The sequence below is a fragment of the Ornithorhynchus anatinus genome, chromosome 2, assembly GCF_004115215.2.
Source record: "Ornithorhynchus anatinus isolate Pmale09 chromosome 2, mOrnAna1.pri.v4, whole genome shotgun sequence".
NCBI classification, from domain to species: Eukaryota; Metazoa; Chordata; class Mammalia; order Monotremata; family Ornithorhynchidae; genus Ornithorhynchus; species Ornithorhynchus anatinus.
This window is the reverse complement of record NC_041729.1, coordinates 1,461,470-1,584,710: the sequence shown is the minus strand read 5'-3', so window position 1 is coordinate 1,584,710 and position 123,241 is coordinate 1,461,470. Positions and strand designations below refer to the sequence as shown.

General features: G+C 60.2%; 6 protein-coding genes across 7 annotated transcripts; 3 read left to right on the top strand and 3 right to left on the bottom strand.

Annotated features, from left to right (window-relative positions):
• The first annotated feature begins 10,814 nt into the window (after positions 1-10,814).
• Positions 10,815-32,457, top strand: SLC8B1 (solute carrier family 8 member B1). Of its 2 annotated transcripts, none has more exons than XM_029058563.2 (16): positions 10,815-11,005; positions 15,157-15,370; positions 21,801-21,953; positions 22,218-22,270; positions 22,558-22,615; positions 23,477-23,582; positions 23,941-24,165; positions 24,451-24,558; positions 24,733-24,789; positions 25,064-25,194; positions 25,774-25,915; positions 27,224-27,345; positions 27,776-27,929; positions 28,058-28,138; positions 28,675-28,739; positions 31,864-32,457. In XM_029058563.2, exons 2-16 carry the CDS (start codon positions 15,278-15,280, stop codon positions 32,059-32,061), a joined length of 1,746 nt encoding a protein of 581 aa, XP_028914396.1. In that variant the 5' UTR covers positions 10,815-11,005; positions 15,157-15,277; the 3' UTR covers positions 32,062-32,457. The 2 variants fall into 2 exon arrangements, with proteins under 2 accessions (XP_028914396.1, XP_028914397.1); XM_029058564.2 differs by having other exon boundaries at positions 10,822-11,005; positions 23,941-24,108.
• A 1,095-nt stretch (positions 32,458-33,552) lies between these two features.
• On the bottom strand, positions 33,553-73,839 carry TPCN1 (two pore segment channel 1). The gene is given in 31 exon segments (XM_039911148.1): positions 33,553-35,227; positions 35,770-35,850; positions 37,165-37,304; positions 37,533-37,617; positions 38,583-38,651; positions 38,988-39,034; positions 39,564-39,679; positions 39,889-39,908; positions 39,910-39,947; positions 39,950-39,978; positions 40,234-40,305; positions 40,543-40,650; positions 41,327-41,399; positions 42,235-42,300; positions 44,849-44,879; positions 44,881-44,894; positions 45,581-45,625; positions 47,507-47,570; positions 47,802-47,850; positions 48,429-48,553; positions 49,308-49,424; positions 51,119-51,218; positions 52,446-52,504; positions 53,091-53,125; positions 53,600-53,688; positions 55,047-55,177; positions 56,193-56,306; positions 57,480-57,656; positions 63,656-63,765; positions 65,918-66,151; positions 73,739-73,839. Coding segments are annotated over 30 exon segments (2,436 nt in total). The 5' UTR covers positions 66,027-66,151; positions 73,739-73,839; the 3' UTR covers positions 33,553-35,104.
• A 3,067-nt stretch (positions 73,840-76,906) lies between these two features.
• On the top strand, positions 76,907-88,439 carry IQCD (IQ motif containing D). Its single transcript, XM_029057555.1, has 4 exons — positions 76,907-77,578; positions 79,689-79,922; positions 80,971-81,042; positions 87,988-88,439. The coding sequence occupies exons 1-4, from the start codon at positions 76,907-76,909 to the stop codon at positions 88,252-88,254; spliced, it is 1,245 nt and encodes a 414-aa protein (XP_028913388.1). The 3' UTR covers positions 88,255-88,439.
• Positions 88,440-90,591: 2,152 nt separating this feature from the next.
• RITA1 (RBPJ interacting and tubulin associated 1) lies at positions 90,592-92,551 on the bottom strand (the record flags this gene model as incomplete). The annotated part of the gene is made up of 2 exons (XM_029057553.1): positions 90,592-90,907; positions 92,061-92,551. Coding segments are annotated over 2 exons (807 nt in total), but the record flags the coding sequence as incomplete, so codon positions are not given.
• A 4,715-nt stretch (positions 92,552-97,266) lies between these two features.
• On the top strand, positions 97,267-112,558 carry DDX54 (DEAD-box helicase 54). The gene is made up of 20 exons (XM_029058339.1): positions 97,267-97,417; positions 100,668-100,797; positions 100,938-101,008; positions 101,159-101,347; positions 102,334-102,383; positions 102,789-102,830; positions 103,156-103,251; positions 104,065-104,186; positions 104,658-104,719; positions 104,858-104,989; positions 108,004-108,214; positions 108,329-108,463; positions 108,972-109,193; positions 109,394-109,467; positions 109,976-110,185; positions 110,337-110,485; positions 110,612-110,725; positions 110,928-111,035; positions 111,250-111,341; positions 112,201-112,558. Exons 1-20 carry the CDS (start codon positions 97,301-97,303, stop codon positions 112,428-112,430), a joined length of 2,556 nt encoding a protein of 851 aa, XP_028914172.1. The 5' UTR covers positions 97,267-97,300; the 3' UTR covers positions 112,431-112,558.
• Positions 112,559-113,471: 913 nt separating this feature from the next.
• CFAP73 (cilia and flagella associated protein 73) lies at positions 113,472-122,468 on the bottom strand. Its single transcript, XM_029058457.2, has 7 exons — positions 122,364-122,468; positions 120,550-120,655; positions 117,583-117,687; positions 116,321-116,521; positions 114,627-114,848; positions 113,784-113,942; positions 113,472-113,609 (listed from the first exon to the last, which is right to left on the bottom strand). The coding sequence occupies exons 1-7, from the start codon at positions 122,417-122,419 to the stop codon at positions 113,532-113,534; spliced, it is 927 nt and encodes a 308-aa protein (XP_028914290.1). The 5' UTR covers positions 122,420-122,468; the 3' UTR covers positions 113,472-113,531.
• Positions 122,469-123,241: the final 773 nt, after the last annotated feature.

The following is a 123,241-nucleotide window of genomic DNA, read 5'->3' as shown; positions in this document are numbered from 1 at the left end:
TAGAACAGTGCTTGGCACATAGTAAGCGCTTAACAGATACCAACATTATTATTATTATTATTATTATCGCCCGTCCTGCCCAGCCTAGCCCAGCTCGGCCCAGCCCCACCTTCACTACCCCTTGCGGCCCCACCCGCCCATTCCTTACTCTGGGGTTCAGCCTGTGCCCCACTCTCCGCCCCACAAAACTTCCCTCTTCCTTCCTTCCTTCCTCCCGACCAAGGCCGGCTCACGTGAGGGCAGCAGGCGGCTGTCACGGGATGAGGGGCCGTTTGGCCTGCAAGGCCGCAGTGACCGGGGCCCCTCCTTCCCCCCCGCCCTCGATCCCTCAACTTCTCTACGCCTCAGTTTCCTCCTCCGTATAATGATGCCCTTTGCTAAGAGCTTACTATGCGCCGCACACCGTTCTAAGCGCTGGGCTAGATGCGAGGCGATCGGGTTGTCCCCCGTGGGCCTCGCAGTCTTCATCCCCAGTTGACAGAGGAGGTTAACTGAGGCACAGAGAAGTGAAGGGACTCGCCCAAAGTCACACGGGGGACACGTGGCGGAGCCGGGATTAGAACCCAAGACCTCTGACTCGCAAGCGCAGCGTGGCTCGGTGGAAAGAGCCCGGGTTTGGGAGTCAGAGGTCATGGGTTCGAATTCCGACTCCGCCACTTAATAATGTTGGGATTTGTTAAACGCTTACTATGTGCAGAGCACTGTTCTAAGCGCTGGGGGAGACACGGGGGAATCAGGTTGTCCCACGTGAGGCTCACAGTCTTCATCCCCGTTTTACAGATGAGGGAACTGAGGCCCAGAGAAGTGAAGGGACTTGCCCACAGTCACCCAGCTGACAAGTGGCCGAGCCGGGATTCGAACCCATGACCTCCGACTCCCAAGCCCGTGCTCTTTCCACTGAGCCACGTGGGACTGTGGGCAAGTCACTTCGCTTCTCTGGGCCTCAGTTCCCTCATCTGTAAAATGGGAATTAAGACTGCGAGCCTCACGTGGACAACCTGATGACCCTGTATCGCCCCCAGCGCTTAGAACAGTGCTCTGCACATAGGAAGCGCTTAACAAATACCAACATTATTATTATTATTATTACCTTTCCACTAAGCCACGCTGCTTCTCTCCTATAATAAGGTTTGGATGCCTGCCCACTGTGTCTTACTGAAAGCACAACTCCAAGAAGTCCTCCCTGACGAAGCCCTCCCCTCGTCTTCTCCCACTCCCCTTTGTGCCGCTCTTACTTGCTCCTTCATTCGTCTTCCCTTCCGTCCCCACAGCACATATGAACAGATCTGCAATTTATTTATTTACCTATTTATTTATCTATATTAATATCTGTTTCCCCCTCTAGACTGTGAGCTCGTGGTGGGCAGGAAAGTCTCTTTGTTGCTCTATTGTACTCTCCAAGAGCTCAGTAATAATGTTGGTATTTGTTAAGCGCTTACTATGTGCAGAGCACTGTTCTAAGCGCTGGGGGAGACACAGGGGAATCAGGTTGTCCCACTTGGGGCTCACAGTCTTAATCCCCATTTTCCAGATGAGGGAACTGAGGCACCGAGAAGTGAAGTGACTCACCCACGGTCACACAGCTGACAAGTGGCAGAGCGGGGATTCGAACTCATGACCTCTGACTCCAAAGCCCGTGCTCTTTTCACTGAGCCACGCTAGTACAGTGCTTTGCACGCAGTAAGTTCATGCGATAGTATTTTATTGAGCGCTTACTATGTGCAGAGCACTGTCCTAAGCGCTTGGAACGGACAAATCGGCAACAGAGAGAGACGGTCCCTGCCCTTTGACGGGCTTACGGTCTAAGCGGGGGAGACGGACGGACGAGAACGATGGCAATAAATAGAATCGAGGGGAAGAACATCTCATTAAAACAATAGCAGAATCAGGGTGATGTACACCTCATTAACAAAATAAATAGGGTAATGAGTGCTCAATAAATATTATCGAATGAATAAATGAATGCTCTCCTTCCCCTTTAGACTGTGAGCCCCATGTGGGACAGGCACTGTGCCCGATGTGATTATCCTGCATCTTCCCCAGGAGTTAGTATGGTGTCTGGCACAGAGAAAGCGCTGAACGAATGGCACGGTTAGACTGTGAGCCCATCACTGGGCGGGGATTGTCTCTAGCCGTTGCCGAACTGTCCATTCCAAGCCCTTAGTACAGTGCTCTGCACGTAGTAAGCGCTCAATAGATACTATTGAATGAATGATCATCATCCTCCTTATTATCATGATTGAAGTTGGAAGGGATGGCATTACCAGAGCTGGAATGAAAGACCCTGTGAGATCTATCATCAGCTAGCACGGAGACTCCTCGCCAGTTCTTCCCCTTGGAGGAAAGTGACTCCAGAATATTAGTAACAATAACAGTAATACTAAAAATTATTGTTTCCAATAAAAATTATTGAAAAATTCTCTCTTTCTACCGCCCACCCCGTAGGCTCCGCTCCTCCGCCGCCCACCTCCTCACCGTCCCCCGTTCTCGCCTATCCTGCCGTCGACCCCCGGCCCGCGTCCTCCCACGGTCCTGGAACGCCCTCCCTCCTCCCTTCCGCCAAACTCACTCTCTTCCCCTCTTCAAAGCCCTCCTGAGAGCTCACCTCCTCCAAGAGGCCTTCCCAGACTGAGCTTCCCCTTTTCCTTCTGCTCCCTCTGCTGCCTCTCTGTCCCCCCCCTCCTTAACCTCCCCTCAGCTAAGACCCCTTTCCCCCCCCTTTCCCTCTGCTCCTCCCCCTCTCCCTTCCCCTCCCCTCAGCACTGTGCTCGTCTGCTCAATGGTATAAATTTTTATCACCCTATTTATTTTGTTTATGAGATGTACATCCCCTTGATTCTATTTACTGCTATTGTTTTTGTCCGTCCGTCTCCCCCGATTAGACTGTAAGCCCGTCAGTAGGCAGGGATCGTCTCTATCTGTTGCCCAATTGTACATTCCAAGCGCTTAGTAAAATGCTCTGCACATAGTAAGCGCCCAATAAATACTATTGAAGGAATGAATGAATAAAAATAACAATGATAACATTTGTTTAACACATACATTGTGCCAAGGACTGTGCTAAGCGCTGGGACAGATACAAGATCATCAGGCTGCCTGCATTCCCTATCCCGCATGAGGACTGATAGTCTAAGAGGGAGAACAGGTCTCAGATCCCCTTTTTACAGATGAGGAAACGGAGGCACAGAGAAGTGAAGTGACCTGACACCAGGGAAGTGGCGACGCCAGGATTGGAACCCCAGGCCCTTTGATTTCGTTCCTGTTCCCTGTGGGTTTCAGTCTTCGGAGGAAGGGAAATTAAGGGTCTTATCTCCTTTCGACAGAGGAGGAAACAGGCGCAGAGAAGTTGTGACTTGCCCTAGATGGCACAGCGGGCAAGTTGGAACCCGGGGCTTCTAACTCCCGCTCCCGGGCATTTTTGCCCTTTTTTGGCATTGTGATGTGGTGATGTTATCAGGTTTCACCCGTGCCCTGGGTCAGACTGAGAGGAAGCGGTACGGCCCGGTGGAAAGAGCCCAGATCTAGGTGTCAGATGCCCTCGATTCCAATCCTGCTCTTCCACTTGCTTGCTGAATGACCTTGGGCAAATCACTTCACTTCCCTCTGCCTCATTTACTTTATAATAATAATAATGTTGGTATTTGTTAAGCGCTTACTATGTGCAGAGCGCCGTTCTAAGCGCTGGGGGAGATACAGTGTAATCAGTTTGTCCCACGTGAGGCTCACTGTCTTAATCCCCATTTTACAGATCAGGGAACTGAGGCACAGAGAAGTGAAGTGACTCGCCCACAGTCACCCAGCTGACGAGTGGCAGAGCCGGGGTTCGAACCCATGACCTCTGACTCCCAAGCCCGGGCTCTTGCCACTGAGCCACGCTGCTTCTATATGCCAAGCATCAGGGAAGATGCAAGATGATCAGATCAGACGTAGTCCCTGTTCCACGTGGGGAAGGAGAACAGATATTTTATTCCCACTTTACGGATGAGGAAACTGAGGCCCAGAGAGGGTAAATGGCTTGCCCAAGGTCCCAGAGCAGGCCAGAAACCGGGCAGGGACTAGAACCCAGATCTCCTGACTCTCAGTCCCCCACTCTTTCCACCGGGGCACTCTGCCTCCACATTACTTTACTGTGCTCTCTCCTGAGCCAAGGGGTTACTCATTAGCAAGTGTGAGTTGTTTCATAACATTTGGGATAATGTTTGGGATCATTTGGGATAATGTTTCATAACCTGACTCCTCCCTTCGGCAAGAAGTAGCAAACCAACACTGATAGGGGGAATTTTTAGAAATTCTATTTAGGTCTTGAATGGAATGCCAGCTTTCCTGGACTCTCCCCTGCCCAGGTGGAAAGCTAAAAGGAAGTTGCACTTGCTAGCCTGGAGTTGGGAAAAGGGAGGTTTAGAAGGGGTCTTCAGGGAGGAAGGGCTGGGGAATAGTAATAATGAAGGTGTTGGTTAAATACGTACTAGATGCCAAGCGCTACTAAGTAATAACAATAATAATAATAATAATGTTGGTATTTGTTAAGCGCTTACCATGTGCCGAGCACTGTTCTAAGCGCTGGGGTAGATACAGGGGAATCAGGTTGTCCCACGTGGGGCTCACAGTCTTGATCCCCATTTTACAGATGAGGTAACTAAGTGCTTGGACACCGCCCCTGTCTCATATGAGGGCTCACAATCTTAGGGAGGAAGGACAGATATTGACTCCCCATTTTACAGAGGAGAAAACTGAGGCCCAGAAAAGTGAACTGACTCACCCAAGGTCAAGAGAAGCAGCATGGCCTAAATAATAATAATAATGTTGGTATTTGTTAAGCACTTACTATGTGCAGAGCACTGTTCTGAGCGCTGGGGTAGATCCAAGGTGATCAGGTTGTCCCATATGGGACGCACAGTCTTAATCCCCAATTTATAGATGGGGCAACTGAGGCCCAGAGAAGTGAACCGATTTGCCCAAGGTCAAGAGAAGCAGCAGGACCTAATGGCAAGAACATGGGCCTGGAGTCAGAGGATGTGGGTTCTAATCCTGGATCTTCCACTTGTCCGCTATGTGACCCTGGGCAAGTCACTTAACTTCTCTGTGACTCAGTTACTCCACCTGTAAAGTGGGAATAAAATATCTGTTTTAAAACAGATATTTTACTTTTTTAAATATCTGTACAGTGCTCCGCACATAGTAAGCACTCAATAAATTCGATTGACTGACTGACTGTCCCACCCCTGACTCTCCCCTCTCCATCCCTGACTCCACCCCAGTGACCCAGCATAGATCATCCAACCCTCCTGTCTCTCCCCTCTCCATCCCTGACTCTCCCTGGAGACCCATCGTGGACCATCCGACGCCCCGAACGAGCGTGGCTCAGTGGAAAGAGCCCGGGCTTGGGAGTCAGGGGTCATGGGTTCGAATCCCGCCTCTGCCACTTGTTACCTATGTGACTGTGGGCAAGTCACTTCATTTCTCTGTGCCTCAGTTCCCTCATCTGGAAAATGGGGATTAACTATGAGCCTGATGTGGGACAACCCGATTACCCTGTATCTCCCCCAGGGCTTAGAACAGTGCTCTGCACGTAGTAAGCGCTTAACAAATACCAACATTATTATTATAATTATTATTCCCTCTCCATCCCTAATGCTCCCCGGTGACCCAGCATGGACCGGCCAACACTCTTGACTCTCTCCTTTCCATTCCTGACCTCCCCCAGTGACCCAGAACGGACCATCCAACAGCCCTGGCTCTCCTCTTCCATCCCTGACTCTCCCCACCATGGCCCAGCATAGATCACCCAACACCCGTGTCTTTCCCCTCTTCATTCATTCATTCAATAGTATTTATTGAGTGCTTACTATGCGCAGAGCACTGGACCGTGCTCATTTGTATATATTTTTATTACCCTATTTATTTTGTTGAGGTGTCTTGTTTTTGTCCGTCTCCCCCTTCTAGACTTGGAGTCCATCACTGGGCAGGGATTGTCTCTATCTGTTGCCAAATTGTACATTCCAAGCGCTTAGTCCAGTGCTCTGCACAGAGTAAGCGCTCAATAAATACTATTGAATGAATGAATGAATGGACTAAGCGCTTGGAATGTACAATTTGGCAACAGATAGAGACCATCCCTGCCCCATGACGGGTTCACGGTCTAAACGGGGGAGACAGGTAGCAAAGCGAAACAGAACAGAACAAAAACAAGACAACATCATCACGATAAATAGAATCAAGGGGATGTACACCTCATTAACAAAATAAATAGGGTAATAAATAATTTACACAAATAATATATACAAATGAGCACAGTGCTGAGGGGAGGGGAAAGGGGAAGAACAGAGCCCACAGTGACCCAGCATGATGGCTTGTTTGTCCACAAGTCTAGTGAAACCCCTCTGGAACCTGCTACTATTTTGGCTAGAAGCTTCCCGTGGGAACCTTTCCATCACCCACCACCCCTTCCCCAGGTGAATAATAACGATAATAATAATAATGGTGGTATCTGTTAAACACTTACTATGTACTTAAGCAGCACTTACCTTGGGCAGGTCACTTAACTTCTCTGTGCCTCAGTTACCTCATCGGTAAAATGGGGATGAAGACTGGGAGCCCCACGTGGGACAACCTCATTACCTTGTATCTACCCCAGGGCTTAGAACAGCGCTTGGCACATAGTAAGTGCTTAACAAATACCAATATTATTACTATTATGTGCGAGGCACCGTACTAAGCCCTGAGGTGGATACAAGCAAATCGGGTTGGACGCAGTCCCTGACTCAAGTGGGACTCCACAGTCCTAATCCCCATTTTACAGAGGTGGGAACTGAGGCCCAGAGAAGTGAAGTGACCTGCTCAAGGTCACACAGCAAAGTGGCAGAGCCAGGATTAGGTCTAGCCGCATGGCGTAGTGGATGGAGCACGGACCTGGGAGTCAGAAGGTCATGAGTTCTAATCCCGGCTCCGCCCCTTGTCTGCTGTGTGACCTTGAGCAGGCCGCTTCACTTCTCTGGGCTTCAGTTCCCTCATCTGTAAAAGGGGGATTGAGACCGTGAGTCCCAAGTGTGACGGGGATTGGGTCCAACCCGATTTGCTTGTATCCACCCCAGCGTTTAATACAGTGCCTGGCACATAGTAAGTGCTTAACAAATGCCATTATTATTATTATTATTATTAATAACCCATGACTTTCTGACTTCCAGGCCCGTGTTCTATCCACTACTCAATGCTGGATGGAAAAAGGGCTTGCTTTTGTCTGTTCTGAGCCACTGGCCTTCAAGCTTCCCCGGATATCTCCTCGTCTTGGCACTGTGGGCTTCTTTGGACGACAATTCCATAAACTCCAAGCCTCTCCCCTCCCCACTCACCAGCATCTGCCTACACGGGAAAATCCTGGGCCTTCCGACCCCCTCCCTCAGGGATATGCCCCTTCCTCCCCTCCTGCCTCCCCTGTAATCCCAGAAGCCCGGAGGGGGCAGCCCCATTCTCCCTAGGAGGGGAGTCAAATCCCCCCAACCCGCCCCTCTGGCCCTTCAAGGCAGCGAATCTCCGCCCCCAGCAAATCCACCAAGCCAGGGGACTGAGGAGAACCAGCTCAGAAGAACTCAGGAGAATCCCAAGTCCACAGATCAAAGGACAGGGAGCCCCCCGTCCCCCTCCCCCTTGTTCTTCTACCAGAAATCTCATGACTGGTGAGGCAGGCTGATAGGTGATTAGCAAAGAGTTACAGCCATCACGGGACTAAGGGATGGTTTAGAAACCTCCCCCTACCTCCCAGCTCCCTAAATGATGATCCGAGCTCCTGATACCAGGGTGAAGGGAAGTGGAGAATCATAATAGTAATGATAACTGGGGTATTCGTTAGGCGCTTACTATGGGTCGGGCACTGTTCTAAGCGCAAGGGTTGGACACAAGTCGGGTTGGACACGGTCTCTGAATAAGCCCTCCTCTCCCCTTCTTCCATTCCCTTCTGCGTCGCCCTGACTGGCTCCCTTTATTCATCGCCCTCCGGCCCCCAGCACCACAGGATTTAATTACACATCTGTAATTTATTAGTATTAATGTCCGTCTCCCCCTCTTCGACGTAAGTTCATTGTGGGTAGGGGATGAGTCTGTTTATCGTCTTATTGTACTCTCCCAAGCCTTTAGGACAGTGCTCTGCACGTAGTACTGACTGTCCCACATGGGGCTCACAATCTTAATCCCCATTTTACAGATGAGATAACCGAAGGACAGAGAACTGAAGTGATTTGCCCAAAGTCATTCATTCAGTCTTTCATTCGATTTGTCGAGCGCTTACTATGTGCAGAGCACTGTACTAAGCACTCGGGAGAGTACAATACGACAATAAAGAGTCGCATTCCCTGTTCACAGCGAGTTTACAGCCTGGGGGAGACAAATATAAACACAGATCAGTAAAATGACAGATATGTACAGAAGTGTGGTGGGGCTGGGAGGGGGCAAGAGCAAAGAGAACGAGTCGGGGCGACGCAGAAGGGAGTGGGGGATGAGGAAAAGTGGGGCTTAGTCTGGGAAGGCCTCTGGGAGGAGGTGGGGCTTCAATAAGGCTTTAAAGGTGGGGAGAGTCGTCATCGGACGGATTAGAGGAGGGAGGGCGTTCCAGGTCAGGGGCAGGATGTGGGCTAGGGGTTGGGGTGGAGACAGGTGAGAAGTTAGCACTGAAAGAGCAAAGCGAACAGCCTGGGTTGTAGAAGGAGAGAAGCGAGGTGAGACAGGAGGGGGAAAGATGATGGAAAGCTTTAAAGCCAATGGTGAGGAGTTTTTGTTCGATACGGAGGTGGATGGGCCACCACTGGAGTTTTTTGAGGGGGCAGAGGGGTGACAGGTCCTGAACCTGTGGAACGTTTCTGTAGAAAAATGATCCAAGCAGCAGAGGGAAGTATGGACTGGAGTGGGGAGAGGCAGGAGGCTGGGAGGTCAGCGAGGAGGCTTTACGCAGTCATCTAGGCGGAAGAGGAAGAGTGGGTGTATTAACAAGCAGCGTGACTGAGAAGCAGCCAGGCTCAGTGGCAAGAGCCAGAAGTCACAGGTTCTAATCCCAGTTTTGCCACCCGTCAGCTGTGGGACTGTGAGCAAGTCACTTCACTTCTCTGGGCCTCAGTGACCTCACCTGGAAAATGGGGATGGGGAGTGTGAGCCTCACGTGGGACAACCGATCACCCTGTACCTAAGCAGCGTATCTCAGTGGAAAGAGCCCGGGCTCGGGAGTCAGAGGGCATGGGTTCGAATCCCGGTTCTGCCACTAGGCAGCTGGGTGACTGTGGGCAAGTCACTTCACTTCTCTGTGCTTCAGTCACCTCATCTGGAAAATGGAGACTGTGAGCCTCACGTGGGACAACCTGATGACCCTGTATCTCCCCCAGCGCTTAGAACAGTGCTCTGCACATAGGAAGCACTTAACAAATACAGACCTTATTATTACCCCAGCGTCTAGAACGGTGCTCTGCACATAGGAAGCTCTTAACGAATACCGACCTCATTATTACCCCAGCGCTTAAAACGGTGCTCTGCACATAGGAAGCGCTTAACAAGTACCAACATTATTATGAAAGCAGCGTGGCTCAGTGGAACGAGCCTGGGCTTGGGAGTCAGAGGTCATGGGTTCGAATCCCGGCTCTGCCACTTGTCAGCTGTGGGACTGTGCCTCAGTTCCCTCATCTGTAAAATGGGGATTAAGACTGTGAGCCTCACGTGGGACAATCTGATTACCCTGTATCTACCCCAGCGCTTAGAACAGCGCTCTGCACATAGTAAGCGCTTAACAAATACAAAATATGAACTAGCTCTCTTCCCCTCTTCAAAGCCCTCCTGAGAGCTCACCTCCTCCAAGAGGCCTTCCCAGACCGAGCGTCCCCTTTTCCCCTCTGCTCCCTCTCTGCTCCCCCTTCACCTCCGCTCAGCTAAGCCCGCTTTCCCCCCTTTCCCTTTGCTCCTCTCCCTTCCCCTCCCCTCAGCACTGTGCTCATTTGAATATATTTTTATTACCCTATTTATTTTGAGAATGAGGTGTCCAACCCCCCGATTCTATTTATCGTGATGATGTTGTCTTGTTTTTGTCCGTCTGTCTCCCCCGATTAGACCGTGAGCCCGCCAATGGGCAGGGATTTTCTGTTGCCGAATTGTCCATTCCAAACGCTCAGTCCAGTGCTCTGCACATTCATTCATTCATTCATTCATTCAATAGTATTTATTGAGCGCTTACTATGTGGGGAAGCAGCATGGCTCAGTGGAAAGAGCCCGGGCTTCGGAGTCAGAAGTCAGGGGTTCGACTCCCGGCTCTGCCACTTGTCAGCTGTGGGACTGTGGGCGAGTCACTTCACTTCTCTGGGCCTCAGTTACCTCATCTGTAAAATGGGGATTAAAACGGTGAGCCCCACGTGGGACAATCTGATCAGCCTGTATCCCCCCAGCACTTAACAAATACCACCATTATTATTATGTGCAGAGCACTGTACTAAGCGCTTGGAATGGACAAATCGGTAACAGATAGAGACAGTCCCTGCCCTTTGACGGGCTTCCGGTCTAATCGGGGGAGACGGACAGCATAGTAAGCGCTCAATAAATACTATCGAATGAATGAATGAATGAACAGTGCTCTGCACATAGGAAGCGCTTAACAAATAGCGACCTTAGTCTTACCCCAGCGCTGAGGACGGTGCTCTGCACATAGGAAGCGCTTAACAAATACCGACATTATTCTGAGGCCCTTCTGCCGAGGCCCTTTGGGGGTGGGGGGGAGGGACGGTGACCTCTCCCCTCCCCCGTCCTGTCCCTTGTCGCCTGCTCGGGGTGTGTGTCCTGCTCCTTTAAGAGGAGAAGTGGCGCCTTGTCACTTTAAGGAGGCCGGGCCGGGCCAGGGGAGGAGGAAGCGGAGCCGGACCTCAGGTTGGCAGCTGGACGTTGCCCGGGGGTTGCCCGGGGGTTGCCCGGAGGTTGCCCAGGAGGAATCTCCTGGGACAGGACAGTGGTCTGCAGAGCAGCTCCAGGATCATGCGAGGGGCAGGTAAGGGGCAGCCTGGGGAAGGGGCAAAATCCGGGTGGGGGGCAGTTTGGGGGGTGCCGGACCTCGTTGCCGGACGAAGGCGGAAACTTCCCGGGTGCCAGGGACGATCCCTGTGTCCGGAGGGCCGGAGGATAGCCTCCGGGACCTGCCCGGACCCCTCGGACGGTCCCCCTCCCCCCCCCCCAAATTGCCCCCGGACCTCTCCCTCCCGGCCGGCCCGGAGGCGGGGGGCGATGGGGATGGGCAGGGGGAGGCAGGAAACTTTCTGGGCGGTCGCTTTGCTTAAGTTCCTTCCTCCCGAAGAGCCGTTTTCCGGCCCTTCCGGAGGAGGGGTGGGGAAGCCTCCTCTTCCCCTGCTTCTAATCGTAATAATCGCCGCCTTTGGGAAGCCCTTACTCCGTGCCGGGCACTGGACTAAGCGCTGAGGTGGACGGGGGCCAAGCGGGTCGGCCCTGTCCCGCTTGGACCTCCCCATCTCAATCCCTGTTTTGCAGATGAGGTGACTGAGGCGCAGAGAAGGGAAGTAACACTGATAACGATGATGGTGTCTGTTCAGCGCTTACTATGCGCCAAGCACTGTTCCACGAGCTGGGGGAGATACGAGGTGATCGGGTGGTCCCACGTGGGGCTCACGGTCTTCATCCCCCTTTCACAGATGGGGTCACTGAGGCCCGGAGAAGCGAAGCGACTTGCCTGAGGTCAGCCAGCGGACAAGAGGCAGAGGCAGGATTAGAACCCACGACCTCTGACTCCCAGGCCTGTGCTCTATCCACTAGGCCATGCTGCTCCTGCCCCCCCCCCTCCCCTTTCTCCTTCTCCTGCCCCCTCCCCTCCTTGGTCCGGAGCCCCTGGCCCGCAGAACCCCTAGACGGAGGGCCGGGGAGGCGGGAGGTCACCCAGCACAAGCCCTACCCCTCTCTGAGCCTCAGATTTCCGGGAGGTTGAGCGGAAATCAAGGCTGCCTGCCGGCTCTCGGCACAGAGGACTCGATAACAGACCCCATAATTCGTTAATAATAATAATAAGCATGTCATTCGTTAAGCGCTTACTATGTGCAGAGCACTGTTTTACGCTCTGGGGTAAATACAGGGTGATCAGATCGTCCCCCGTAGGGCTCACTTTTTTTTTTTTAAATCCCCATTTTTACAGATGAGGTCACTGAGGCCCAGAGAAGTGAAGTGACTTGCCCAAAGTCACACAGCGGACAAGCGGCGGAGCCGGGATTAGAACCCACGACCTCCGACTCCCAAGCCCGGGCTCTTTCCACTGAGCCACGCTACTTCTCTAAGTGCTTAACAAGTACCATAATTCATCAATCAATCAATGATATTTATTGAGCACTTACTATATGCAGAGCACAGTCTGAAGCACTTGGGAGAGTCCGGTACAACAGAATTAGCAGGCCTGTTCCCTGCTCACAATGAGCTGTCGTAATTATAGCTCTCCTCCTCTTGCTGTTATTAACCGCGACAATTAGAGAAAAACGACGCTGTCAGTCTTAGGCATCAACTCTCTGCTCCGTTTCCCTGCCCAGACGTCACCGTTTCCCCCTTGGTGATGATGGCATGGATTGAAATGCTTATCTTAGGGAAGCAGGGTGGTCTAGTGGATAGAGCCCGGGCCTGCGAGTCAGACGGCCATGGGTTCTATCAGTGGAAAGAGCACGGGCTTTGGAGTCGGAGATCATGGGTTCGAATCCCAGCTCTGCCACTTGTCAGCTGTGTGACCTTGGGCGAGTCACTTCACTTCTCTGGGCCTCAGTGACCTCATCTGTAAAATGGGGATGAAGACTGTGAGCCCCACGGGGCACAACCTGATTCCCTTGTGTCTACCCCAGCGCTTAGAACAGTGCTCTGCACATAGTAAGCGCTTAACAAATACCAACATTATTATCATTATCATTATTATTATTGTCTCTGCCACTTGTCTACTCTGTGACCTTGGGCAAGTCACTCTGTTTCTCTGGGCCTCAGTTCCCTCATCTGGAAAATGGGGATTGAGAGGGTGAGCCCCCCGTGGGACAGGGACTGTGGCCAACCCGATCTGCTTGTATCCACCCCAGCGCTTAGTACAGCGCCTGACACATAGTTAAGCGCTTACCAAATACCATTATTTATCTCTTTATCCCGTTACGGTTACAAGGATGATCAGATCAGACACAACCCTGTACGCACGGGTCTGGCCATCTAGCAGGGCCCCGATCCCCCTTTTCAGATGAGAAAACTGAGGTGCCGAGAGAGTGAGTGACGGGTCCCCAGGGAGGCAGCGTGGCTTAATGGATAGAGCACGGGCCCGGGAGTCAGAAGGACCTGGGTTCTAATGCCGACTCTGTCACTTGCCCGCTGTGTTACCTTGGGCAGGTCATTTCACTTCTCTGGGCCTCAGTTACCTCATCTGTAAAATGGGGGTTAAGAGTGTGAGCCCCACGTGGCGCAGGGACAGTGTCCAACCTGATGATCTCGTACCTACCCCGGCGCTTCGAAGAGTTCCTGGCACATAGTAAGCGCTTAACAAATATCATTTAAAAACAAAACACAAAAAATACACAGTGTCCAACCTGATGATCTCGTACCTACCCCGGCGCTTCGAAGAGTTCCTGGCACATAGTAAGCGCTTAACAAATACCATTTAAAAACAAAACACAAAAAATACAGCGGGCCGGGGGCGGAGCCGGGATTAGAACCGGGGTTTCCCAACTCCCAGCCTCGAGGTTTGGGCATCCAGAGACCTCCAGAGACCTCCAGTCCTTTTCCGGTTTAGATTTGATCGCCGCCGGTGGGAAGCAAGAAGCGGGGGTGGGGCTGGATACGGATGGAATGGGATATCTTGGGGTCAGAGGGCTCTTCTAGCTGTCTCTTGCTCACGCCGATCCCCTGGCCCGGATCCCCCTCCCGGCCCCCGCCGGACGGACCTCGGCTCTCTCCCCCCTCCCCAGCCCTCCTGAAAGCCCACCTTCTCCCACCAGCCTTCCCGGATTCATATCCCGGTGCCCTGAGCCCTACCGTCCCTGCGTCCGACTCCAGCACTGAGCGACCGATTCACCCCCCGCCCCCCCTCCTCGGCCCTCATGGATTTACTATCTCCTTATAAATCTCTTTATGTCGGTCTCCCCTGCTGGAATGTAAAAGCTCCATGTGGGCAGGAAATGTGTCATGCAGCCGTTGCTCTTTACTCCAGCCGCTATTAATATTGCTCCTACTGCTGCTGCTAATGCTGCTGTTACTCCCGCTGCTACATATCTGCTATCTTCAGCGTTTAGAACAGTGCTTGGCACACAGTAGGCGCTTAATTACCATCATCATCATTATCACCATCATCTCCGTTGATGAAGCACGGGCCTGGGAGTCGGAAGGACCCGGGGTCTAATCCCGGCTCTACCATGTGTCCGCTGCGTGACCTTGGACAAGTCACTTCACTCCTCAGGGCCTCAGTTACCCCATCTGTACAATGGGGATTAAGAGTGTGAGCCCCACACGGGACAACCTGATTACCTTGTATCTGCCCCAACGCTTGGCACGTAGTAAGCGCTTAACAAATGCTATTATTGCTACCGTTGCTGCTGCGACTATTACTGCTACGGCTCCGTCGCTCGTCTGCTGTGTGGCCTTGGGCGAGTCACTTAATTTCTCGGTGCCTCAGTTAGCTCATCTGGAAAATAGGGACGAAGACTGTGAGCCCCACGTGGGACAACCGTGATTACCTAGTATCCGGCCCGGCGCTTAGAACAGTGCTTGGCACGTAGTAAGCGCTTAACAAGTACCATTATTGCTACCGTTGCTGCTGCGACTATTACTGCTACGGCTCCGTCCCTCGTCTGCTGTGTGGCCTTGGGCGAGTCACTGAATTTCTCTGTGCCTCGGTTAGCTCATCTGGAAAATAGGGATGAAGACTGTGAGCCCCACGTGGGACAATCTGATTACCTTGTATCTGGCCCAGCGCTTGGCACAGAGTAAGCGCTTAACAAATACTATTATCATTAGTACCGGTGCCACTCCTCCTCCCCAAGAAGGTGGTCTAACTCCCGGCCCCTTGCTGGGGTTGAGCGATGTGCAGGGCCCCAAGGAGGGATTCCAGATTCTTTTAAGAGGAAAACCCCCCAAACCTCAAGCAGCTCCCGTCCCTCCACGGCCCCCTGGTATCTGTCTCTCCAGGCCGCCCGATCAACCCAGAGCCTTACGAAACCCAACGGCCTCAGCAGGGTGAGCAGCCGTCCCGGGCCCTTCCCGGGCCCCGCCGGAGGAAGTCCACGGACCAGCGGCTGCCGGCGTGGCGATGAGGGGCCGGAGTTTGCTGTGGGCCTCGGCCGGGGTCGCGGGGGCTTCCGGGGCCCCGGACCTCTGGAGAGCCCCGGAAGGGGCCGTGGATGTGAGTATCCGGGGCAGGGGAAAGAGGGGGCAGGGAGCCGGCACAGGAAAAACGCCAAGGTGCGCCCCGCTGTCGGGGGGCAGGAGGGGCAGTGGCTGCCACCAGCTTCCAGTTTTGTGAGGATGCCTTCCCGTTGGGACTCCCAGCCTCGCTCCCCACAGATCCCTGCCCGGGCCCGGAATCTTCTGGGAGGGGGCTGGAGAGACGCCCACATTGGCCCTTTCTGTTCTGTTAGATCTTTGGCCCCTCCGCAGACACCCCGCACGCAAAAGGAAAAGTAGAAGCAGCGTGGCTCAGCGGAAAGAGCCCGGGCTTTGGAGTCAGAGGTCATGGGTTAGAATCCCGGCTCGGCCACTTGGCAGCTGTGTGACTTTGGGCAACTCACTTCACTTCTCGCTGCCTCAGTTACCTCATCTGTAAAATGGGGATGAAGACTGTGAGCCCCACGGGGGACAACCTGATTCCCCTGTGTCTACCCCAGCGCTTAGAACAGTTGCTGGGCACATAGTAAGCGCTTAACAAATACCAACATTATTATTATCATCACGATTGCAGCGGGAGGGACTGAGGTTAGACCTAGGGAGGACTTCTTTGGCAGGTCCCGAAGGGAATTTAGAGACTCTTGAAGACCAGTCATTCGTGTGTATGTATATACCGAGCGCCTCCTGTGTAATAATAATAATAATAATTTGGTATTAACCGCTTACTTTCATTCACTCATTCATTCAATAGTATTTATTGAGCATTTACTATGTGTAGAGCACTGTACTAAGCACTTGGAATGTACAAATCAGCAACAGATAGGGACATTCCCTGACCACTGATGGGCTTACAGTCTAATCGGGGGAGACAGACAGACAAAAACGATAGCAGTAAAACAGAAACAAAAGCCAAGCACCGGGTAGGTACAAGGTAATCAGGTTGTCCCACGTGGGGCTCACAGTTTTAATCCCCATTTTCCAGATGAGGGAACTGAGGCCCAGAGAAGTTAAGCGACTTGCCCAAAGTCACACGGCTGACAAGTGGCAGAGCCGGGATTAGAACCCCTGACCCCTCACTCCCCAGCCCGTGCTCTTTCCACTGAACCACGCTGCTTCTCTAACTGTTCTAAGAGCTGGGGTTGATACAAGGTAATCAGGTTGTCCCACGTGAGGCTCACAGTTTTAATCCCCATTTTCCAGATGAGGGAACTGAGGCCCAGAGAAGGGAAGTGACTTGCCCGAAGTCACACGGCTGACAAGTGGCGGAGCCGGGATTAGAACCCATGACCTCGGACTCCCAAGCCCGGACTCTTTCCACTAAGCCACGCTGCTTCTCCGGTGTATAAAGCACTGTACTAAGCGCTTGGGAGAGGTCAATGTAACAAGACAGGCGGCCCTCAGGGTTGGCCTAGGGTAGGAGCAGACTTGTTTGGAGGCAGGAGACTGGACCGAATGACCTCCTTTCCCAACCGTGGGAGTTTAGGATCAGCCAGACAACAGGAAGGAAAGGGGACTTGGCAGCCTCTCCTTGAACATTCCTGGCAAGCGAGAGAGTTGAGACAGCGTGGCCTACTGGGAAGAACATGAGCCTTAAAGCTGGAGGACCCGGGCTCTAGTCCCGACTCCACCGCTTTTCCTCTCTGTGGTCTTGGGCGAGTCACTTCACTTACGCATTAATGCAAGCACTTATCTTACCCCGCCTCGACTACTGGATCAGCCTCCTCGCTGACCTCCCTGTCTCCCGTCTCTTTCCACTCCGGACCGTACTCCACTCCGCTGCCCGAATCGTTTTCCTTCAAAAGCGTTCGGACCGTGTCTCCCCGCTCCTCAAGAACCTCCAGTGGTTGCCCATCCACCTCCGCATCAAGCAAAAAACTCCTCCCCATCGGCTTTAAAGCACTTAACCACGTTGCCCCCTCCTACCTCACCTCGCTGTTCTCCTACTACGCCCAGGCCGCAGACTTGGTTCCTCCCGTGCTGACCTTCTCACCGTCCCTCGATCTCGTCCGTCTCGCCGCCGACCTCTCGCCCTCATCCTGCCTCTGGCCTGGGACGCCCTCCCTCCTCATATCAGACAGATAATTGCTCTCCCCCACTTCAAAGCCTTATTGACGGCCCACCTCCTCCAGGAAGCCTTCCCTGTCTGAGCCCTCCTCTCCTCTTCTCACACTCCCTTCTGTGCCGCTCATACTTGCTCCTTCATCCGTCCTCTCTCCCTTCCCCTCGGCACTATGTAGATATCTGTAAATTTCTGTGATTTATTTATTTCTCTGTTTATATTAATGTCTGTCTCCCCTTCTAGACTGTGAGCTGGTTGTGGGCAGGGAATGTGTTTGATGTTATATTGTACTCTCCCAAGTGCTTAGTACAGTGCTTGCACACAGTAATCAATCAATACGACTGATCAATCAATACAATGAATAAATAAATACAATTATTCTTATTATTATTATTATTAAATAACTTATTTGGGCCCCCCACTTCCTGATCTGTAAAATAGGGATTCAGTGTCTATTTTCCTTCCCCATTAATCTGTAAGCCCAATGTGGGACATAATTATAATAACAATGATGATGATAATAGTACTCGTTAAGCACTCTCGATGTGCCAAGCACCGTTCCGAGTGCTGGGGTAGATGGATATTAATTAGGTCGGACACAGTCCCCGTCCCGTATGGGGCTCACGGTCCAAGTAAGAGGAAGTCGGAGTGAATCCTCATTTTACAGATGAGGTAACTGAGGCCCAGAAAAATGAAGTACCGTGCCCAAGGTCACACAGCAGAGACGTGACAGAGCGGGGATTAGAACCCAGGACCTTCTGACTCCCAGGCCCGAGCACTTTCCATTAGGCCATGCTGTGACGGGGACTGCATCCGATGTGCTCATGTTGGATGTATCCCAGTGCTTAGCATAGCGCATGACATACAGTGAGTGCAAAACGAAGACCACTGGGATTATGATTATGATCAGCCCTTGGAATTCTGGACCTCCAAGCTGCCTGTGCCCCCTGGGTGAGACGGAAGAGGTAGGAGGGAGGGAATTGGGGTCCTTCCGAGCTGACCTTGCTAGATGGCCTCGGGTTGGGGTAATAATAATAATAATGATAATAACGATGGTATTTGTTAAGCGCTTACTAGGTGCAAAGCACTGTTCTAAGTGCTGAGGGAATACAGGGCGATCAGATTGTCCCACGTGGGGCTCACAGTTTTAATCCCCATTTTACAGATGAGGCGTCTGAGGCCCAGAGAAGTTAAGTGACTTGCCCAAAGTCACCCAGCTAGCAAGTGGCAGAGCTGGGATTTGAACTCATGACCTCTGACTCCCAAGCCCAGGCTCTTTCCACTGAGCCACGCTGCTTCTCTCGTAGTGGCACAGGACAGGGCCGATCCCTTCTTCCTGACTCTCCGGGACTCCGGCTCCTGGCTGACTGGATAGATGAGGGCGAGGGGAGCGGTGGCCGGGACAAAAGGAGCCCCTGGCGGGGTGCCTGGGGGGACTCTCCTTCCCCTGAGGGAGAATGCAGAGGGGATGCCCTAGAGCGAAGGAAGAAATGGGGATGTGGGAAGGATCCAGATGGTGGGCGTCTTTGGGGCTGGAGGAGGAGGGGTGAAGGAGCAGAGGGTAGAGGGGTGAAGAGTGGAGCGTAGAGAGGTTGAGGGGTGGAGGGTGGAGAGACTGGAAGGGGTGGAGGGGCAAAGGTGGAGGGTGGAGAAGTTGAGGGGTGGAGGGTAAAGGGGTAGAGAGCAGAAGCGGAGGGTGAAGGGGGTGGGGCCTAGGAGTAGGAACGATAATAATAATTACGGTATTTGTTAAGGGCTTATATTTGTTAAGTGCTTACTAGGTGCCAAGCCCTGTCCTGAGCACTGGGGTAGATACAGAGTCATCAGGTCGGACACAGTTCCTGTCCCACAGTCTTAATCCCCATTTTACAGAGGAGGAGCTGAGGCACAGAAAAGTGAAGTGACTTGCCCAAGGTCACGGAGCAGACAAGCGGTGGAGCTGGCAGGGTGGCTCAGTGGAAAGAGCCCGGGCTTGGGAGTCAGAGGTCATGGGTTCGAATCCCAGATCTGCCACTTGTCAGCGGCAGGACTGTGGACAAGTCACTTCACTTCTCTGTGCCTCAGTTACCTCATCTCTAAAATGGGATTAACTGTGAGCCTCGCGTGGGACAACCTGATGACCCTGTATCTACCCCAGCGCTTAGAACAGTGCTCTGCACATAATAAGTGTTTAACAAATACCAACATTATTATTATTATGACCTTATGGCTCCCAGGCCCATGCTTTATCCAGTACTCCATGCTGCTTCTAGTAGCCTGGAGATTGATTCATTCATTCATTCATTCATTCATTCATTCAGTCATATCGACTGGGCTCGTGCTGTGTACAGAGCGTTGTACGAAGCACTCGGGAGAGTACGATATAACAGTTACCAGCACATTCCCTGCCCAAGACATGCTTAAGGTCTAGAGGGAGAGACGGACGTTAATATAAATAAGTTAACGACAGATCCGGACATAAGTGCTGCGGGGCTGGGAGGGGGTGATAATAATAATAATAATATTGGTATTCGTTAAGCGCTTGAATGGGTGATGGATGGAGGGTGCAAATCGGGGACCGCAGAAGGGAGGAAGAGCTCGCTGCGCTAGTTTTTTCCAAGGGAGGCAGTGCTGGCATCTGCCTGGACCCTCCCGATACCTTCCCTCCCGGCCGTTCTTGGCCCACCCACAGGAAGAGGCCGGGAAGAGGGTGATTTCACGGATCCGTTGTCTGCATTCACTGGTGGGTGGTTGGCACAAGCCAGCCGTGTGGGATAAGTGTCACTGGGACGTGACAAGCAGCGTGGCTTAGTGGCAAGAGCGCGGGTTTGGGAGTCAGAGGATGTGGGTTCTAATCCCGCCTCCGCTGCTCTGCTGTGTGTCCTCGGGCAAGTCTGTTAACTTCTCGGTGCCTCAGTTAACTCATCTGGAAAATGGAGATTAAGACTGTGAGCCTCACGTGGGGCAACCTGATTACCCTGTATCTATCTACCCCAGCGCTTAGAATAGTGCTCGGCACATAGTAAGCGCTTAACAAATACCAACGCTATTATCATTATTATCATTATTATTCTCTGTACCTCAGTTACCTCATCTGTAAAATGGAGATTAAACTTCTCGGTGCCTCAGTTCCCTCATCTGGAAAATGGGGATTAAGACTGTGAGCCTCACGTGGGGCAACCTGATTACCCTGTATCCATCTACCCCAGCGCTTAGAACAGTGCTTGGCACATAGTGAGCCCTTAACAAATACCAACATCATTATTATTATTCTCTGTGCCTCAGTTACCTCATCTGGAAAATGGGGATTAAAAGCGTGAGCCCCACGTGGGACGACCTGATCACCCTGTATCTACCCCAGCGCTTAGAATCGTGCTTGGCACAGAGTAAGCACTTAACAAATACCGTCATTATTATTCTACTACTACTACTGCTCATAGTACTAGTAATACTAATAACGGTGATACTGATGACCCCTATCAAGCCCTTGCCACGTGTCCAGCGCTGGGTAGTTACGGGATTATCCGATCGGATATAGTCCTTGGAGCACATGGGGGTCCCAGTCTAAGAGGCCCAGAGAGGTTCAGCGATTGGCCCAAGGTCACATAGCGGGCCGGGGGCAGAGCCCGACTTGAACCCGGGTCTCCTTTTGTGTTTAAGGTATTTGTTAAGCGCTTACTATGTGTGAGGCACAGTACTAAGCGCCGGGTAGGTACAAGATAATCAGGCTAGGCACAGTCCCTGTCCCACACAGGGCTCACTGTCTTAATCCCCATTTTACAGATGAGGTAACTGAGGCAGAGAGAAGTGAAGTGACTTGCCCGAGGTCACAGAGCAGATGAGAGGCGGAGCCGGGATCAGAACCTGGGTCCTCTGACTCCTAGCGGGGGGGCAACCCAACCTGCCACCTGGGCTGACTCCCAGCTGGCCCACCCCCGCTCCCACGCCCCCCTCGGCCAGAGGGGCCTCTTCCTCTCGGTCCTGGATGAGAAACCGGTCTCGCCGAGATTTCTTCACCTGGGAAGCTGGGCGGGGCTGGCAGGATCGCCTGCCTTGTGAACCCTTGTGACTTCCCAGGCCCCCAACTCAAACGGGCCCTTATCTCCACAGAGAGATAAGCCAAACTCTGCCCTTGCTAACCCCCCATCCCCCAGCTGTGCGGCCCCCCCACCACACACAACCCCCCCACTTCCCCCATCCAAAGTTTTCCAGGCCCCCGGGGCCTGAAGACTCTGGAAAGCCTTGGGAGCCTCTGGGAGGCTTGGGTTCTGGGCTCCACGGCGCCTGCTGTTTAACGTGGTTCGGTCAGTCCCCGGCGGGGTGGCTGCCCGGGGGGAGGGTCGGGCCGGACCCGACCGACCGGGCTCAGGCCGACCCACCCACCGGTCGTCCCACGGTCCGGTCCTACCAGTGCCGGGAAGCGAGCGGCCTGGCCCCCGCAGAGCGGTGCCTTTTCGTGCGGACTACGCCCGACTGCCAGACCGACGGCGGCTTCCTCAACTACCTCGATGGGGCCTACTGCTTCTTCCCCCCGGCCCTGACGCCCCTGGCCGTCTCCCTCTACGTGAGACCCGCTGGGGCCCCGGGATGGGGCCGGAGGGGGCCGCCGGGGAGGAGGGGGGACCTGAGGGGCAGCGGGGGGGAGCTGTGGGTGGCGATGGGGAGGATCTAGGGGGACAAGGAAGGGGAGCCTGGGGGAGGGTTTGGAGGAGGACCAGAGGGAGTCCCAGAGGAAAGCGGTGGGCTGGGCCGGGGGGTCTTGGCAGCAGAACCCCAAACCCTTCTGGGGAATCTCACCCTCGCCCCTAACGCGGAACTCTTCCCCCAGGCTGTCTGGCTGCTTTACCTCTTCCTGATCCTCGGAGTCACCGCTGAGAAGTTGTAAGTTCAGCCGGAGGGTTCCCCCGCTTCCCCCCGTGATCTGCGGCCTCCCACGGGAGGGAGAGAGGTGGGCGGGACGGACCGGAGGGCCCCCCGATTCACGGGTGGATGACTGTGGGGATGGCCTTGGGGATGCCGAGCCGGGGGTGATGTGGGGTGCTCCCCTAGAGGGTGGCCGGGGAGAGGTCAGAAGTGGCGGGGCACGCGGAAGCCGGAGAAGAGAGGGTGTCGCAGCTGGGGGCGGGGGGGGATCTGGGCTGCAGCGTTCAGCTTCTCCCCAATCCTAGTTTCTGCCCCAACCTCTCCGCCATCTCCACTACGCTGAAGCTGGCCCACAATGTGGCAGTATCCTTCCTGGAGGCTGGGCCGGGGAGGAGTCCGGGGAGGAACCCGAGGGGCGCGGGGAGGAATCCGGGCCGAACGGGGAGGAGATTGGGGACAGAGTGGAGGTTCATGGAATTGGAGGAGGCTAGGGGATGGAGCGGAGGCTGCCGAGGGGGTAGAGGCCAGGGATCGGCGTGGCTCAGTGGAAGGAGCCCGGGCTTGGGAGTCAGAGGATCGGGTGGAGGCCAGGTATAGGGTGGAGGTTGGGGATGGGCCGTAGGCTGGGGATAAGGTAGGAACCGAGGATGAGGTGGAGGTGCGGGGCGAGGTGGAGGCCGGGGGATGGGGAGGAGGCTGGGGATGGGGTGGAGGCCAAGTATGGGGTGGAGGTTGGAGATGGGCCGGAGGCTGGGGATAAGGCAGAAGCCAAGAATGAGGTGGAGGTTGGGGGATGGGGAGGAGACTGGGGATGAGGTGGAGGCTGGGAAGACGGTAGAGGCCGGAGATGCAGTGGAGGCCGGGAATGAGGTGGAGGCTGGGGATGGGGTGGAGGCCAGGGGACAGGGAGGCAGAGGTTTCCGAGTGGATGGATCCGTGGGATCAATCGACCGTATTTAGCGAGCACTTGCTGTGTGCAGAACGCTGAACCGAGTGCTTGGGAGAGTACGATATAAGACAGTAGGTGGACAGGTTTCCTGCCCGAAATGAGCTTACAGTGTAGAGGGAGCATACAGCCTAGGATGGGACAGTCGCCGGGGAGGGTGGAACAGGGGGTGGTGAGATCGGTTGCTGCCCTTGGGCACCGAGTCTCCGCGGTAGGGGGTAGGGGCATCTGGGGGTGGCCAGTCTGGGCAGTGACCGCTCCTTGACCTCGGTCTCCATGGCGTCACCTTCCTGGCCTTCGGGAACGGGGCTCCCGATGTCTTCAGTGCAGTGGTGGCCTTCTCTGACCCCCGGACCGCCAGCCTGGCCCTGGGGGCCCTCTTCGGTACAGCCCCTCCTGCCCATCCCCGGGGGGTCTTGGGGGCTCTCCAGCCGGCCCCCTTGCTTCTTTCCCCCTGGGGGGGGGGCCCAGGGAGGGGACGGGCAGTGGTGCTGGGGCCGGTGCCTTCCTGGATTCCGTCTAAGGGTCCCCAACGCCCCCGCTCTTGGGGCTGGACTCCAGCCTCGCCCCCTCCCGACCCCCCGACCAAGCCTCAGAGAGTTGCAGGGGTTGGAGAACCTCCTCCAAATAAGGGTTTTCTGAGCCTTCCCTCATCCTGGAGAGATGAAGGGGCTGGCCGGGGGCGGTGGAAGAGAGGCCGGATCCCCCGGTACTGACCGGAGGTGGGCTTCGGACCCCCCAGGCGCGGGGGTCTTCGTCACCACGGTGGTGGCCGGCGGAATCGCGTTGGTCGGACCCTTCCGGGCCGCCTCCCGGCCCTTCCTCCGAGACACCGTCTTCTACCTGGCTGCCGTCTTCGGGACCTTCACCGCCCTGTACCTCGGGAGGATCACTCTGGCCTGGGCCCTCGGTCAGTGGGAGCCGCCCCGGGGGCCCGGAGGGTCCGGAGGGCCGGTGGGGCCAGGAGGTGGGCAGACGACGGGCCAGAGGAGGGAGAGGAGGAGACAACCAGTAGGGAGAGGACAGCAGGGGATGGAAGGAGGCAGAGAGGTGTGGGGTTGTGGCAGCCTGCCAAATGCGTCAGGGGAACCCACTGAGAAGTCGGTTGTGGTACATGAAGAGCCGGTGGGTATTTCTGGGTAGGGGGCACAGCCGGAGGAGGGGGCGGATGATCGAGGCCAGCAGTCACCCGTCACCCCCATCACATCCCCACTCCTTGGGCCCCCTGCGCCCACTCCCGCCCCCGCCTCAGGCTACCTCGGGCTCTACATCTTCTACGTCGTCACTGTTGTCCTCTGCACCTGGATCTACCGCTGGCAACGCGACGCAGCCCTGCCCCGTTCTGCCCCCGGCACCCCGGGTGAGGAGGAGCACCTGGGGTGGGAGGGGGGGAGCGGAGGCCCTGGCCCACAGTGGGAGGAGGGGAAGAAAGGGGAGCTGCTGGCATTTGCCTAGGGGGACGCCGCAGGGCCACCCTGGGAGTTGGCATCGGAGGTGGGCTAGACCAAAACCCATTCGGCCTCCTCCCCTGCAGAGCTCCTGGAGGGCTCGGATGACGGAAGCCCCTCCGTGGCCCACAGCTATGAGTACGGTAAGCCCCGGCGTACGGCGGGGAGAGCGAGGGAGGCGTCCCGAGGGTCTGAGCCCTGGCCGGGGGGCCGGGGACCCTCCCCGGAGGCCGGAGCCCAAGATTAAAGATGAGACTGGCACCTTGGCGGGGCGGAAACCTGGGTCTGTCCCCAGCGGTCAGGGCCGAGACCCAGAGACGAGACGGGCGGCCTGCGCGGCGGGGATTAACGTCCTTCTGGTGGAGCCTTAGGGCGGACCAGGCCCCCACTGAGCCTCCCGCCCCTCTCCTGCCCCAGAGGATGAGTTCCAGCCCCTGCTCCCCTACGAGGAGACGACGGGGCAGATACTGTGCCAGGCCATCAACCCCCTGGACTACCGCACGTGGCGGAGGAAGCCCTGGTACTGGAAACTCTTCAAAGTTTTGAAGGTACCATCTGTGCCTGCGGCAAGCTTGTCTTTTTCCGTTGTACCTTTTCACACACCTAGTAGAGCGCCCTGCTCAACGTGGATGCCCAGTACAGTGGTCCGCTCGCAGTGGGTGACCACACAAGGTGCTGCTCTCAGAAGGCACCCGGTACAGTGCCCTCCTTCGAGTGGACACCCGGTAGAGTACCCTCTTCTCAGTGGGAGCCCGGATCAGTGCCCCCTGCTCGCAGAGGATGCCCGGTACAATGGCCTGCTCGAGGTGGGCGCCCAGTAGCGGGCCCTGCTCGCAGTGGACGCCCGGTACAGCGCACGGGCTCCCGGTGGGTATCCAGTACAGTACCCTGCTCGCAGTGGGTGCTTGATAAATGCTGATGATGATAATAACGGAGGTATTTTCCTGCAAGGGGGAGACCGTGGAGGGGCTGAGGAGTGAGGGGACTCTGGGCAGGTTGTGCCGGGGTTGGGGATGGGGCAATGGAGAGAGTGGGAGGGACAGGTTTCGGGGAGGCACGTCCCAGGGACATCCCCCGCCTGCCCCGTCCCCGGTGGACCGACGCCCCCCCCCCCCGCCCCCATGGAGGTGCCCGCGGAGTTGGTGTTGCGGCTCACGGTGCCCGTGGTGGACCCCGACAAGGACGATCGCAACTGGAAACGCCCCCTCAACTGCCTCCATCTGGTCAGCAGCCCCCTGGTGTGTGCCCTGACCCTCCAGTCCGGTGCCTGTGAGTGACGCGGCCGCGTCCACCCCCCGCCCTCTGCTCTGGGCCCTGCCCCTCCGGTCCTGTTCCTGGGAGTGACCCGATTCCAGTCCCACCCTACCCCAGTCGGAGCCACCGGAGCCTAGTCCGGCCCGATCTGCCCTGACTCTGTGGGTCGCTGGCTTGGGGACTGCCAGACCCATTATCCCTATTATTATTACTCTCATCATCATCATCATTAATATTATATGCGTTAAATTCTTATTACGTACCCAACACTGTTCTAAGCATAGAAGTCACTCAGTTTGGACACAGTCCCTGTACCAAATGGGGCTCACGGTTCAAGTGATAATCATAATGACGATGATGATGATGGCATTTGTTAACCGCTTACTATGTGCCAAGCACTGTACTAAACACTGGGGTAGATACAAGGTCACCAGGTTGTTCCACGTGGGACTCACAGTCTTAATCCCCATTTTACATATGATGTCACCGAGACCCGGAGAAGTTATGTGACTTGTCTGAAGTCACTCCGCCACGTGTCAGCTGTGTGACTTTGGGCAAGTCACTTCACTTCTCTGTGCCTCAGTTCCCTCATCTGTAAAATGGGGATGAAGTCGTGAGCCTCACGAGGGACAACCTCATTACCCTGTATCTACCCCAGCGCTTAGAACGGTGCTCTGCACACAGTGAGCGCTTAACAAATACCAACGTATTATTATTATTATTATAAGTTGCAGAACTGGGATCAGAACCCACGACCTCTGACTCCCAAGCCCGTGCTCTTTCCACTGAGTCACGCTGCTTCTCGTAAGTAAGAGAACAGGTCCTGAATTCCCATTTTTCAGACGAGGAAACTGAGGCACAGAGACGTGAAGTGACTTGCCCAAGGTCACACAAGAGGCGACTGGCAGAGCCGGGAGTAGAACCCAGGTCCTCCGACTCTCAGGCCTGTGCCCTTTCCACAGAGCCATGCCGCTCCTACCTGTGACCTCCTTCAGAGGGAGGCACCCTCAATCTCTCTCTCTGGAATCTACCTTCAATCCAGTTTTCTGGAACTCGGGGATCCGGGTGCTTGTTGAAGGGTCCCCGTGGCTGGCCACGCTCTAATAAACCCTCCTCCCCCCAATGTTCTGATGGAGAAACCGAGGCCAAGTTGGAGTAGAAGCAAAGGAGGCGCAGGAGGCAGAAGGTCCCCAGAGTCCCGACCGCCAGTCCAAAGAACCCCCTCCCCCCCGTCCTGCCGCAGGCCCCTCCCCAGAGGTGACTTCCTCATCCACCGGGCCGGCAGCCCCCCAACCCTCCCGGCTCCCCTTCTGCCCCCGACAGACGGGCTGTTTGAGATCCAGGGCGTGTTTCCAGTGTGGGGCGTGGTTGTGATCGCGGGGACCTTTGTCGCCACCGTCACCTTCTTCGCTACATCCAACAAGGAGCCCCCAAGGTTGCACTGGGTAAGACGAGTGACGCCTCCGCGCCCCCTTTTTCTCCAGGGCCCCCAGCTGCACCCTAACCCCCATCCCCTCCGGGGCCCCCGGGCAGACCGAGGGGCGGCCCGGCCGCTCCCTCGACGGGCTTCCGGACCGGTGGCCTTCGGGTCCCACCCCCACCGGCGGGGCGGGGGGAGGGCGGACCCCCGTCCCCCTTCACACCGTCTGCCGCCATCCATCCCGAGAGAACGCCCCCGCCGACCCGGTGCCCGGGGCCCGCCGGGGGGCCGGACGTGAGACGTCAAGGACGCCGGGCCCGTTCTTATCATGGGGAAACCGCTGGGTTTACTACGGGTTGGGTGGGCCCCGAGCTAGGAGATTCTCCGAGCTTCTCCCGCCGCCTCGCCTCGCCTCGTTCCCGGCCCGGCATTCACCCCGGGGTTCCTTCCCGCAGCTCTTTGCATTCCTGGGCTTCCTGGTCAGCGCGCTCTGGATCAACGCAGCAGCCACCGAGGTGGTGAACGTCTTACGGACTCTAGGAGTCATCTTCCAGTTGAGCAACACCGTCCTGGGCCTCACCTTACTGGCCTGGGGCAACAGCATTGGGGGTGAGAAGCGGGTGGGTGGGGGGAGGCGGGGGCCGGAGGGACCCTCGGGGCCGGGAGCCGGCAGGGCAGCGAGGAGCCCTCCTCCGCTACGCCCCCGCCCCGAGCTGTCCCCTCTCCTTCCTGGGCAGACGCCTTCTCCGACGTGACGCTGGCCCGGCAGGGGTACCCGCGGATGGCCTTCTCGGCCTGCTTCGGGGGCATAATCTTCAGTATCCTTTTTGCACCGGACGACCCTGCTCCTCTCGCCCCCGGACCGGGGGCTGGGGTCCTTGGGGAGAGCGAGGGGGGCCGAGGTCAAGGACAAGGGGGATTTTCAAGGTTGCCCGGGCGACACCCAGCAGGGTGAAGGCCGGGACCCCCGAGGGCTGAGGGGGGTCCCACCTAACCTCAGAGGGGTGGTGCAGAGTACGAGGGTACCCCTCCGAACTAAGGCCCGCGAGGCCCCGCCCCTGCCTCCCCGGGGCTGGCGGTCGGGACCTCCCGCCCCCCAGCTTTCCACCACCTCACGGAGGGCCCCGGGGTGGGAGCCCTGGGGCTGAGAGGCAAATTTAGAGGTGCCGCGGGAGGCCGGGCAAGTCGCTTGACCTCTCTGGGCCCGGTTTCCCACGAACCGTCCCCGATCCTCCAGCCTCCCGGGACCGGGAAAGCGGAGGGCGATGGGGTCCGCCGAAGACGGCCCCGGGTGCAAGCGGGGAGGGGCGCGCTCCTTCTTGAGGCCCGGCTGGTTTTCCTGAGCCCCGGTTAGACATGCTGGTGGGAGTGGGGCTGGGCTGCGTCCTGGAGATCACCAGGAGCCACGAGAATGTGAAGGTGGGTGGCCCCGTCCCTTGGAAGGAAGGGACGGGGTTTCCCCCGGTCTCCATCCTCGGAACTGGACAGGTCTGGGGGCTCCGCGTCCCTGCCCCCACGGAGCCGGCCGTCGGGTTGGGCCCGAGTCCCCGTTCGCCCGAGCCCGGGGTTCTCAGGGGTCTTGGCCCCTCTGACCCTTCCCTCCCCGGCTCCCCCACCGCCGACCATCCCTTGCACCGGAATTTCTACCGTGAGGCTATCAGCTCGGCGTGGGCAGGGACTGTACCTTCCATCTCTTGTACGGTACTCTCCCAAGCGCTCAGTACAGTGCTCTGCACCCAGTAAGTGTTCAATAGATACCGTTGATGATGACGAGGCCCAGCGCCTTGCGCATGCCAGTGGAGGTTCTAATAATTAATGGGATTTGTTAAGCGCTTCCTCCTTTACCAGTCCCATCCTCAGAGGCATCGTCGGTCAGTCCGTCGGGGGCACTTATGGAGCGCCTACAATAATGATGATAATAATAATAAAATAATTAGGGTATTGGTTATGCACTTACTTTGCGCCAGGCACTGTACTAAGCGTTAGAATAAACGCCAGCAAATCGGGTCGGACACGGTACCTGTCCCACGTGGGGCTCGGCGGCGTGGCTCAGTGGAGCGAGCCCGGGCTTGCGAGTCAGAGGTCGTGAGTTCGAATCCTGGCTCTGCGACTTGTCAGTTGTGTGACTTTGGGCGAGTCACTTCACTTCTCTGTGCCCCAGTTCCCTCATCTGTAAAATGAGGATTAAGACTGTGAGCCCCACCTGGGACAACCTGATTACCCTGTACCTATCCCAGCGCTTTGAACAGTGCTCTGCACGTAGTAAGCGCTTAATACCAACATTATTATTATTAGGGAAGCAGCGTGGCTCAGTGGAAAGAGCATGGGCTTGAGAGTCAGAGGTCGTGGGTTCGAAACCTGCCTCTGCCACTTGTCAGCTGTGTGACCGTGGGCGAGTCACTTCACTTCTCTGTGCCTCAGTTCCCTCATCTGTAAAATGAGGATTAACTGTGAGCCTCACGTGGGACAACCTGATGACCCTGTATCTCCCCCAGTGCTTAGAACAGTGCTCTGCACATAGTAAGCGCTTAACAAATACCAACATTATTATCATTATTATTATTATTATTATTAATCTGAGAAGGAATGTGGCCTAGTGGAAAGAGCACAGGTTCAGGAGTCAGAGGATATGGATTCTAATCCCAACTCCGCCACTTGTCTGCTGTGTGACCTTGGGCGAGCCACATAACTTCTCTGTCCTTTTTACCTCATCTGTAAAATGGGGATTAATAATAATGTTGGTATTTGTTGAGCGCTTACTATGTGCAGAGCACTGTTCTAAGCGCTGGGATAGATACAGGGCAATCAGGTTGTCCCACGTGAGGCTCCCAGTCTTCATCCCCATTTGACAGATGAGGGAACTGAGGCCCAGAGAAGTGAAGTGACTCGCCCACAGTCACACAGCTGTCAAGTGGCAGAGCGGGGATTCGAACCTATGACCTCTGACTCCCAAGCCCGGGCTCTTTCCACTGAGCCACGCTGCTGAGCCCCAAGTGGGACAACCTGATGACCCTGTATCTACCCCAGTGCTTACAACAGTGATTGGCACACAGTAAGCTCTTAACAAATACCATCATTATTATTATTAAGCCCCATTTTACAGATGAGGTAACTGAGGCATAGAGATGTGACTTGCCCAAGGTCATACAGCAGACAAGCGGTGGAGCCGGAATTAGAACCCATGACCTTCTGACTCCCAGGCCAGGGCTCTATCCTCCATGCCACGCTGCTTCCCTACAACCTCCTTCCCCGTGACCTTTGTGCTGAGCACGGGATTGATTGCTCGGGAAAACACGGTAGTCGGCAGTCACGATCCCGGCCCTCAGCGAGATTAGAGTCTACTGTGTGCAGGACACTGGGCCGAGCGCTTGGGAGAACACCGTAGAGCTGGTAGGCTTGATGCCTGCCTGCAAGGACCTTACGGTCTTCCGTATGCAGAGCACCGTACTGAGCGCTTTGGAGAAGACAATTGAGTTAGTAGGCAAGATCTCTGCCCCCGAGGAGCTTACTACTAGGAACGGTGCAGTGTACTGAGCACTTGGTTGAGGAGGAGAGTCAGTAGCCTTCTGGGAGATTATAGTCTACCGTGAGTAGAGCACTGTAATGAGCACTTGGGAGAAGACAATAGCCAGCACTCATGCTCCCTGTCCTCTAGGACAGTATAGCATTTTATCGACCCTCGTAAATTTTTTTTTTTTAAATTCTAATAAAACGAAGGATGCACCGTAATAATAGTAATTATTATAATGTTGGTATCTGTTCAGCGCTTACTACGTGCAGAGCACCGTTCTAAGCGCCGGGGGAGATACAGGGTCATCGGGTCGTCCCCCGTGAGGCTCACCGTCTCAATCCCCATTTTCCAGATGAGGGAACCGAGGCACCGAGAAGTGAAGTGACTCGCCCACGGTCACACGGCTGACGAGGGGCAGAGCGGGGATTCGAACTCATGATCTCTGACTCCCAAGTCCGGGCTCTTTCCACCGAGCCCCGCTACTTCTCCAGAGAGGGTGGGGTCGTCCAGAAGGCAGCCCCCCGGCCCCGCCAGCTCAGAAATTATGGCCAACGTGCCTGGGATCATTAGCCCAACTCCTGCCTGGGCTGCCAGGGACCCGGGTTCTGGATCTGAGCTAGAAGGGCTAGAGTCGGCGCCCCCGCCACCGACTTCCGAGCCCTCATCAAGGCTGGGAACACTCAGCCTCCTAACAGACACCGCCCAAAGAGATCTTTAAAAACGAAAATAACTCTCAAAGCGTGATGGGCTAATAAATACGCAGCCACTAGCCCATATGGCAAGGAGGTGGGCGTAGGGGGGAGGGATAAGGAGTCCCAGTGACTGACAATTTCTCTCTCCCCCCACCCCCGTCTTTCTCTCTTCCTCTTTTTTTTTTTTTACACCCGTCTTTTCCCCTTTCGGTCTGCCTGACTCTACACCTGATATTTCTGCCTCCCTTTCTCTGTCCCTGACCGGTTCTGTCTCCGCTCCACTCCTTCCCTCTGCCGCCGCATGCGTCTCTGCGTGCGCGCGTCTACGTCCTGCCCGCAGCTGGAGGTGGACGGGCTCGTGGCTTGGGTCCTGGCGGGGGCCCTGGGCCTGAGCCTGGTGTTCTCCCTGGTGGCGGTGCCCCTGCAGTGTTTCCAGCTGGGCAGAGGCTACGGCTTCTGCCTCCTCCTCTTCTACGTGGCCTTCGTCATCGTGGCTCTGCTCACCGAATTCGGGGTGATCCGACCGGCTGCCGGCTGAGCCCACCGGGCGGGGACCCAGGAGGGACCCGACGGCGCCCCCGATCTCTGCCCCCTCCCCCAGACCGGATCTCTGAGACGACGACGACCGCGGAGCTGCGGGCTGGAGCGGTCCCCTACCCGCCACGGGCCGCCGGTCTCTCGGCTTCCGCGTGGACGCTTCACCCGAGAGAGGCAGGGGCGCGACCCGCTCCGGGACCACGAGCGGATGTGGCCTGGTAATCCACAGGAGGGAGGCCGGAGAGGGCCGGAAAACAGAGACCTCTCCCGCCGTCCACCGCTGGGTCAGGAGGCCTGAAGACCTCATCGCTCAGGGACCCCTGGATTTACTGGGGAGGAGGGAACGGGGAGAAGGACCGCTGCAGATAGGCGTACAATAAACAGACATCGAACCTAGGGTCAGGTTCTCGGAGACGGCTTCGGGAGAACTTCGAGGGCCGGGGGCCGGGAGATGGAGCTGGAAAATGGGGTCCTTTCAGGGGCCGGGGGCTAGGAGCGAGGGCTCCGTTGGAGTCGGAGGCCGGAATCTGGGGTGGCGTTCAGTGGGTGGAGGCTGAGGGCCGGAGTGGGGAAGTTGGGAATGGAGGCCAGAGAGGCAGCGTGGCTCAGTGGACAGAGCACGGGTTTGGAAGTCAGTCGGAGGTCATGGGTTCTAATCCCGGCTCTGCCGCTTGTCAGCTGTGTGACTTTGGGCGAGTCGCTTCACTTCTGTGTGCCTCAGTTCCCTCATCTGTAAAATGGGGATTCAGACTGTGAGCCCCACGTGGGACGACCCGATTAGTCTCTATCAACCCCAGCGCTTTGAACAATGCTTTGCACATAAGTAAGTGCTTAACGAATTCCGTAATTATTATTACCTGGTTTCTAACCTTGGCTCTCCCACTCGTCTGCTGTGTGACCTTGGCGAGTCACTTCACTTCTCTGGGCCTCAGTCACCTCATCTGTAAAATGGGGATTAAGACCGTGAACCCCACGTGGGGCAGGGACTGGGTCCAACCTGACCACCTCGTATCTACCCGAGTGCTTACTCAGTACGGCGCCTGGCACCCAATAAGCACTTAACAGATACCTCAGGAAAGAGACGGAGACCGTGGTGGAGATGCAGCCTGGAAGCTGAGGCAGCCGGGGGGGACGTCTAGCAAACAATCTGGGGGTACCGTGGTCTAAGATACAACCAGGACGGGCTGGTCCCTTACTCCCCAACCCCGACCGGAAAAACGGGGTGGAGGGGGCGGGCAGATGAGACACCCCCTCTCGCCTCACACCAGCCTTCCCACCTGGAGAACGGGGGGGATGTGCCGGCGTCGTCCGGGAGGGTTCCAGAGCACTCCAGAGAGCCGGGAAGCGTGTTTCTGCCTCCTGAGGGGAAGCGACTTGCCAAGGGGGCTCCAAAACCAGCCTTCCCGATCCACGCGGGGTTTCCCGGCCTGCCCTCCCCAGAGCCAAACCTCTGCGAGAAGCCACCTCCCACCCCAGAGGAACGGCCACCATCCGCCTCTCTGTCCCGAGCGGACGATCCTTTATTAATGCGCCTGAAATCCAAAGACCCTCGAGCGGGGGACTGTTTATATCACAAACTGCCCAAGTACAAAATCTTTCGACGCTTCTTCCCTCGTCTGTACAAAATGATTGTCTGAGTGGTGTCGAGTAAGGCTAGGGGCTGCGGGGGGTTGGGGAGGAACAGGGTGGGGAGGGTGGGGTACGGAGAGGGGCGCCCCTTAACCCCAAAGGTGCTATCTTCTTTCAGACCGGCCCCCGGGGGCGGGGGGGGGGGGGCAGCCCACCCCGGGGCAGAGGCCGAAAGGACTCTTTGGACATATCACTGGACTTCCCGGGGCCCTCGTGATCCCTGTCGTCCAGCCAGCGGGGATCGTCCTCTCGGGCTGGGGCCGGGGGGAGGGCGTCTCCACATCTAGACTCGGATGTCCCGAGCCAGAGAAGCTGTCGTAATTAGACCGAGATCCGGCCGGCGAGCGGGGACGGAGTCCAGCAGGGTACATCGTCTGCTCCGAGGCGGGGGAGGCTGAGGATTCCTGGGCCGAAGAGGCATCCCAGGGCAGAGGCCTGGGCCTCGGCCACTTGAACCCAAGTCTCCCCTTCTCTGGCTTTCCTCCGACTTCTGGTCCAGCCCTTCCAGGGTCCCCCGCGCCCCCCCGGGCCGAAGCCAAGGCAGCCGGGCCGTGAGGGGACCCCGGTTCCCAGGCTGGGGAGGGGTGGAAGACCACGGGCGGAGGGAAGAGGGCTTGGCCGCCCACTCTTTTGGGCCCGGTGAGGGGGTGGAGGTCTGGGGGGGGTCAGCCCCAGCTGGTTGTGCTCAGCCCACTTCCCTCAGCTCTGCCCCCCGTTCCCAAAGCCTAGCTTGGGGGCTTCCAGCTGGGCCTGGGCCCACAGGAAAGGGGCTTTGTGGGAATGAGCCCCCACCGCCCCGAGCCTGCACTTGCTTAACTGGAAAGAAATAGATCCTATAGAGAATATACATATACATGTGTATATATATATATATACATACATATATATATGAATATAAGCTCACTCCCTGATTGTCCTTTCCCTGTGTCCTAAGGACAGATGCCCCCTAGGAGAGCAGGTTACCACATTTAAGAGCTCATTTCCCGGCTTCCGGGGGTGTTGCGGTGATTCTGCCGGGGCAGGTGCCAGGGGTCAGCCTAAATAGGGGAGGGTGGCCCCTCCGGGACCGCCACCCTGCCCGGAAGCAGCCCCAGGGGGCGGCGGGATTCCGTTGGAGGTGGGCGGTCTCAACTCCCAGGGCAACCGCCGCCCTCCGGAGAGGGCCCGGGGGGTGGGGAGGGAGGCGGTCCAGGGCTGGGGTGGCCCGCGGGGGCGGATGAGGTCTGGGGTCTGGGGGGATGGGGGTGACCCAGGGAGGTGCTGGAGGGAGTTAAAAACCAGACCCGTCACCTTGGATGCACCCCCTCAACCCCATCGCCCCCTCCACCCCCACCCGCTGGCGCCGGCCCTCCGGGGCAGGGAGTCGAACAACACTCTAGGGTAATTGCATAGAATGAAGGGTCAGTCAACCGGGGCTAGGTGACCGTCTGAGACCGCTGCCGGACCCCCGCAGCCTGGCCGGGCTGGGAGGGGGGCGCCGCCCCGCCGTGCCTCCGCTGCTGCTCCTCCTGCCTCCGTGAATGCTCCTCGTACCATTCCTTTAGCAGAGGGGAGACGGAACGGGGAACCCGAGGTCAGCGCCCGACGGGGGTGGCTTTCACCCGGCTCACGGGCCAGTCAGGCTCCGGGCCCGGATACGGTGCCCTCTAAGCCGCCGCCTCCAGAGAGCAAGGCGGGGGGGGGGGCCTAGATCTCCAGATCTGAGGCTGACCTGGGCCCCGAGGGAAACGGTCCGGGAGGGGAGGAGGCCGGAGGCCAGGACTGGACTGGGGCTAAGGCAGTGAAGTCACAGGGAAGTTGGGATGTAAGGGAATCTGGGAATGTGGGCAATCAGGATAGTAGGAAATCCTGGACTGTGTGGAGGCCGGGTCCGCCCTCCCCTCTGGCATGGGGCTGAGGCAGAGGGCATTCCCAAGCCACCCAAGAAGCCTGCCTCCGGCGGGGAGTGGGCAGAAAAGCCGCGCCCCTCGGGGTGGGAGTCAGTTTCAAGCCCACAGCGGCGAGCGGAAGGTCAGAGCTGACTTCTCCGGTCAGGCCCTTCGCCCCCGTCGGCCCCGGCCCGGTCCTCGACGCCACCTACCTGGATCTCCTCTTGGTACATCTTTATGCTCAGGTCACTTTTGGTCCTGGATCGGCGCCCCAGAAACACCATAGAGCTTTGCTGGGAGAGAAGGGAGATGAGTTGCAGGGGAAGCCACGGGACACAGATGGGGGCCCAGGGAGCCTGCAATCCTGGAGCCCTGGAGCGCCTGGAACCCCAGAAACCCTGGAGGCCTGCAGCCCTAGAGCCCTTGGGGACCTAATAATGATATTGACGGTATTTGTTAAGCGCTTACTGTGTGCCAGGCACTGTTCTGAGAGCCGGGGTAGATACAGGGCAATCAGGTTGTCCCACGTGGGGCTCACAGTCTTCATCCCCATTTCACAGATGAGGTAACTGAGGCCCAGAGAAGTTAAGAGGCTTGTTCAAGGTGACACAGCAGACAAGTGGCAGAGCCGGGATTAGGACCCACGCCCTCTAACTCCTAAGCCTGTGCTCTTTCCACTACGGCACGCTAGAATCCCGGAGTCCCGAGGAGTCGGAATCCTGGAGGCCTGGAACCTCTGGAACCCTGGAGCTCCAAGGGATCTATAATCCTGGGGACCTGGAACCCTGGAGCCTTGAGGGGCCGGAACCCCTCGAACACCTGGAGCCCCACACGGCCCCCTTCTCCTGCTCAGCCAGTGTGGTCCCTCTGGCCCCGGAGACACAAATACAGAGACTGGTATTGGGTATCCGGGCGCCGGCACCAGGCCGAGCAGCGGGGCAGATCCAGAAGGAGCAGATTGGTCCCCGGCAGGGCTCCGATGGACCCCTCCCAGGCCAGCAGGGAAGGGGAGGAGGGTCTGATTCCCATTTTAATAACAGGAATAATAACTGTGGCATCTGTTAAGCGCTTACTCTGCGCCACGCACTGTGCTAAGTGCTGGGGTGGATACAAGCAGATCAGGTTGGACACGGTCCCCGTCCTACACGGGGCTCACAATCAGTGCCCGGCACAGAGTAAGTGCTGAACAAATACCACAATAATCATAATCTTGATCCCGTTTTGCAAATGAGAAAACTGAGGCCCAGAGAAGTGAAGTGACTTGCCCCAAGTCAAGCAGCAGAGCCGGCATGAGAACCCAGGTCCTTCTGACTGCCAAGCCCGTGCTCCACCCACTGGGCCGTGCCGCTTCTCCGGCGGAAGACCCTGAGGCCCGGAGGGGTTCGGTGGCAAGGAGTCCCAGGTCAAACAGGAAGCCAGACACTGGACTGGGCTAGAACCCAGGCCTCTTGCTTCCCAGCTGCACGTTCTCCACTCTACCGCGCCGCCTCCCGGGACCCTACCGGGTGTCACAGTCCACACCCCGAACCTCCCAGAGGTGCCCCCGGCCGCCCTCCCGCCTCCGTGCCCGGCGGCAGCCCCCGGGGTCCCGGCCCCGTGGTCCTCACCCCGGCCTCGTCCAGGAGCGCGAGGGCCTCGTGCAGCTGGGCCACGTCCGAGGGGGTCCCCCGCCTCAGCCGGCTCTGCTCCAGGAGGGCCCCCAGCTCCGCTCGGGAGAGCTCCTTCTCCAGCACGATGCCGCCATCCACTGAGCCGGTGCGGGGTGGGAGCGGCGGATGAGGAGGGGAGGGGCAAGGCATCAGTCTTGGGTGCGACGCGGGGGGGGGGGGGGGGGGTAAGGGAGAGGGCGGGGACTCCCGCGTCCGATACCGACCAGTCCCGCTGCCCCGTCTCACTTCGGCGGTTCCGCCCACTCCTCGGAACCCGGTTTCCCCACCGTTAAGTGTGCGTGTGCGTGCAGGGGGCCGGGACCCACCTTCCGAGTCCCGGTTCTTCCGACTGAAGTTCATGCGGAAGACGAAGGCCTCGAGGATGAAGGCCACGATGATGGTCATCACCACCTAGGCGGCGGTCGGAGGGGCGGGGCGGCGGAGGGGAGGGTCAGAGGGGACCGAGAGAGGAGCGGTCAAGGGGGGTGGTTCAGAGGGAATGGTCTGGGGGCACTCGGAGAGGCGGTCAGAAGGGTGGCTCGGCAGAGGCGCGGGCAGTTGGTGACAGGTCAACAGAGGGAAGGGTGAGCGGTTGACATCCAGGCTGCCCGGGATGATAAAACAGCCGGACGTGACCCACCGGAGCAGCCGGTCCTTCCGGCCCCTCCTTCACCCCTCCTGGTCGGCACAGTCCCGGACCAGCTGTGGGGCTAGGGCCGGATTGAGGGGGAAGCGGACCCGGCGCCTTGCACTACAGTCGTTCAGGAGAGGTTGACAAGGAGGCAAGAAGGCAGGGCGGGACTCTCTCTCGGCCTCTGCCGGGTTTCTGGGAGGAGACCGGCTAGGGCTCTCCACGTCCACTGAGGATCAGTGGGCTCAAAGGGACAACAGGAGATGTTCTGGTGGGGCCCAAGGCGGGGCTCCCTGCCCATCGGGGAGATACGACACGGAAGGTCGACCGAGAGAGGCCGCTGCGGGGTCTCCATCCCCTGAGATCTTTTATGGCAAGAAGAGAAGCCGGTCGGTCCTGGAGCTGGGGGCTGGCCCAAGCGGACCCCGCTGCGGAAGTAACCCGCGGGCCCCTTCTCCCTCAAGGACGGGAGGTGTCCTTCCCACTGCGGGGACCCAGAGTCACACACAGAGACGCCGCAGCTGGTCACACGCTACACCTTCTGCCTCCACAGTCCAGTCCGCTCCCTCCCCGGGGCTCACAACTTGTGCTAGGCCAGGCCCCGGTCCGGAGCTCTGGGCTCTAGCCGTCCGGACGTGGGAAGAGAGGCAGGGAGGAAACGAGTGGGGAGGAGGAAGGGGGGGAGGAGGAGGAGAGGAGAAAGGAGGAAGAAAAAGGGCCCACAGGCGGGGAAAGGGTGACTTGCCATGGTCACAATGTAGAAGATCATGAAATACAGGCGGCTCCAGTGCGATGTCTGAGAGGTGACTCCTTCCTGGAAGAAGGGAGGGGGATGGAGAGAGGGAGGAATGTGAGAAGACGGGAGAAGGAAGGAAGAGCGCCCGGGGAGGAGGGGGAGGCTGTGCAAGAGAGGGGTCGCTCTGGCCTCTCCGGTAGGGGTACCCTCCCCCACCGCATGCCCCCACGGGGGTCGGGGGCAAAATCCAGCTCCCCCTGGGTAACCCTGCCCTGACCCCCAGAGGGCCGGTCCTCGGAGGGAAGGCCCTGCTGCAGGGGAACGGCTAACGAAGTGGGAAAGGGAACGTGGAGGGCGGAGAGAGACGGGGAGTGGGGGCGCGGGAGGGTGGAGCCACGGGGCAGGGTTCCTCACCATGATGATGTACCAGTTGTTGACCACGGTCAGCTCGAACAAGGTCACTGCGGGAGCCAGAGACGGCGGCTCAGCGTCTCGGCGCCAGCCCGCCGGTCAGAGACCGTTCCGGACTCCACCCCTCCCCCTCCGGTCCCCACTCTCTGCACGGCACTCTGCAGCCAGAGGGTACTAGGTGACTTCTACGGATGGTGGTGGAGGCAGCTGGATGGGGCCCAGGCCTGAGGGAAGGGGGTGAGGCCTCGGAGGGCGGCAGGCGGGTGTCCCGTCCGGCCCAGCGAAGGCTTCGGGCCCCAGAGGGGATGGCGGGCGCCCTCCCGGAGGGAGCGACCCGGAGAGTTGGGGGGCGTTGGGAAGGGGTGCGGGCAAGGGCCGGGAGTCAGGACCCACGGATCCCGCCGTGGGACCCAGCGTGGCACTCCGGGCTTCAGAGGCGCCGACCAGCAGGTGGGACTGTCCCGGGGCCGAACGGAGAGCCGGCCCCCTCCCGGGGCAGCTCCCCTCGGACGCCGGGTCCCGTCCGAGGGCGGGGACGGAGGACGGGGATGGGGTGCGGGCCCCGGGGGGGGCTCTCACCGAAGCTGTTGAGGATGTGGTCGAAGTTGTTGAGATAGTAGTAGCCTTGGTCCTCCACGGTCCTGTTGCCCTCAGTGCGGTTGACCCAGCGGTACGACTTGGCGACGGTGCTGGTGCTGCCCCGGGAGGGACGGGGGGGCGTTCAGGGACCCGATCCCGACGGCGACGGGACCCAGGAGAAGCCTCCGCTGGCCGGCCGGGGGCCGGGACCGTCGGGTCTGTCCCCCGCCAGTCCGCCCGGCCGGGAGAGGGGCCCTCGGGGTTAGGGGGAGGTGCGGCCGGGGAACGTGCACGAGGGAGAACGGGGGCTGGGGCGGACACTCACTTGCAGCAGTTGGGGTACAGGGGTACCGGAGAAGAACTCCATGCCCACGATGGCGAAGAATATACAGGAATGAGCAGGGTCAGGGCCAGGCTGGGTGTGGGAGGATGGAGGGAGGGGAGACGCGGGTCAGTGAGGGAAGGACAGGCCGAGGGCTGGCTCTCTGGACACACGGCCAGACCCGGAGCCCGGCAGCAGCAGAGAACACGGCCCCCACGTCGGCAAAACCAGCGACATTACCGGACCCGGTTGGGAAGGTAGCCCGGTCTCCCACCCGAGCACTCAAGATGAGGACGAAGGCGGGGGGCTGGGGGAGGGGAAGAGGTGGGGGGAAGAGGCGGCAAACACCTGGCCATGCGAGGCAGCAGTTCGAACATGGTGTCCAGCACATTCCGATAGCGGTTCTTCTGTTTGAACAGCCTGCGGGACGGAGAGCCGGTGCGGTCACCGTCAGCCCGGGGTGGAGGAGGTGGTCGTCTTGTCTCCGGGGGAACGGCTTCCTCCCACCCCCTTCCCAGCGTCTCTCCTCTCCTTAGAGCGAGGGGGGAAGGGTGGACCACCTCTCCTTCGAGCGAGGGGGGAAGGGAGGACGGTTGCCCGCTGGGCCCCCACGACTCTGTCCCCCCCCGGACCCCCCCGACCGCCGTCCCCTCTCACCGCAGCAGCTGGAGGGGACGCAGGACCATGATGAAATACAAGGGGCCCAGGTCGAAGGCCAAGGCCACGAGTCCCAGGAAGGCCAACACCGTGACTGAGAAGTCGAACCTGGAGACCACAGGAAGAGAGAACGACACATCTCCCGATCCCGTCTCCCCCGTCGCCTCATCCCGTCGTCGCCTGCTTTGGCCCCCAGCTTCCAACGGTTATCTGCCCCAGGTCCGGCTCCCCCCGCGACGGGGACCACCACCGTCGCCCGTCTCCTCTCCCCAGTCTGACGGCGGCCTCTGCACCGGTCGACGATCTCCAGCCCGCCCACAATAAGACCCCCAACTTTACGGAGGGGTTTGAGGCGTGGCGGGGGGGTGGGGGGCGGTCTGAAATCCAGGAAGCCAGACCTGGCGCCAAGCAGGGGACTCGGGTGTCCCGGAGCCCTCAGCCTTGCTCATCTAGGGGTCGTGGATCTTGGAAGCTTTCTGACCAGGGCCTGAGGGTTCTCTTTGGGATCCTCTGATCATAAGCAAGCACGGACGGCCTCACTCCCGGACCTTCCCCATCCGGCTCCCTTCCACGTCCGGTCGATCCCCGCCACCTCCGATTCGGTCCCCTCCCCGATCCGGTCTCCTCCTCCCAGCCCCCCGATCTGGTCCTCCCCCATACAGACCCCCCCACCCCCGTCCCCAACCTCCGAACTTCCCGTTGGGTCCTCCCCTTCCCGCTCATCTCCGGCCCTCTCCTGTCCGGACCCCAGCCGTCCAGCCCCCCGCCGTGCGGACCCACTCACAGATTCCAGCCGGAGGAGAGGTACTCCACGGGACCCAAACCAGTGGTTTTCAGGAAGAGCTCCACCCCGTACACTGCCCGGAGAAGCCAGGTTGGGAAAAACAGCCACACAAACCTCCACGGATACACGCCTTCCACCCACACGCCTTCAGGGACTCACGCCTGCACGGCCGGTTCATCCCTATTTATCGAGCACTCCCAGAGCACTGTATTAAGCGCTCGGGGAGTACGACAGTAAACGGACACATTCCCCCGCCCACGATGAGCTTACAGTCTAGAGAGGGGGAGAGGGACATCAATACAACATATAAATGACAGATCTGTTACATAGGTGCTGTGGGCTGGAGGGGGGATGAGCAAAGGGAGCAAAATCAGTGATGCGGACCGTCGCACCCCTTCCAGGTTTATACGGCGCGTAAGCCGCATCATCCTTCACAGATGCAGACACCTGGCCACAAAGCCTTCCACATATACACGCAGACCTCCACAAACCTATACGCCCAGCCACGCAACCTTCCGTTGTAAAACACACAAACCCACGGAACCCGCACCTGGACACGCAACCTTCCACGTGAACACACAAACCCACACGCCCCTGCACGAACGAACATCACCCTGATTCTATTCATCTGCCATTGTTTTTACGAGATGTCCTTCCCTTTGACTCTATTATTGCCACCGTTCTCGTCCGCCCGACTCCCCCGATTAGACCGTAGGCCCGTCAGAGGGCGGGGACTGTCTCTACCTGTTGCCGACTTGCTCATTCCAAGCGCTTAGTACAGTGCTCGGCACATGGTAAGCGCTCAATAAATACTACCGAATGAAGGACAGCATCCCGACACACAATCTTCCCAGCCACCCGGCCCTCCCCGGGAAGGGTTTCCTGGCACAGGAACCTCGAGAACTCACCGGTCAGGAAGGAGATGGAACTCCAGGGCACCTCCTTCGAGAAGAAGTTCCCCCCTGGAAGGCAGAGAGAAGGAACGGCTGGATAAGAGGAGCAGCGCGGCTTAGTGGATAGAGCACGGGCCTGGGAGTCAGCCCGGGTTCTAATCCCGGCTCCACCACGTGCCTGACGGGGTGACCTTGGGCAAGTCGCTTCATTTCTCGCGGGCCCGTTACCTCCTCTGTAAAGTGGGGATTAAGAAGTGCGAGCCCCCGTGTGGGTACAGGGATCGTGTCCAACCCGATGAACTTGTATCTGCCCAGTGCTCAGGAACAGTACATGGCACATAGGAAGCGCTTAACAGGCACCGTTATTACTAATTCATGAAAAGGCAGTGTGGCTTACTGGAAAGAGCACAGGTTTACGAGTCAGAGGCTGTGGGTTCTAATCCCGGCCCCGCCACTTGTCTGCTGTGTGACTCTGGGCGCGTCACTTCGCTTCTCTGTGGGCCTCGATCACCTCGCGGGTAGAATGGGGATGAGGACTGTGAGCCCCACGTAGAACCACCTGATCACCGTGCATCTATCCTAGCACTTAGAACAGTGCTTGGCACACAGTAAGTGCTTAACAAATACCATAATTCTTCAAGCGCTTGGTACAGTGCTCTGCACACAGTAAGCGCTTAATAGATACGACTGAATGAATAATTAAAAAGCGGCTCTCAAAGGGGAGAGCACACAAGCTGCGTGAAAGGGCCACAAGGGTTCCCCCGCACCCCCTGCCGCCACCCGCTGGGTCGGCCCCGGAGGGAACGGGCCAGCGGAGTATCAGAGGAGTGTGAACGTTGCTGAACCCGCCACCACATACCGCTGCAACTCATCCGCACGGGTTCTCGGTCCCACGGTCTCCGACCGAGACTCATCTGTCATTTCTCGGTGTGAGGACTCCTACTTCGTTATCCGGAGTGCACAGCCCCGGACTGAACGTTGTACCGTCTGCAGAGGCCCGGGCGGGAGGCCTACCGGACACCCGAACCCGCGCCGGGGGCGCCCACCGGACGCAGAGATATAGACCGGCATGGCTGTGTGAGCGCAGAGCCCCGTACTGGACGCCTGCTGTGTGCTCAGCCCTCTACCGGACTCCTACCGGGTGCAGAGCCCTGTAACGGACGCCTACTGTGTGCAAAGCCTGTAGTGGAGGCCCACCGTGTGCAAAGCCCGTACCGGACACCTACTGTGCGCAAAGCCCCGCAGGGAAGCGGCACAGCACGAGACGCGGCACGGACCGGTGGGCAGAGCCCGGGCCTGGGAGTCGGAAGGTCATGAGTTCCGATCCCTGCTCCGCCACTTGCCGGCCGTGTGACCTCGGGCGAGTCACTTCACTTCTCCGGGCCTCGGTCCCCTCATCCGTAAAATGGGGATCGAGACCGTGAGCCCCACGTGGGACCGGGTTGCGTCTAACCCGCTTTGCTTGTACCCATCCTAAAACTTAACACAGTGCCTGGCACACGGTAAGCACTTAACAAACGCCATAATTATTATTATTACTGGACACCCGTGCGCAGGGCCCTGTACTGGACACCTACTGCTTGCAAAGCCCTATGCTGGACTTGTACTGTGTGTAGAGCCCTGTACCGGGTGCCTACTCTCTGCGGAGCACTGGACTGGTGCCTGCTGTGAGCACAGCACAAGATCAAGTGCTGGACGCAGAAAAGAGAAGCAAAAACCGCATTCTCTGTCCCTGAGAACTTACAGTCCAATGGACAAAAGATTAAACAAACGGCCGGTCTGAGAGAGAGAGAGAGAGAGAGAGAGAGAGAGAGAGAGAAAGAGAGAACGAGCATAAGCAGGCCCGAATAATAGGCACAAGTGAAACTAAGGACAGAGGCACAGAGGCCTTCGGAACTTCAGTCGAGCACCGCTTAACGGTCAGTGTGCTGGAATCGCTCTCTTAACTGGTCCTGACTGTTGACTGGATCGTGTCCTCCGTCTTCCCTTACTTGGCCCCCAAACCCCTACAACTCCTGCTCCTTGTAGGCCAGGAACCATGCCTTAACTATGTCTTAGAGGAGCAGCATGGCCCAGTGGTAACAGCACGGGCGCGGGCGTCAGAAGGACCTGGCTTCTAATTCCAGTTCCACCACTTGCCCGCTGTGTGACCCTGGGCAAGTCATCTCCCTTCCCTGGGCCTCAGTTACCTCAACCGTACAACGGGAATGAAGACCGCGAGCTCCACGGGGGACGGGGACTGTGTCCAATCCAATTAGCTCGCATCCACCACAGCACTCAGTAAAGTGCCTGGCGCACAGTAAGCGCTTAACAAATACCACAATTATTAGTAATCTGATTCTCACATAACAACTCAGCACTAGAGCGTAAACTCCTTCGGGGCAGGGATCTAGTAACTCTGTCGGGCCCTTCCACGCACTCACTACAGCGCTCAGCCCCCCGTCGGCCCCGGATTAAAAGCCGGGAGCAATCACGGCAGTGCATTCAACAGACGGATAACGCGGGAAGGCTGAGGAAGTGGACGGGACGGCGCGAGCAGGAAGATGAGAGGTCAGGAAGGCAGGAAGACTTCCGGGAGGAGGCGGTCCCTCCCAGGCAGGGAGCGCCCACCATATCCTTGCAGCATTACACGTCTCCACGAGGATCCACAGCCCATTCACGGGCCACCACCACGTCTGGAAGCGGAGACAGCCCACCGAGGGACCCCGGCAGAGGGCGGGGAAGACGGCCGTGAGGACCCCGGGGAAGAGGTGACCCGGCCCCGCTCCTACCCTCTGCTGCCCGCCCACAGCCTTTCCTGCCACCTCGGGGCTCCGACCCCGCGGTGGCTCCCGGGCCAATGTCGGGGTGACCCCCTCAAGCCCTCACCCTGACATCTCTCTCCCCACAGGCTCTCCCTCCCGTTTCCGGTCTCCGCCCGTTCCCACCGGCTCCCGGGCCCCTGCGAAGCCACCCGCCCCCAACACCAGTCCCTCAGGAGTAGCGGCACCCAGAGTGAACCGGAAAAGGGCCGGGGAATTTCCAGAGGCCGCTCGCCTCAGCTACACACTCCGGGCTCCAGAGGTCACCTCACTGGGGTGGCCAGCCACCCTGACCGATCATACCTCCTCGGCCCCCGCTGGGGAACGGGAACAAGACGCGGTGGAACCGAGGGCAAGCTGACCGGCGGACCTGGGCTCGCCCCAGGCCAGCTGCACACCCCGCTGAACCGGGCCAACTTGCCAGCTCTGAGCTGGACGAGGCTCGGCCCCATCCCTGGATTCTGCCGCTGAGAGCCCCCCTCCCCTTCCGGAAACCCAAACGCACATCCCCCCCCCCACGCCGAGCCTTCTCTGGCAGCAGCAACCGGCCCCTCACTTACACATGAAGTACTGGAATGCCCTGGACTTGACCAGGATGTTAATGCCTGGGGGGGGGGGGGAAGAGATCGAATCACATTTTATTCCCAGAAATGCCCCGACTCCCCCGGCCCCCCATCCAGCCGACGCTAGCTTCGACTGGACCACACGCGGACAAACCGAGCCACGGACGGGCGGACAGACGGATCGGGTCAGAGACGGGCAGACAGCCTGGGCCACAGACAGAGAGCCAGACGGACCGGGACGGAGCCAGACGGACCGGGTGACAGACAGTCGGGCCAAGAGATTGGGTCAGACACAGGCAAACGGAGCGGGCCGCAGGCAGACAGACCAGGTCGGAGACAGACAGGCAGCCGAGAACCAGGTAGACCAACCGACAGGGTCAGACAGAGACGCACCGGATCAGAGGCGGACCGGGTCAGACAAAGACTCACCGGGTCGGACACAGACGGACACACCGGGTCAGAGAAAGATACACCCAATCAGACACAGACGGACGGACCGAGTCAGAGACAGACACGTCACATCGGGGACAGAGAGGCGGACGGAACGAGCCGGTCGGCGACAGGGTGATCGAGGCGGGGACGGCGGAGCAGGAGAGACGGAGACGAAGGTGGCAGAGAGGGCCCAGGAGGCTGACGGGATGTGACCCGGCCTGGGGAGCGTTAGGCAACCCAGGAAGGCCCCCAGGAGGAGGTGGTCCCTCAGGAGGGGAGGGTTGTGTCCGCGAGGCCGAGGAAAAGGACGGTTCAGGTGGGGACGGGGACTGTGTCCGACCCGCTTGTTTCGTAGCCACCCCGGTGCTTAGCCCACTTAACAAACACCGCCGTTATCAGAGAGTCTGAGAGACAGAGAGAGCAGCAGGAAAGCAACCAGTCTGTGACAGACAGACAGACAGACAGACACAGCCACGCAGCCTGAGTGAGAGAGACAGAGACAGAGACAGACAGACGGACCAGGGCAGAGGCTGACAGAAGCAGACGGGACGGGTCGGGACTGCCAGACGGAGACAGGGACCGAAAGATAATAATTATGGCGTTTGTTAAGCGCTTACTATGCGTCGAGCACTTTTCTAGGCTCTGGGGTAGACCTAAGCTAATCGGGCTGGATAGAGTCCACGTCCCACACGGGACTCACAATAACAATCCCTATTTTACAGACGAGGTAACGGCCACAGAGGAGTTAAGTGACTCGCCCCAAGTCAAACCGTAGATAAGTGGCAGAGCCGGGATGAGAACCCAGGTCCTTCGGACTCCCAGGCCCGTGCTCTAGCCACTAGGCCACGTTGCTTCGCGGAGGCAGAGAGAGGCTGGCAGACGGTGACAGACAGAGGCTTACAGACAGACAAACGGGGATAAATGGGCCAGAGCGGAGGCTGACGGACAGACAGACAGACAGACAGACAGAAGGCTGGGACTGGGGCAGAGGCTGACAGTTGGAGACACACAGACAGGGACGGGCAGACGGCGACAGAGAGAAGCAGAGCATGAGCCTGCGAGTCGGAAGGTCATGGGTTCTAATCCCACCTCTGCCCCTTGTCCTGCTGCGTGACCCCGGGCAAGTCACTTCCCTTCTCTGTGCCTCGGTTACCTCATCTGTAAAACGGGGAGTGACACTGAGCCCCACGTGGGACAGGGACTGTATCCAACCCGCTCAGCTTGTCTCCGCCCCACCGCTCAGTACAGCGCATGGCACAGAGTAAGCACTTAACGAACACCACTGTTATTATTAGGTGGGCTGGGGCAGAGGCTGGCAGACAGAAAAACGGGAGGCTGGGAGCAGGGCGGAGGCTGGCAGCCACAAGTCAGAGAGCGGGGCTGAGGCTGACAGACAGACAGAGAGAGAAGGCTGGGGGTGGGGCAGAGGCAGACAGACAGACAGGAGGCTGGAAGCGGGGCAGGGCCACGCCGGCCCGGACGGAGAGCGACCTTTGAAGATGAGGAAGGCCGTCCGCGGAAGCTCATCAAACCAGTACTCGCGGTTCCTCTTGGCCTGGCCGGGGTGTGGGGGGAGACCGGGTTAGCGTCCTGGCAAACGGACCCGCCCCCCGAATCCACTCTTCCGACAACCTGCTTCACTCTTCCCTCGGGCCCGACAGAGATGAGGTCAGGTAAGTGACAGAGGGCGGCTCCGCGAACCCCAGCCGGCCCCCGCTCTCCGGCCTCTGGGCCCGGTAGCCCGGCCGGGCCCCGGTCTCCCGCCCCGAACTCCCGACACGCTCACCTTCCACTTTAAGGCAGCGACTTCGTAGATGTCGTAAAAATCCTCCAGGCTGGAGGGGCGCAAGGGAAGGAGAAGGGAGGTCTGGGGCGAGCCCTCGGAAGCTCTGCGCCATCCCCGCCCCCCAACCCTGCTTCCTCTCCTTCCCTTGGCGGGGGGGGGGGTGGATGGGCAGGGGGCGTGGGGGGGGGGGGGGTCACCGGGAAAGGGAGCCCTTCACCCATCGGCCCAACCCCTCATCCCACCCCCCCGGCATCCTAGAGTCCCCCGGGAGCACGGCCGGCCGGGATTCGCCCTCACCGGCCCCCGCGGTTCTGACTCCTTTCCCGCCCCGGGAGCCGACACGGGTCCGGCCGGGGCCTGGGAGCCGCCGCCCGCGAAGTGCCAGGCGGGGGAAGGGCCGGCGGGAGAGGTGACGCCAGGCCGCGCCAGCAACGGCGGACGGGGTCGGGGCCCGGGCGGGGCAACGTGCCCAGTCTTCCCAGCTTGTCGGCAGCTCGGGCTGCCCGGGCATGGAGGGGCCAGGCCGGGGTCAGGGGCTAGAGGGTACAGAGGGGGCCCCACGCGTTCGGGTGAGCCAAAACCCCAGATACCGGCCCCCAGGTTCGTGGCCCCCGGCCCCCGGCCCACCTGAGGACGGGCATATTGCTTTGATTGAGGGCTCTGAAGGTGAGATAGCGTTCTCGGGCTCGCATCCGCGGCTGGTAGAACCGCATCAACCCTTCGAAGTGCTTGTAAGAGATCCCGGCCTGCACCTGGGGAGAGAGCCGGAGGCTGGGGGAACGTGGTGTCCGGGCCCGGGGAGAGGGCCAGAGGCCAGCTGGGCGAGAGCCAAGAGCCCCAGGAACACAGAACCCGGTTGGGTGGGAGCGCAGACCCCCCCCCCCCCCCCCCCCCCCCCCCCCAGGATGGAACCTGGCTGGGCCCAGGGGTCCTAAGCGAACCGGTCCTGACACAATTCGATAATATTTATTGGGCGCTTACTACGCGCAGAGCACTGTACCAAGCACTTGGAATGTACAATTCCACAATCCCCACAGCTGGGTTTCCGCTCGGCTGTGGCTCGACTCACGCCCCTCACCCACCTCGGACAACGGCCCCCATAAACCGCTCTCTCGTCTCACGGGGCCCCCCCCCTCCCCGAAACACCGGCAGGAAGGTGGCTCGGCTCGCGGCGGGAGAAGGGGGTGTCGCTCGGCGGTCAAACTGAAGAAGCAACGCAACCTAGCGGACGGAGCCCTGGTCTAGGAATCCGAGGACCTGGGTTCTAATCCCGGCTCGGCGCTGGCCTGCTGGATGACCTCGGGCGAATCACTTCACTTCGCTGGCCCTCGGTTTCCTCACGGGGATTCGATCCCTATTCTCCCCCCGGCTTGACTGCGAACCCCACGCGGGTCAGAGACCGTCGGATCTGATTAGCTCGTATCCACCCCAGATCCAGCACGGCGCTTGGCACGGAGCAAGTGCTCTAACAGATCCAGCCCAAGGCCCAGGGCCCATCTTTCATACCCGCTGGCTGGTGAGGAGGCAATAGGCGTGCTGGATGGCGGTCCGTTTGTGCAGCAGCAGGGACTTAAACTTCCGCTTCTCGAAGTCGTTGAAGGTGTCGAACACGACGGCGAGGAGCTGCGGGGGAAGGGCCCAGAGCGTAAGACCTCCGCTCGCCGACTCGGAGCGGCATCACTTTGTGGATGGGGCCCGGGACTGGAACACAGGGCGCCGGGGTTCCCGTCCTGGCTCTGCCATGGGCCCTCTGGGTGCAGTTCTCCCCAGTACAGTGCGCTGCACCTAATGGGTGCTCAGTAAGTAGACCACGGCTGTTTAGCTTCTCCAGGCCTCGGTTTCCTGAAAGATGGGCATTAAACGCTCTCTCCCCCTTCCTCTCAGATTGGGACCCCCGGGGCGGGACAGGGATCGTGTTCCCTCCGAATACCCTGCATCCACCCCAGGGGTTAGAAGCTTCTAAAACGTTGGGCCTTGAACACTCCCTACCGCTAGATTTTAGTGCTCTTGACGGTCCAAAGTCTCACATAAATCCTTCCTCCCTAAATCCCTCCTCCTCCAGTTTTGAAAAGCAGCCGCGGCCCAGTGGATGGAGCACGGGCCTGGGAGTCAGAAGGACCCGGGTTCTAATCCCGGCTCCGCCACTGGTCTGCTGTGAGACCTTGGCCAGGTCACTTCAATTCTCTGGGCCTCGGTTATCTCATCTGGAAAATCGGGACTGAGCCCGTGAGCTTCACGTGCACCGGGGACGGTGTCCAAACCGATTTGCTTGTAACCATCCCAGCGCTTAGTACAGCGCCGGGCAATCGGCAAGCGCCTAACAAATATCACAAGTGTCGTTATTATTATTATTTACCCCATTCCTTCCGGTCCTGATATCCTCGAGGCGAGTGAGGAACAGCTCGCTCTCCCGTTCTCCCTCCTGCACCGACTGTGAGCCCCATTTGGAACGGCGGCCAGAGCTTATCTATCGGCTCTAACCCGACGGCCTAATGAGGTATTATTACTTTCCACCTTGTGTTCCCTTTCCCTTCCCTGGCCTGAAGATGGATATCGAGGGTGTGTCTCGGCCTCCCACTCGCCAAAGAGTAAGAGGGTCCCGTGCCCGGAGAGGGAATCCCTTCCCCAACACCAGCCGGCCACTGGCGAGGCCAGGAAGGACCGTCCGAGAAGGCAGACCAAGCCCTCCTTTTCCTCACCTCCCCCTACCCTCCGCGTCGCCTCGATTCGCTCCCTTTTACCACCCTCCCCCCCACTCCGCAGCACTTGTGTATATATGTACATATCTATAATTCTATTTATTTATACCGATGCCCGTTTGCTTGATTTGATGTGAATATATCTATAACTCTTTTTATTTATACTGATGGCTGTTCACTTGGTTTTGATGTCTGTCTCCCCCCTCAGACTGTAAGTCTGGCGTGGGCAGGGTTCGTCTCTCTTTACTGCGAACCGTACTCTCCAAGGGCTCAGAACAGTGCTCTGCACACAGTAAGCGCTCAATAAATATGACTGAACTGAACGAGTGAATGAAAGGCGGAAGAGGGAAGGGCAGATAGCTGCGAGCGGGGACTCCGGCATCCGGCCCGGCTCTCCGGCTGGCCCCGAGAAGTGGCGGGGGGGAGGGGGGCCGTTGGCATCCCTGGCATCCTCGCCACGGGGACGAGGGGGGTGGGGACCCGGGTTCTCCCCCAGCCGAGCCCATCCCAGCTCTCTGGCCGGACCCGGGAGGGCCCGGCCCGGGCCGCGGAGGGCCACGGTGGGTGGCGATCCCGTCGGCCCTCACCGCCCCCCCGGTCCGCCCCGGGCCAACTCACCAGGCTCATGATGAAGTACAGCTCGATGGAGAGGTACACGATGAAGAAGACACAGGACCAACCGCTCCGGGAGTAGGAAGGCATCATCACGTCCGGGAAACTGCATCCCCGTGACCGGAACCCACCGACGGGGCCGGTCGGGGCTGGATAGCGCCTCTCCCTCTCCAGCCCCAGCACCCACAGAGAGCCCCGGAGGACGCCTCCTCCCTCCCACCCCCACCTCAGGCTCCCCCCGGCCCAGACCCTCCCCCTTCGTCCTCTCCGACCCCAGTGCCCACCGAGGGGGCCGGACGGCGCCCCCCCCCCCCCCCCCCTCGGCCTCCCCTTCCAGAGGTTTCACTGCAGCGGTTCCTTAGACCCGTCCGCTCTCCCTCCCTGCAATTGCTTGTACCGCCTGCCTCCCTTCTGGGGGGACCGATATCTCCCTGGACTCTAACTCGACTGGACTCTCCCACGTCCTCAGTACAGCGCTCCGCGAGCACTCGACCCACACCACTGACCGACGGACCGACCGACCCATCTCCCCAGCGACGGGGCCCGGCCCGGATTCGTTTCCTGGGGTGCAGCAGGAAGGGCGGCCAGCCGGCAGCCCTGCGGGCTCCGGGTTCCAATCCCGCCCGGGGATCCGTCCCCGGCCGGGAAAGGTTTCCGGCCAACAGGCTCCCCCCCGAGGAGGACTCCGGGCCCGGACCGACCCCGGCTCGGCCCCACTCTGGCCCCGGGAAGGACGGCCGGCTCCGCTCGAACCCGGGCTGAAAGCCCCACCACCCGAGTTCTATTCCTCCCTCAGCCCCAAATCAGCTGGGTGAATCTCAGCAAGGCCCGGAATGTTCGGCCTAAGTTTCCCGGCCCGTTCTGAACAGCGCCGAGAGCCCCACTGTGACATTCAGAGGCTTTCCCGGGCACCAGAGCTGGGGGAAACTCTGCCGCGAGTGGCTGGAGGGGCTCCGCTGAGGGGGGACGGGGACCCGGAAACGGTCTGTCCAATCCAGGCTTCCCCACGCACCCCCCCCCCGATCCCGGCCTCGCGGCGGCGAGGGAACGGAGGAGAGAAGGCAGGACGGAGTAGGAAGGGAGAGGTATTCCCCAAGCGGGAAGCAGCTCGGCCCGACCTCCCCCGCAGGAAAACCCGCCGCCGCGACCCGGTCCCGCCACCGCGTTCTGGTCCCGCCGCCGTGTCTGGGTCCTGCCTTGCCGGAAAGACTTCCGAGGGAACGCGGGGAGGCGCAGGCGGGGCGGGAGGCGCGAGGCCAGGCGCCGGTCGGCGGGGAGCGGACCCAGGCCAGCCCACCGGGGGCCACTGCCCGGAGGAGGGGGCGAGACTCACTTGGCAGTGGTCAGGAGGACGAAGAGGTTGACGATGCTGTTCTCCAGGCTGCTGAAATACTGCGGGAGACGCCCGGGGTGAGAGGGCCCACGGCGGGGCCGGATCGAGCTGGGGATCCCAGAGGGGAGGGAGCCCCGGGACCCCTCCGTCCCGGCCCCGCCCACCCACCGGGCCGCGGGCTCAGGACGCGTCAAAGGGCGGGACCGGCTCCCCGAGTCCCCGCGGCTGCTCGGGGCGAGGACGAAACAGGGACCGGGCGGTCTCGGCTAAGGGCTGACGGGGTCCCCACAGTGGCTCGGACCCCAGCCCCGGCCCTCAGCCGAGACCGAGAGGCCCCTCGGAGGCGCAGGGAGGGATGGCTCAGTTGCCTGCCGAGGCCTGGGCCCGATCCCCGGCCGCGCTCCAGCACGGAGGGCGGCGGGACCGGTGATGGACCGAGCCCCGACCGGACGCCGGAAGCTGTCGCTCGGCTATCGGACTAGGCCCCCGGGGATGATCACGGGAGGACCCGGAGAGGGGTCGTGGCCCCTGGCATTAAATCCCAGGTCCCCGTCCCCCACCCGCCGCAAATTCCCTCCGGGGTCGGTCGCTCGACGAGCTGAGGCGGGGAGGATGCTAAATGACGATCTGTTTGGTGGTACTCACGGGGTCCGAGGGGTTGGGAGAGAACAGATAAAAACCTGCGGGGTGGAAAGGCACAGGGGGAAGGGGATTAGACTGCCTAAGTCCCAGGGATGCTCCGGAAGGACCCCGGGGTCCAGGCACCCAGCGACGGCCACTCTCCCCACTCCCGAAGAGTCTCACGGCCCCCACCCCAGATCTCACCTCCAGCCACCCGGGGAGGGTCCCACACCGCTCGTGCACGGTGTCTCACGGCTCCACCCCGGGTCCCACCACCGCCCCCACCGCCAGATAGGGGAGAGGGGCAGCTTGCGAGGACAGTGGTGGGAGGAGGGTGGGGAGAGGGACGGCGGGGCTCGGGAGAGAAGGGGCTAGGAGAGACAGAGGCAGGCGGTCTGGGAGCGGCCGGAGCGCCGGACACGGAGGCCGGATGCTCCGATTTCTCCGATTTCTCGGCGTCTCCTGGGCTGAGGAGACGGTGCGACAGGGACTCATCAGCGAAGGGTGGGGGGCTGGGAGCGGGGGACACTGACCCAGGACGGCGAAGATGACCATGAAGAAGAGCAGGAGGAGGAGAATGTCGATGAAGGGGGGCAGAGACTGGAAGATCTGCCGCAGGTTCCTGGCCGGGAGAGAAGGCCACCCGGGTCACGGGAGGCCGGGGTGCGGGGCTCCCCGTGGGGGACCCCGATTCCACTTCCCGCCGACCGGAGCTGGGGTCGGAGGCGGCACCCCCACCCCAGGCTAAACGCTCCCCGGGAGGGCCCCTGCTGCCTCGGGTTCCCAACCGGTGTCGTCCCCCCCCCCCCCCCCCCCCGGAGCCGGGACTGGGGTCGCCTGCTGTCGCGGCGTCTCGGGGGCACGCTTCAGAAGGCGGCGGGGGGACGGGAGATCCCGGTAAACTAATCCGGTCCGCAGCGGACGGGGGTCGGGGCCGAGAGAACGGATCCGGATGGTGAAGGCGGGCGAGACGGCATTAACAGCAACGATCGTAACACTAACGGTAACGACAGTGACGGCGATGATGCGGATGACGGCGATGGTGCTCATTAAGCGCTTACTGTGTGCCGAGCCCTGTGCCGAGCGCCGGGGGATAGCCGAGACGATCGGGTCGGACCCGGTTCCTGTCCCACTCGGGGCTCCCAGTCTAAGGGGGAGGGAGAACCCGATTTACAGAGGAGGAAACCGAGGTCCGGAGAAGCTCGGCGATTCACCCGAGGTCGCCCGGCAGGGCCGCGGCGGAACCGGGACCGGAACCCGGGTCTCCCGCCTCCCATCCCCGTGCTCCGTCTGCTGCACCGGGGCAGGGGGAGGAGGACCGGCCCGGAGAGCCGGAAGCGAGCAGAAACCTGCAGCTTTTGAGGTGTGCCGCGCCGTCCCGGGGGACGGCCGGGAGCGTGGCGGGGAGACAGCCCACCCCCCCACCCCCTTCCGGCCTCTGGGAGGAGCGCAGAAGACACCCCTTGGCCTGCCCCCCCCCCCCACGGGGCCCCCCCTCCTCCGCCCACCGGGGCCTCAGCCGCCCAGGCCTACCCGGCCCGGTGGGCGAAGCACCAGCCGGGGGGCCCGGAGCCCCGGGCGCCGGGCCCGCCGCGTCACCTTTGGCGGGCCACTGACCCGCTCCGGGCTTCCGTCTCCTCCTCTGAGAGACGAGGATCAGATCCCCGTCCTCCCTCCCCCGTCTGAGCCCGCGGTGGGTAGGGGCGGTCCGGTCTCGACTCCCTGGACGTCCCCGGGTGCCGGTACGGAGCTTGGCACCCGAACGAGCGTTTTCGACAATCCGGTCGTCACGACCACCGATCGACGCGAGCCCCGAGCGCGGTCCGTGGCCGCTCCCCGGGACCGGACGCCCTTCCGCTTGACCCCGAACCCGCCGGCCGGCCGCCGCCGAGCTCGGGAGACGCCGCGGGGCCCCGGGGGGGCGTCTCTGTCCCCCCCCCCCCCCCCCCGCCTCCCCCGGCATCCCCGGCGTCCCCTCACCGTCGGACGGCGCCACAGTAGCGACAGTCCACCAGGAAGATGCAGCGCAGGGCCCGGGTGACCCGCACGTGAGACGTCTGTCGTACCAGCACCACGATGGCTTCGATGAACTGCACCAACAGCACGACCGTCTAGGGGCAGAGGAGAGGGAGGACGGTGGGTGGGGAAGTGGGGGGACGGTCTACGGGGGAGGGGAGAGGGGGACGGTCTACGGGGAGGGGGGGGGGGGGGGGACGGTCTACGGGGAAGGGGAGAAGGAGACGGTCTACAGAGAAGGGGAGGGGGGAGTATACGGGGAGAGGGAGAGGCGGACGGTGTACGAGGAGGAGACGGGAGGGACGGCCCACCCGGGGGCAGGGGCGGGGACGGCAAACGGGGAGAGGGAGAGAGGGACGGCGGGCAGGATGGCGCAGGGGGCAGGGGAGAGGAAGGACGGTGAGGAGGGGGCCGATCCAGAGCGGCACCCCAGCCGTCCTGCCCCTCCCCCTCGGCGGTCGGCAGCCACGATGACAACAACAATAACGACGACGTTGGTATCCGTCAAGCGCGCCGGGGGAGATACAGGGCCATCGGGTTGTCCCACGTGAGGCTCACGGTCCGAATCCCCGTTTTACAGACGAGGGAACCGTGGCCCAGAGAAGCGAAGTGACGTGCTCACAGTCCCACAGCTGCCGGGCGGCAGAGCCGGGATTCGAACCCATGACCTCGGACTCCCAAGCCGGGGCTCTTTCCCCTGAGCCACGCCGGCTCACCTCCGCGGCGAGAGAGCTCAGGGTGTCTGAAGTCAGCCGGGGCACGGGCTTTGGAGTCAGGGCTCATGAGTTCGAATCCCAGCTCTGCCGCTCGTCGGCCGTGTGACCGTGGGCGAGTCGCTTCACTTCTCTGTGCCTCAGTTCCCTCATCTGTAAAATGGGCATTACGACCGGGAGCCCCACGCGGGACAACCCGATTCCCCCACGTCTACCCCGGCGCTTAGAACAGTGCTCGGCACATAGCGAGCGCTTAACAAGCACCGACGTTATTATCCACGCCCCGGAACCTGGCTCCCGGGGCATCCCGGCAGGGGCGGGCGGAGAGGGAGGGGGGCTCGGCTCGGGCGGCGGGGCGGGGCGGGGCGGGACGCCGGGGGCCGGCCGGCGGCTTTACCTTGACCATGGTCCGCCTGTGCCGGACGAAAGTGTGGAAGCCCAACCAGCGCATCTTCACGCTCAGCTCAAACACCACCACCATCAAGGCCAACAGCTCCAGCGTCGCGTGCACCTGCGGGCCACAAGGCCACCGTGAGCCTCACCGCAGCCCCCGCTGCCCGCCGGGAACCGGCCGGAAATCCCAAGGGCCGGTCGGTGCCAACGCCTCACCTTGGGAGAACGGACGGGCCTTGGGGGCGGGGATCGCGCCTACCCACTCTCTCCTCGTACTCTCCCACGCGCTCAGCGCGGGGCTGGACGTGCAGGACGCGTTCTGTGAATTCCTCCGACTGATTGGAGTCCCGGGCCTCTCCCTCCCGCCTCAAACCGCCGATCGGTAGCACGTGATCGTAATAACCGTGGTACCCGTTTAGCGCTTATTATGTGCCAGGCACCGTACCGAGCGCCGGGGCAGATACGGGGTGATCGGGTTCGACAGAGTTCCTGCCCCCTACGGGTCTCACGGTCTTCGTCCCCGTTCTACAGAGGAGGGAACTGAGGCACAGAGAAATGAAGCGACTTGTCCAAGGTCACCCGGCGGCCAAGCGGCAGTCGGGATCAGAACCCGGGTCCCTCCGCGCTCCATCCGCCAAGCCACGCTGCTTCCCCGTAGAGCCCTTCGGCGATCTTTGCGGGGAGGACGATATAATTTGGCAGGCGTGATCCCCGCTCTGCAGGCGCTTACAGTCTACTGTGGGCAGAGCGCCGTACCGAGCACCTAGGAGAGTACGACGGAGTTGGAGGATACGATCCCTGCCCTCGAGGAGCTTGCGGTCTGTGTGCACTGCGCCGTCCTGAGCGCTCGGAGAGTACAATAAAGTAAGCAGCCGCGATCCTCGCCCTCGAGGAGCTGACGGTCTAGCGGGGGAGACCGACACTAAGGCGGGTTACAGACCGGGGGTGGAAGACGGTAGAGGAAAGAATCTCTTCCAAGCCGACTTCCCAGAACGGGGGGACGACGACAAGAAAAACCCGGCCAGGTCTGGCTCCGCCTCTCCGGGCAGACGGTCAAGGGGGAAGGAGAAAGAGGCGGAGGCCGACCGTCGAGCGGCCTCCGTTCCGTACTTTCTGGCGGCGCCCCGTGTCCCCCCGCCATCCCGCCCCGGTCTTCCCCCGGGCGACCCCGATCCGTCTCTTCTCTCCCCGAGGCTCCGTCTCTCCCTCCTCCGCTCCGCGCTCACCGGGCGGGCTCGGCCGGGAGCCACGCTCACGGGGGGCAGGCGGCGGCGGGGCCCCGGACACTCACGTAGATGCCTAGCCGGAGGGCGGGCACGGCGGGCGCCTCGCAGAGAGACAGCAGCAGCAGCAGCAGGGCGGTGGCCAGCTCCATCAGGTAGAAGAAGTGGTTGTGGGCGAAGAGGTAGGCCGCCAGGGCTTTGGCATCCTTGGGGTGGGTGAAGAACTTGTCGTTGTTCTCGCCTTCCTGCGAAAGCGCCACAGGGCCGTCAGCCCGGAGCGGGCCGGGCTCGGGGGCCGGGAGGGAGGGTCCCGGTCCCCCAGCCGACCCGGACGGACCGGGGGGGGGGGGGACGGGGGACGGACGGACGGGACCGCCCGGACCGTCGGCGTCGGGGGGGGGGGGGGGGGGGCGCAGCGGCTGCAGCCCGGGAGTCAGGAGACGGTGGGTTCGGATGTCGGCTCTGCCCCCGGTCCGCCGGGTGACCCCGGGCAGGTCGCTTCGCTTCCCTGGGCCTCGGTTGCCTCATCTGTAAAATGGGGATGAAGACCGGGAGCCCCACGTGGGACCGCCTGACTGCCTCGTATCCGCCACGGCGCTTAGAACGGTGCCCGGCACGTAGTAAGCGCTCAACGGATATCATCGTTATCGAAAGAGTGATTCTTGATCCTATTTATTGCCGTTGTCCTCGTCCGTCCGCGTCCCCCGATTAGACCGTAAGCCCGTCAGAGGGCGGGGCCCGTCTCTGTTACCGCTCTGTACGTTCCAAGCGCTTAGTACAGCGCTCAACAAATACTGCTGAATGAAAGGAGTGCTCACCTCAAGCCCGGGCTGAGGCGACCACAGGCCCGTCCCCAAATACACGCACTCGGGGAGTCGGAGCCGGTGGGTGGCGCCCGGCAAGGGGCAAGGGCTCCCCTCCCGGGGAGTCAGGGGATCTGGGTTCTGATCCCGGCTCCGCCCCTTGTCCGCGTCCGCGACCTTGGGCGAGTCACTTCCCTGGGCCTCGGCCGTCTCGTCTGTGAAACGGGGACGGAGACCGCACCCCACGTGGGACACGGACCGGGACCGACCCGATCGGCCCGCCCCTCTCCCGGCGCCCGGGACGGTGTCCGGCACGCGGGAGGCACTTGACGGCTTTCTCCGCCGTAAACCGGGGAGGGGATCCCCGCTCGCCCTCCCTCTTAGACCGCGAGCCCCACAGGGGACGGGGACCGGCTCCCCCCCGACCGTCTGCTATCAATCCCGGGCCCGCCGTCGGAACCCAATCACAACCCTCCCGAAGCCGGCGGATGGCGGGACTTTCGGCCGGCCCCGGGTGGACGGAGACAGGGAGGGGGCGGGCCCGTTTCCCGTCACCGCATCCCGCGGGAAGCGCCGACGGCACCGTCGCCGGGTCCGGGCCCGAGCCCCCCGCGGCCGCGACGCCGGGCCCCCGCCGACGGAGGAGGAGGCGGCGGCGGGATCCCGGACGACGCGGGGGGCGGTCGCCCCGCCCCCGGACCCCCGCCCCACGAGGGAGAGGGGGCCGGAGGTCCGACGGGATCGGCGGGGCCCAGGGTGAGAGGGAGGGGACCGAGTACGGCGCTCAGTGCAGTGTCTCGCACACGGTAAGCGCTCGGTAAGGACGATCGGACGACCGAGTCGGGGCCCCCCGCGCTTCCTCCCTCCTCCGCACGCCCCGCTGCCTTCGGCAGAAACGGCCCCGGGGGACCTCCCTCTCCTCTGGGCCCCGAGAGGAAGCGCATCTCGTCAGAGGAGCCCACGCCGAGTCCCTCGGAACTGGAGGCTTTTTGGGCTCCCTCCGGTGACGGCGGCTCCTCCTCCGCCGCCCGGCCCGCCGTCGACCCCCGGCCCGCGTCCTCTCACTGCCCCGGAACCCCCTCCCTCCTCACCTCCGCCAAACTCGCTCTCTTCCCCTCTTCCGAGCCCCACCGGGAGCTCACCTCCTCCAGGAGGCCTTCCCGGACTGGGCCCTCCCTTTCCCTCCGCTCCTCCTCCCCATCGCCCCGACTCCCTCCCTCTGCTCCACCCCCTTCCCCTCCCCACAGCCCTTGTGCGTATCTGTACACCTTTATCACCCTACCTATTAACGATGCGTACAGATCTATAATTCTCTTTATCTGTTCTGACGCTCTCGAGGCCTACTCGTTTCGTTTCGCTGCCCGTCTCCCCCTTCGAGACGGGGAGCCCGCCGCTGGGTAGGGATCGTCTCTAGCCGTCGCCGAATTTTACTTTCCGAGCGCTCGGTGCGGCGCTCCGCACGCAGTAAGCGCTCGACGAATACGACCGAACGACCGACGGTATCCGTTAGGCGCGTCCATCTCGTACGGTACCTGTTAGGCGTCCACCACATGCCAAGCCCGTTCTAAGCACCGGAGCGGATGCAGGTTAGTCGGGTCGGACAGAGTCCCCGCCCCGCATAGGTTCACGGTCTTAATCCCCAGGTTACGGATGAGGTCGCCGAGGCCCAGAGAAGCGAGGTGACTTACCCGAGACCCCCCACGGCAGACACGCGGCGGGTTACTACGTCTCCCCCGATCGGACCGCAAGCCCGTCAAACGGCGGGGGCTGTCTCTGTCTGTTGCCGACTTGTTCGTTCATTCGTTCACTCGCTAGTATTCATTGAGCGCTCACTATGCGCGGAGCACCGTACTGAGCGCTTGGGATGAACAAGTCGGCAACAGCGCTCAGTACGGTGCCCTGCGCACAGCGAGCGCTCGACAGATACCATCGAATACTACGTGCCAGACACCACGCTAAGAGCTGCGGTGGCCACAAGCAAATCGAGTTGGACACGGTCCCCGTCTCCTTTACCGATCCGTCCTTTCCAAGCGCTCGGTACGGTGCTCGGCACACAGTAAGCGTTCCATAAACGCTATCGAACGAATGAAGGTGGGGCTCACGCTCTCGATCCCCGTTTTACAGATGAGATGACTGAGGCAGAGAGAGGCGAAGCGACTTGTCCGGGGTCACACGGCGGAGGAGCGGTGGAGCCGGGAAGAGAATCCAAAGCCGCCTGCCTCCCAGGCCCGCGGCTCCATCCACTAGGCCACGCTGCTTCCGGGTCCCCTCTGGCCTTCTCCACCCCCGGCCCTTCCTCCCCCGCCTCACCGGCAACCTCATTCTGCTCTTCCGGACCCGGGCCTCACACACGGAGCAGCGTGGCTCAGTGGAAAGAGCGCGGGCCTGGGAGTCAGAGGTCACGGGTTCTAACCCCGGCTCTGCCGCTAGTCAGCTGTGTGACCTTGGGCAAGTCACTTAACTTCTCTGGGTCTCAGTTACCTCCTCCGTCATATGGGGATTAAACAAACTGTGAGCCCCACGTGGGACAACCTGATCACCTGGTATCCCCCAGCGCTTAGAACAGTGCTTTGCACATAGTAAGCGCTTAACAAATACCGCAATTATTATTATTATTATTATTACGGTTCCAAACAATTCACGCTTCTCCTGCCTCAAAAACTAGGGTATTTAACAATAACGTTGGCACCCGTTAAGCGCTTACTAGGTGCCCAGCAGGAAGCAGCGTGGCTCGGCGGAAAGAGCCTGGGCTTCGGGGTCAGAGGTCACGGGTTCGACTCCCTGCTCTGCCACTTGTCAGCTGTGGGACCGCGGGCGAGTCACTTCACTTCTTCCCCCCGACTCTATCTATCGCCACCGTCCTCGTCCGTCCGCCTCCCCCGATCGGACCGTGAGCCCGTCGGACGGCGGGGACCGTCTCTGTCCGTTGCCGCCTTGTTCATCCCAAGCGCTCAGTACAGTGCTCTGCGCGTAGTAAGCGCTCAATAAATACCATCGAACGAATTCTAAGCGCTGGGGGAGATACGGGGGTAATCGGAGAAGCAGCGTGGCTCAGTGGAAGGAGCGCGGAGTCAGAGGTCGTGGGTTCTAGTCCCGGCTCCGCCGCTTGTCAGCTGGGTGACTCCGGGCAAGTCACTTAACCTCTCTGTGCCTCAGTTACCTCATCTGGAAACCGGGGATTAAGACTGTGAGCCCCGCCTGGGACCCGATCCCCCCGTACCTACCCCGGCGCTTAGAACGGCGCTCGGCGCATAGGAAGCGCTTGACGGATACTGACGTTATTAATCGGTCCGTCCCACGTGACGCTCACAGCTAATCCCCATCTTACAGACGAGGGAACCGAGGCACAGGGAGGCGAAGCGACTCGCCCGCCGTCGGAAAGTGGCGGCGCCGGCAGTCGAACCCACGACCCCCGACTCCCGAGCCCGGGCTCTCTCCGCCGCGCCGCGCCGCGCCGCTATTTACGAAGCGCTGACTGCGTGTCAATCACTGGCCTAAGGGCCGGGGCAGATACAAGGTATTACCAGGTCGGAGACGGTCCCCGTCCCCCAGGGCCGTCCCGGTCTCAGCGGAGGGTCGCGCGGCTGTCCGGCTGCGGTAGTTTAATTCATTCCGCCGTCCGTTCGATCGCATTTACTGAGCGCTTACCGGGCGCGGAGCACTGTACTAAGCGCTTGGGAAGTGCGATTCGGCGACGAACGGAACGGAAGCAGGCAGATGCGGAATAAGATCGGAACGCTGAGTGTGACAGATTTCAGAACGCTCCGGTGCAGGCTACGAGAAGCTGGCGATCTTTACCGGGAAATGTACTGTATATATTTCCATTACCCTATTTATTTTGTTAATGAACTGAACGTCGCCTCGACTCTATTTAGTCGCCATCGGTTTTTACGAGACGTTCTTCCCCCCGACTCCGTCTATCGCCACCGTCCTCGCCCGTCCGTCTCCCCCGATCGGACCGTGAGCCCGTCGGACGGCGGGGACCGTCTCTGTCCGTTGCCGACTTGTTCATCCCAAGCGCTCAGTACAGTGCTCTGCGCGTAGTAAGCGCTCAGTAAATGCTATCGAATGAATGAATACTGCGGAATCCAAAGTACCATCAGCACCGTAACTCTCTCCGCCGTGACCCCAGTCCTCGTAGCCCACGTTGCCAGAGACGGCACCCCCCCACCCCGCGCCCCTCCGGAGAGCTCACCTCCTCCGAGAGGCCTTCCCAGACTGAGCTCCCCCCCTTTGCCCTCCTCTCCCGCCCCTCTCCCCTCCCCTCAGCTGAGCCCCCTTCCCCTCTGCTCCCTCTCCCCTCCCCACCCTCCGCTCCTCCCCCTTCCCCTCGGCACTGTGCTCGCCTGTACGTATTATTTATCACCCTACTTATACGTTCTACTTATTTAGAAGCAGCGTGGCTCAGTGGGAAGAGCCCGGGCTTGGGAGTCAGAGGTCACGGGTTCGAATCCCGGCTCTGCCGCCTGTCAGCTGTGGGGCTGTGGGCGAGTCACTTCACTTCTCTGGGCCTCGGTGCCCTCATCTGTAAAATGGGAACGAACCGCGAGCCTCACGTGGGACGACCCGACGGCCCTGTATCCACCCCGGCGCTTAGAACGGTGCCCTGCGCGTAGTAAGCGCTTAACCAACGCCAACACCGCTATCGTTATCATCAATGGGACGTCCAGCCCCTCGATTCTATTTACCGTGATTACGTTGTCTGGTTTTCGTCCGTCTCCCTCCCCCCGTTAGACCGTGAGCCCACTGTGGGGCAGGGACGGTCTCTATCCGTTACCGAACTGTACACTCCTAGGGCTCAGTACAGTGCTGGGCACGTAGTAAGCGCTCAAATAAATACTACTGAATGAACTGAATGAACGGAGGCCCCCTCGGCACATCCACCCACATCCCTCGGCCCCCTGCACCGGGATCCCCCCGAGCCCTTCCCCCACGTCCCCTCTCCATTCCCTCATTCTCTTACTGGGCCCCCCCCCCCCCCCCGGCCCTTCCCCCGCCCCGGGGGGGGGGGGCCTGGCCGACGTGTGTGACTCTCCCCCGTGCCTTTTCTCCCAGCGCTCAGCGCAGCGCCCCGCACCAGGGACCGCCGCATCGGAGCCGTTACTGCGACGGCGACCCCTGATCTGTCGGGGTGCTGGTCCCCGCCGGGGAGGCCGAGGCCGTCGGTCAATCGTACGATTAGACCGTGAGCCCGTCAACGGGCGGGGACCGTCTCTGTCTGTTGCCGATCTGTCCGGTCCAAGCGCTCGGTCCAGTGCCCTGCACGTGGTGAGCGCTCAGTAGATACTATCGAATGAATGAACGAATTTATTGAGCGCCTAGCGCGTGCGGGGCACCGTACGAAGCGCTCGGGAGAGTACGATACACGAACAGACAGACACTCTCCCCGGCCACAGCGAGCTGACCGTCCGGAGGAGCGGGGCCGGGCCCGAGCCGCTCACCTGGAGGTAGATGGCGGCCTCTTGGTAGTTGATGTCCCAGCCGGGGCGGGTGGGGCGTTCCGGATCCGGGTCGGGGTCTCGCACGGCGCTGACTGAGTAGCCGCTTCCGTCTGTGGCGGACAGGGGAGAGGTAAAGGGAGCGAGAGAGACGCCCAGAGTACGGCCCGGTCCGGGGGGGGGGGGGGGGGAGGCTCCAGAAAGGGAGGTTTGCGGGGTCCCCTCCCCGCAACGTGAATCTCAAGGCAAGGGCGGCCACACACGAGGCTCCGCAGACCCCTCCCTGAACCCCCGTGGCCGGCGGCGGGGGCTCGTCCACTCCCCCGCTCTCACCACCCAAACTGACGGCAATACTTATGATGGGAGACACGGAAGACGCAGGCGGATGAGGCCGGAAGACTCCCGTGGCCGGGGAATCGCTCAGAGGGCTTAGACAAGTGCTCCGAATCCGGGGGGGGGGACTCCGTAAATGATTTCGCTACTATTTCTCGTCAAGGTTTAAAGGGAGATCCTCAGACCGGAGGTCCGCGCCGCATCACTGGGGGGGAGTCGGGGACGGAGAAGGGAAAGTCGGGGGCGCGGGACCCTGGGAAGGGTCAGGGACCGAGAGGAAAGGGGCGTCGGACTGTCCGTCCCGGGTCTCCGGGGGAGAATCGAGGACGGAGGGGGGCAGGTCGGAGGGGTTGGACGTTCCGGGCCGGAGCGCCGGGGATGGAGAGAGGAGAGGAAAGAGCGAGGGAGAGTCTGTGCTGGGTCGCTGGGGGGAGAGTCGGGTGAGTGGGCAGGCGAGTGGGCGCGGGGAGGATGGCGGGTGCACTCATTCATTCAACAGTATTTATCGAGCGCCTACCGTGTGCAGAGCGCCGGACCGAGCGCTCGGAATGGACAGATCAGTAACAGACAGAGACGGTCCCCGCCCTTCGACGGGCTTACGGTCTAATCGGGGGAGACGGACGAGAACAGTGGCAATAAATAGAATCGAGGGGGAGAACCTCTCGTAAAAACAATAGCAGAGAAACGGAATCGAGGTGCAGAGAAACGGGGATGGGTTCGGGGAGGCGGGCCGGCCGGTGGGCGCGGAGAAGCGGACGGGCCGATAGGCGGGCACGGGGGGCGGGGAGGCAAGCGGGCGGGCGAGCTGCAGGCAGGAGGTTCTGGCAGACGCAAGGCTATTAACAATTCCGGTATTATTCGTTAAGCGCGTGCTGTGGGCCGGGCACCGGACTAAGCACTGGGCGTCGGAAGACTGGTGGGCGCAGGAGGGCGAGAAGGCGGGCAGGTAGGTACGGGGGGGGTGCAGGGAGCAGGTGGGTGGAGGAAAGGGGGTGGGCAGACGGGCTGCTGGGGGGTTGGGGGCGGGGGGTGGGTCCGGGCGCCCTCTTCCCCCTCCCTGCCCTACCACGGGGGAAAGGGGTGTCTGGAAGGGGCTCCGGGGGGGGGGGGGGGGGACGGCCGGACGGGAGAGGAGGGGGAGTGGTATCCGTTAAGCGCCAACTGTGTGCCGAGCACTGTCCTAAGCGCTGAAGCAGATACAGGGTCCTCGGGTCGTCCCACGTGAGGCTCACAGTTAATCCCCGTTTTCCAGATGAGGGAACTGGGGCCCAGAGAAGTGAAGTGACTCGCCCACGGTCCCGCAGCTGCCGAGGGGCAGAGCCGGGAGCGGAACCCACGACCCCTGACTCCCAAGCCCGGGCCCTCCCCACTGAGCCGCGCCGCCTCTCTAGCCACGCGGAAGGGAGCGGCTCTCTTCCGGCAAAACTCGGCACGGAAAGAGAGAAGAGCAGGCCGAGGACGAAACGGCGCTGGGCGCCGCGGACGTTAAGCCCCACGACGCGGCAAGGTGTGGCCGACGCGGCCGGGACCGTTGGGGTCCCGGCCGGCGCTCGGTGCCACCCGGGGAGCCGAGGCGCCCCGCCGACTGGCGTTCACCGTCTTGGACCTAGAGAAGCACCATCTAGAGAAGCGGCGCGGCTCAGTGGCGAGAGCCCGGGCTCGGGAGTCAGAGGTCACGGGTTCGAATCCCGGGCTCTGCCGCTCGTCAGCTGCGTGACCGTGGGCGAGTCACTTCACTTCTCTGGGCCTCGGGTCCCTCATCTGCAAAACGGGGACGACGGCCGTGAGCCCCACGCGGGCCAACCTGATTCCCCTGTATCTCCCCCAGCGCCGAGAACGGTGCTCCGCGCCTAGCGAGCGCTTGGCAAATAGCAACATTCACTGGACGGGCCCGTCCTGCCCCGAGAGGCCGAGCGGGGCCGCGGCTCTTACTCTGGTCGGGCTCCTCCGGGCCCGGGCCGGGGCGGAGAGCCAGGGGGTCCCGCCCGTCGTCGTCCGAGGTGAGAATGAGGGGCACGTCATCGTCCGGCCGCCCGGCCATGCCGCCCCCGCCGCCGGTCTCCGGGCCTAGGGGGCGGAGGCCGCCAGGAGGAGGTCTGCCCGTCTCCCTTCCGGAACCGCCGCCTCCGAGGTGCCGCCCAGGAACTCCTCCATCGGAGGCATCTTCTAGGGCCGAAGACAGAACGATAAGGACGGCGGCGGAATGTGTCGAAAAGCAGCGGAAGAAGCCGGGGCTTCGGGGTCGGAGGTCGCGGGTTCTAATTCCGGCTCCGCCGCTTAGCCGCCTGACTCCGGGCAAGTCACTTCACTTCTCCGAGCCTCGGTTCCCTCATCCGCAAAATGGGGAGGGAGACCGGGAGCCCCACGGGGGACGACCCGATGACCCCCCCATCTCCCCCAGCGCTTAGAACGGCGCTCTGCACGCAGTAAGCGCTTAAATACCACCGATATTATTCAGAGCCCATCTCCTCCGAGAGGCTTTCCCGACTAACCCTCTTCTCCTCTGCTCCCTCTCCGTCACGCCGACTCGCTCCCTTCGTTCGACCCTCCCCTCCGAGCCCCACGGCGCTCAGGGAGATATCTGTAACGCATCGATTCATATCAATATCCGTCCCCCTCGTTAGACTTCAAGCTCGCTGCGGGCAGGGGCTGTTACGTCGTACTCTCCCAAGTGCTCGGTACAGGGCTTAAGAAATGAGAGTCACGGCATCCGTTAAGCGCTTACGGTGGACCACGCACCCTACTAAGCGCCGGCACGTAAACACGCAAGCGTGGCCGGAAACAGTCCCCGTCTCCCACGGGGCTCACGGCCTCGATCCCCGTTTCACAGATGAGGTCACTGAGGTACAGAGGAGCGGGGGGAGTCGGCCGAGGTCACGCAGCGGACAAAGGGCCGGAGCCGGGCTCGACCGACTGACCGGACGGGACGGCGGACGGCGGCGGCGGGCATCCGTTCGCTCCGTCGGTCGGATTTGAGGGCTTACTAGGTGCGGGGCGCTGTACTAGGCGCTCGGAACGGACAGCTGGGCAACGGACAGAGACGGTCCCGGTCCCGTGACGGGTTCACGGTCTAACCGTGACCGCGGGTCGCGACACGGGCCGCGCCCGGCACCGCGACCGGCCCGACGGCCGGCTTCCGCCTCGGACGAGGGCCCGCGGCTGGGGGGAATCCAAGGGCCAAGCTTGTCCGCCTCAGGCTCGGCCCCGCCCGCCCTACCGCCGCCCTCCCTGTCCGACAACAGCGGTATTCGCCACGTGCCGAGCACCGAACTAAGCGCCGGGGTAGTACGAGATCGGGTCGGACGCAGTCCGACACCGCTCCTCCCTCATCCCTCCCGGAGAGGCGGCGCGGCTCAGTGGAAAGAGGCCGGGCTGGGGAGTCGGAGTCGTGGGTTCGAATCCCGGCTCCGCCGCCGGTCAGCCGGGTGACTCGGGGCAGGTCACTTGGCTTCTCTGGGCCTCGGTTCCCCCATCTGTAAAATGGATGAAGACTGGGAGCCCCACGTGGGACGACCCCATCGCCTTGCGTCCCCCCAGCGCTTAGGACAGGGCTGGGCACGTAGTAGGCGCGTGGCAGAAGCAATCATCGTCAACTCTGACACCACCCGCTTCTGACTTTCGACTCCCTCCTTAAATCCCCGCCCCCTTCATCCCTCCCAACCCTCGCCATCCGCTTCCTCGACGGGACGGAGACCGTCGGGCGTGAACACCCCAAAATCTCCCCCTCGCCTCCCCGCCCCAGACCCCTCCAACGGCCTCCTCTATTCCCTCGTCCTTCCCGGCCGCCTTCCAATCGTAACTGCGCTACTTGCTAAGCGCTCGCTGTGACCCAAGCGCTGCGCTAAGCGCCGGGGTCGACACGAGATAACCGCGTCCCACACGAGGCGCCTAAGTAGGAGGGAGAACAGCTACTGAATCCCCATTCTGCAGTTGAGGGAACTGAGACACGGGGAGGCTAAACGACTTGCCCGAGTCACACGGCAGGGACGCATCGGAGACGGGATTCATAACGATGGCATCTGTTAAGCGCTCACTACGTGCAGAGCACCGTTCGGAGCGCCGGGGTGGGTGTCCCGACTCGGCCGCTTGGCGGCCGCGTGACTGTGGGCGAGTCACTTCGCTTCTCTGGGCCTCGGTGACCTCATCCGTAAAACGGGGGTTTAGACCGTGGGCCTCCCGTGGGACGACCCGACGACCCCGGCTCTCCCCCAGCGCTTAGAACGGTGCCCTGCACAGAGTAGGCGCTTAACAGATACCAACGTTATTACAAGGTGATCGGGTCGTCCCACGTGGGGCTCACGGTCTTCATCCCCATTTTACAGAGGAGGAAACTGGGGCACAGAGAAGTGAAGCGACTTGCCCCACGTCACACAGCTGACTAGCGGCGGGGCCGGGATCTGAACCCAGGTCCTCCGACTCCCAGGTCGGGGCTCTTTCCATCGGGCCACACCTCCTGCCGCAAGGCCTAGGTGGATGGGACAAGGGCCCGAGCGCCAGAAAGGCAGAGGTTCTAATTCCAGCTCCGCCGCTCCTCCGCCGTGCCTCCGGGCAAATCACTTCGCCGTGCCTCAGTCTCCCCCTCTGCAAAATGGGGATCGAGACCGCGAGCCCTATGTGAGACAGGGACCGCGTCCCATCCGATTTGCCTGGGCCCTCGCCAAGGCTCGGTACGGCGCCCGGCACGTAGTAAGCACTTAGATGACGTGATTATTGCGATCCACCCCCGTAGCTCGGACGCCAGCCCCCGACACCGTCTTAAAACATTTCCTTCTGCTCCCCTTCCCTCCCTGACCATCGTTTTCCACCATTTACTCTCCAAGGGCTCCCTCCCCACTACTCACACCGGGGTGCCTCCTGCCCTCGACCCCACCGCCTCCTCCCTCCTCTCAGTCCTCTCCAAACTCCTCAGACTAATGATAATGATAATAATAAAATAATGTTGGTATGTGCGGAGCACCGTTCTGAGCGCCGGGGTAGATACGGGGTCATCGGGTTGGCCCACGCGAGGCTCACGGTTCACCCCCATTTGACAGATGAGGGAACCGAGGCCCAGAGAAGTGAGGCGACTCCCCCGAAGACCAGCTGTCCGCTCACCTCCTCCACTTCCTCTCCTCCAACTCCCTCCTCCGCTCCCCGCCGTCCGGCTTTCCACCCCCTCCTCTCCACCAAAACTGCCCAAGGTCCCCAGAGAGCAGCGCGGCTCAGCGGCAGGAACCCGGGCTTGGGAGTCAGAGATCAAGGGTTCGAATCCCGGCCCCGCCCCTTCTCAGCTGCGCGACCGGGGGCGGGTCCCTTCGCTTCTCTGGTCCTCGGTTCCCTCACCTGTCAGATGGGGGATGAAGACCGGGAGCCCCACGGGGGACGACCCGACGGCCCCGTATTGGGAAGCAGCGCGGCTCAGGGGGAAGGGCCCGGGCCTTGGGAGTCAGAGGTCATGGGTTCGAATCCTAACTCTGCCACGTCTCCGCTGCGCGACCGGGGGGCGGGTCCCGTCGCTTCTCTGGGCCTCGGTTCCCTCATCTGTCAAAGGGGGGTGAAGACCGCAAACCCCACGTGGGACAGCCCGATGACCGTCTCTCCCCCGGCGCTTAGAACGGTGCCGTGCACGTAATGAGCGCTTAACAGATACCAACGTCGTCATTATTATTTTCCCCTTCTTGCCAGCTCCGAAGGCCCCTACTCCATCCGATCGCCCCTGGACCCGTCAGCTGTCTTCAACGCCGTCGCCCCCCCCCCCCCCCCCCGCTCCCGGCAACGTCACCTCATCTTGGCCTCCCTGTCCTTTCCTCTGCCTCCGCCTGCTCCTCCGCTGCCTCCCACCCCGTAGCCGGAAAAGCCCCTCGAGGCTCGGTTCCGGGTCCCCTCCTATTCTCCGTCTCCGCCCCCCCCCGAAGAACCCGTTCTCTCCCGACGCCCGTCTCCGTGCGGATGATTCCCCGGTCTCCGTCTCCGGGCCGGATCTCTCTCCTCCGCGGCCTCACGTCTCCTCCCGCTTTCCGGACGCCTCCCCCCGGCCGTCCTTGCCGACGCCGCTAACTTGACTGAGGCTGAGCTCCCCTCAAGGTCGGTACCTGTGAGGCGCTTACTATGCGCCGAGCACCGTTCCGAGCGCCGGGGGAGACACGGGGGAATCGGGTCGTCCCCCGTGGGGCTCCCGGTCTTCATCCCCATTTTCCAGATGAGGGAACTGAGGCCCAGAGAAGCGAAGTGACTCGCCCACAGTCACACGGCCGACAAGTGGCAGAGCCGGGATTCGAGCCCGTACGAATAATAATAAAAATGTTGGTATTTGGTAAGCGCTTACTATGCGCAGAGCACCGTCCTAAGCGCTGGAGGGATACAAGGTGATCGGGTTGCCCCCCGTGGGGCTCACGGTTTTCATCCCCATTTGACAGATGAGGGAACTGAGGCCCAGAGGGGTGAAGGGACCTGCCCAAAGCCACACAAATGACAAGCGGAGGAGCCGGGATTCGAACCCACGACCTCTGACTCCCAAGCCCGGGCTCCTCGCACCGAGAGGGCGTCCCGGGCCGGGGGCGAGATGGGGGACGGAGGGCGAGACAGGGAGGAGGTCGGCGGCACCGGAGGGGCGAAGCGTACGGGCTGGGTTGGAGGAGGAGAATGATAATAACGATGTTGGCATCTGTTAAGCGCTTACTATGTGCCCGAGCACTGTTCTGAGCACCGGGGGAGATACAGGACAATCGGGTCGTCCCACGTGAGGCTCACGGTCTTCATCCCCATTTTCCAGATGAGGGAACCGAGGCACCGAGAAGCGAAGTGACTCGCCCACAGTCACACGGCCGACAGGCGGCAGGGCCGGGGATTCGAACCCGTGACCACTGACCCCCAAGCCCGGGCTCATTCTACTGAGCCACGCCGCTTCTCTAAAACGTTGGTATTTGTCAAGCGCTTACTCTGTGCAGGGCACCGTCCTAAGCGCTGGGGGAGATACAGGACGATCGGGTCGTCCCACGGGAGGCTCACGGTTAATCCCCATTTTCCAGAGGAGGGAACTGAGGCCCGGAGAGGTGAAGTGACCTGCCCGCAGACACACAGCGGACAAGTGGCAGCGCCGGAATCTGAACCCGCGACCTCTGACTCCCAAGCCCGGGTGCTTTCCACCGAGCCACGCAGCTTCTTCTGGTAGAGCCCGAACCATTAACGGGTGTCCAGTACAAGCTTCGACAGAGTCCCGGGGCGAGGTTAGAGGTCTCCAGATTAATCACTGGTACCTACTGTATCTGTCCCAGTGCTCAGTACAGTGCGTGGCGCATAGTAAGCACTTAAATACCACAATCATCATCATTATTATTGGATTCATCCATTCAATCGTATTTATTGAGCGCTTACTGCGTGCAGAGCAGTGTACTAAGCACTTGGAATGGACAATCGGGCCACAGAGAGAGACAATCCCGGCCCAGCCACGGGCCCCCCGGTCTAAACGGCAGAGAAGCAGGGGAGTCGGAGGTCACGGGTTCGAATCCCGGCTCTGCCACGTGGCAGCTGTGGGACTGTGGGCCAGTCACCGGACTTGTCTGGGCCTCGGTTCCCTCATCCGCCAAATGGGGATGAGGACTGTGAGCCCCACGTGGGACAACCTCATGACCTTGTATCTCCCCCAGCGCTCAGAACAGTGCTCGGCACGTAGTACGCGCTTAACGAATACCGACGTTATTATGATGATTATTAGAACATTAGAATTATTGAATTATTAGAACATTAGAATTATGATTATTATTAGAGAAGCTGCGTGGCTCAGTGGAAAGAGCCCGGGCTTGGGAGTCAGAGGTCATGGGTTCGAATCCCGGCTCGGCCACTTGGCAGCTGTGGGACTGTGGGCGAGTCACTTCACTTCTCTGGGCCTCAGTTACCTCACCTGTAAAATGGGGATGAAGACCGTGAGCCCCACGTGGGACCACCCGATTCCCCTGCGTCTACCCCAGCGCTTAGAACAGTGCTCTGCACATAGTGAGCGCTTAACAAATACCAACATTATTATTATTACTATTATTAGAACAGTGCTTGGCACATAGTAAGCACTTTAGAAATACCAACATTATTATTATGATTATTAGAACAGTACTCGGCACGTAATAATAATAATAACGTTGGTATGGAAGCGCTTACTACGTGCCGAGCACCGTTCTAAGCGCTGGGGTAGGCACAGGGGAATCAGGTTGTTCCACGTGGGGCTCCCGGTCTTCATCCCCATTTGACAGACGAGGGAACTGAGGCCCAGAGAAGTGAAGTGACTCGCCCCCAGTCACACAGCTGACCAGTGGCAGGGCTGGGATTCGAACTCATGACCTCTGACTCCAAAGTCCGTGCTCTTTCCACTGAACCACGTAGTAAGCGCTTAACAAATACCAATACTATCATTATGATTAGAACAGTGCTTGGCACAAAGTAAGCGCTTAAATACCAACAGTATTAGTATTATGATTATTAGAAGGGTGCTTGGCATGTAGTAAGCACTTAACAAATAACATGATTATTAGAACAGTGCTTGGCACGTAGTAAGCGCTTAAATACCAACAGTATTATTATTATGATTATTAGAAGAGTGCTTGGCGTGTAGTAAGCACTTAAATAACATGATTATCAGAACGGTGCTTGGCACGTAGTAAGCGCTTAAATACAGCGTGGCTCAGTGGAAAGAGCCCGGGTTTGGAGTCGGGGCTCATGAGTTCGAATCCCAGCTCCGCCACTTGTCGGCTGTGTGACTGTGGGCGAGTCACTTAACCTCTCTGGGCCTCAGTTCCCTCATCTGTAAAATGGGGATTAAGACCGTGAGCCCCACGTGGGACGTCCTGATTCCCCTCTGTCTACCCCAGCGCTTAGAACAGTGCTCGGCACATAGTAAGCGCTTCACAAATACCAACGTTATTATTATTACCAACATTATGATTCGAACAGCGCTTGGCACGTAGTAAGCGCTTAACAAAGACCAACATTATGATGATGATTAGAACAGTGCTTGGCACATAGTAGGCGCTCAACAGATGCCAACATTCTGATGATGATTAGTACAGTGCTCGGCACGTAGTAAGCACTTAAATCCCAACATTCTGATGGTGATGATTAGTACAGTGCTTGGCACGTAGTAAGCACTTAAATCCCAACATTCTGATGGCGATTAGCACAGTGCTTGGCGCATAATAATAATAATAATAATGTTGGTATTTGTTAAGCGCTTACTATGTGTCAAGCACTGTTCTAAGCGCTGGGGTAGACATAGGGGAAGCAGGTTGTCCCACGTGGGGCTCACGGTCTTAATCCCCATTTTACAGATAAGGGAACTGAGGCACGGAGAAGTGAAGTGACTTGCCCGCAGTCACACAGCCGACAAGTGGCGGAGCTGGGATTCGAACTCATGAGCCCTGACTCCAATGCCCGTGCTCTTTCCACTGAGCCACGCTGCTTCTCCAAGCATAATGGAGCATGTTGAGCGCACATAATGGGCGCTCAACAAATACTAACATTCTGATGGTGATGATTAGCACAGGGCTTGGCACCTAGTAAACACTTAAATCCCAACATTCTGATGACGATTAGCACAGTGCTTGGCGCATAGTGGGCGCTCAACAAATACTAACATTCTGATGGTGACGATTAGCACAGCGCTTGGCACGTAGTGAGCGCTCAACAAATCCCAACATGATGATGATGAACCTGCGAGGGACCCCGCCCGCCCCAGGTGCAGCCCTCCCTCCCCCTCGCGCGCCGCCCCCCCCCCCCCGTGCTCCTTACAGGACGCCCCCGGGAGCGCCGACTACGCTCCTCTTCCGCTGCAGCTCAGGACCCCGACCTCCTCACTGCGGCTGCGCAGAGCCCCGGGAGGCCCCGCCCCCCGAAGCCGCTCATTGGCCGCTCCCGCCCCCTTCTCTGCATTGCCATTGGTCGGCGGGGACGTCCCTCTTCCGCCCCTTGGCCCCGCCCGGAGGAACGTCGGCTCTTACCATTGGCGGAAAGGGAAGCCGCCGCGGCAGCGGATTGGTCAGCCCGGGCCGGCGCGAGGCTGGCTCCTCCTCCCGGGCAGGGAGGCGGAAGTGACTTCGAGGGGGCGGGGAGATCGGGCGGGGCTGGGACGGCGACTGGCGGAGAGGAGTGTCCATCACGTCCTGAGCGCCCCCTCCCCTCCCTGAACGGTAACCTAGCAACGGGGGTACACAGAGGCCTGGGGAGGGACCACAGATGCTCCAGGGGAGAGGGTGAGTGCAAGGGAGGGTGGGCGGAAATAATAATAACGATAATGATAATGGTATTTGTTAAGCGCTTCCTATGTGCAGAGCACTGTTCTAAGCGCAGGGGGAGATACAGGGTCATCAGGTTGTCCCCCATGGGGCTCACGGTTAATCCCCATTTTAATAACGTTGCCATTTGTTAAGCGCTTGCTATGTGCAGAACACTGTTCTGAGCGCTCGGGGAGATACAGGATAATCAGGTTGTCCCACGTGAGGGTCACAGTCTTCATCCCCATTTTACAGAGGAGGGAACTGAGGCCCAGAGAAGTGAAGTGACTTGCCCAAGGTCCCACAGCTGACAAGTGGCAGAGCCGGGATTCAAACTCATAAGAATAATAATAATAATAAAAATGTTGGTATTTGTTAAGCGCTTCCTATGTGCCGAGCACTGTTCTAAGCGCTGGGGTAGACACAAGGGAAGCAGGTGGTCCCACGTGGGGCTCCCAGTCTTCATCCCCATTTTACAGATGAGGGAACTGAGGCCCAGAGAAGTGAAGTGACTTGCCCACGGTCCCACAGCTGCCAAGTGGCCGAGCCGGAATTCGAACCCATGACCTCTGACTCCCAAGCCCGGGTTCCTTCCACTGAGCCACGCTGCTTCTCATAATAATAATAATAATGGCATCTGTTAAGCGCTTCCTATGTGCCAAGGACCGTCCTAAGCGCTGGGGAGGATACAAGGTGATCAGGTTGTCCCCCGTGGGGCTCACGGCCTTCATCCCCGTTTTCCAGATAGGGTAACCGAGGCCCAGAGAAGTGAAGTGACTCGCCCAAAGTCACACAGCAGACAGGTGGCTGAGCTGGGATCAGTGACGTTAAGTGCTTACTCTGTGTAGAACGCTGTCCCGAGTGCTTGGGAGAGTCCAATAGGTATTCATTCATTCAATGGCATTTACTGAGCGCTTACTATGTGCAGTGCACTGTACTAAGCGCTTGGAATGGACAATCGGGCAACCGATAGAGACCATCCCTGCCCGGTGACGGGCTCACGGTCCGATCGCTGGACAAAAACAATAGGTCGCAGATGCGATCTCTACCCCGAGAGAGCTGAAGGTCCAGGGTGTGCAGAACGCTGTGCTGAGTGCTCGGGAGAGGCTGAGAGAGTTAGCAGACACCCTCGGGGAGCTAAAAGGTAAGTGTGTGCTGTACCGAGCCACTGAGAGAGTCCAGTGGGGTTAGTAGACGGGATCCCCACGGAAGCAGGGCGGCGTGGGGGCTACAGCACGGGCTGGGGAGTCGGAGGGTCATGGGTTCGAATCCCGGCTCCCCCAGCGGTCTGCTGGGTGGCCTTAGGCGAGTCGCTTGTCAGCTGTGTGACTTTGGGCAAGTCACTTCACTTCTCCGGGCCTCAGCGACCTCACCTGTAAAATGGGGATGAAGTCTGTGAGCCCCACGTGGGACACCCTGATTACCTTGTACTACCGTGGGCTTTGGAGTCAGAGGCCATGGGTTCGAATCCCGGCTCGGCCACTTGTCAGCTGTGTGACTTTGGGCAAGTCACTTCACTTCTCGCTGCCTCAGTGACCTCATCTGTCAAATGGGGATGAAGACTGGGAGCCCCACGTGGGACAACCTGACTGCCCCGTGTCTACCCCGGCGCTTAGAACAGTGCTCGGCACATAGGAAGCGTTTAACAAATACCGGCATCATTATTATTACCCCAGCGCTTAGAGCAGCGCTTTGCACATGGTAGGCGCTGAACAGATACCAGAGAAGCAGCGAGGCTCAGTGGAAAGAGCCCGGGTTTGGGTGTCAGAGGTCAGGGGTTCGAATCCCGGCTCTGCCACTCGTCAGTTGCGTGACTGTGGGCGAGTCGCTTCACTTCTCTGGGCCCCAGTGACCTCATCTGTAAAATGGGGATGGAGACGGGGAGCCTCGCGAGGGACCACCTGATGACCCTGTATCTCCCCCAGCGCGTAGAACAGTGCTCTGCACAGAGTAAGCGCTGAACACATACCAACATTATTATTATTATTATTATTATCATTATTACTTCACTTGCTCAGTTATCTCATCTGTAAAAGGGGGAGCCCCACCCGGGACAGGGACTGTGTCCAACCTGATTAGCTTTGGGCTACCCCGCTGATTAATATAGCACCCGGCAAGCGTTCAATTGGACCGTGAGCCCGTCGACGGGCAGGGCCGGTCTCTCTCCGTTGCCGAATCGTCCATTCCAAGCGCTTAACACAGTGCTCTGCACAGAGTGAGCGCTTAACGAACCCCAACATTATTATTATCACTTCGCTTCCTCCGTGCCTCAGTTGTCTCATCTGTAAAAGGGGGAGGTCCACATGGGACAGGGACTGGGTCCACCCCGATTAGCTTTGAGCCACCCCACTGATTAGTTGCCGAGTCGTCCATTCCGAGCGCCCGGTAGATACTATCGAATGAACGGCTGAACGAATCTAGCGGCCGGCAAGCGTTCGGTTAGACCGTGAGCCCGTCGGCGGGCAGGGCCGGTCTCTCTCCGCTGCCGAGTCGTCCATTCCAAGCGCCGGGTCCGGCGCTCCGCACCCGGCGAGCGCTCAGTCGGTACCACTGAATGAACCGCCGCTCTGCCTATTCTCAGAGGTGACCGCGACGGCCACGGGGAGCCGGACCCGTCCCTCCGCGACGTCCCCGGCCCGCGGCCCGGCCCCCCGTCTCCCAAGGCCGAGGCGGATCCCCGCCCGCCATGGCCGCCCGGGCGGTCCCGGCGTCCCCGCCCGGGTCCGGCGGGGGCCCGCGGGACAGGACCCCCCCGCCGCCGAAGCCCCCCGCCCCGCAGCCGGACCCCGCCCGCGCCAAACCGACGACGCCGGAGACCAAGAGGGTCGTGGCCGTGCTGGACGAGGCCATCCGGAAGGCGGAGGTGGCCACCCTGCTGTCCCACGTGGCCGCCAACCTGGAGAGCTTCGAGGCCCGGCTCGGGGAGGAGCTGAGCCGGGCGGTGAGGGTTCACCGGGACCTGGCGAGCCGCCTGGACGGGGCGGACGGGGGGCCGGGCCCCGAGGCGCGGCCCCCCGACCCCGACTCCGCCGGGGAGCCGCGGCCCGGCCCCCGCTCGCTCCGCCGGGAGCTGAAAGGGTCCACCCGGGGCATCCTGCGCCTCTTCGCGGCCCGGCCCGAGGCCGCCGCCGCCCTGCGGGCTCAGGCCCGAGGCCGCCACCCCGTCGCCGCGGCCCTCGTCGCTCGTCTGGCGGAGCTCCGGGGCTTCGTGTTCGAGAAGCTCCTCACCAGCCCCGCGGAGGAGAGGGAGAAGAGGGAGTTCACGCAGGAGGTGGCCCGGCGCGCCGGGAGGAACGCGGAGGCCATCCTGGCCCTCCGGGGAGAGCTGGACGCCGTGGTTCGGACCAGGGACGCCGAGGTAAGGCGACCCGTCCCCCGCCTTCCCACCTCCCGCCCCCGGCCCGGCGGGGACCTGACGCCCGGTTCCGCTGTCCTCCCGCAAGCCCTCGGCCCGGCGCTCTGCGCACGGTGAGCGCTCAAGGGATACAACCGAGGGGACGAGACCGACGGGAGCCAACCCCAGCTCCCCACCGCTGGCTCTACAGCGGCGCGGCGCGGCGGGAAGGAAGAGCCCGGGCCGGGGAGCCGGAGGTCGCGGGTTCCAACGCCGGCTTCACCGCCGGTCGGCTGTGTGACTTCGGACAGGTCACTGCGCTTCTCTGGGCCTCGGTGACCTCGTCCGTAAAGTGGGGATGAAGACCGTGAGCCCCGCGGGGGACAGCCCCATCGCCTCGTGTCCCTCCGGCGCTTAGAGAGGCAGCGGGGCTCATGGGTTCGAATCTCAGCTCTGCCCCTTGTCCGCTGTGTGACTGTGGGCGAGTCGCTTCACTTCTCGGTGCCTCAGTTACCTCATCTGGAAAACGGGGATGAAGACCGTGAGCCCCACGAGGGACATCCTGATTCCCCTGTGTCCCCCCCAGCGCTTGGCACAGAGTAAGCGCTTAACAGACACCAACATCATCATCATTATTATTATTATTATTATTAGAACAGCGCTTGGCGCATAGTCAGCGCTTAACAGATGCCATCATTATTATTCTCCGAGCCTTGGTGACCTCGTCCGTAAAATGGGGATGAAGAGCCCCACACGGGACAACCTGATCACCTTGTATCCCTCCAGCGCTTAGAACGGCGCTCTGCACATAGTAAGCGCTCAACAAATGCCCCTAATCGGTATTAGGGGAAGCAGCGTGGCTCAGTGGAAAGAGCCTGGGCTTGGGAGTCAGAGGTCATGAGTTCGACTCCCGGCTCTGCCACCTGTCAGCTGTGGGACTGTGGGCGAGTCGCTTCGCTTCTCTGGGCCTCGGTTCCCTCATCTGCAAAATGGGGCTGAAGACCGTGAGCCCCCCCCCGTGGGACAACCCGATTCCCGCGTCTCCCCCAGCGCTTAGAACGGTGCTCGGCACATAGTAAGCGCTCAACAAATACCAACATGATTTATTATTATTTTTAAAGGAGTCCATCCCCTTGCCCCCTCCTACTTCACCTGGCTTCTCTCCCACAACCCCAACCCGCACGCTTCGCCCCTGTCGGGCTAAGCGTCTCACGGCGCCTCCGTCTCGCCCGTCTCGCCGCCGACCCCGGCCCCCGGCCCCCGGCCCGCCTCCGGCCCGGAACGCCCTCCCTCCTCAAATCCCACAGACGATTCCTCTCCCCGCCTTAAAAGCCTGACGGAAGGCCCATCTCCTCCAAGAAGCCTTCCCAGACTGAGCCCCGCTTTTCCTCAGCTCCCACTCCCTCCCGCATCACCCTGACTTGCTCCCTTTGCTCTCCCCGTGCCCCACCCAGCCCCACAGCACTTAATGACGATAATAATAATAATGATAATAATGGTGGTATTTGCTAAGCGCTTACTATGTGCGGAGCACTGTCGGGGGGGATACGAGGTGATCAGGTTGTCCCACGTGGGGCTCCCAGTTTCCATCCCCATATTAAGACAACGATCCCTCCGTGGGACGGGGAATGTGTCCGACCCAGCTACCTTGTACGAACCCCAGTGTCTGGCACATAGTAAAAGTGCTTAGCGGATAACACGGTTATTATCGTTCTATCTGTTTGCTCTCGATCCTATTTATCGGCCACTGTTTTAATGAGACGTCCACCCCCTCGATTCTGTCCACTGCCACCTGTCCTCGTCCGTCCGGCTCCCCCGATTAGACCGTGAGCCCGTCAAGGGGACTGTCTCTGTCCGTTACCGATCCGCCCATTCCAAGCGCTTAGTCCGGTGCTCTGCGCATAGTAAGCGCTCGATAAATGCCACCGAATGAATCATTGTCACTATTAGGCACATCCTCTCCCCACAAGGAGCTCACGGTCCGGTGTCCGAGTGGGCCGGGGTGCCCGGGGTGTCCGTCCGGGCTCTGCCCGGACCGAGCGGCCCGAGGGGGAGGGGAGCCCCCCTCCCTCCGTCCCCCCCCAAGGCGTCCTCCACCGGCACCCGGCGCTCAGCCTCCTCTCCCGGGGCCCAGGCGGAGAAGGACAACCTCGCCGACCTGCAGCTGAAGACCGACCTGCAGCTGGTGCTCAGGTTCTCCCAGACCCAGCTCCATCGCACCCGGCAGGAGGCCGAGAAGCCGCAGAAGGCCGAGCTGCGCACCTCTCAGGGCCGCTGCGCCAAGATCCAGCAGGACATCCTGGCGCAGAGGACCCAGGTCAACAACCTGGTCTCGGAGAACCGCGAAATCGAAGGGGCCCTCCGGAAGGTGAGCGGGGGGGGGGGGGGGGTTGCGCCCGGGGATCCCCTCCCTCTCTCTCTCTCTGGCCCAACTGGACCTCCCAAGCACTCAGTACGGTGCTCCGCAGGCGGTACGCGCCCGACGGGGGCGACTGGAGCAACGAAAGGGTCCTCGGGAAGGGGGACGGAAGGAACGGGGCGGGGGGGAAGGGTGGGGGGGACGGGGCGGGGGGGACGAGGCCCTCGGGGAAGAGGGGAGGGCGAGGGGCAGGAGTGTTCCGCCCACCGATCCGTCCGTAAACAAATAAATACATCCGATTGACCGCCAATCCGTCGATAGACCGATAAATAGATCCGATCGATCGATTCCGCCCTCCACCGGGACGCCCCCGACGGTAGGACGCGGGCCCCTCGAGGGGTGGAGTTGGGTCTGATCTGACATCTCTTCCAAGTCCCCCCCGCCGGGCCTCAACCCCACGGGGATCACTATCCCCATTTTCCAGATGAAGAAGACCGAGGCTCGGGAAGTCAACGGGGCAGGAACCGGGCACGGGCTCCCAACCTGCTGATTCCGGCCCGTTGGCCCTCCCCGCCCTCACCCCGGGTCAGGGACGGCCCTCCCTGCCGCGGCCCCACCCCCGCCCCAGGTAGCGCCATACGCCTGAAATCCATCGACGGCTTTTACCGAGCGCTCACTGTGTGCAGGGCACTGTACCGTGCACCTGGGAGAGTGTGAGAAGCGGCGTGGCTCGGTGGAAAGAGCCCGGGCTTAGGAGTCAGAGGTCACGGGTTCTAATCCCCGCTCCGCCACCCGTCAGCTGGGTGACTTCGGGCGAGTCACCTCGCTTCTCGGCGCCTCGGTGACCCCATCTGGAAAATGGGGAGGAAGACCGTGAGCCCCACGTGGGACGACCCGATTACCCCCGGATCTCCCCCGGCGCTTAGAGCAGTGCTCGGCACATAGTAGACATTTAACAAACGCCGACGTTATTATTATTAAAGTTAGCAGACACCTAGCATCGCCTGATTCTTCCGGGTTCAGGTTTCCTCCTCTGTTTTGTGTGTGTGTTTTTCAGAAGAAATATAAACTAGAGACTGAAATCGAGAACTGGATCCAGAAATACGACGGGGAGATGGGAGAGAAACAGGTATCCTACCCCACAAACCCCCAGAAACTCCCTGGAAAACCTTGCAGCCCAGCCCTACCCCTCCCTGACGTTCATTTCCCGGCCCTTCAGGTCCGGGGGGGCCTTCTCCCCCGGGAGGAGGACCGCCAGACCACCACTCTCTCCACCTTCGAAGCGTTACGGGGAAACAGCGTGGCTCGGGGGAAGGAGCCCGGGCTTGGGAGTCCGAGGCCATGGGTTCCGATCCCGCCTCTGCCACTCGTCAGCTGCCTGACCGCGGGCGAGTCACTTCACTTCTCGCTGCCTCAGTGACCTCGTCTGGAAAACGGGGTCGAAGACCGGGAGCCTCACGTGGGACAACCCGATGACCCTGGATCTACCCCAGCGCTTAGAACGGTGCTCTGCCCGTAATAAGCGCTTAACAGATACCAACATAACAGTAAGCTGCCCGTCCATAATAGCGGCATTCGTTAAGTGCTCACCCTAGGCAAAAGCGGTGTATTGAGTGCTGGAGCAGATACGCGTCGGTCCCAATCTCGATCCCACAAGGGGCTCACAGTCTGAGGAGGAGGAGGGAGAAGAGGTCGTTAACGCCCATTTTCCAGATGAGGAAACTTGAGGCCCAGAGTGTGACGTGATGTGCCCGAGGTCACACAGTAGGTGAGCGGCAGACCCGGGATTAGAAACCGGGTCTCTGGAGGGCAGTAAACCTGGGTCGTTTCCCCTGCGTAGGGCCTTACTGCTTCACGCGGCCTCCCGGAAAGTGTCGGGCCCAAGATGACAGCGCAGGCGAGTGGCAGCGTCAGGATTAGAACCCGGGTCCTCGACCCCCCCCCCCCCCCAGGCTCCTAATTCTTGCCGATCGGGAAGCGGCGTGGCCTGGTGGAAAGAGCCGGGGCCTGGGGGTCAGAGCCCGTCAGTGAGCGGGGACCGTCTCTATCTGTTGCCCAATTGTCCATTCCAAGCGCTCGGTCCAGTGCTCTGCACAGAGTAAGCGCTCAATAAATACTGTTGAACGAATGAATGAATCTGGGTTCCGATCCCAGTTCCGCCCCTTGCTTTCTGTGTGACCTTGGGCAAGTCACTTTATTTCTCCCTGCCTTAGTTCCCTCATCGGCAAAATGGGGATTAAATACCTCTTCTCCCTCCTGCTTAGACCGTGAGCCTCACGTGACGCCTGATTATTTTTTTGACTACCCCGGCGTTTAGCACGGTGCTTTTATTTCTGTTTTCTACGGTACGCGTTGAGGGTTTACTACGTGCCAGGCACCGTACCAAGTGCCGGGACAGATTCGAGCGTAAGAGGATGGACACAGTCCGTGTCCCACCTGGGACTCGCTGTCCTCATCCCCATTTCACGAGGACTTGCCCAAGGTCGCACGGCAGACAAGTGGCGGAGCCGGGATCGGAACCCGGGTCCTTCGGACTCCCAGGTCCGTGCTCTGTCCACTAGGTACGTGGTGAATGCTTAATCACCGCCCCGGTTCTTTTGGCCGACAAATTCCCTGGAGGACATTTCACGACCAAAAGGATTTTTCGCCCCGGGCGGTGCAGAGGGAGAGAAGACGGCCAGCGACCCCAGTCCGCCATCCCCCTTCGGAAAACGGAGGGTCCCGGCATTCCCGGGGGGATGAGTGGCTGAGGTGGAGCCCCCTTAATGGGAGGGAGAGGGCCCCCCCCCGTCCTCTGCCTGGAGGGGGATCCGTAGCGGACCCCCAACGGCTTCCCCCGTTCCCTGCCCCGACCCTGAGCCCGCAGAGCCCGGGGTCCCGGCACGGGCCACCCTGGAGGACAGAAGAAGCGGTCACTTAATTGATCAGTAATACTTACCGGATGCTTTCTGTGTGCAGAGCACCGTACTGAGCACTTGGGAGAGTCATAATAATAATGGTGGTATCTGTTAAGCGCTTACTATGTGCAGAGCACTGTTCTAAGCGCTGGGGGATCCAAGGTGATCAGGTTGTCCCACGTGGGGCTCGCAGTTTTAATCCCCATTTTACAGATGAGGGAACCGAGGCCCAGGGAAGTGAAGTGACTTGCCCAAAGTCACCCAGCTGGCAAGTGGGGGAGCCGGGATTAGAACCCACGACCTCTGACTCCCAAGCCCGGACTCCTTCCGCTGAGCCATGCGGTTTCTCGAATAATGTTGGTATTTGCTAAGCGCTTCCCATGCGCAGAGCACTGTTCTGAGCGCTGGGGGAGACACAAGGGAATCAGGTTGTCCCACGTGGGGCTCACAGTCTTCCTCCCCATTTGACAGATGAGGTCACCGAGGCCCCGAGAAGTGAAGCGACCTGCCCAAAGTCACCCAGCTGACAGGTGGCGGAGCCGGGATTAGAACCCATGACCTCTGACCCCTTAGCCCGGGCTCTTTCCATCGAGTCACGCCGCCTCCCTCAGTACATCGCAACAGAGTCGGCAGACTCATTCCCTGCGTAAAACAAGCTTACAGTCTAGAGGGGAAGACAGATGTTAATATAAATAAGAAAATTACAGATATATAGATAAGTGCTGCGGCGCTGGGGGAAGGGTGAATAAAGGGAGCAAATACAAGGGTATTGGACAAGCGGGTGGGAGAAGAGGAAATGAGAGTTTAGTCAGGGAAGGCCTTTTGGAAAAATGGTGTTTTGATAAGAGAAGCAGCGTGGCTTAGAGGCAAGAACGAGGGCTTGGGAGTCGGAGGTCGTGGGTTCTAATCCCGGCTCCGCCGCTTGTCTGCTGTGCGACTGTGGGCCAGTCACTTCGCTTCTCTGGGCCTCAGTTCCCTCATCTGTCAAATGGCGATGAAGACCGTGAGCCCTACGTGGGGCAACCTGATTGCTTTGTATCTCCCCCAGCGCTTAGTACAGTGCTCGGCACATAGTAAGCCCTTAACAAATACCAACATTATTATTATTATTATTATTATTATTATAAGGCTTTGAAGGTGGGGAAAGTGATCGCCTGTAGGCTACGAAGAGGGAGGGCATTCCGGGACAGAGGCAGGACCCGGGCAGGAGGGCGAGAGAGATGAGCTTGAGGTACAGAGAAGCAGCGCGGCTCGGTGGAAAGAGCCCGGGCTAGGGACTCAGAGGTCATGGGTTCAAATCCCGGCTCTGCCGCTTGGCAGCTGGGTGACTGTGGGCCAGTCACTTGGCTTCTCTGGGCCTCAGTTCCCTCATCTGTCAAATGGCGATGAAGACTGTGAGCCCCACGTGGGGCAACCTGATTACTCTGTATCTCCCCCAGCGCTTAGAACAAAGCTCGGCCCATAGTAAGCGCTTAACAAATGCCATCGTTATTATTATTATTATTATTACAGTGAGTAGGTTGGCCTTAGAGGAGTGAAGTGGGTGGACCGGGTTGTAATAAATCAGGGAGGCAAGGTAGAAGAGGGCAAGCTGACTGAGGACTTTAAAGCCAATGGTAAGGAGTTTTTATTGGATCCCCCGGAGCTTCTGGAAGAGGACGTGGGCTAAACGGTTTTGTGGAAAAATAATCCGGACAGCAGAGTGAAATATGGACTGCGGTGGGCAGAGGCAGGAGGCAGGGAGGTCAGAAGGAGGCTGATGCGGTAATCAGAAGGCACTTAACTCCTCTGGGCCTCAGTTACCTCATCTGTCAAATGGGGATTAACCGGGAGCCTCAGGTGGGACAACCCGATGACCCCGTATCTCCCCCAGCGCTTAGAACAGCGCTCTGCGCATAGGAAGCGCTTGACAAATACCAACATTATGATTATTAATCAAAATGGGATAGGATAAGGGCTTGGATTCATGTGGTGAAAATGTTGGTGTTTGTTAAGCGCTTTCCTAAGTGCAGAGCCCCGTTCTAAGCGCTGGGGTAGACGCAGGGTCAGCAGGTTGTCCCACGTGAGGCTCACGGATTTCATCCCCATTTTACAGATGAGGGAACCGAGGCACAGAGAAGTGACGTGACTCGCCCACAGTCAGCCGACAAGCGGCGGCGCCGGGCTTCGAACCCACGATCTCTGACTTCCAAGCCCGGGGCTCTTTCCACCGAGCCACGCCGCTTCCGGTGGCATCTTGGATGGAGAGGGGAGGGCGGATTCCGGCGACGGTTGAACTGACGGGACTCGGTGACGGACTGGATACGCGTGTCGATTAAGAGAGATGAGTCGAGGGTTACAGGTTCGGGAGACAGGGAGGACGGCGGCGCTGCCTACCCTGACGGGAAAATCGGCTGGGCGGGCAGGGTGGGCAGAAAAGGAGCTCTGCTTTGGACGTGTTAAATCTGAGGTGTTGACTGGACACCCAAGTAGAGGCGTCCCGAAGGCCGGAGGAAAATACAAGGCGGCAGAGGAGAGAGATCGGCGCCAGAGAGGCGGATCCGGGGATCGTCCCCGCACGGGTGGGAGTCGAAGCTGTGGGCGTGAACGAGTTCTTCGAGGGAGGGTCGCGGCCGGAGAACGGAGGGGGACCCGGGACTGAGCCTCGAGGGGACGGGAGGCCGAGGACGAGCAGCCGGAGAGGTAGGGGGAGAAGCCCGGAGAGGACGGGGTCAGCCAAGCCGAGATCGGATCACGCCTCCGAGGAGAAGGGGGTGGTCGGCGGTGTTGGAGGCGCCTGAGACGCTGAAGGGGATCAGGATGGGGTAGAGGTCACGGGATCTGGCAAGGAGGAGACAATCGGTCGCCTTTCAGAGGGCGGTTATTCATTCGTTCATTCAGCGGTATTTATCGAGCGCCTACTACGTGCAGGGCACCGGACTGGGCGCTTGGAACGGACAGTTCATTCAGTAGTATCTGTTGAGCGCTTACTACGGGCAGAGCAGTGGACTGAGCGTTTGGAATGGACAGTTCATTCGATAGTATTGACTGAGCGCTCACTACGTGCAGAGCACCGGACTGGGCGCTTGGAATGGACAGTTCGGTCAATGGTATTTACTGAGCGCTTACTACGTGCAGAGCACCGGACTGAGCGCTTAGAATGGACAGTTTAATCAACGGTATTTATTGAGCGCTCACTACGTGCAGAGCACCCGACTGAGCGCTCGGAATGGACAGTTCTGTCAATAGTATTTATTGAGCGCTCACTACGTGCAGAGCACCGGACTGAGCGCTTGAACTGTGCAGTTGGGCAACAGACAGAGACAATTCCTGCCCAGTGATGGGCTCACGGTCTAAACGGGGGAGAGTGAAGAGGGCGGAAGCCAGATTGGAGAAGAAGAGGAGAGATTCATTCATTCATTCGGCGGTATTTATTGAGCACTTACTGTGTGCAGAGCACTGTACTAAGCGCTTGGAAAGTACATTTCGGCTACAGATAGAGACCATCCCTACCCGCACCGGGCTCACCGTCTAGAAAGGGGAGACAGACAACAAAATAAGTAGACAGGCAACAATAGCATGGCTCAGTGGAAGGAGCCTGGGCTCGGAAGTCAGAAGTCGTGGGTTCTGATCCCGGCTCCGCCGCTCGCCAGCTGTGTGACTCTGGGCAAGTCACTTCACTTCTCTGGGCCTCGGTGACCTCGTCTGGAAAATGGGGATTTAAACTGTGACCCCCATGCGGGACAATCTGATCACCCTGTATTCATTCAACAGTATTTATTGAGCGCTTACTATGTGCAGAGCACTGGACTAAGCGCTTGGAATCCCCCCCCCCCCCGCACTTAGAACAGCGTCCTGCACATAGTAAGCTCTTAACAAATACCACCATTAGTATTAACAGACCAACAGACATTGGGTACAGATGATCTGTTCAAGGAATTTGGAGAGGAATAGCGGAAGGGAGACGGAGCTGCAACTGGAGGGAGCGTGGGGAGAGGGGAGACGTGAGTCTGTCTGAAAGCGGCGGGGAGGATGCCACCGAAGAGCGAACAGTCGAAGATGGAAATCCGGGCGGGAAGAAGGGAGGGGTCAAGCACTTTGAGAAAGTACGACGGGATGCGTTCGGAGGTGCAGGTGGGGGTGTGGATTTTGAGAGGGAGCAGGAGATCTCTCGAGACGATGCCGGGAAAGACGGGAGGGTTGAAGAAGAGGCAGGGAAAAAGGGGACTACTAGAGAGGAACGGGGAAGATTTTAGCACGATCACGCCCGAGGGTTTTAATTTTCTCACTGAAGTCTGCGGCTAGGTCGTTAGCGGGAAGGGACGGGGCCGGGGGGGAAGGGGTTTCGAAGAGGGAGTCGAATACCTGAAACGACCGGTGAGGGCAACGGGCAGGGAAGTCAACAGAGAGAACGTCGCCAGGGAGTGGGCGGAGTTAAAGCAGGCAGGGATGGAGTCGAGGTGCACGAGGTCACGCTCCACCTCCGGACCTCTGCCAGCCGCGCTCCGCGACTCGCACGCGGGAGCGAAGGAAGCGGACTGCGGAGGTGACCGGCGCCGTGGGGGAGCGGTACGAGGTCGACAAAGGGACGGGGGGGGCGAGCGAGTCGAGGTCAGTCGGGGAGGTGGCGTCGAACGGGGCCCGACGGCTCGAGAAAATGGCACGAGGTCAAAAGACCGGAGGCCTCCGGGGGAACGGGACAGATCCGTGCGGTGGGGCTAAGCGGGACAGAAGGCAGGTGAGGAGGCTGGGCTCGGAGAGGGTCTCAGGGTCGGAGAGGGTAGAGATCAGAGAGCGACTCCCGACGGGTCATACTCATTGAGCGCTTCCCGTGACTGGGGAGGATGAGATTGAACGCGTGTCCAGGTCGGCGAGTCGGGGTGGAGCAGGAGGTCGGGGGAATCGGGGAGGGCTGGAAAGCGGGCGGCGTAGAGAGTGGAGGCCGCTAGCCGGCCCCCCCCCCCCCCCCCCCGGGACCCCGGAGACCGGCCGGGAGGGTCCCGGGCCCCGAAGCTGGACGCGGCGTGGGGGACGTCCGCCCCTCGGGACTCCTTTAGGAGCAGGTGCCCGGCGGGCTGAGAAACCTCCGTCGGGGGGTAGAGGGGGACCCCGGGGCAGCAGAGGAGGGCTGGCCGGAGGGCCCCGGGCGCAGGGGGCCGGGAGGATCCCGCACACCTCCCGAGTCCATCCCCTCGCAGATGGAGCTGGAAGAACTCCAAGCCGTGTACACCGAGGAGAAGGCCCAGCTGGCCCAACTGCAGGAAAAGCACGCGGTGCTGAGGCGGGAGTACACCCAGATCACGGAGGAGAGGCAGATCACCTCCAAGAAGAAACTGGAAGAGGAGAGGGAGCTGATCGTCATGGTGCGGGCCGCCACCCTCATCCAGGCCTTCTGGAAGGGCTACCTGGTCAGGTCCCTGATGAAGTCCAAGCGGAAGAAGAAGAAGGGCAAAGGGAAGAAGTAGGGACCCGCTAACCCCCACCAGCCTTCCCCCTCCTCCTGCCCGGTCCCTCCAGCCTCCTTCCCGCCCCCCCCCCCCGCCCCCAGATGCCGGCATCGTTACCCCCACCCGCGGTCATCTCACCTGCCCCCAAACCAGACTCGGCCGGAGAGCCCTCCGGACCCGAAATACAGGCTCCTCCTTCCTGACGCTCGTGGTGCCGTCGGCGGGGACCTCGTCGCCCGGATGTGGGGGGGGGCGGGGGCACGCCAGCCGGGGCGGCCCCCCGCCCCGGGCCCCGCGGCCGTCGTTCCCGCCGGTCCCCGCGCTCCGTCAGAGGGGGTTTGGCTGGGCGGCGGCTGGGGTCCTCGGGCCCCGGAAACCACGGTCCCCGGAGGGAGGGGGGGAAGCGGAGCCGGGAGCCGGGAGCCGGGAGCCGGGGTCCGGTAAAAGATAGTAATGACAATACTTAGGGTGTCTGTGTCCGCCCCACCCTCAACCCCTCGGCGCTTATTCATTATTTATGGTGAATTTTGAATTCATACCGTCCGTCTCCCCCTCTAGACAGTAAACTCTCGGTGACGAGGGAAGGTGTCTACCGAGCCCGTCGTATTACACTCTCCCGCGTGTCTAGTCCGGCGCCCCGCGCGCAATAAGCGCTCGACGAATACCATCGGTCGACCGGTTAAGGGCTCGCTACGTGCTAAGCGCCAGGGTAGACACGAGATACTCGGGGCAGACTCGGTGTTGCCCTCCGTGGTCCTCCCAGGCTAAGGGGGAGAGAGAACGGGTATTTCACCCCCCCGTGACGGCTGAGGGAACCGAGGCCCAGAGATGTTGAGTGACTTCATTCATTCATTCATCAGTATTTATTGAGCGCTCACTATGCGCAGAGCACCGTACTAAGCGCTCGGAAGGGACAACTGGGCGACAGATAGAGACGATCCCCGCCCACCGACCGGCTTACAGGCTGACCGGGGGAGACGGGCGGACAGAAACAAGAGCAGTAAATACAATCGGGGGATGCGCGTCTCATCGACAAAATAAACAGGGTGATAAAAATACATACAGACGAGTGAACGAGCACAGTGCCGAGGGGAGGGGGAGGAGCGGAGGGAAAGGGGAGAAAAGGGGGCTTAGCTGAGGGGAGGCGAGGGGGGGGGGCAGAGGGGCGGCGGAGGGAGCGGAGGGAAAAGGGGAGGCTCGGTCCGGGAGGGCCTCTCGGAGGAGGTGAGCCCTCGGCGGGGCTTCGAAGAGGGGAAGGGCATCGGCGTGGCGCAGGTGAGGAGGGAGGGCGTCCCGGGACCGCGGGAGGACGCGGACCGGGCGGCGGCGGCGGGACGGGCGAGGACGGGGCCGCCCGGGGTCCTACGGAGGCAGGTGCCGATGTCGGAATTAGAACCCGCATCCTCCGCCGGCAAGCCGAGGCGAGTCTCGCGGAAGGTTCGGCCCCGCGGCCCTCGCCTTCCGGGCTCGGCCCCGGACCCTTCTGGTTCCGGCCCCCCGGCCTCTGCCCGGCGGGCCCGGTCCCGAGCCTTCGGCGGTTTCTCTCCAGGGCCCCCGGCTGCCTCCGAGGAGACCGGAGGTCCTCGGGCGGCCGACCCGGCGACCTGCCGCCGGACACCTAGGTCCCACCCCCTGCCCGGGGCCCCACAGAAACCCCCACAGTAGGGCAGCAGCGTGGCTCGGTGGAAGGAGCCCGGGCTTCGGGGTCGGAGGTCATGAGTTCGGATCCCGGCCCCGCCACTCGTCCGCTGTGTGAACGTGGGCGAGTCGCTTCACTTCTCCGGGCCTCAGTTCCCTCCTCTGGAAAATGGGGATGAAGACCGTGAGCCCCACGTGGGGCAACCTGATCCACCGTCTCCACCCCGGCGCTCGGAACGGTGCTCTGCGCGGCGGAAGCGCGTGACGAATGCCGACGTTATCACACCGGGGGCGGGACGGGCATGCTGAACGCCGGCGAGGTCCACGGCCCTCGCGGGCATCGACGTCGAGCACGGCGAGCGTTCGGTAAATACGACCGATTGCTTAACCGAGGCGGGGAATGGGAGGGCGGGGAGGCATCCACCGTGCGGCCCCGCTCCCCCCCGTACCCCTTTCCCGCTCCCAATTCCGGGATGCTCCGGGAATCCCAAGCGGAGCGATCGCATGCCGGCCGGAGCTCGGGGCCCCATCGTGCTCGGCCCCCGTGCCTCGCGCGCCCGGCCGCTCCGGGCCGCATCCGCGGCCCAAGGGGAGGTGGGGATGGCTCACTTCCGGGGGGGGGGGGGGGGGCGCCTCGGGTCCGGGGGGCAAGGGGGCGAAGCCGGGAGGCGGGGAATCCCGAGCGCGCCCCGGGGGTCGCCGGCGGGCTCCGGAAGGTCACGGCGGCGGGCCGGGCGTGCGGATGTTGCCGCCCGCGTGGGCGAGGGGGGCGGGCGGGGGTGGGCAGAGGGGTGGGGGACCGGACGCTCCCCCGCCTCGGCCTTCCCGGCCCGGCCGGCCCCGGGGGTTCCCGCGGGGTGGACGGCCCGCACGGGGGGGCTCCCTGGGGCGCGGGGCGGAGGGCGGGGTCCGGAGGAGGGGCCGAAGCTTCGCGGCCGCCCCTCCGGTCATCCGCGGGGCCTCCCGGCCGGGGCCCTCCGGGCGGGGTCCGAAGAGGGTCTCGTCGCAGTAGGACGGGGCGTGGGCGACGAGCCTGGAGCGGGGAGAGGGCAGGGAGAAGCCCGCGGCAACATCGGGCCGCCGCTCCCGGCCTTACCCGAGGCGCGGCTCCCTCCATCCGCTCATTCCATCGTACGCGCCGAGCGCTTACCGGGCGCCGAGCGCTGCCGCGATAACGGCGACGGCGTCTGTTGAGCGCTTACTACGTGCCCAGCACCGTCCCGCGTGCCGCGGGAGATACGAGGGGAAGCGGCGCGGCCCGGTGGGAAGAGGCCCGGGCTTGGGGGTCAGAGGGCATGGGTCCGGATCCCGGCTCTGCCGCTTGTCAGCTGGGGGACCGTGGGCGGGTCACGACTGCTCTGTGCCTCGGTTCCCTCAGCTGTAAAATGGGGATTAGGTCACTTCACTTCTCTGTGCCTCGGTTCCCTCAGCTGTAAAATGGGGATTAGGTCACTTCACTTCTCTGTGCCTCGGTTCCCGCACCTGTAAAATGGGGATTCACTTCACTTCTCTGTGCCTCGGTTCCCGCACCTGTAAAATGGGGATTCACTTCACTTCTCTGTGCCTCGGTTCCCGCACCTGTAAAATGGGGATTCACTTCACTTCTCTGTGCCTCGGTTCCCTCAGCTGTAAAATGGGGATTCACTTCACTTCTCTGTGCCTCGGTTCCCGCACCTGTAAAATGGGGATTCACTTCACTTCTCTGTGCCTCGGTTCCCGCATCTGTAAAATGGGGATGAAGACCGTGAGCCTCCCGTGGGACAACCTGATGACCCCGTATCTCCCCCAGCGCTCAGAACGGTGCTCTGCACGTAGTAAGCGCTTACCAAATACCAACGTTATTATTATCACTACTACAAGGTAATGGGGTTGTCCCACGTGGGGCTCCCAGTCTTCATCCCCATTTTCCAGACGAGGTCACCGAGGCCCCGAGAAGTGACCCGCCCACGGTCACCCGGCTGACAGGCGGCGGAGCGGGGATTCGAACCCACGACCTCCGCCTCCCAAGCCCGGGCTCTTTCCACCGAGCCACGCCGCTTCTCTCAGACCTCCGGCAAGTCTGCCGGGCCACTCGCCCGGGGTCGGCCGGCAGACACGCGGCCCCGCCGGCATTCGAACCCGTGACCCCGCGACTCGGCACCGTCCACGAAGCCGCGCCGCTCCCCCACCAAGCCGCCGCCGCTCACCTGTACTTGTCCTTTCTCCTGGGGGCGCAGGAGGGGCTGCCGGCCCGGCACGGGGCGGCTCCCGACCCCCGGCCGGCCCCGTCGAGCGCGGGCGTCCGCACGGCGGCCTTCCCGGCCCGGGCCCGCTCCGCCCACGGCGGGTCGAACTCGGGCGGCGGCGGGCGGGCCCCGCGGGGGCCGCCGAACAGGGTCTCGTCCACGTAGGACGGCCGGGACCTGACGCCGACGCCGCCCCGGCCCTCGCGGCGGGGCCGGAGGGCCCGGACGCCGCCGCCGGCCAGCTCCGACGACGTCTTCGTGGGGCCGGGCCGGGCCGCGCCCCGACGCTCCGCTCGGCCCGGGCCGACACCTCCACCCGGCCTCCCGCCGGCTCTGGTCGCGTCGAGCTCTCCCGAGCGCTTAGCGCAGCGCTCTCCGCCCCCTAAACACTCCCTAACCTCGACTCTATTTATCGCTATCGTTTCTGTCCGTCCGTCTCCCCCGATTAGACCGCGCGCCCGTCACAGGGCGGGGCCCGTCTCTGTCTGTCGCCGTTCTGTCCATTCCAAGCGCTTAGTACAGTGCTCCGCGTGTCGTAAGCGCTCAGTAAATGCCGTTGAACGAACGAACGAACGCTCTGCAAATAGCAAGCGCCCAATAAACACTACGGAATAAAATCCCCACGACGCTGACGACGCCCTCTGAGGCGGCGGCCCAGGAAACGTACCGAGAGCCGCGGGGAATCTAGTGCCCGGACGCGCCGCGTGATCTCGGGGCGGTCTCGTGCCTGCTTGGCTCGGTGGGAAGAGGCCGGGCTTGGGAGTCAGAGGGCGTGGGTTCGAATCCCGGCTCCGCCGCCTGCCAGCTGTGGGACCGTGGGCGAGTCACTTCACTTCTCTGGGCCTCAGTTCCCTCATCTGTAAAATGGGGATGAAGACTGTGAACCCCAACGCGGGACGACCCGATGACCCTGGATCTCCCCCAGCGCTGAGAACGGTGCTCTGCACCTAGGAAGCGCTTAACAGATGCCAACATTATTATTATCGTTATGCCCTCTCTGGGCCTCGGCTTCCCGCTGGGAACGGAGAGATGAAACGGGACGCTGGGGAGCCGGGGATAACGGACCCCGGAGGGAGGGAGGGAGGGAGGGTCACCGACGGCGTTGGAAAACGGAGAAAGGGAGCGGAGGAAAGAGGGAGGGATGGAGGGAGGAGAGAGGAGGCTCTCGAGGTTGGCGTTTCCTAGCCTACGGGCAGCGAGGGCGATGGGCAGGATGGGATCCTACGGAACGCTCTGGGCCTGTCGCTCCCCTCCTCAAAAACCTCCAGTGGTTGCCCATCGACCTCCGCTCCAAACGAAAACTCCTCACTCCGGGCTTCGAGGCTCTCCGTCACCTCGCCCCTTCCTACCTCTCCTCCCTTCTCTCTTTCCACCGCCCACCCCGCACGCTCCGCTCCTCCGCCGCCCGCCTCCTCGCCGTCCCCCGGTCTCGCCCGTCCCGCCGTCGACCCCCGGGCCGCGTCCTCCCGCCGTCCCGGGACGCCCTCCCTCCTCGCCTCCGCCGGACCGATTCTCTTCCCCTCTTCGAAACCCTACTTAGAGCTCACCTCCTCCGAGAGGCCTTCCCAGACTGAGCTTCCCCTTTTCCCTCTGCTCCTTCTCTGCTCCCCCTTCACCTCCCTTCAGCTAAGCCCCCTTTTTCCCCCTTTCCCTCTGCTCCTCCCCCTCTCCCTTCCCCTCCCCTCAGCACTGTGCTCATTTATACGTATTATTTATTATCCTATTTATTTGGTTAACGAGGTGCATAGTTCCATGATTCTATTTATCGCGAGAACGTTGTCTTCTTTTTGTTTCGTTCTGTCTAGTCCAGTGCTCTGCGCATAGTAAATGCTCAATACTATTGAATGAATGAATGGGGGAGTGCTAGGGAAGCAACGTAGCTCAGTGGAAAGAGCCCGGGCTTGGGAGTCTAGAGGTCATGGGTTCGAATCCCGGCTCCGCCACCTGTCAGCTGGGTGACTGGGGGCAAGTCACTTCACTTCTCTGGGCCTCAGTGACCTTATCTGTAAAATGGGGATGAAGACTAGGAGCCCCTCGGGGGACAACCTGATCACCTTGTATTCCCCTCCCCACCCGCGCTTAGAACAGTGCTCGGCACCTAGTAAGCGCCTAACAGATGCCATTATTATTATTGGGGACTGTTTACCGGAAGCAGCGTGGCTCAGTTCATTCATTCATTCATTCATTCAATAGTATTTATTGAGCGCTTACTATGTGCAGAGCACTGTACTAAGCGCTTGGGATGAACAAGTCGGCAACAGATAGAGACGGTCCCTGCCGTTTGACGGGCTTACGGTCTGATCGGGGGAGACGGACAGACGAGAACGATGGCACTAAACAGCGTCAAGGGGAAGAACATCTCGTAAAAACCGATGGCAACTAAATAGAATCGAGGCGAGGTACAATTCATTAACAAAATAAATAGGGTAACGAAAATATATACAGTCGAGCGGACGAGTACGGTGCTGTGGGGATGGGAAGGGAGAGGTGGAGGAGCAGAGGGAAAAGGGGAAAATGAGGCTTTAGCTGCGGAGAGGTAAAGGGGGGATGGCAGAGGGAGTAGAGGGGGAAGAGGAGCTCGGTCTGGGAACGCCTCTTGGAGGAGGTGATTTTTAAGTAAGGTTTTGAAGAGGGAAAGAGAATCAGTTTGGCGGAGGTGAGGAGGGAGGGCGTTCCGGGACCGCGGGAGGACGCGACCCGGGGGTCGACGGCGGGACGGGCGAGACCGAGGGACGGCGAGGAGGTGGGCGGCGGAGGAGCGGAGCGTGCGGGGTGGGTGGTAGAAAGAGAGAAGGGAGGAGAGGTAGGAAGGGGCGAGGTGACGGAGAGCCTCGAAGCCTAGAGTGAGGAGTTTTTGTTTGGAGCGGAGGTCGATAGGCGACCACTGGAGTTGTTTAAGAAGGGGAGTGACACGCCCAGATCGTTTCTGCGGGAAGATGAGCCGGGCAGCGGAGTGAAGAATAGACCGGAGCGGGGCGAGAGAGGAGGAAGGGAGGTCAGAGAGAAGGCCGACACGGTAGTCTAGCCGGGATATAACGAGAGCCCGTAATAGTAAGGTAGCCGTCTGGGTGGAGAGGAAAGGGCGGATCTTGGCGATATTGTAGAGGTGAAACCGGCAGGTCTCGGTAACGGATAGGACGTGTGGGGTGAACGAGAGGGACGAGTCAAGGATGACACCGAGATTGCGGGCCTGCGGGACGGGAAGGATGGTCGTGCCATCCATGGTGACGGAGAAGTCTGGGAGCGGACCGGGTTCGGGAGGGAAGATGAGGAGCTCAGTCTCGCTCATGTCGAGTTTTAGGTGGCGGGCCGACATCCAGGCGGAGACGTCCCGGAGGCGGGAGGAGATGCGAGCCCGAAGGGAGGGGGAGAGGACAGGGGCGGAGATGTAGATCTGCGTGTCATCTGCGTAGAGATGGTAGTCAAAGCCGTGAGAGCGGATGAGTTCACCGAGGGAGTGAGTGTAAATGGAGAACGGAAGAGGGCCGAGAACTGACCCTTGAGGAACTCCAACAGTTAAAGGATGGGAGGGGGAAGAGGCTCCGGCGTAGGAGACCGAGAATGATCGGCCAGAGAGGTGAGAGGAGAACCGGGAGAGGACAGAGTCCGTGAAGCCAAGGTGAGATAAGGTATGGAGGAGGAGGGGATGGTCGACGGTGTCAAAGGCAGCAGAGAGGTCAAGGAGGATCGGAATGGAGTAGGAGCCATTGGATTTGGCAAGAAGGAGGTCATGGGTGACCTTAGAGAGAGCAGTCTCGGTAGAGTGGAGGGGACGGAAGCCAGATCGGAGGGGGTCTAGGAGAGAATGGGAGTTAAGGAATTCTAGGCATCGATTGTAGACGACTCGTTCTAGGATTTTGGAAAGGAAGGGTAGTAGGGAGATAGGATGATAACTGGAGGGGGAAGTGGGGTCGAGAGCGGGTTTTTTTAGGATGGGGGAGACGTGGGCGTGTTTGAAGGCAGAGGGGAAGGAGCCCTTGGAGATTGAGTGGTTAAAAATAGAAGTTAAGGAAGGGAGGAAAATAGAAGTTAAGGAAGGCTCAGTGGCAAGAGCCCGGGCTTGGGAGTCAGAGGTCACGGGTTCGAATCCCGGCTCTGCCACTTGTCAGCTGGGTGACCTTGGACAAGTCACTTCACTGGGCCTCAGTGACCTCATCTGTCAAATGGGGATGAAGACTGGGAGCCTCACGTGGGACCACCTGGATCTCCCCCAGCGCTTAGAACAGTGCTCGGCACATAGGAAGCGCTTAACAAATGCCATTATCATTATTAGGGGACTGCGGTGCTCTCCCAAGCGCTTAGAACAGTGCTCAGCACATAATAAGCACTTAAATAATACCATTATTATTGTCAGGGGCCCGTTTTGCTCTCCCAAGCGCTCAGTACGGTGCTCGGCACATAGTAAGCGCCCAGTAAATACCATTGATTGCTTGGGGAGGGGGGGCCCAGGTAACCTCCATCCCCGTCCCCCGTACTCACGGCAGGGAGGCAGGGCGCAGCCCCGGGGAGTGCAAACAGTAGCCCCACCCCCCGACAAGGCCGTCGCAAAGGTAGCCGCGGGCCAAACCATCTTCCCCTGAGGAGGGGGGAGCTGACGTCATCTCCGCGCCTCCACCTCCAGAAACTAAATCGGAGGAGGAGGAGGAGGAGAAGGAGCAGCAAGGCAGGGTGGCGGCTGTTTGGAGGCGGGAGGAAGAGGAGGCTGCGGGGTGAAGTGGTCCCGTCCTTCCCCGCCCCCCCCCCGCCGCAGCTATGGATGCGTCCGGGGCCAGGCCCCGCCCCCTCGGCCGCCCGCACGCCATCGCGCAGGCGCAGAACGCGCCCCCATAGGCCCCGCCCCGTACACGCGTCACATCCGGCGACGGGCCCCGCCCCGAACGACCTGGCCCCGCCCCCTCCGGGCCCAGGCCCCGCCCCTCGGCCGCCCGCACGCCACCACGCAGGCGCAGACCGCGCCCCCTTCACCGGCCCCGCCCCCGCCGGTACCGCACGCGTCACATCCGGTCACGGGCCACGCCCCCCGAAATGCCCGGCCCCGCCTCCTCTCGAGCCAATCCACGACTCTTCCGGGGTGAGACTCCGCCCCCTGGCGGCCGGCTCGGGACCCGGCCGCGTGGGCCCTCCCGGGACACGTGTACCACCCTCCCCACCCCCCCCGCCCCCGACCGCGTGTACCCACCCCCCCGCGTGTACCGACCGCCATGGCCCAGCGGCGGAGGAAGGGACCGAGACACCGGCGACCCGCCCGGGACAGGGACGGCCACCCGGAGGACGGACACTGCCATGGCGAGGCCCAGGGGCCCGCTCCGACCAGGAAGGTGGGATTCCCTCCCCACCTCCCCACCCCCCCACCCCCACGTTTATTCATAATAACAATAATAATGTTGATATTGGTTAAGCACATTGGTTAACCAATACCAACATTATCATTATTATTATTATTAAGCGCTCACTATGTGCCGAGCCCTCGACCCCTCATTCATAATAATAATACTGTTGGTATTTTGTTAAGCGCTTACTAGGTGCAGAACACCGTTCTAAGCGCCGGGGGAGATCCAGGGTCATCAGGTTGTCCCCATTTAATGATGTTGGTATTTGTCAAGCGCTTCCTCTGTGCCGAGCACCGTTCTAAGCGCGGGGGTAGACACAGGGGAATCAGGTGGTCCCACGTGGGGCTCCCAGTCTTCATCCCCATTTTCCAGATGAGGGAGCTGAGGCCCCCAGAAGTGAAGTGGCTTGCCCGAGGTCTCACAGCTGACAAGTGGCCGAGGCGGGATTCGAACCCCTGACCTCTGACTCCAAAGCCCGGGCTCTTGCCACTGAGCCAGGCTGCTGCTCATTCGACAGATGAGGTCGCTGAGGAGTGAAGCGACTTGCCCAAGCTCACACAGCCGACAGGTGGCAGAGCCGGGATTAGAACCCACGACCTCTGACTCCCGAGCCCGGGCTCTTGCCACTGAGCCACGCTGCTTCTCTAGTAAGCGCTTAACAAATACCAACATTATTATTATTATTATTAAGCGCTTACTATGTGCCGAGCACCGTTCTAAGCGCTGGGGCAGATAGAGGGTCATCCCACTGTCCCACGTGAGGCTCCCAGGCTTCATCCCCATTTGACAGAGGAGGGGGCCGAGGCACCGAGAAGCGAAGTGACTTGCCCCAGGTGACGCAGCTGACAAGTGACGGAGCCGGGATTCGAACCCATGACTTCTGACTCCCAAGCCCGGGCTCTTGCCATTGAGCCGCGCTGCTTCTCTGTTCGTGCAGTACTATTCGTTGAGCGCTTACTGTGTGCAGAGCGCTGGACTAAGCGCTTGGAATGGACAATTGGGCCACAGAGAGAGACCCTCCCTGCCCCACGACGGGCTCCCAGCGAGGCAGAGGCCTCCCTGTCCATTTACACTGCCCCAACCGCCTACTACAGTGCTCCGCACAGCACGAAAGCGCTCAATAAGTGCGATCGGTGGCACGAAAGGCCGACGGCTCCCATATGACGCGTCTGATTCCCTTTATTTACACTGATCCCAATTTCCTTCTATCCATGGAGGAGCGGCGGGGCTCGGTGGAAGGAGCTCGGGGTTGGGGGTCGGGGGTCATGGGTTCGAATCCCGGCTCCGCCACTTGTCAGCTGGGTGACTGTGGGCAAGTCACTTCCCCTCCCTGGGCCTCAGTGACCTCATCTGTAAAATGGGGATGAAGACTGGGAGCCCCACGGGGGACACTCTGATCACCTGGTATCCCTCCTAGTGCTTAGAACAGCGCTTTGCACATAGTAAGCGCTGACCCAATACCATCATTATTATTACTGTTATGTCTCCCTCCCCCCCCCCCCCCCAGGCAGGGATTGTCTCCGTTTTTTGCGGAATTGTAATAATAGTGATGATGATGGCATTTGTTGAGCACTTACTGTGTGCCGAGCACCCTTCGAAGCGCCGAGGGGGATACGGGGTGATCAGGTGGTCCCACGTGGGCCTCCCAGTCTTCATCCCCACTCTGCCACTTGTCAGCTGTGTGTCCTTGGGCAACTCCCTTCACTTCTCTGGGCCTGTTACCACATCTGTCCAAGGGGGATTCGGACTGTGAGCCTCACGTGGGACAACCTGATTACCCTGTGTCGACCCCAGCGTTTAGAACAGTGCTCGGCACATTGTAAGCGCTTAACAAATACCAACATTATCGTTATTATTATTCATCCCCATTTTACGGTTGAGGTCCCTGAGCCCCAGAGAAGTGAAGTGACTTGCTCAAAGTCACCCAGCTGACAAGCGGCAGAGCCGGGATCAGAACCCACGACCTCTGACTCCCAAGCCTGGGCTCTTTCCACCGAGCCGCGCTGCTTCCCTCGTCCTTTCTAAGCGCGTAGTACGGCGCTCTGCACGCGGCAAGCACTCGATCAATACGATTGAGTGAATGAATTGGGCCCCGGGGCCCCGGACTCCTTCCTTCCTCCTCCTCTCCCAAATAATAACGTTTGCGGTATCGGTTGAGCCCTTACAGAGTACTGAGCGCTGGAGTAAGTTCAGAGTTTAGACTGGGAGCCCGTTATTGGGCAGGGACTGTCTCTATCTGTTGCCAAATTGTACACTCCAAGCGCTTAGTCCAGTGCTCTGCGCAAAGTAGGCGCTCAATGAATACTATTGAATGAAAGTAATCGGATAGGACGCAGTCCCTGTCCCCGTGGGACTCGTAGCCTGAAGGGAAGGGATCAAGCAAGCAAGCAAGCGGTCCTATTTATTGAGTGTTTATGGTGTGCGGAACAGTGTGCTAAGTGCTTGGGAAAATGAAGTGAAACAATAATGATAATAATAATAATAATGTTGGTATTTAAGCGCTTCCTGTGTGCAGAGCACCGTTCTAAGCGCTGGGGTAGACACAGGGGAATCAGGTTGTCCCACGTGGGGCTCACGGGCTTCATCCCCATTTTCCAGATGAGGTCACCGAGGCCCAGAGAAGCGAAGTGACTCGCCCAGCTGACAAGTGGGCAGAGCCGGGTTTCGAACCCGTGATCTCTGACTCCCAAGCCCGGGCTCTTTCCACCGAGCCACGCTGCTTCTAGGCTACGCGGAGGGATAATAGGTATCGGAAGCCTCGTCGCACAGATGAGGAAACGAAGGCTCCGATAAATTAAGCGACTGGCCCAGATTCACAGAGCAGACGGATGGTGGAACTGGGATTAGAACCCAGGTCGCCCGACTCGCGGCCCAGTGCTCTGTTTACTAGGCTCGCTCCTGGTCCTCTCCCATTCATTCGGGAGGATTTCCTGAGCGCTTTTGGCGTATTTTATGGAGCTCCCGCCTCTCGTCGGCCCCCATTCGCCCGAGTCCCGCCCGACTTGGGGGACGGAGCCCAGAAGACGCGAGGGGAGGGGCCGCGGAAGGAATCCCACCCTGCACCGTGTCGTTGAAGGTCTCCCGGGCACCCAGCGGGTCAGCCCCCCGCTTTTCCTGGGAATGGTGGCGTGGGGGGCTGGGAAGGGGCGGGGGCACCTTCCCGTCCCCGCTGCCCCCCCCCGACGCCCTCCGCTCCCGTCCCCTCCCCGCGGCTGACGCGTCGTCTCCCCCGACCCAGCCGGGCTCCGGCAAGCCCCTCCCGGCCTTCCCCGCCGCCGACTGCCTCTCAGATGTGGAGCCTGACACCCGGGAGCTGGTTCGCGTTCAGAACAAGAAGAAAAAGAAGTCGGGGGGCTTCCAGTCCATGGGTGAGCCGGGGCCCGGAGAGGGGCGGAGGGCGGGTCGGGGGCCCGAAGACGGGAGCCCGCGTCCACGGACCGGATGGACCGCCGGGGCGGCCGCAGGCGGTGCCGGGGCCCGGGGGTGACTGGACGCCGGTGTTCCCTAGGCCTGAGCTACCCGGTCTTCAAAGGCGTCATGAAGAAGGGGTACAAGGTGCCGACCCCCATCCAGAGGAAGGTGAGGGGGTTGGGGACCCCTTAGGTGGGGACGGAGCACAGGGGGCCCGGCTCCGGGTTGGCCCCCTGGCCGGATCAGAGCGGGCGAGGGCCCCGGGGGTCCCCCCGACCCACTCGGTCCATCGGTGAATCAATCCCTCCGCCCCCGCAGACCATCCCCGTGATCCTGGACGGGAAGGACGTGGTGGCCATGGCCAGGACGGGCAGCGGCAAGACGGCCTGCTTCCTCATCCCCATGTTCGAGAAGCTCAAAGCCCACAGCGCCCAGGCCGGGGCCCGGGCCCTAGTCCTCTCACCCACGCGGGAGCTGGCCCTGCAGACCGGGAAGTTCACCAAGGAGGTCCGCGGTCCGCGGGGGCGACGGCGGTGGGGTGCCACGGGGCCCGGGCCGGGGGCGCTGCCCGTTCTGAGCACGGTAGAGTTAAAGGAGACCTAAGGTCAAAGAAACGGCGGGTAAGAGGAAAGAGTGAAGTGAATAGGTTTGTGCAGCGCGAGGGGTGAGTACCCAGTAGCCGGGGTGACGTGGAAGGGCCGAGTGCGATAGAGGGCGGGGAAGGGATAATCAGGGGAGACCTTCTGGAGGAGCCGTCTGTCCTGGGGGACGCGGCGTAAGCTGCTGGAGGGCGGGGCTCACGTGTTATTTGGACCCATTATTTATCACCCTATTTATTTTGTTAACGAGGGGTCCGTCCCCTCGATTCTGTCGATCTCCACGATGATGTTTGCGTTTTGTTCTGTTTCGCCCCGCCGTCCGTCTCCCCCATTTATTATTATGTTGGTATTTGTTAAGCGCTTCCTATGTGCCGGGCACCGTTCTAAGCGCTGGGGTAGACATAGGGGAATCAGGTTGTCCCACGTGGGGCTCCCGGTCTTAATCCCCATTTTACAGATGAGGGAACTGAGGCACAGAGAAGTTAAGTGACTCGCCCACAGTCACACAGCCGACAAGCGGCAGAGCTGGGATTCGAACTCACGAGCCCTGACTCCAAAGCCCGTGCTCTTTCCACTGAGCCACGCTGCTTCTCCATGAAGCAGCACGGTCTCATTTAGACCGTGAGCCCGTCGCGGGGCGGGGACGGTCCCTGACCGTTGCCGAATCGTCCGTTCCGAACGCTCGGTCCGGCGCCCTGCGCTTAGAAAGCGCTCAGGAAATACGATCGAACGAACGAACGTCGCCCTTCAGCCCGCCCCCGGCACCTAGGACGGGACCCGCAGCAGGCGCTCGGCTCAGCGCCGCGGACGAGGGGCCGGGGACGGGCGTCGGCGTCTGGGGCCGGGGGGTGCTGCCGCCCGACTCTGACCTTCCCTCTCTCCCTCCACCCGCAGCTGGGAAAGTTCACTGGCCTCAAGATGGCCCTGATCCTGGGTGGAGACAGGTAGGACCTCCCCTCGCCCCCAAACCCAAAAGGTGGCGTTCCCCCCACTTGGGCAACTACGGGCGAGTGGCCGGGAATTCTCCCCCCCCGACCCCTCTGGGTCCCCCCCGCTGCCCCAGGCCGGCCCTCGCCGCCAGTGCCGCCTTCCCAGTTTGACCAGCCCCCGGCACCGGACTGGGGATGGCGGAAGGGCCGTCCCTCCGGGGGCGTCCCCCCCACACCTCCCGTCTACTCACGGTTTCCCGAAGGGCCCCGGGGTAGACCGAGGAGCCTTTACCGTAACCCGGCCCGCCCCGGCGCGGAGCGGACCGTCCCGCGGGGGCTCGTCGGGGGTCTCCGGGGCGATGGGGTCGGGGATTGCGACGCGAGTGACCCCCCCCCCCCCCCACCTCCTCTTCTCTCTAGGATGGAGGACCAGTTTGCAGCCTTGCATGAGAACCCGGACATGTGAGTTGGGAGTCGAAATGGGGGCAGCGCCGGCGTCCGGCGGTTCAGGCCTGGGCCGTCCTCGGGGGTTCTCCGAATCCGGCGGGTCATCCGCCCCCGCCGGCTCAGCCCCGAGGGGCCTCGGTGTCCTGCCGTCCTTCCCCCCCCCCGCACCCAGGGAGGGGAGGTGGAGGCCCGCTGGCCCTGAAGGGCGGCCGCTGACCGGAAGGGGTGGTGGGTGAAGAAGGTGGGGAGGGCGGCCCCCGTCCCAAAGGGGCAGGGGGGGCGGGGGGGAGGGGTCGGCGGGGCAGAGGAGGCCGGGACGGGAGCCGCCGTCTGGTCGCAGAATCATCGCCACCCCCGGGCGCCTGATGCACGTGGCCGTGGAGATGAACTTGAAGCTGCAGAGCGTGGAGTACGTGGTGTTCGATGAGGCCGACAGGTGCGCCGGGGGCCTGGGGGAGGGCGGCGGGGTCGGGCATCCAGGCGATCCCCGCCTGGGGGGAGAGCCGGGCGGGGGGTGGAACAGAGACAGGGAGCCGCTCCCGGACGGCTAACGATTCCGGTACTTCTTAAGCGCTTACCGTGTGCCGAGCGCCGTTCCGAGCGCCGGGATAAATACACGTTAGTCGGGTTGGGCACAGCCCGTGCCCCACAGGGGGCTCCCACTCCGGCTCAGCGGAAGGAGCCCGGGCTCTGGGGTCAGAGGCCGTGGGTTCGAATCCCGGCTCCGCCACTTGGCAGCTGCGCGACCGTGGGCGAGTCGCTTCGCTTCTCCGCGCCTCGGTTACCTCGTCTGGAGAGTGGGGGTGAAGCCTGGGAGCCCCACGTGGGACGACCCGATTCCCCTGTGTCTCCCCCGGCGCTCAGAACGGCGCTCTGCGCGTAGTGAGCGCTTAGCAAATACCGACGTCGTCATCGTTATTCTCCCCGTTTTACATTTGAGGTAACTGAGGCGCAGAGAAGCGGCATCACTAGCCCAAGGTCACACAGCAGACATGTGGCGGAGCCAGGTTCAGCTCCCGGGTCCTCCCAGGGCCACGCTCTGTCCACCGAGCCTCACTGCTTCTCGCGCGCCCGGAAACCCGCGCGCACACAGTCGGGCGTTTCCCCCGCTCTCCCCGCGGGAGCCGAGGCCAGGGGAGGAAGCGTGGGAGGTGTGGGGGGAGGGCGCCGGGCCCCCAGACCCGATCTCTGGTCCTTGACTTCCCCTCCCCTGTCCTGTCCTGGCCCGGTCCCGCCGCCGTTACCGCAGACTCTTCGAGATGGGCTTTGCCGAGCAGCTGCAGGAGATCCTCTCGCGGCTCCCGGAGGGTCACCAGACCGTGCTCTTCTCGGCCACGCTGCCCAAGATGCTGGTGGAGTTCGCCCGGGCAGGCGAGAACCGACCCGCCCGCCCTCCCCCCGCCCACCGTGCCCCTCCCCCGACGGGGCCGGACCCCGGCCGAGATACGGGAGGGTGGGGTGGGAGGGGGGCGGATGGAGGATGTCGGCCGGCGAGACCTCTCCCCCCCGCCCCTCCGTCCAACGACCCTCCTTACCTTCATAATAATAACCGTGGCATTCGTTAAGCGCTTGCTCTGTGGCAAGCGCTGTTCGAAGCGCTCCTCTCCCCTCGCTCTTCCCCATCGTTCAGCCGTTCATTCGGTCGCGTTTACTGAGCGCCTACCGTGCGTAGAGCACTTCACTAAGCGCTCGAGAGGGTACGGTGCAACGGTAAGCCGCCACGTCACCCGTCCACAGTGAGCTGGGCCTCGGGCCTCCCTCCCAGAGGAGAGGGGAAGGGACAGGGGCCCGAGGGGGTGACGGAAACCCGCCCCCACCAGCCTGTTGCTCCGTCCCCTACAGGACTCACGGAGCCGGTCCTGATCCGCCTGGATGTAGACGCAAAGCTCAACGAACAGCTGAAGGTAGGCTGAAGAGGGGGACCTGCGGGGTGCCACGGGCCACCTGACCCGTCCTAGCCCTGCCCCTCGGGGGTCACGACCGGGAGTCTCAGCGGGCAGATGGGCGAGCGGCCTTCTCCCCCCCCGCCCCCCCCTTCGCAGCTGGCCTTCTTCCACGTGCGTGGGGACGACAAGCCGGCCGTCCTGCTCCACCTCCTGCGCGACGTCGTCCGGCCTCAAGACCGGACGGTGGTCTTCGTGGCCACCAAGCACCACGCCGAGTTCCTCCGGGAGGTGAGGCCGCCCGCGAGGGGGGCAGGGGTGGGGTTTCCCCAGATCCGGCGGACTTGGGGGGTCAGAGGTCGTGGGCTCCAACCCCGCCTCTGCCACTTGGCTGCTGGGTGACCTTGGGCGGGCCGCTGCATTTCCTCTGGGCCTCGGCGACCTGGCCTGTAAAAAATGGGGATCGAGACTGTGCAGAAGCAGCGCGGCTCGGTGGCGGGAGCCCGGGCTTGGGAGTCAGAGGTCATGGGTTCTAATCCCGGCTCCGCCGTCTGTCAGCCGGGTGACCTTGGACAAGTCACTTCGCTTCTCCGCGCCTCAGTTCCCTCATCTGGAAAATGGGGATGAAGACCGTGAGCCCCACGGGGGGGGGGGCAACCTGATGACCTTATAATAACGTTGGTATTTGCTAAGCGCTTGCTACGTGCGGAGCACTGTTCTAAGCGCCGGGGGAGATACGGGGTCATCGGGTTGTCCCACGGGAGGCTCACGGTTAATCTCCATTTTACAGATGAGGTCACTGAGGCCCAGAGAAGTGAAGTGACTCGCCCATGGTCACACAGCTGACCAGTGGCAGAGCCGGGAGTCGAACCCATGGCCTCTGACTCCGAAGCCCGGGCTCTTTCCGCTGAGCCACGCTGCTTCTCTTCTATCCCCCCCGGCGCTTAGAACAGTGCTCGGCACATAGTAAGCGCTTAACAAATACCAACATTATTATTATTGTATCTACCCCAGCGCTTAGGGCAGTGCTTGGCACATAGTAGGTGCGTAACAAAATACTGTAATTATTATTATTGTACCCCTTGGTGGCCACTAGAGGGCAGCCCCCTGTTTCCTGGGCTGCATTTATGGAGCGCTTACTACGTGCGGGGCACTGTAGTAAGCGCTGGGGAGAGTACAGTATAACATAACCAACACATGCCCTTCCCACAGTAATAATAATTATGGCATTTGTTAAGAGAGAAGCAGCGTGGCTCAGTGGAACCAGCCCGGGCTTGGGAGTCAGAGGTCGCTGGTTCGAATCCCAGCTCTGCCCCTTTGTCAGCTGGGTGACTGTGGGCAAGTCACTTCACTTCTCTGGGCCTCAGTTCCCTCATCTGTCAAATGGGGGTGAAGACCGTGAGCCTCACGTGGGACGACCCGATGACCCTGTATCTCCCCCAGCGCTTAGAACGGTGCCCGGCACATAGTAAGCGCTTAACAAATACCAACATTATTATTAAAATGGGGGTTAAGACTGTGAGCCTCACGTGGGGCAAACTGATGACCCTGTATCTCCCCCAGCGCTTAGGACAGTGCTCCGCACATAGTAAGCGCTTAACAAATATCAACATTATCATTATGCGCCAGCCACTTTTCTAAGTGCTGGGTTAGATTCAGGACAGTCGGGTTGGACAGAGTCCCCGTCCTACATAATGTTCACGTTCTACATTTTCCAGATGAGGGAACTGAGGCACAGAGAAGTGAAGTCACTTGCCCAAGGTCACACAGCTGACAAGTGGCGGAGCCGAGATTAGAATCCGTGACCTTCTGACTCCCAGGCCCGGGCTCTATCCGCTAGGCCATGCTGCAACGAGCTTACAGTCTAGAAGGGGCGACAGACATTAGTATAAATAAATAAAGTTATAGATGTGTACCTAAGTGCTGAGGGGCTGGAACGGGGGGGAGATGATAATGATGGTATTTGTTAAGCGCTTACTATGTGCAAAGCACTGTTCTAAGCGCTGGGGGAGATACAGGGTAATCGGGTTGTACCACGTGAGGCTCGCAGTCTTAATCCCCATTTTACGGATGAGGTAACTGAGGCCCAGAGAAGGGACTTGCCCAAAGTCACACAGGTGACAAGTGGCGGGGCCGGGATTCGAACCCATGACCTCTGACTCCCAGGCCCGGGCTCTTTCCACTTAGCCACGTTATAGAAAGGAGTTGAAGAAGGGGAAAGGAGGGCAGTGCACTGTATTAAATGCTTGGTGGGATGCACTAGAAGCAATTCTAGACCGATAGCTCGCCGTAGGCAGAGAATGTGTCCGTTTATTGTGATATTGTACTCTCCCAAGCACTCAGTACAGTGCTCTGCACACAATAAGCGCTCAATAAATACAATTGAATGAATGAAGGAAGGAAGGAATAAAGGAAAAGGCACAAACCCTTCCCTTGAAGGTCTTGCATTCGAGTTGGGCAGACTGCGCTCAGAGCCCGGGGCTGACAGTGGGGAAGCCTCGCCTGGGTCCCAGCCCGACTCTGCCCCTGGCCCGCTGAAGGTCCTGGGGCAAATCTCTGGGCCTCAGTTTCCTCTGCTGTAAAATGCGAATAAAATCCCTGCTCTTCCTCACGCACTGGGACAGCAAGAGGGACTGAGTCAAATGTGATTCTCTTGGACCTATCCTAGTGCTCGGCACATAATAAGTGCCTAATAAATACCATCAGTTATCGTCATTACTAGTAGCGAGAGTCTGTAACAAATGATCATATAAATTCTTGTTCCCAAAAGTTAGGATGCCGTGAGAAAGGAGGTGGAGATTAGAGGGGGAAAGCTTCCCAAGGGGAGGAGCAATTTCAGGAGGGCTTTGATGGTGGGGAGGGTTGTGGCTTGGTGAACTTGAGATGGGAGGGGGCTCCCGGGTTCTAATCCCGGCGAGGTCACTGCTGAGGTCACTTAACTTGCCTGGGCCACAGTTACCTCCTCCGTAAAATGGGGATTAAAACTCTGAGCCCCATGTGGAATAAGGACTGTGATTAGCTTCTGTCTCTGCCAGCGTGTAGTGCAGTGCCCGGCACCTTGTGAGCACTTAACGCGTACCATCCCGAAACACAAAAAACAAGGGAGCAAGCCGAAAGAAAGAAAGAGCGGGGACAGGCTGAGGGCCAGTAGCCTGGAGATCCTGCCTCAGTCGGGGAGATGGGAGCCGTTGGGGGGCCGGGGTAGACTGGGTGGGGCGAGAGGGGTTGGTCGTCTCATCGGGAGCCCTGCCCCCTTGCCCCCCGTTGGGCCGGGCCCGACCCCTCCGCCCTCCCGTCCTTCCCAGCTGCTGACGGCCCAGGGAGTGGACTGCGCCCACATCTACAGCTCCCTGGACCAGACCGCCCGCAAGATCAACCTGGCCCGCTTCGTCCACGGCAAGTGCTCCGTCTTGATCGTCACTGACGTGGCCGCCCGGGGCCTGGACATCCCTCTGCTGGACAACGTGGTCAACTATAGCTTCCCGGCCAAGGGCAAGCTCTTCCTGCATCGCGTGGGTGAGCGTCCGGCCGCGGGCACGGGGCGGGGTGGGCGCCGAGGGGGCCCGCCGCGGGGGATGGGACGGGGCACCCGGAGCTCTCCTAAGCGACCGCCGCCTCCTCCCTCCGCAGGACGCGTGGCCCGTGCCGGCCGCAGCGGCTCCGCCTACTCCCTGGTGGCCCCGGACGAGCTGCCCTATGTCTTCGACCTGCACCTGTTCCTGGGCCGCCCGCTCACCCTCGCCCGTCCCCACCGGACCCTCCCAGGTCAGGGCCGCGGCCCGGGGAGGGAGGAGGTTGGAGCAAACCGCTCTGCGGGGGCTGGGGGGAGGAGGGAGGGGGCTCCCAGGTATTGTCCTGGAAGGGTGGACGGTGGGATGGAATCCAGAAGGAGGAACAGGGTGGGCAGGAGATAGGATTGAAGTGATCCCGGGGGGATCCGGAAGGAACCGAGTGGGTGGGAGAGAGAGGAGCAACCCCTTCGGTCGAGGGTGCCCCCAGGTGTGATCCTGGAACGTGGAGGTGGGGAGGATGGATTTGGAAGGAGCCACGGAGGTAAGAGAAAGGGAGAAATAGGAGCAGTCCACTCAGGGTGGAGGGGCTTTCCTGGAAGAGGGCGGGGATCGGGAAGAAACTACGTGGGTGGAAGGGGGGAGACCGTCGGTGGGGGTGGGCGCGCCCAGGTGTTTTCCTGGAGGAGGGTGGGGATCCAGAAGTAACCACACGGCCAGGAGAAAGGGGGAGCCCAGGTCAAACCGCGGCGCTTACGTTGCAGAGACGGACGGGGTGCTGGGGCGCGTCCCTCAGAGCGTGGTGGACGACGAGTCGTGCGGGCTGCTGACGGACGACGGCGCCTCGCCGGAGCTGCAGAGCCTGCGGCGCGTGGCCGACAATGCTCACAAGCACTACGTCCGCTCCCGGCCGGGCCCCTCCCCGGAGTCCATCAAGAGGGTCAAGGAGCTGGATCCCGCGCTGTTGGGCCTCCACCCTCTGTTCAGTGAGTGTCCGCTTCAAACCCTCAGCTCACGCTGGCGAGGCCGGGTCTGATCTGCGAGAGCTCGGAGGGGTCCCCAGACCTCCCCGGCCGGTGGCGGGGGAGGAGAGGCCGGCTTGAGGGGGAGGCCGGGGGGCCGGGTTGGGGCGAGCGGCCCCGGGCGAGCGGCGCTAAATCTCCCTGTGCCTGGTGGGGACTGGCAGGTTCCCGCTTCGAGGAGAAGGAGCTGGAGAGGCTGAAGCTGGTGGACAGCATCAAGAATTACCGGTCACGAACGGTAAGCGCGGGGGGCGGGGGGCGGGTGTCCCTGGGGAGGTCAGGCCCTGGACTCTAGAGTTAGGCAGAGCTAGGCCGGACCCTTCCGGCCCTAAATCCGGAACAGTTGGGGGCCGGAGCTCAGGCGGCTTCCGGATTTGTCCGGGGCGTGCGGTGACCGGTGGTGCCGCCCCTCGGGGAGTCGGTGATCCCCCTGGACTCCAAGTCCTCGGTGCAGATCCCCCCGACCCTCCTAGACCCCAACCTGGACCCTTTCCTCTTCTTTCTTCCGCCGCTCCTCTGGACTATAAGCTCGCTGTGGGGTGGGCGGGGAATGTGTCTTTTTATTGTTATATTGGTCTCCCGAGTGCTTGTACACCGCACGCAGTGAGTGTTCAATAAATAGGTCCGAATGAATGCTCCTCTTGCCGGGCCAGAGGATGTGCCCACCCCGACTCTCCCCGGGACGCGGAGGGGTGAGGGGCAGAGGTGGGGGTACTCACGGGCTTCCTTCTCCCAACGTCCCCCAGACTATCTTTGAGATCAACTCCACCAGCCGGGACACAGCCAGCACCGTGATGCGGGCAAAGAGGCGCCGGGACCTCACGGCCATCACCAAGTTCCAGCGGGGGCTCCGGGAGCGGCAGGCGGCCCAGGGGTGCGAGGGGACCCGGCCTGACCCTTCCCCCGCCCCCGCGGAGGGCAAGGGGCAACGGGAGGAGCAGGAGGAGGTCATAGAGGTATGGGGGCGGGGCTCCGCCGGCACCTTGGCCGCTGAGTCACGTGATCCAGGGGCCCAGGATGGGACCCCCGGTTGCCGGGGCGGGGGAGGGAGAGGAGAGAACCGGTCTGCTCTCTGGCCAACACCACCATGCGGTTCCTGCCGGCCAGGCGGTCTTCTCGGAGGTGATGGGTCGGAAGAGGCGGAAGGTCAAGGGGCTGGACGCGGAGCGGAAGAAGAAGCAGCCGAAGCCGGAGCCTCGGCGGGACCCGGAATTCTATATCCCCTACCGGCCGAAGGACTTCGACAGCGAGAGGGGGTGAGTCGGGGCCGGGTCCCGGGGACGGGCGTGAGGCAAGTCACGGTCGGGCCACCCCTGGGGCCCGGCGCGTGGCACCTCTGACTTGTGACCTGTGACCCGCGTCCTCTCCTGCACCCCCCCCAGCCTGAGCATCGGCGGAGAAGGCAGTGCCTTTGAGCAGCAAGCCTCGAGCGCCGTCCTGGACCTGATGGGGGATGAGTCTCACAACCTGGACAAGAGCAAACAGCTGCTCAAGTGGTGAGCGGGCCCAGATGGGGCATCTGACGGAGCGAGGCCCGTGGCTCCGCCCGAATACTTAGGGGCAGGCAAGGCCGTCCTTCCTCGCCGCGGCTTGGGGAGGACCAGGCCTGGGGGCGGAGGGGGGCCCAGCCCTCGGCCGTCACTCTGAGTCCCCTGTCCCCCCACGCAACACACGGACGCTCCTCTTGCTCCCTCCTAGGGACCGGAAGAGGAAGCGCTTTGTAGGGAAGATGGGACAGGAGGACAAGAAAAAGAAGATTAAGACTGAGAGTGGCCACTACATCAACAGCTCTTACAAGCGGGATCTGTATCCTTCACTGAAGCCCCTTTGCCTGGAGAGAGGGCCCTGGAGGGCGGGGGGGGTTGGGCTCCCTCCCGGGGTAGAGCCACAAGGGGCATCCCTGCCCCGGGAGCCGGGGTTGTCCCATCTGCCGTGTGTGGAGCTGCTCCCGGTAGCGGAGGGTACCCACCCTTGTCCATCTCAGAGACCGAGGCCCACCCTCCTTAACCCAGCGCTCCAGTTACAAGAAATGGAAGCAGAAATACAAGATAGACGACCGGGACTCAGAGGGCGAGGAAGAGCCCAAGAGGAAAGGTGGCTGGCGAGGCAGAGGTAAGGAGGGATAGGAGAGGAGACGGCGGGGGAGGACTGAGATCAGGAAAGGGGAAGGGGAGGCCCGGCAACCCACACCGGAGGCCACAGGGGTCTCGGGCAGCCAGAGTGACCAAGGGGCTCCCCATCTGGACAGCTTGACCTTCCTGTGCACTCTGGTTGTGCTCCCTGAAGGGGCCCTGGGGCCCGGGGCCTAGCCCAGGAGGGCTTCTGCTTGTCTTAGGCGTTGCCTAGGAGCTAGCAGCCTCCTGGACCGGGAGCCCGGAGTGAGAGGAGCCAGTAGGGCAGAGCCCGGGTCTTCACAGCAAGACCTCCTGCGGTGGGAAGAAACAGGAGCCTGATCCAACGCCCCCACCCCCTTCCCCCAACACGCACTCCCGCTCTTATCTTCTGCCTCAGTGTCCCTCTCCCTCCTTCCCTCTCGCACCCCGAGGTTTACAGTTTTTATTTTTGGCTCCAAAATCTCGCACCTCTAAAGCAACCCCTGGGCATGCAGGGAGGCAGCAGCCCACGGGCCAGAGAGGGAACCTGGGGGGGAGGGCGGCTCCCGCAGCTGGTGGTTCCTGCCCACGCGGCCTGCTGAGTCTGCCCCCAGAGCAGTAACCCAGGCAGGAGACCCGGGGGGGGGGGGAGACTCGGGAGGCCAGGGGAGCAGAGGAGATGGGAGCCGATCCCCCTCTGCACCGCTGAGAGGATCCGGGGCCCCCGCTCAGAGCTGTAGAGGGCCGAGGGGGCGGCCTTTAGGGGAGGATCACCGGGCTCCCGAGGGAGGGTCTCCGGGGGGAAGGGGGCGGGGGACAGGGGCACAGAGGCAAGGGGCGACCGACCCCTCCCACTCACGGCTCGACCCGTTCGGCAGGCTCGGCCCGGGCCCGGGAGTCGGGGCCGCGCAGGAAGAAGGGGCCCCGCTCCGAGCTGAAGACCAAGGAGCAGATCCTGAAACAGAGGAAGCGGGACGAGAAGCAGAGGTTCCTGCAGCGGGGCGGACTGCGGCGGCTCAGCGCCCGCAACCGGCGCCGGGCCCGGGAGCTGAGCACGGGCGCCTTCGGCCGGGGGGGCCGGAAGGGCAAGATGAGGAAGACGATGTGACCTTTTCCCCCTCCCCCGCGGGGCCCGGCGGGAAACGGGCATCTCGCCCCCTGGACCAGGGCCAGGCCCCGGAGCCACGGCTGTCCCGGCCTCGGCTAAGCGGGTGATTAAAACGCCCGAACTCAGGACCCCGGTCTTCTTGGGATCTTTATTACAGTCGGGAAGGGGGCTGAGCCGAAGCGCCAGCCGGGGGGGGGCGGGGGGGGGTGCCACCTAGCAGCGTGGCCAGTGGAAAGAGCACGGGCCTCGGAATCAGAGGATGCGGGTTCTGATCCCGGCTCTGCCGCGTGTCTGCTCTGTGACCTTGGGCACCTCACTTCACTGGGGCTCGGTCACCTCATCTGTAAAATGGGGATTGAGACTGTGAGCTCCATGGGGGACAGCGACCGTGCCCTACCCGGTGACCTTGTATCGGCCCCAGTGCTTAGTACAGGGCTCGGCCTGGAGTAAGCCCTTAACAATTCCCATTGTCATCATTAGCTGGTCTTCCCACCCTCCGGCTCTGGGAAGAGCTAACGCCAGGGTTACCGGAGCCAAGCTGGGGGCCGGGGGGTGCCCCCCACCCCGGACTCAGCTGCTTTAAAGGGCTGTCGCCACCACCCCTTCTCTCCCCATCCTGGGATTAAAGGGTGGGGTGGCTGGCAAGGCTGCAGGCTCCAGTTGGAGACAGCCAAGCCGCCACCCCGGGGGATGGAGCCGGGAGCGGGAGACGGCGGGCCCCGCCTCCCCGGGATAAAGCAAACCCGTTTAACCGGACACGGCCCTCCTTCCGGCTCCGAGGCCGGCGCCGCAGCCTGGGTACAGATAGCCCCCCGGCACGGGCCCTCGCCGATGACCCGCCGGGCGCTGCCCACGGGGGTCACCCGGGGGCGAGGCCCGCATCCGGACTCGGGGACGTGGGAGGGCGGCCGAGGCCGGCGCGGGCGGCCGGTGCGGTGAGAACAGGAAGGGAGGGCGGGCTGGCTGGGGCACCGTGGCCACCAGAGAGCCGGTGCCGGCGGGCCCTCGGTGGGGCCACCCAAGGCCCGACGTCCCCTTCTTTCTGGTCCCGGCCAGGAGCCGCGGCAGCCGTGGGTGCCTCATCCGGGGGTTGGAGGGAGTCTAGTGGGGCGGGGGTCCGGGTCGGCCGCCGCGGAGGTCAGCGAGGATATCGGACAGGTCCTTCATGTACTGCTGCACCTGGAGCCCCGCCCGCCCGCCGTGCATCAGGGCGCAGCGCTTCCACGGCTCCTCTTGCAGGGGCACGCTGGGCACTGGGGAGATGCCCCTTCCCCTCCCGGGTCTCCCCCAAGGGGGCACAGGTGGAATTTTTACAGTGGCCCAAACGGGGCCCGGCCCCCCCCGGTCCCTCACCTTGTCCAGCTGCCCCTCCGTGTCCTCCAGGGGCACCTGCGGCGGCCGCTTCGTGTGGCTCCTCACCAGCTGGAACAGGCTGAACGACGCCATCTTGATCTGGCCCAGGAGCAGGGTCTTCCGGGCGGCAGTGTTCTGGATGCGAGTCCACTTCGCCTCCTGAGGCCCGGGGAAAGGGAGTCGGGGGGGGTCAAGGTCCTGGGGAGAGGGAATGTGGGGGGGGGGACGCAGGCCCCCCCGTCCCCGAGGGGCCCCTAGCCGAGCCTGCCGGGCCTCAGAGGGACCCCCACCGTGGGAGAGGAGAGTATGGCATGGTCTAATGGATAGACCGTGGGCCCGGGAGGCAAAAGGACCCGGGTTCTAGTCCCGCCTCTGCCATCTGTCTGCTGTGTGACCTCAGGCAAGTCACTTCATCGCTCTGTGCTTCAGTTACCGCCTCCGTAAAATGGGGATTAAGACTGAGCCCCACGTGTGTCAGGTAGTCTGTCCAGCCTGATTAGCTTCTATCTACCCCCCGCGCTTACAACAGTGTTGGACAGGCTCAGTGGAAAGAGCCCGGGCTTGGGAGTCAGAGGCCATGAGATCGAATCCCACCTCTGCCACTTGTCAGCTGTGTGACTGTGGGCAAGTCACTTCACTTCTCTGGGCCTCCGTTCCCTCATCTGTAAAATGGGGATTAACCGTGAGCCTCGCGTGGGACAACCTGATGACCCTGCGTCTACCCCAGCGCTTAGAACAGTGCTCTGCACATAGTAAGCGCTTAACAAATACCAACATTATGATTATTAACAAATACCTATCCTTATATTAGTGCGGGCGCGAGGGGACGGGTCGGGCGCATACCCACTTGAGGGTGCGGGCCCGGGCTCGCTCGAGCTGGGTCCTGAGCTGGGCCAGCTGGTTGTTGTGCCGCAGAATCTCATCGCTGCGCTCCTCCATGCACTGGTGTAACCGCAGCCGCTCCAGCTCCACCTCCCGACGCTGCGCCTGCTCCCGCCCCAGCAGAAAGGCCTGCGTGGCCACCAGCCCGCCGAACCGGGCCAGCAGCTCGGGGACCTCCTGGAACTGGGGAGAGAGAACGTGTTCCCCAGCCCCGGCTCTCACCTTTCATTCAATCGTATTGACTGAGTACTTGTTGTGTGCAGACCACTGTACTACTAATAGTAATTAATAATAATAAAAATGGTACTTGTTAAGCGCTTACTAGAAGCGGGGCTTAGTGGAAAGAGCGCAGGCTTTGGAGTCAGAGGTCATGGGCTCTAACCCCGGCTCCAACACTTATCAGCTGTGTGACTTTGGGTAGTCACACTGCAAGACTGTGGGCAAGTCACTTCACTTCTCTGTGCCTCAGTGACCTCATCTGTAAAATGGGGATTAACTGTGAGCCTCACGTGGGACAACCTGATGACCCTGCCTGTATCTAACCCAGCGCTTAGAACAGTGCTCGGCACATAGTAAGCGCTTAACGAATACCAACATTATTATTATTATTAGTCATTTCACTTCTCTGTGCCTCAGTTACCTCATCTGTAAAATAGGGGTGAAGACTGTGAGCCCCACGTGGGACAACCTGATCACCTTGGATTTACCCCAGCGCTTAGAACAGTGCTCTGCACACAGTAAGCGCTTAACAAATACCAACATTATTACTGGGTTGTCCCACGTGAGGCTCACGGTTAATCCCCATTTTACAGATGAGGGAACGGAGGCCCAGAGAAGTGAAGTGACTTGCCCGCAGTCACACAGCTGACAAGTGGCAGAGCCGGGATTCGAACCCATGAACTCTGACTCCCAAGCCCGGGCTCTTTCCACTGAACCACAAGTACAGGGCTCTGTACACAGTAAGCACTCAATAAATACAATTATGAAGGAATGAATGTAAAATGGGAATTAAGACCTTGAGCCTCAAGAAGGACAGGGACAGTGTCCAACTTGATTTCCTCGTATCCACCCCAGCGCTCAGTACAGTGCTTGGCACATAGCGCTTAACAAATACCACAGTTATTTAATAAGCCCTGGCGTAGATACAAGCAAATCAGGATGAACACAGTGCAGGTCCCACGTGGGGCTCGCAGTCTCAATCCCCATTTTACAGATGAGGTAACTGAGGCACAAAGAAGCGAAGTGCCTCATCCAAGGTCACACAGCAAAGTGGTGGAGTCGGGATTGGAATCCATGACCTTCTGACTCGCAGTCCCGTGCTCTCTCTACTCTGTCATGCTGCTTCACTAAGAGCCTGGGAGAGTACAATACAACAGAAGCATTTCCTGCCCAAAAGGAGCTCACGGTCTAGAGAGGGAGGCAGACGTTAATACGCCTCTGCCACTTGTCAGCTGTGTGACTGTGGGCAAGTCACTTCCCTTCTCTGTGCCTCAGTTACCTCATCTGTAAAATGGGGATGAAGACGGTGAGCCTCACGTGAGACAACCTGATGACTCTCCCCCAGCGCTTAGAACAGTGCTCTGCACACAGGAAGCGCTTAACAAATACCAACATTATTATTAAGTAATTAGAGATGTATACGCATACGCGCTCACCTGGCCCGTCCACGCCAGCACCCGCTCCAGGTACTGCACGAAAGGGCCGCAGGCCTCCAGCCGCCGCTTCAGCCGCTCCTTCTCCCTCCGCAGCAGGGACGCTTCCTCCCGCAGCGCCGCCGCCTCGGCCTCTTTCCGGCCTGCAATCTGCTGCTCCCGGGCCGCCTTGTCCTGGGCCCGGTTGCGTTTTCCCGCATCCTCCTGGACCGGGCCGGGGAAGGGAAGGGACAGGACGGTACGAGAATGAACCGCACCGCCTGTGGAAGCGGATTCCCGTTGACCGGACCGTCCTCGGACCTACTGATTGAGGTCATTCCGGCCGGCCGGGGTGGAGACCAGATTAATAATGATAACTGTGGTATTCGTTAGGTGCTTATTATGTGCCAGGCGCTGTGTTAAGCGCCGGGGTGGATACAAGCAAACTGGGTTGGACGCAGTCCCTGTCCCACGTGGGGCTCCCAGTCTCAATCCCCATTTTAACAGATGAGGGAACTGAAGCCCAGAAAACCGAAGTGACTCGCCTCAGGTCACACAGCAGGCGAGTGGCGGAGCCAGGTTTAGAACCCACGACTGAGTCCCAGGCCCGTCCTGAGATCCGGGGTAATGACAATAATAATAATATTTAAGCGCTTACTAGGTGCCAAGCATTATATTAAGAACTGGGGTGAATACAAGCAAACCAGGTTGGACGCAGTCCCCGTCCCACACTGGGCTCGCAGTTTTAATCCCCATTTTACAGATGAGGTAACTGAGGCACAGAGAAGCGACTTGCCCAAGTTCACACAGCAGCAGACAAGAGGCAGAACCGGGATTAGAACGCTGGTCCTTCTGACTCCCAGGCCCGAGCTGACCCCGCACAGCTGGGGAGGGGGAGAGGGCACGGCACCGGCCTCACTGTCCCCTCGCACAGGGCTGCGAGTCAGAAGGTCATGGATTCTAATCCCGACTCCCCCACTTTGCTGTGTGACCTTGGATGAGTCACTTCACTTCTTTGTGCCTCAGTTACCTCATCTGTGAAATGGGGATTGAGACTGTGAGCCCCATGTGGGACCTGGACTGTGTTCATCCTGATTTGCTTCTATCTCCACCAGGGCTTATTAAATAAATAACTGCGGTGTTTGTTAAGCGCCATGGGCCAATCACTGTACACTTAGTACAGTAATCACTTAGTACAATCACCGTACTAAGCGCTGGGGTGGACACAGTGCCCTCCAATGCCCCCAGCCCAGCGGACCCCGCACCAGCCCTGGCTGGGCGCCCACCACGAGGAACTTGTCGAAGCGGATGATGGAGTTCTTCAGCTCCTTCTCCTTGAGCTCCAGCTCGGCCTGGCGCTCCTTCCAGCTTTCCATCTTCACCTGGAACTCCTAAGGGGGAGGGAGGCAGGCAGGGGCTGGCAACCGACCAATCCATCCATCCATTAACCGAGTCCTGACTGTGCGCAGCGCACAGTACCAAGCGCTTGGGAGAATACGGTACAGCAGAGTTGGTAGACATTTTCCCACCCCCACAGCACTTATGACCATATCTTATTTATATTAACGTAATAACGTTGGTATTTGTTAAGCGCTTACTACGTGCAGCGCACTGTTCTGAGCGCCGGGGGAGATAAAGGGTCATCAGGTTGTCCCACGTGAGGCTCACGGTCTTCATCCCCATTTTACAGATGAGGTAACTGAGGCACGGAGAAGTGACGTGCCTTGCCCACAGTCACGCAGCTGACAAGTGGCAGAGCAGGGATTTGAACCCATGACCTCTGACTCCCAAGCCCGGGCTCTTTCCACTGAGCCACGCTGCTTCTCTCTTCTTAATGTCTGTCTCCCCCTCTGGACTGTAAATTCGTTGTAGGCAGGGAATTTCATTCATTCAATCGTATTTATTGAGCACTTACTGTGTGCAGAGCACTGTACTAAGCTCTTGGAAAGGACAATTCAGCGATAAAGAGAGACGATCCCTGCCTACACAGGGCTTACAGTCTAGAAGGGGGAAGACAGACATCAAAACGAGAAAACAGGCATAAATAAAAATAAATAAAATTATAGATACGTACACATCAAAACAAGTATACAGGCATCAATAGAAATAAATGGAATTATACATATATACATATGTGCTGTAGGGTTGTGGGGGGGGAAGCAAGGGGAGTGAGTTGAGGTGAAGTGGACGGGAGTGGGACCTGAGGAAGAGGAAAAATGGGGCTTAATCTAGGAAGGCCTCTTGGAGGAGGGACTGTGTCTGTTTATTGTTGTGTTCTCCCAAGTGTTCTGCACACGGTAAGGATTCAATGGCAAGAGCAGGAGTCAGAGGATGTGGGTTCAATTTCTGTCTTCACCACTTGTCCGCTGTGTGACCTTGAGCAAGTCACTACACTACTCTGGGCCTCAGTTACCTCAACTGTAAAATGGGGATTGAGACCGTGAGCCTCATGTGGGACAAGGACTATGTCCTACCTGATTTCCTTGTATCTACTCCAGCGCTTAGAACTGGCACGTAGTAAGCACTTAACAAACACCATAATTATTATTATTAAATACTATTGATTGACTGACTGCCTACAGTTTACAGTCTACATCTACATCTACTGTTTGCAGTCGAGGGGGCTGGCAGGGCTAATGGGGTAGGCGTCCCAGTCCAGCAGGGTGGACTTCTTTCCCTTCACAGCCGGCAGACCACAACTCTCCCCATCTCCAAAGCCCTTCTAAAACCACTCCCCCCCCCCCGCCACCTCCTGGAAGCCTTCCCGGACTAACCTCCCCATTTTACATCTTTATGCTCTGAGTTTTCTTCCTACTTGCAACTTGCTACTAGACTCTCAACTTGAAGCCAGGAGGCCAGTAGATTGTGTTTAGTACCTCTATTTCACTCTCTCAATAATTTAGTAAAGTGCTCTGCACACAGTAGACACTGTAAACATTAACAACTGATTGACCAGAAAAGCTCCGGCCTGGGAGACCTGGATTCCAATCCCAGCTCCGCCTCTTGCTTTCCGTGTGCCCTTGAACAAGTCACAACTTCTCTGTGCCTGTTTCCTCATCTATCAAATGGGAAATGCATACCTGTTCTCCCTCCCGGAAAAACTATGAGCCCCGTGTGGGACAGGGATTGCGTCCCATCTGATTGCAGTATATCTAACTCCAGCGCTTAGTACAGTCCTTGGCACCTAGTAAGTGTTTAACGGACACTGCAATTCTTATTATTCTTATCATTATTTTACTTTGTGTGGGGATGTAGCTCAGTGGCAGAGCGCATGCTTTGTTCGCATGAGGTCCGGGGTTCGATCTCCTGCCTCTCTAATTCAGGTTTCAGGAGATTAGTACAGTGCTCTGCACATAGTAAGCACTCGATAAATACAACTGATTGGTTGACTGAAGGTGGGTAGGGGGCAGGGTTGATAGGAGGAAAAGGTTTTTTCTGCCCCACATGGAAGCTCTCTGGTTTGTTCACAGCCCTGGGGAAGCAGCATGGCTCAGTGGAAAGAGCCTGGGCTTCGGAGTCAGAGGTCATGAGTTCGACTCCTGGCTCTGCCACTTGTCAACTGTGTGACCGTGGGCAAGTCACAACTTCTCTGTGCCTCAGTTCCCTCATCTGTAAAATGGGGATTAAAAGTGTGTGAGCCCCACGTGGGACAACCTGATTACCCTGTATCTCCCCCAGCGCTTAGAACAGTGCTCGGCACCTAGTAAGCACTTAACAAATACCAACATTATTATTATTATTATTAAGCAGATGTCCAGCCCAGACAGATGAAGAAAACAATGGCCAGAAGCCATCCTCCATACCCGTTGCCTCTTGCCTCCCTACCCTCCCCGCCCTCCAAGCACCCTACTGCCAAGGAGAGTTCATTAGCTTTCATTCATTCATTCATACTTATTGAGCGCCTTCTATGCGCAGAACAATGTACTAAGCGCTTGGGACAGTGCAATGGAACAATAAACAGATGCATTCCCTGCCCCCAGCGAGCTCACAGTCTACAGGGAAGACAGGCATAATATAAATAAATTACAGCTTTAATATACCCCCTCCCCGGACGGAAATGCCGCTACTCTTGGGGTGAGGCCCCAGCTGCATGAAGATACTCACATGAAGAGACCCTCTCTGGGTAACCCAACCCGGCACAGGTGTCCATCCCATGCCGGGGGTGTCCTCAGACCCCCGTCCCTCTTTGGTTTGTGGGGCTGCTGCCTCGACACCCCTTTCCTCCTCCTCCTCCCTTCATCCCATCGCTTCACCTCCTTTTGAGCTTGCAAGGCCTGGTCCGTCTCCACCAGTTCCTGCTTCTTCTCCAGCAGGCGAATAGCCGAGTTGGGGAAGTGGGCCTCCAGGTCCGGCATCTTCCTGGGAACAAGGAGAGTGGGGATAAGGCCCAGGCCGGCCCCAAGACCCTGGAACACTTACTTCCAGTAGGTCTCCAGCCCCTCTTCCCCCAGATAAAACCAACAGGTCCCAACCACCATTCATTCATTCAGTAGTATTTATTGAGCGCTTACTATGTGAAGAGCACTGTACTAAGCGCTTGGAATGTACAAATCAGTAACAGATAGAGACAGTCCCTGCCCTCTGACGGGCTTAGAGTCTAATCTGGGGGAGACAGACAAGAACAATAGCAATAAATAGGATCAAAGGGATGAACATCTCATGAAACCAATAGCAAATAAATAGAATCAAAGTGATGTACATCTCATTAATTTTATCTTATTTTGTTAATGAAATGTATATCGCCTCGATTCCATTTATTTGCTATTGTTTTCATGAGATGTTCATCCCCTCGATTCTATTTATTGTCATTGTTCTTGTCTGTCTCCTCCCATTAGACTTTGCGCCCGTCAAAGGGCAGGGATTGTTTCTATCTGTTACCGACTTGTACATTCCAAGCGCTTAGTACAGTGCTCTGCCCATAGTAAGCGCTCAACAAATACTATTGAATGAATTAACAAAATGAAGAGGGTAATGAAAATATATACAGCAGACGTAGGGGCCAGTCATGTTAGGTGCCCCCCACAGTGTCCCCTCCCCACTGGGCCCTTCCAGCCCAGACTCGAATCCCAACTCCATCTCGCGCTTTCCGATTTGCTGCGCTCCCCCTTCCTAATCCTCCCTTGCACTTTCCTCCCCCTTTCTGGCACTCGGTTCTCCAGAAAAGGACCTGGGGCTGCGTCTAGTTCCACTCAGCAACCACCGAGTAAAGGATCCTCCCCCCACCTTTCCCCCGAGCCCTCAGTGCAGACCGGCTTTAGGGGAGACACTTTCAGGAATAATCATAATATCAATGGTAATTGTTAAGCACTCACTCTGTGCCAAGCACTGGTCTAAGCGCTAGAGTAGATACAAGGTAATCAGGTGGTCCCAAGTGGGGCTCACAGTCTTAATCCCCATTTTACAGGTGAGGTAAATGAGACACAGAGAAGTTAAGTGGGTCGACCTTGGGCACAGAGAAGTTAAGTGGGTTGCCCAAGGTCACTCAGGAGGCAAGTGGCAGAGCTGGAATTAGAACCCACCGTCCTCATTCATTCATTCAATCGTATTTATTGAGCACTTATTGTGTGCAGAGCACTGTACTAAGCGCTTGGAAAGTACAATCCGGCAGCAGATAGAGGCAATCCCTACCCAACAACGGGCTCACAGTCTAAAAGGGGAGAAGCCCTCTGGCTCCCAACCCCGTGCTCTTTCCATTAAGCCACGCTGCTTCTCCCCCAAGCGCTTAGTTCAGCGCCCTGCGCACAGTAAAGGCTCGATAAATACGTTTGATCGATTGAGAGAGACCGATTGGATAACCACGGCGGGAGGGGAGTGGGCAGGGATTGTCTCTATTACTGAATTGAACTTTCCAAGCGCTCAGTACAGTGCTCCGCACACAGTAAGCGCTCAATAAAGACTCCTGAACGAGTGGGCCGAGCTCCCCTCCCGGCAAAGGTGATTCCGCGAAGCCCCCCTTGCCCCGTGGGGGTCCAGGGCCAGAGCGCCAGGGTCCTTGGACCGGCCAGGTGTGGCCAATGGCCTGTGCGGCCTGGCCTCCGGCAGGTGTTGCGGGGAGTTGCTCACGCACCCCGGCGGCTTGTCCCCCAGCGCCATCAGGAAATAATCCTCCCACCGCAAGGCCATGGTGGCCACCGCAGAGGCGACTGTCCCTCGAAGGAGCAGGGGATGGAGCAGGAGTCGCGCACTGCCCACCCCGGCCTCCTCTGCCAGCTGGGCACCGAGCCCCGCCTCCCTCCCGTTGCCAAGGAGACGGGCAGCACAACCTTCGGTTGCCAAGCCCGCCCATCCGCAGTCCCCGGCCCTTTCAGCCCGCCTCCCTCTTTTTTTTTCTTTTTAATAATAATGATGATGGTATTTGTTAAGCGCTTACTACCTGCTAAGCACTAGGAGAGATAGAAGGGAATCAGGTTGTCCCACGTGGGGCTCACACTTTTAATCTCCATTTTCTTGATGAGATAACTGAGGCACAAAGGTGCTTCCCCCAGTCACCTGGACGCCACGCCTTCACGTCTAACCCAAGTCCTTCTTGCTGCAGTTTGAGCCCATTTGCTGTTGTTAGGACCTCACCGGGAGAATCTCGAGACTCCCTCTGAATTTGTCCTTCATTTTGGGGGGATCACCCCCCAACACACACCCAGCCCTCCTCCTTTCTTCTCTCCCTCTCTTTCCTTTCTCTCTTCTCCCCCTGGCCCAGCCTTCTCAATTTTGCAGAGATGTACAATAGATGTAATAATAATAATAATGTTGGTATTTGTTAAGCGCTTACTATGTGCTAAGCGCTGGGGGAGATACAAGGGAATCGGGATGTCCCACGTGGGACATCTCCATTTTTAATCTCCATTTTCCTGATGAGGTAACTGAGGCACAGAGAAGTTAAGTAATAATAATAATGTTGGTATTTGTTAAGCGCTTACCGTGTGCTAAGTGCTGGGGGAGATACAAGGT

What these genes read in the sequence shown, in the direction of transcription:
- IQCD (XM_029057555.1), top strand. Translation starts at nt 76,907, where the DNA reads ATGGCCGCCCGGGCGGTCCCGGCGTCCCCGCCCGGGTCCGGCGGGGGC. An exon ending in TTCGGACCAGGGACGCCGAG is followed by an intron (nt 77,579 to 79,688) that starts GTAAGGCGACCC and finishes CCCGGGGCCCAG; the next exon opens with GCGGAGAAGGACAACCTCGC. An exon ending in TCGAAGGGGCCCTCCGGAAG is followed by an intron (nt 79,923 to 80,970) that starts GTGAGCGGGGGG and finishes TGTGTTTTTCAG; the next exon opens with AAGAAATATAAACTAGAGAC.
- CFAP73 (XM_029058457.2), bottom strand. Translation starts at nt 122,419, where the DNA reads ATGGCCTTGCGGTGGGAGGATTATTTCCTGATGGCGCTGGGGGACAAG. An exon ending in GGGCCCGCACCCTCAAGTGG is followed by an intron (nt 113,943 to 114,626) that starts GTATGCGCCCGA and finishes CCCGGGCCTCAG; the next exon opens with GAGGCGAAGTGGACTCGCAT. An exon ending in CGGAGGGGCAGCTGGACAAG is followed by an intron (nt 113,610 to 113,783) that starts GTGAGGGACCGG and finishes GCGGGGCTCCAG; the next exon opens with GTGCAGCAGTACATGAAGGA.
- DDX54 (XM_029058339.1), top strand. Translation starts at nt 97,301, where the DNA reads ATGGCCCAGCGGCGGAGGAAGGGACCGAGACACCGGCGACCCGCCCGG. An exon ending in AGCTCAACGAACAGCTGAAG is followed by an intron (nt 104,720 to 104,857) that starts GTAGGCTGAAGA and finishes CCCCCTTCGCAG; the next exon opens with CTGGCCTTCTTCCACGTGCG. An exon ending in GCTCTTCCTGCATCGCGTGG is followed by an intron (nt 108,215 to 108,328) that starts GTGAGCGTCCGG and finishes CTCCCTCCGCAG; the next exon opens with GACGCGTGGCCCGTGCCGGC.
- SLC8B1 (XM_029058563.2), top strand. Translation starts at nt 15,278, where the DNA reads ATGAGGGGCCGGAGTTTGCTGTGGGCCTCGGCCGGGGTCGCGGGGGCT. An exon ending in GGCCCTGGGGGCCCTCTTCG is followed by an intron (nt 23,583 to 23,940) that starts GTACAGCCCCTC and finishes CGGACCCCCCAG; the next exon opens with GCGCGGGGGTCTTCGTCACC. An exon ending in AGGGCCGGTGGGGCCAGGAG is followed by an intron (nt 24,166 to 24,450) that starts GTGGGCAGACGA and finishes CCCCCGCCTCAG; the next exon opens with GCTACCTCGGGCTCTACATC.